This window comes from Cololabis saira, chromosome 6, assembly GCF_033807715.1.
Source record: "Cololabis saira isolate AMF1-May2022 chromosome 6, fColSai1.1, whole genome shotgun sequence".
NCBI lineage: Eukaryota > Metazoa > Chordata > Actinopteri > Beloniformes > Belonidae > Cololabis > Cololabis saira.
In genome coordinates, this window is record NC_084592.1 from 10030813 (window position 1) to 10146659 (window position 115847).

The following is a 115847-nucleotide window of genomic DNA, read 5'->3' on the forward strand; positions in this document are numbered from 1 at the left end:
TATCCTCCACGCCCACCCATCCCTGTGGGCAGTGGCCCTCTTGAAGCTCCGGTCCTCTACCAGAGCCCTGAGAGCTTCAGGGTTTTAGTGTTCCTAAGACAGTGCTCTTCTGGACAGAGATCTCTGATGTTGTTCCTGGAATAGTCCTGGAATATTCCCTTTCCTGCTTGTTCCTCGAAAACATACTATAAAGCTTTTGTTTGATTGTAAGCTGTTTTTTTAATGACCGATAAGGTCCCTCCTAAGTTGCTCTTCTAAATGTTATTTTAATTTTTTTCTTAGTCTGAGGATAAAGAGTGCTCTGTCCAGATTGGAAAGTCCCTTACAGCACATTTGTAATTTGTGACATTGGGCTCTACAAAAGAATCCATGTTCATAGGAAAAACACGTTTGTGGATTTCTGGATTAAACCTGTCATAATAAAAGTGTTGTGTTAAGGCTAGATATTACAAGTTTGTCCCTTTTGACCGCAAAGTGTGCAGTTTACGAGCAACATAAATTAACACACAACTCAGGAGATATTTAATGCTCAGCACCTGGACCTGCAACGCTCTCACATCAAAAAACCCTCTGAAAGGGACAAATTCTTCATAATGAGTGCATTTACTTTACACACGCATCTAATTGACTAGGTGTGTGTGTTTGTGCGTGTGCGTATGTGTGCGTGTGTGTGTGTGTGCGTATGTGTGCGTGTGTGTGTGTGTGTGTGTGTGTGTGTGTGTGTGTGTGTGTGTGTGTGTGTGTGTGTGTGTGTGTGTGTAAAATCACAAGACGCTCATCAACTTAACCCGATGCTTCCTGTGACTCATAACTGAAAGCATCACACTCATCCAAGAAGAATCTGGGAGACTTGTACCACATGGAGACTTTTTTGTCATCTTGGGAAAGCGGGAGAAAAGATGCTTCCTGGGCTGGTTTGAGATGATAGAAAGGCGGCGGTAACTCAAATGACCACACATCACAACCAAAGTATGCAGAAGACCATTCCCGACGGCATAAGCGCTGAAGCCGATGTTCCACAGCAGTGAAGTCCACACCGAGTGCTTCTCCTGTCAGCCGAAAACTGCAACCTGAGGCAGGCAATTCATGTGGGATCACTAGAAGTGGGCAGTTGAAGACTGGAAAAAACATTTGCTGGTATGATGAGTCTTGAGTCCTCCAGAAAGACAGCGTTTTCCGGTGTGATGTCCCGTTCTACCTTTGTTTTTTCAGCTCGTTTAGCAGATGCTTGCTCCCAACCTTCTAACATTCTGCTTTTGCAGCATTTCCACAAGTGGTCTGCCAGCTACACCCCTGAGGACAGAGTCGGAAGCTTCATCAGATATCAGCACAGTACAAATTATCCTTGCAATTAAAAGCTTACAAAAGCACAGCAGGAATGACATGAGGTCATCAGAGTCACATGTCAAAACAAAGCTGCTGCTCTGTCTTCACTGACGAGACCTTCCTCCCCTGCTTTGACTCAGATAAAACAGATCACATGATCACCGCTCTTTAAAGTGTAGCTGTCTTCATTTGTTAAACCAGTTTGCCTTGGGAGCAACAAACAACTGTATAGGAACAAAGTATTGACTTATCGTGTGAACTTGTAATCAAAAGAGTGATTGTCAGCTGAAACAAGCAGAAAAGTCTGTGTTTATAAGCTGAACATCTCTGGGACATTACAAGATATCGTGGTACTTGCACACACTCATCTTGGTTTATTAGATCACATCCTACTTCCTTCTTCTACAAACTCCCAGCTAATCAAAGAATGATTGTTTTTTTGGTGAACGTAAGGTCATAAGAGGCTGTTTTGTTTAGTGAGTCTCGTTATTTTGGTACACCATCATACGTTGCATAGTGATAAACTCTCACAGCTAAATGTGAAATAGTCACAAAACAAAATGTAAATGGTGCTCATTGATAGAAATTGTCTTTTTATTTCAATCTTTCCACCTTTTTCTTTGTTTACCTCTATCAACGCTTTCATGGTCTTGGTTTTAGGTTCAAGGTTTTCTTTTTGTCTCCAACACATTTCTTCTTTTGCAGAGGAAGCGTGATCATGCAGTGGACAGTATAAACGTCTGTTTTTAATAAAGTTCAGATTTTTTTTTCCATTTTAATGCCTAAACCTTAGGTTACAGCGGGAGCTGAACTTGGATCTAGGTTAATGTTTGTATGTTTAACCACCATCAAAATTTCCAAATTTACATATTCTTTGTTTAAACAAATTAGATAATAAACCCTTTAATCACAGATTCATACTTCAACATGAACTTATTTCTGTGTAAATGTGCAAAAAGCCACAAAAATACATCCCACGGTAGGAAACAAAAGTTTTGTGACAGTTCCAGGAATTCCCATGGCATTGTTATTGATGCTACTTCAATGGAAGAGATTTCCTATATTCAAACATATGAACTCATTTTAAAACAATTATTTATCCCAAAGTAGCTGTGATTTGGAAAACAAAGTTCCAGCTGCAGTATAAACACCAACATCGCCATTAAGTGCTTATTTGATGGAGAACGATTAAATCCAACTTTAATTTAATAATAATAGACTCTTTTATTCATTTTTTTCACTGACTTGTTTGCAGGTCCATGGTCAGCTTTTGTAGGGGATTTAATTTACCGGTTTTTACAAAGGCTCATGGTACTGTGCAGCACCCCTGGTGATGTTTCATCAATGTTTTTCTTTATTATATATATATATATTCTTTTGTGCTAATATTTGTAGATCCGAACAAATAGAGGAACCTGGCTCTCTCACATCATTAATAAGAGTTTAATACTTGGTTCTGAGTTTGCATTAAATACCACTTTTGCTTTGTTCTGAACATTGCATAATTCTATTTTGTGTAAGCTACATACCCTAAAATCCTGATGTGAGATGATATTGGTATTTTCTGTGACAAAAAAAAGTGATAATTTAAAAACTGTCTGTAATCACCAACCAATTAATTGGTACCTTTTACATTATCTCTTAGGCGTTTGCATCTAGTGAAAAGACAGAATAACAAGTATGGATGGTCATACATTATACACGTGACTACACACACGTAGTGCGTGTGTATGTGTGTGATCCTTAAACTTAACTGGTATGCGTTTGAAAACCCTTACATGTATGGCGGAGGGGACGGTTACTTCTGCATTTTTCAGTTTATACTCAGATCTCAGGATCTCTGACTTCCATCTCTATTATTTATCACACAGACTACACGAAGCTAATAATTTCCACAGGAAATTAGTCATTATTTTGGTTACCAGTAGTTAATGTGGGGACTTTTTCCACCCGCTATAATGTTATGACTGGACGCCTTGAATGCGTCTTCATTCATCCAGCCTGTTGGCTGGTCGCCCGCCACATCTCCACATCTCCACGCGGTTATTTCGTTCATTCATTCATTCATTCATGGAAGTTTCACTTCCCCCCTTCAAAAACAAGAGGCTCGTTTCTGGCCCAAAACGTCCACGAAGGTTTAGAGGTTTACTCATCACCCCGACAGTAAACTTCCCGGCTTCCGCACGCGACCCTCCGCGGCTGGTCCTGGCTGAGTCACGCGGACCGCACGAGGCGGCGCGCGCGCGCCGGACTATTCCTGGTCCGTATAAAAGCAGCGGGGCCGGGGATGGCGGAGCAGAGCAGCGGCCGCTGCTCCCGAGCACACGCCCGCTGCCGCTGCTGCAGTAGTCATGTCAACCAGGGGCCGTCGGGACGACACGGCTGAAAATACCCCAGAACATTCACCACAGTCCAGTCGTAAAACTTCATACTAACCTGTATACTAATCAGTTACAGAGGATAGTTGGCTCTATTTTAAAAGACAACTCCCGCCTTCTTACAGGACTGTCTTAGAAAATTAGAATATTGTGATAAAGTCCTTTATTTTCTGCAATGCAAAAATGTCATACATTCTGGATTCATTACAAATCAACAGAAATATTGCAAGCCTTTTATTATTTTAATATTGCTGATCATGAGTTACAGCTTAAAAAAAACTCAAATATCCTATCTCAAAAAATTAGAATATTCTGGGAATCTTAATCTTAAACTAAACCATAATCAGCAATATTAAAATAATAAAAGGCTTGCAATATTTCAGTTGATTTGTAATGAATCAAGAATGTATGACATTTTTGTTTTTTTAATTGCCTTACAGAAAATAAAGAACTTTATCACAATATTCTAATTTTCTGAGACAGTCCTGTAAAGGTGAGATTCAGCTGCTCCCATCAGGTCGGAGCTTCATGGTACCTGCTTGCAAAACCAAACGTTACAAAAACAGTTTTGTACCAGCAGCCATCAGTGCTATTAACAAGTGAGAGAAACTGCAACATAACCGTGAATTTATGTTTTGTATTGTTTCCTTTATCTTGTTTTTATTGAAAAGGCAAATGTTTTATCCTTTGGCTTGGTTTGAATATTTTAGTGTTTTTTATCTACTGATGTTTTAACTTATCTTGCTTCTTATCTTGGGGCCGTCCTTTTTGTTCTTTTAGCCAAAGCACTGTCGTCACTTTATCTTGTCCTCTGTTGTTGAGTGTATGGTTTTGGATTGTATGTATAATACGAGATGAATTACTCACTGTAAACCAAATTTACCCAAGGGTACAATAAATAAATAATCTAAATCTAAATCATTTGAAGGCTTTATTGGCTAATTGTGGAACATTGTGAAATGGTTGCACCATTTTAAATAATGGTTTAGCGTTATATTAGCAATGTAAGCAACAAACAATATAAGCAAATTATGAACATTTAAAAAAAATGCAGATTTTGAGAACTGATTTCTCACTACATTAAATTAAAGATGATACGAGTCCTTGTTTCAAATCTGCTCATTTAATCATTATTAATTCTTTGAAGTTGAAATAATTTGTTTTCAGAAACATTGCTGATTTTTAATTCCCATTTGTATTTGAATTCCTATTTGTATTAATAATTACTTAATGGGAAGAAAAGAAAAGAAAAGAAAAGAAAGAACAGTTGATTCCAGCCTCATTGGCAAGTGTGTATATTTTAGATGAAAATAAAAGAACAATTTGAGTGAAATAAAATGACGTTGGAAGTGCACTTAAAATGTGCTCATGTACTTCCTACTGATGAAAAGCCGGTAATATCTCAAATATGAGAAGCAGCACTTCATATTTGTCTTCTTCAGTTAAAAGGGGACACCAATCTTTTCCAGTTCAGTAGGTTTTTTTCTTTCTTTGATATTCACAAGTGTACCGATATACTTTTTCTTTATCTATACATACATTTAAAGCTTTTTTTTATATTTTACTGTAAAAATATTTAACACAAGTATTTATCTTTCATAGGATCCTTTCCATTATTTAGCTGATTTGTAATTTAATTGTCTGTAATAAGTACCCTTGCACATTTTTTTTGTTTTTCTGCACGATAGTTTGACATTTTTCATGCAAACTGGAAACTGGGACTTTGCCAGTTAATTCATCTTAATCACTAAAAGAAGATTGGTACAAATAAATACTGATGACCCTCAAAAGGTTTTTTTTTAAAGAAGAAGAAATTATGGCCATTTTCCCTGTCAGATACCAATTTGACTGCAGTGTCATTGCCTTGTCAGACCTGAGATATTCTGTTTGTTGATTTAACGGTAGCCTGCGCTGCTCTCAGACACATTTCACACAAACCAGCACTTCCACAAATGACTATGATTTCCTCCTGGCTCCTGGGAGCACTTGATGTACACCGTCCAAGAAATATAATTTCTGCCCTTCTCTACATCCGTTTCCTGTTTTAAAATACTTGCATGTGGTTTCTCTGCCAACTCAAAAGTGAGTCACTTAGTTTAAGGGTAAAAACAAATATGAATGGAACAAATACAAGCTGATTCACAGCAGTGACTAAGACATCTGGAATACACCTTCAAGACGGGACAGCTTTAATCTTCGTTATTAGTGTGTGAGTGAGTGTGTGTGTGTGTGTGTGTGTGTGTGTGTGTGTGTGTGTGTGTGTTTGTGTGTGTGTGTGTGTGTGTGTGTGTGAGACGGAGAGAGAGAGGGAGAGAGAGGGAGAGAGACTAGAATCCAGGTTTCTTTCATTGCCACAGTGACATCTGCTGGTTCTCCCGACTCTGGTTTCTGTTGAGTGATGACCCTTCACTGGGAGCAGATGAAGTTTGTACTATTTATATTGTTCATCTGGAACATTTTCATCACTCAGTCGCTGATATTCTGTTACATCTGTTGTGCATGCTGCTGCACGAAACTGCTTTTAAATCCTGCCAGTGTATTATTTGAATGTTTGACCTTCGTCCCACAGAACACTGTAAACTTGTGTGGACGCTTGAAGACAGCCGTTCAACGTTCACCGAGGAGAAATCGTTCATGTCATTCAAGGGCTATTTTGAGAGGCTAAAAAAACAAAATAAAGATTTAACGTGCGTTCATTTTGGTGAGGAAAGTGAACTGTAAGTCATTGTGCAATGTTGATGAAGGGAATCAGATTCTGATACATGTATGTTGGTATTATTGTTATATTATTTTGCAAGGATCTGGTGGCTGGGCCAATGTGGTCCCGATGGGCGTAGGTTTCACCCTCCTGTGAGATCACTACATGCAGGATGGGTTATTTGGGTTGGGCCCGAAGGTTTTGTCCATATATGAACATCATGTTCAAACAGCTGCTTTCAGAGGCAGGCTGTCCTTTATCATCAATTCTGTTCATAACTTTTATGGACAGGATTTCCAGGCAGAGCCAACTGGCAGACGGGATCCTGTTTGGTGATGTCAAGATTTAATCTCTGGTTTTTCCAGATGGCGTGGTCCTGCTGGCGTCATTGAGCTGTGATGTTCAGCTCTCACAGGAGCGGTTCGCTGATGAGGTGGAGCCACGGAGATGAGAATCAACACCTACGAATCTTAGACAGTGATTTTCAGTCAGAAAAGGGTGGAATGCCCTCTGCGGGCCAGGAGTGAGGCATTGCCCCAAGTGAAGGAGTTTAAGTATCTACAGGTCTTGTTCACAAGTGAGGGAAGAATGAAATGAGAGACTAACAAGCGAATCAGTGCAGCATTTTCAGTGGAGTGGACACTCAACCAGTCGAATGTAAGGAAGTGAGATTTAAAGGTGAACTATTATGGCATTTAATGTATATATTAAACAGGCCTTGAATGTCTTAAAAACAAGCTTTTGATAGTTTTTTCTACATAAATCAGAAATTCAGCCTCTGGGCCATGTCTTTATTTTTACCGCTTCTAACCTCCTTCTCTATGAGGGATTCTGAGGGGAGGGGAGGCTATGATAATGAGGCTCTGTGCTGATTGGCTGCCTGAATGACGTGTAGCAGGGGAGGGAACAAAGCCTCGCTCTGGGCAGAAGAGCAGCCGGCTGCATACATGCGATGCGAGCGAGCGTCAATGACAAAATCAATTCCATTGCTTTATTTTCTATTGGACTGTCCTAACTGGCCGCGAGTTTAACGGTTTCAGTGTGGACAGAGAGTGTCTGATGTCACGCAGCTCGACGCGATAGTCAGACGCTCGCATGCAGTTACACGGTGTAAACAACTCCCTGGGATCTTAAAGCCTGAATTACGGTTCTGCGTTAAAGCGACGCGTATCCTACGCCGTAGGTTCTGCATTGGTGTAACGCAGAACCATAAATCAGCGTTTAGTTACCTGAAGAGGGACCGGGTCACCTCGTCTTCACACTAATTCACACAGGAAGCTTTAATTTAATTCTAAACAGGTACACCACAGTTATTTACTCCGATTCCTCATCATTGTCAGTGGTTGACATTTCCCCCAGTTTGTGTTTCTGTTTTGCCCCGCCTGTCTTCCATCTGCCCTGATTGTTCACACCTGTGTCTCGTTACCCCCTTGTGTATATCTGGTCTTGTCTTTCCCTTGCTCCTTGTGGTTCCGTCCTGTTTCTTTCCTCCATGTGTCCTGCCAAGTTTTTACTCAGGTTTTTTGGATCCCTGTTTTGTGTGACTTTTGATCCTGCCAAGCAGCGCTTTTGGATTTTGGTTTTTGTAAAATAAACTTTTTTGTTGAACTCTTGCCTCTCGCTCTCCTGCATCTGGGTCCTCACAACACCAGCCTGACAATCATTTCATTTCTTATGTTACAAGACAAATGAATCATGTTAACTGTAAAGAAATCACAACACTGAATGTTCACAAATGGCAACTTTATTGTTAAAAAAAATAAAATAACATTTGTAACACCGAAGCTCCGGTGAACACCAGAGCTAAGCTAAATACTTAGCCCATGCAAAGAACATACTTGTAGACAAATATAAATAACATAAAAAATAACGTCACTTACCGCTGACTCGTGTGCAGTTGCCGGGTCCGTACTGTTGGTACTGATCCTTTTATGAGGGTAAGTGTCGATGCAAAACCTAATTTTTACTGTCCCTCGTTGTTGAAACAGCCACACGATACACCACTACGAAACAATGGCGGAGTTCTTGTCATGGCGGAGTTAGTTGTGGGCGTGGTTTCACGCAGCGGAGGCCGACCTATGTAAATCGCTCCCGTCGTGAGTCACGACAGGAGCAGAATCTGAACGGCTCGTAAAAGTCACAAGACACTGGAAGGATCATCCTGATCATCCCTGGACCCTGGGTGTACAGACACTGCAGAATTTGGTTGCTTTACTCCTTCTCTGAGTTGGCAGGCTGAGGGGAGACCACTTTATATATGTTAAAGCAAGAAAAAACGTGTTTTTCATAATAGGTCCCCTTTAAGCTAAAAAGCACCAGAAGGTCTGTTTACTGGTTCATTCCACTCTTGCCCAGCCTTGGTTATAATCTCACGTCACACACTGTGGGCCATATATATGTACGTACATATATATATATATATATATATATATATATATATAATTTGAGAAAATGTATATGATGTTTTGATATAAAACCCAGAAGGCTGCGCAAGGCAAAGCTTACATTTTACGTTTTGATATTTTCAACAATCTCAACCACCTCAACTGTAAAAAGATTCTTTTCCTTTTTTTTCTTTAATGGAAAATTGAAAAAAAAAAGAATAAATTAAAGGTGGAGGAGGTTGTCATTCCATCGTTTCGATATAACCACCTGTGGTTGTCAGAATGAAATCACTGTCAAGGCCAATGCCTACGAGCTTTGTTGCAGGTGAGAGATCCCACAATTACGACTTGCTTCATTGTGGCAGCACAATGAATGTTCCCCAGTGAGCACAAAAGCTCTCCATCAAATATTTCTTTTAAATGAAAGAAGGAAAAATTAAATAAAGAGGCTAATTGAAGGCTATACAATTAAATGAATTTGGCTTCATAAAGGAACAAAAATATGGAGGACCAAAACTGACAATTAAAAATGAAAGCAGAAATATATATATTTTCTGGTTTTTCTTTTCCTTAAATGTGCAACTGTGACAACTGTGAATGAACATAGATGTGAGGGTCCAGTCTAAGGAGCTATTTTATGACAAAATGAATATATAAAAACCTGTGCTTGTGTCAAGGTTTGACATTCCCCCCAGCTTTTAGTTTCTGTTTTGCCCCGCCTGTGTCCCATCTGCCCGGATTGTGTGCACCTGTGTCTCGTCATGTCTCGTTATCCCCTGTGTATATCAGGTCTTGTCATTCCCTTGTTCCCTGTCGGACCGTACTGTTTTGTTCCTCATGTTTCCTGCCACGTTCTTCCTCCTCCAAGTTTTTTGACCCCTTTAGTTTGTTTTGATCCTGCCAAGCAGCGCTTTGTTTTTCCCTTTTTGTAAAATAAATCCTATTTTTTGCCGACTCCTGCCTCCTGCTCTCCTGCGTTTGGGCCCACACCTTATACCCCAAGACGTGACAGCTTGAACATTTGCACATGTGCACATTCATTTAGGATGTGCTGGTAGCAACCAGTAGAAAAACTCAAACATACAAACTTGTCACTTTGGTTAGTGCAGTCTTTAGCCCATTTTATGTTTGTGGATACCTCACATTTAACACCTGAGTCTAGCGTGTCGCTTGTCTTTTTTACAAGAAATGACACGCCAATAACTTGTGTCCGAGGGTATGGTTAATTGCAAGTCAGGAGTAAGAGGGACACTTCTGGTCATATTTCTGCAAGTCGACTTGGGGGAAGCTGCTGCGCAAATCCTGTTGTTATTGAGCATGGATCCTCCACCCGCTCCATCTCCTGCACCGGCCGGCGCCGTAAATGTGCAAAAATGCACATTTAAGGAAAAGGAAGGAAGGAAAGGAAGGACAGTGGGCTGTCATGAAGTGTCTTCCCTCCCCTTAACCTGGCTGCAGGCACCGGGGAGGCAGTAACATTGACCAGTGTGTGTTAAACGTGTGTTTTTCATTTAGGCACAATAACAGGGTCTGGTCTGAAACGTCTTATGAGGGAAAATGTCTCATCAACTGAGCGGTTCAGCCTTTTCAGGATTTTATGACATCACAGACCCAGACCCCAGTTCAATTATCCCGTTCCCCTACTTTTATCTGTACTCAGCTTCCCATCATGCTCCATTTGCAGTATCTTTAGAGTGAGAAGTATAAAACTGTCACACTCATTTAAAAAAAGTCAGATTTTGGCAGAAAAAGGAAGAGGAGTCGAGTGGTTGACTCCACCTTCTTAAAAAACCACATGTTTTGAAGCCAGCTGTGAATACATGACTGAAGACTGCATTTCTCCGCTATTTTGACGATGGTGTATAGACTGTAATATGTTATGATATTGTCCTACTTTAGATGTATTACAATCAATCTGGAGGGTTATTTTGCCTTTTGTACCTCTTTAAGTAGTTGAACGGTATAGCATTTCAAAAACACACTTGAACCAGGAGGAAATTGTGTTTTCAAGTATTTATTCAAGCAGAGCCATGGCTCGACTGACAGCTGCAGTGTTGGCCAGTCATACCGAGTACCACAGCACTGAAAGGGACTACTGTAAAGTACTGGTTTGCAGGACCATTTTATTAACTTACAGCTGAGTGAAATAGTGTGATAAAAGACTTAGCTATAAGGAATATAAGCAAAACAAATCTTTAGAGTCATCCACTTCGTCTGAGTACAAGGTCACAGCAGGGACATCTTTTGTCAACATCAAAATCCTGCCATCAAGCATTCAGGCCTGTGGTGCCATGAGTCTGATATCAACTGGCATCTGGAGAATAAGCTTTTTCTTCCTGCTGGGTTGATTGATAGATGGGATGCATTAGTAATGTTCATAGAAAGCTCTATTCATGCAAGTAGAGATGAATAATAATTAAAACATGCTTCTGAAGCGCTTACTGAAAACTGTGGAACAAAGCGACAGAGTTTTTCAAGTAAAGAGGCAAAATATAGGGCTAGAAGAGAAACTGAAAATCCTATAAAGCAAGAGGACCAGATGTATACGGTAAAGGATCTGTACTTACCACGAACATTTGTTTATGAAGGAAGACCGTGCAGTGAGAACCTGAGAACCTAAGAACCTTATGTATTCTGCAGAGCATGCTGACACATACCCTACCTTTAGAGCACTTTAAGCTGCTCTATGTAGCAATACAACTTCAGACCACATGGGTGCAAATAGAGCTGCTGTGTTGGGAAAAGGAGTGACGGATTAGTGCTAATGAGCAGGGACCATACACTGTAAAAAAAACAATTGGCCAATTGATGTATGAAGAACGGATCTGAAGCCTCTTTTTCCTTGCAGGGGGCGTAACCATGGTAAGGGGGAAGCCAACAGGAACACACACCCCCCATATGCCAATCAAAGTTAACTTTGGCTATCAGCCCCTGTGCTGGATCCCTGCCAAAATATCTGCAGAGCTGCTAGCAGATGATTTATAGCAGAATAAATACATGTTGACTTGACGGCGAAATGAAAAATGACTGTCAAGTTTAGCCAAGGCTGGGTTAGTACCAAGCGCCAACCGTCTCATGCAGAAGTAATTTCTGTTGCAATTCCTACACTGGCCACTTGAGGCTTGTTAAAATGTGCAACAGAGCAGAAATAAACATATTTACAGCCTGGTATAGAAAAAACTAGTTCGGGATCAATCATTTGGTTTCACATCCATGACAACTCTGAGGGGGGTGAATTTTTTTGTACCAGGCCAAGAGAGTTTATATAAAGCAGTTACTTTATTTAATATATAATATATCTGATTGAAAGTCGGCTCAGCCAATGGCTAGCTCTTATCTCTTCCTCATCCGTAAACAACATGCTATTGTGCTCAGCGAAGCGACCCGCCACTTTTACAAACCCAGCGTCCACTAAACGTGATGGTAATTTTTTGATTTCGCCATCATATCATGTCAACATATTGAATGTATACTCTGCTGTAAACGTCTGCCGGCAACTCTGCAGATATTTTGGCAAGGTTCAGCTGAATGAGCTGGGAGCAAAGCTAACTTTGATTGAGATGCGGTACAGTAAGTGTGTTCCTGTCGGCTTCCTGAGCACCCTGGCTGCGCCTCGCATGAGGAAACACAAGTTTCAAAACCGGTCTTCAGAAACCCGTGTGTAAATGACCGCATAATTCATGAAACTCTTATTTTGAAATCGCACGGCCAACGTAACTGTTAAAAAAAAAAATAACAGAAATAAATGTATAAACTGTTCAGTATATTATACAGTAAGTAAACCGAATACTTTGTCACTGTTTTACTTACATTTTATTTGTATATGTTTGTTTCAAATGACATTTTTCAAACGTATATTTATATGTTCGTGTTCAGTCTGTCGTGAACTGTTACCCGCAATAATGCCAATAAAGCCATAATGCCAAGAAAGTACACCAGAAAGACAACCTGGGGCAAAGCATCCTTTGAGGAGATGGAGAAGGCAGCCGAGAGAAGGCAGCCGAAGTCAAGGCAGGAAAGAAGTCCTTATGGGACTTCAAGGATAGGAATATAGACAAGTCAAGCCTCCAAAGATTCATTAAGAAAAAAGACAAGGGGGAAGTAAAATCAGTAGCCTGGGGTGCAGTAGCTGAGGCAAAGAGAATATTTCCAGATGAGATGGAGAAGGACCTTTCCAAACACTTGAAACAACTAGCTGACCAGCTTCATGGTCTCAATCCACTCAAGTGCCCGCCAACTGTCATTTGAATATGCAAATAAAAACAATATCCCTGTCCCTGACAATTGGACAACAAACCAATGTGTAGCTAGGCTATGGCATACAAGAGATCACATGATTGTGTAGGTTAACGAACTGATATTGCCACAAAAGCTTAATCTTATAATAAGATTAAAAATGACTGTTTTAGGTGAATCTTAGTTTTCCGGATTCCTAGCACGTCGCCATCTCTCCTTCCGAACTCCAGAGGCAACATCCTTCGGAAGAGCTACAGCCTTTAACAAAACAACAGTGGGGTAGTTCTTTGATAATCTGGCTGTAGTGATGGACAGGTGACAGAAATAATTATTTAGTTGCTAATGTTTTATGGAGGATTTACCTGTAGAATTTGGTTTTGAGTCTGATATGTTTCTACATTTGCCTCTCCTTTAACAGGCATATATTTCTTCCACACATGATTTACAACGTTGAAGAAACGCCAGGGCGGGTAACCTACACACAATACACTAGAGCACCAGACTGATACTGAGTGGCTTGTGAGAATGACTAACTTTTGACAGTGTGCTGAAACTGATGCTAAGTAATATTTTCAACTTGTGAACTGGAAAAAATGAAGGGACTGAAAAGAAATACATGTACCTTTAGACCTGCAGAAGCCTACTGATTGCACATGCCATTAATTCTAAACTTTGAATTTGATTCAGGTTGTCACAGAGAGAGGAAAAAAGCAGGTTGGTTCTGTTACATCGGCTGAGAGAGGAGAACTGGTGACTGTGGTGTGTGCAGTGAATGCTGGTGGAAATGTTGCACCCCCGATGTTCATCTTCCCCAGAGTTAGGTTTAAGGACTGCTGCATGACCGGAGCACCTCCAGGAGTCAAAGGTGCTGCCACTCAATCTAGATGGATGAACGAAGACACCTGGGCAGAGATCCTTGACCACCTGATACAGCACACTAGCGGCACCCCTGACCACCCCATACTGCTACTCCTAGATAATCTGAAAGCTCATCTCTCGTTCAATGCTGTGGAAAAAGCAAAGAACGATGGTATTGTTCTACTCACCATCCCACCGCACACATCCCATCGCATGCAGCTTCCTGACCGCACCGTATATGGCCTGTTCAAGACCCACTACAGCCGAAATATGGATGGCTAGATGAGATCTAACCCTGGCATAAGAGTCTCTATGTACCAGATTGCAGGACTTGTGAATGAGCCCTTCATGTCAGCAGTGACACCACGGAACATCATTTCGGGATTTAGGTCCACTGGGATTTTCCCATATAACCGAGATATTTTCCCTGATGAAAAACCATCTTTAAACCATCCATGGTGTCAGACCTACCAAACCCTGAGCCTGCCACTGCAGATGATCTACATGGTCCATCCACTTCAGATGGTCCACACCCTGCCCGATGAGCTACCTGCAGATATCCCACCCACTGAAGATACTCTACTCGCTGATGTTAATCCATCCTCTTCGTCTCCAACACATGGATCTGCCTCCCCACCTTACTCCAATGTGCCATGTGATTCCAGCCAACTTGGATATGTGTCTCCTCCTGAAATCTTACCACTTCCCATATGTCCACCCAGAAAACAAACAAAAGAGTGGGAAGACAGCCATACTGACCGATACTCCCGAGAAGCAGGCAATCGAAAAGGCCCATGAAGGCCCAAAGGCCCAAATTGGTTATAATACGGTTTTTGTTTTTCCCTTCAGATAGATACTGCAGTGCAACTGAGTTTTCCAATCACCTACAGTTGTATTTTCCACAACTAAAGCACTGTGATGGTTTTCAACTCTTGCGGAACCGTGGTTCTACACGGTCCAAGGTGTTGGACATCCTTTCCTGTTCAAAAGATGGATATACTCCATCCTCCATACTCCAGCTTCAATCCTTTTTCCAAGATCTGCATAACAAGCTATGGACTCGCAGGTAATTGGGTTCTCACCTGAACTGCTGACTGTTTATACAAATACCAGTAGGTTACTTTGAGTAATTTGAAAAATCACAAATTTACAAAATAGCACCACCTGAAATTTAAAAAAAATCCATCCACATACAGTAAATGTAATTGTACTGGATAAAGCATGTAACATGTGTAACATGTTGAAGTTCTATCATTCAGATATGACATGCTTCCATTGTCATAGTCAATAAAAGCTGCCTTTAAAAAAAAAAGTGATGGTTCTTTGCAAAATAGCTGTACTCTGTTAATATACCCTTAGAGTTTATAGTCTGAGAGTGTTTTTTTTGCTCAGACAATCTTGAAAAGGATCATCTGGCCAATGCCAGATAGTGATGATGAGGATGACCACAGCACATGTCTGGTCACAGGCTTTTTGAGAGACTACATTGAAAATGGTCAGATTGTAAACGTTATCTCAGATGTTCAAATCTGAACGATCTATATCTCCTAAAGCTTTTGCTAATTATTAACATCAACTTTATATTTATGGAAATGTGTTGGTTAAAATTCTTGTAACATTTTGTAAACATTGTTTTAATTGGTTTTATTTTACCGTAGAAAGCCTTTTTTTTTTAACCCGTTTTCATACCCGTCATTCAGGAAAATAGCTTTAGTTTTGGAGCAGTTAGCCATGTTAAGGCATTACACCATTACCTTGGAAATTATACTCCCCCCACTTTTTTCTTTAAAGTAGGCTTTTGTGAAGTTTGTTAATGTTAGCAAGTAAAGATTGAAATCTGATGTTTTGACAAACGTAACAAATCTTTTATTGTCATGTTTGTCATATAAAGAAAATTTAGCAAACTGTTTTGCTTCCTGCATTTTCATGCACTTTACATTCAGTTATGTGCAAAGGTTTGTTCACCCCTTTCAAAACAGCATATGTTGTTTTGGTTGTTTTTTTAAATTTGAAAAGATGCAAGAACAGTTTCTTGGATATATATATATATATATAGTTTTCCTGTTCCTGTTCCTGTCACTGTATCAACTGCTGTAGTGTTCCCGCTTAGATGTTGAGTGCAACCAAGAAGGGAACGTTGGGGTCAGGTAACCTAGCAATATTTTCCGAGGTCACCAAAGCCATATGGTCCATTCCAATCAATGCCATAGTCTACTTCTACCTGAACACCCTACGTCAGGCAGTCCGAACATCGCTGGGTCATGTGGCCTTACCACAAAAGTTACCCAGACACAAGCCAGGACTTGATCACCCCGGCTGGGTCGCCTGGGCGAGGGTATCTGTTGTGAGACCCGAAACACCCCGTGACCCCAGGATACAACACCGATGATGTGTCTAGGTTGCACCAGAAGGTGTATATCAAAACCTTTCATAAGCGGTTTACCTGGAGTCTGAATGGTTGACCTGGTGTCTGGACGGTTTACCTGGTATCAAGATGATTTACCTGGTATCAAGATGATTTACCTGGTATCAAGATGGTTTACCTGGTATCAAGATGATTTACCTGGTATCAAGATGGTTTACCTGGTATCAAGATGATTTACCTGGTATCAAGATGATATACCTGGTATCAAGATAGTTTACCTGATATCAGGATGATCTACCAAGGAGGTTTACCTGGATTCTGAATGGTTGACCTAGTGTCTGGACAGTTGACCGCCAGGAACGTCAGGAACCAGCAGCTCCAGAACAGGGGCCTCATTTATAAAGCTTGCGTGCGCACAAAACAGGGCTTGAAAGATGTGCACTCCACCTTCTACGCAAAGGTTGGGATTAAAAAAAAAAACCTAACGGGAAAATGTGCGTATCTTTACGCAAACTTTGATCCTAGCGCACGAACATTTTAAAGATATGGGGAACTGGCGACGCAGACGTTGAGGTCGTGAAATTCATGATCACAGATTCATGTCATACTTTTAATGTCATCACATATCAGACTTATAATATAATAGCGCAGATCGTGTCCATCTGTGTTTGAAGCACAGCGTCAGTCAGGACGCGGCCACTTCCAAGTGCGCCATGCGCTTGGGACGCTCTGGTGCTGCAGCCGCGGTGCAGGACACGCCGTGCCGGGAACCTCCTCGTCACCCACCACTTCAAACTGTAGAGTGACGAAGGACATAACAAATAAGTGCCGGGCCACTCTCCTCTTGGCCTCCACCTTCAAATCACACCACTTCTTTTTTATTTCTGCCACAGATCTGTCCGTGGCACTCAAGCATTTTGTTAGTGATGCCACTACTGTGACCACCAAATAATGTTGTTTTCCTGGCCTCCACCTCATCCACAACATCTCGATCTCGGTCTCCGTGAAATTTAGTGGCACGGTGGCCTGGCTCGACACATGACTCATTCATCCTGAGGCACAGCAGAAACAGACTTCAGGCAAGCGCTGCGCATGATCAGCAGGCTCATTTATATGCAAATACAGGCATCAAGTACTTTGCATTGACCATTCATGGTAGAAAGTGGGCGTCTAGAGGGCAGGATATGAGGCGAATTCACGTGCGCAACCTTCCAGGTGGACTATGATTTATAAACAGAACATTGCGTGCAGATGTGCGTGCACACGGTTTTATAAATCAGGATTTTGCCATGCTGCCTGGAGACATTTTTTAAATTCCTCTTGAGGAAATCAAGGTACTATGGAAAAATCTAAGAAAAGGTCCAAAAAGAAATCAGCTATTTGTATTGTTATGGTCCGATTACTGTTTAACGTATCAAATATTTTTTTGATAAACTATTTTATGAACATTTTTTATGAATTATTCAGGATCAAGGGACAGTGATCCGCTGAAGTTCACGACTGGCCAAACCCATATATGAAACCACATCCCTTCATTTGAATATAAGAACATGAAATGAAAAAGAGCCATCAAATAAATAAAAGTGTCACGAAATAAATAGATACCATTATGAAATAAAAGTGTCATGAGAACCTTTTTATACATTTTGTAAAATCAAGGGACAGTGCCCCCCCACCCAGGCATGGGTTACCGGGTCTCACCCTGGAGCCAGACCTACGGGATTAGTTTCCTCCCTCAGGTGCTGCACTCTCACTTAGAGACGGGGGAGAAGACAGGTCGCCAGTCCAGGGCAGGGATGGATATGTTGAAAAACAAGATACAAGATTTAAATTACATTCAAAAAGATTTAGATGTAATTTATTTACAGGAATTTCTGATTTAGGATTGAAATGCTTTCAAAAGGAAAATATAAAGTCAAAGTTTGAAAGAAATGTATTTATTTATTTATTCTGATTTATCAAAGATGGTTTCAAGGAACCTTTATAAAAGTATTTGGCTGATTGGCCAAAATAAAGTATGTATGTACTACGCTGTAGATCCTGTATACTGTGTGTGATACAGTATACAGCTGGGATTTCCATCCATCCATGTTCTACTGTATACCTGTTTTATCCTTTACAGGGTCACGGGGGTCTGCTGGAGCCTATCCCAGCTAATTTCAGGAAAGAGGCAGGGGTTACACCTGGACAGGTCTCCAGTCTATCGCAGGGCCACATATACAGACAAACAACCAGACATACTCACCCTCACACCTACGGTCAATTTAGAGTCATCAATTAACCTAGTATGCATGTTTGTGGACTGTGGGTGGAAACCGGAGTACCCGGAGGAAACCCACGCAAGCACGGGGAGAACATGAAAACTCCACACAGAAAGACTCCCACCGGGCCCAGGAGTCCAACTAGGAACCTTCTTGCTGTGAAGCAACAGTGCTAACTACTAAGCCACCATGCTGCTGGGATTTCTTTTTTCATATTTTCCTTTTAAATTGAATGTAAATCTTGGTTATATTTATGAAAAATGTAAGCAAATTTCAATTAATGTCTTTAGAAATACTTGATTAATCCACTGGAGGGAAATTAAGTTTTCAAATTAAAATGTGAGTGGTATTTTTTATTTTTTTATTTTAGAAGTTTGTATTACTTTTACAATAAACAATATACATATGTTTACAGCATTACAAGTTGTAGATAATATAAGTATAGTATGGCTGTAATATTCAAATACTTACAAGTATACAAGATCCCTGACCCAGCTATCCCTCCCCCACCCACTACCCCCCCCCAACCCTCCCAACAATCCCCATCGTCCCTTTGAGTCCAGCTGTACATAAAAATGAGTGTCCATTATTCCAGTGTAAAAAATAAAATGTAAAAATTAAGAACAAAACAAAACAAAAAAAGGGAAAGAAAGAGGAAAAAAAAAAAGGGGCAGTGTACTATTAAATTGCAAAAATAATAATGAAGGATATTATGAGGGGAAGCCGCCTCACTCTAAGAATAATATTCTAGTTGCCATTCAGTGGTGTTTGTAAACTCTCATAATACTCTAAAAAGGGAGCCCAAATTTTCCTAAAGTTTTGTGGTATTTATTTTTTATATGTATCATTAGTGACGCTGAAGCTAGAAATACGCTAATTATTTGTTTTGAAGTACTTGTTATTTTTTGTCTTTATGTAAAATTGAGGTTTGACAGTCCAGTCTCTTCAGAAAAGTTATTGGTACATTTATCCACGTGTAAAATGTAGAAATAATGATTTATGATGTCAGTTATTTGGTAGACAACAGGGCAGTTTGATGTCAACCTGTAACATCACCTGTAGCATCACCTGTAACTCACTCTTTAAGGTCAATTTGGATTCACCAATTTGTTGCAGGGTGGAGGATTGGGCGTGCTCCGCAGGGGAGCAGCAAACAGGTGGCGTGGGCCTGGTCCAGCTGATTGGGCACACTTGGGCCCAATCAAATTCTCCACCCTGCCTGGGGATTTAAAGAGCGGCTGCACACCGGCAAAGGGCTCACAGGGATGACACAGAGCTGCCGAGTGTGCAGGTACACGGCTGTGTCTTGGTAAAATAAAAACCAAAGAATTTCTTCATGAAACTACGTGTCCTCTTTTCCTGTCGGTTGACCCCGGGTAGCACGAGTTGGCTACACAATTATTTTAATGTGGATGTTTTTTGATTACTGGAGGCAACCGGAGCACACGTAGAAAACCAGAATACAGTACGGAAGAACACAAACTGTACACAGGAAGAGCCAGCTGGGATCTGAACCCGGACCTTCAGTGAGACGACAGTAAAACTAAAGTGTCTAAGTGTTTTGCGTCTGCCTTACGTCAACCACGGGTGACGCTGAAGCTCCTCCAGGCTGGGATGCTCTTTGGGATTTAAAGTAAAACACTTATGCAGGAAATCTTGACAGTCTGCAGAGAGATCATCCCTGGTTGTGATCTCGTCTTCATGGTAATAGTCGGATGGGAAGTCTGTGTTGTGGAGAGTATCATACAGCAGTGGTCCCCAACCTTTTCTGTACCGCGGACCAGTTTAATGTCTGACTATATTTTCACGGCCCAATCTAAAGGTGTAGCTGATAAAAACTAAATAAAATGGCAAGATCAGCATTAAAAACTGTGGTATTTTTTCTATAGTAGTAATAATAATAATAATAATGAACGTAAATCCACTGTGTAATCATGTGCAACTTTATCGGCGGTGTCCTCCTAACGTCACACCAACAACAGAACATCACATGAGCAACATCGTTTCTACCCCATCACAATGCAACACACTCTAGTTGCTATGGTAATGTTTAAACATACCTTCAAAATAAGACACAACACAAATAGAATAGAATAGAATAAACTTTATTGATCCCCCAGCTGGGAAATTCACTTGTGTAGCAGCAAACATGCACGCTCAACAATTTTTACAAAATATACCTGGAAGTAAATGCATAAGGTATAACAAAGTATATCCTAAGAAAACAAAACAATAAATAGCTAATTAAAAAGAGCAATATAAAAAAATGAGCAATGTATAAAAGAAATACTAAACCCGAAAAACAAATAATATATACATGTGCAAAGAGACAAAAATACCGGTGATGTATTTAGAAGGAGAAGGTTATTGCACTTTTAAACTGTACCGTACTTGTGGAGTGACGTGAGCTATTACTTGAACGGAAAGCAATTTAGAAAAAATGCTGACCATAAAATATGTATACATATTTGCTTTCAGAAAAACAGGTTATTGCACTTGAATGACTAGAGTTGGTTGTTGTAGAGTCTGATGGCTGTCGGGATGAAGGACCTGCGGTAGCGTTCCTTCTTGCAGCGCAGGTGGAGCAGTCTTTGGCTGAAGGAGCTGCTGAGGGCTCCCACGGTGTCATGTAGGGGGTGAGAGGGGTTGTTCATGATGGAGTTCAGCTTGACTAGCATCCTCCTCTCACCAACCTCCTCGGCAGAGTCCAGAGAACAACCAAGTGCATGAAAATGCTCATTAATCACAGCAGCACTGAATTAGTGGGAGCCCTGAGCTTGTTTTGCTGCAACGAGACGGCCCCATCTTGGGGTTATGGGAAACAATGATACCCTAAGGGCCTGATTTACTAAAGGTTTGCGTGTGTAAAAACGTGTGCAAACTTGACAGCACCCGCAAACCAAAGTGCCAGCTGATCTACTAACAGCGTGCAAAGAGGGAGGGGAAGATGCAAATTGGTCCATTTACCACGCGCAATGAGATTTACCAAGCCTGAAAGTAATTGCGCGTATTGTGATTGCGTCTGTATTTAATACGTTCGAAAGGAAGGTGCTAATCTGCTGCTGCTGTTATTGTGGCAAGGAGGCGACATCCAAAATCAAAGAATACGCAGAGAGAGAGTCTTTATTCTGCTGCATGCTATTTTAAAAATGGTTGCACAAGTTTTATTAAAGGCCACTTTTTCTTTAGTTCTTCGCCTTATATCTTGCCACCTTCTTTTAATGTGCCCCCCTCCACTCGCCCACAAGCAGGCCAAGCCTTTGTGCCAAACTTTGTATTTTATTGATTACTTATCTTATTGAACATGAAATCATCCTTCGTAAATTACATTTAATTAAAACCCGTGCTTATTAATCACAAAACACAGGTTAAACATCATGACCAAATCCGCTCCGACCCAGTGTGTCAGTGATCAGCGCAGACAGGCTGCAGCTTCGCCTGAATTATGGTTCTGCGTTAAATCGACGGCGTAGCCGACGGCGTAGGGTCGCAGTGCGGTGTGCGTCGCCGCGTACCCTACGCCGTCGGTTCTGCGTTGGTGTGACGCAGAACCATAAATCAACCAATCAGGGAGCAAGGGGTTGGGGGAGCTGGGTTGATGTTGATCCGCGGATAAAACTTGTTAAGGAGCATCAAACTCACTCTTATCTACGCGGAAATAATGCTAAAATATAAAGAAGGCTTCCCAAAGTGTGATCTATGGTGAAATAGGAAAATTAAGATGTGCAACTCTTCTAAAGGTGAGACATGCATTTAATTGACTTCATGGCGCCAGCCTTGGCGTTTATTATTACGCAAATGTGGAATGTTTGGGTCTGTCTAATTTCGTCAAATTAAATTTGGAGATTCACCGTTCACATTTTTATGTGTATGCGTTGTATGAGAGAGAGATGGAGAGGGCGAGGGAGGGAGGGAGAGACGTGGCCTGTACGTCGTTGTTTTTTGTTTTTTTGCAGTTTGGGTGCACAATACACTTGTGTGTGTGTGTATTAAAAAGAGATTTTGCAGTATGTTGTGTACCGTATTTTCGCGACCATATGGCGCACTGTGTGGAAAGGCGCACCCTCAGTTTTGTGTGTCATTTTTGGTTTTAAAACACACATATGGCGCACCGACCCAAAAGGCGCCGTCTACGGAGACGGAGCTGCACACACGCACGCTGCAGAACACACACGCGCTAAAAATACAGCGGAAGCAAAACTTAGTTTGATATTTTATTTCACTTTTCACATCAATCAAACCCTTCAAAGGTTCATATTCTGTTTCTGCATTAAAGAATTTAAAAAAACCACCGGGTTGCTGCACATAAACCTGTCTCAGCCACTGATCATCTCCTCATCCATCCAGCCCTTTTCATTTCACTCTGGCTGGAAAAGTCTCTTTAGGGAACGCTTTTCTTTTAAAAATCCCGACCGCGGCGGTCCCGGGTCCCGCTCCCCGTCTGCTCCCTCGCGCTGGACCGGGTCCGCTCCCCGTCTGCTCCCTCGCGCTGGACCGGGTCCCGGCTCCCGGGTCCCGGTCCCGGTCCGCCCCCCCCCGCGCTGGTCCCGCTCACACACACGCGCTGTCGGGGAGCCGGTACCGGGTTGTATGCGACAGGAGCTCCGTTAATTCAGCTGCGCCAGTCCGAATTTCCAGACCTGTCTCAGCTTCTTGATCATCATCCTTTCATCCAGCCCCCTCTTTTCATTCACCCTTATAATGACTCCGGCTGGAAACGTCTTATGCAAAGTTTTTATTTTAAAAATCCCCATACAGTTTCTGTCCATCAGCTGCGCCAGGCAAGCGCCACATAAACCAGTAAGTGTGTGTCGCGCCGCGAAAAACACCCGCGCATGTCGGGATCCGGTACCGGGTTTATAACCGACAGATTTGGCTGCAAATTTCGGAGGGTGAAGCTGATCTGACCTGAGACAGACCCCAGAAATCTCTGCTCGTAAAACGGCCGGGAACCAGGTCATCGGACCCGCTTTGGGAACCAGGAAGTCGGCTGCAGCAGCGCGCATCACCGCGCTGCTCCAGCCGCGGCTTTAACCGGGGAAAGTGACCGCTTCCGACCGGCCGGGACCGGAGGAGCCCACATGGACTTGTAGTAGGGACTCCCGGGGTAAGAGCGCCGGCACTTCAGCCGGATCTGCCCCGGGATGCGGCGATCGGACCCGCAAACCCACGGCAGGTGCATCCTCGGTTCTGACATGCAAAACACACGCGCGCTGCAGAACACGCACACACAAGTGTGCTTATTTAAATAGAGCGGAGCAAAACTTAGTTTGGTTGTATTTTACACATCAAGCAAATCCTTAAAAGTTTTCATCATCTGTTTCCGCATTAAACAGCTCAGTGGAGTCTCATTCACGTCGCAACTCACGGGGGCTTCACCCGCCCCCTTCTCTTTTTACAGTTCTCATGGTGGCCGGCCTTACATTACCGTAATTCAGGTAATAGACACGGCGCACCGTTTCTTAAGGCGCCCGGCACATTTAAAAAAAAAAAAAAAAAAAAAAGTTGCGCCTTATGGTCGCGAAAATACGGTAATTGAAACTGGTTTGCTGTGATCGTTGATGGCAAACTCATATTAAGCATTTACATCGCTGGTTATTATGTGCCCCCCAATTAGATCTGTTCTGCCGCCGACTCTGTTTTAACCTCATCTGCCATTCTTTTTGTCTTACCAACTGCATTTATTCTATCGCAGATTTTCTCCGATATTGCGTTTCTTTTGGTAATGTTTACATTTCTTTGCTGTAGTTCATGAATGTGTTTATTTGCCTCTTCCACTAATATTTCTAACTCCACCACGTCAAATTTCATTTTGCGCTTGCGACTATATCCTGCTGCTTTCCATCCAGACTCTCCATGGCGCAAAGTTTGCGCCGCAAACCGTAAGACACGCAACACCTCATTTAAATACTGCTGTTTGCACCTGTTATCAATTGCGCACGCAATCTTAGTTGATCACCCGCAAAACACACAACAACAGCACGCGCAAACTTTTTCAGTGCACACGCAATTTAGTACTCTTTATTTAGGATCTTAGTAAATCGGGCCCTAAGTGTGCTACTTAGGTCCAGTCTGCTCCGTAATTTGGTCTTGGTTGCGTCACTGCAGAAAACCCAGCTTCACACAGATAATAATAATGAATTTAACTTGTAACACACTTTATATTCAATGAATCTCAAAGTGCTACACTTAGACCATTATTCATTCATACATTCATTCATCGTTTTGTAGCCACAGCTGCCCTGGGGCAGACTGACAGAAGCGTGGCTGCCGCTCCACGCCAAACGGCGCCTCCGACCACCACCAAACATTCATACGCATTCAAGCACATTCACACGGGGCAAGGTGGGTAAGGTGTCTTGCCCAAAGACACTACAACAGCAACTGGGACGGAGCAGGATTCGAACCGCCGACCTTCCGATCATTGGACAACCCGCTCTACTACCTGAGCTACTGCCGCCCCACAGAGAGATACGATGTCGGAAATGGCAACAGGGTTTTCAGTGCTGTTGTGGCGATCTCGGGTTATTCTGTCATGACTTTCATCCAGAACAACGGCAGAGTTGATGTCTCAAACAGATGTTTAAGGCCCCCGTCATTTGCGATCTCCAGCAGTTGATCTTCTTCACACATCGAGATGCTGGATCCACCTGGTATGTTGACAAATGGGTTGCGGATCCATTCCTTGGCAGTTCGTGAATCTTCTGTGGTTGGGAAGTAGCAAAATGCAAATACTCTGGCCAGCGACCACCCTCAGGATAACCATCTTATCTCCGTGTATAAGAGAAGGCGTTTGTGGTCCGCGTCCATCTCTTCACAAAACTGTTCAAAAAGGCGGGAATTAAGGGCGTGTGCTTTAAAGTGGTTGATGACTTTAACCACATCATTCAGTACGCCGCTCAGCTCCTGTGGCATTTTTCGGCTAGCCAGCATTTCCCTGTGAATGACACAATGCGTAGATTCAGGTGCAACCTCCATGATCCGAGCAGTTAAACCAGACAGCCAACCAGCCAACCAGACATCTGTGCATATGCCGACACAAAAGGACCATTTTAGTTTTCCTGACAGATAATCATTCAGCGACTTGAATAGTTCTGCAGTTTTGGTTGGCAACGATAGTGCACACAACATATCTTTGTGCGTATCCTCCTGATAAAGTTATCACACATAAACGAGAAGAAGTGACTTGTCAATATCTGTTGACTCGTCAACCTGGAGAGCATACCACGGTGAATTATTAATTCTCTCCAACAGCTGTGTCTCAATGTCCTCTGCTATTTCTTCAATGCGCAAGCACCATCACTCGGTGCTTGCTGAAAGAGGCACCTGTGCAATCTTTTTAACAGCAGCCTCTCCTAGAAGTTCACGGCAAATGTCTTTGGTGGCGGGTAGAATAAGGTCTTCACCAACAGTGAATGGCTTCTTCGCCTTAGCAATACGATTAGCCACCAAATATGATGCTCTCAGTGCACTCGCATTCGTTGACGTGGTGGCCATCAGTAACTGCTTCTGCCCTTCATGTTCATGTTTTTTCCTTTGAAAATACTCCAAAGGCTTGTCTTTTACTGTGGGGTGCTTGCTCTCCAAGTGGCGAACCAATTTTGAAGGCTTCATCGCCTCATTAGAGAGCTGGTCACCACATATTACGCACAGCGGGTCTGGTGCGTGGGAATCGCTTTAAATCCATTTTTAAATATGTTTCTTGATACTGCCTGTTAAAGGCAGTTTTCCCTTTTTTAGCGGGTGCAGGTTCCTCTTCTGTCCCTTCATTGGACCGTTTCCCCTTCGCAAAGAAACTTTCTGAAGAAGTTTGTTTTTTGCTCATTTTGCTAGCTTGGGATTAAATTTAGCGGGATGTATCACGTGACGTGTGGTGTCGCGGCCTTGACGTGCGTCAAGTGAGACGAATGTAACAGAGAGAATCCGGTCACTTTTCAAAATAAAACATCATTATCGAAAAAATAAAATAAAATAATGGAAATTAATTTTTCTTTCTGTGCGGCCCGGTACCAAATGACCCACGGCCCGGGGGTTGGAGATCCCTGTCATACAGGACCCCTCCCATCTGCCATGTTGTTGTAGGTCCAGCAGTGTGTTATTAACAAGCCACTCCAGAGGGATATGAGCACTGGTGCCGCAGAAGATGCTATAGCGAGATCTTCGCATGAAGAAGAAACTCAGCCCAAAGTCTGAGTTGCTGAGTTGAAATGCTTTCGAAATGAAAATATAAAGTCAAAGCTTGAAAGAAATGTATTTATTTATTTATTCTGATTTATATGAGCCACAGACCTCAAGGAGGAAAACCATCTGTTTGAATAACAGTGAAGGTTTATAGAAGTATTTGGCTGATTAGCCAAAATAAAGTATGTAGGCCCTACTACAGACGCTGTAGATACTGTATACCAGGGGTATTCAACTAGATACGGCCGGGGGCCACATCTGCAATAGGACTGTATGGAGAGGGCCGCACAATTTGAAAATGTGGGGTTTTCAAAATGTATTTTGCACTCAAAGACGAAGACTTATGTATATAATACATTTGTATTATACATTTGAATATATCTAGTTCACATATGAATTATGTATTAATTGTCTCCAGATTTAGTAATTGTGAATGTTAAATATAATATTCAGATAAAGAAATATTATTTTGAATGCAAGTTCATTTTGAAACCATGCAATGTGCAAACTTAATGAAGTTGATATTGACCTACTTTTAATAAAACACGCCATAATGACAAAGCACCACTTTCCACCAAGATTTCCTTATTTGAATATTATATTAAGCATTGAGCACAACCATTTTAGTCCATAGTAGCCAGTTATAAAAATATTATAAAAAAAACAAAAAAAATAATAATTTTTTTTCAACAAACACCCCCTTTTTTTAAATATGACCAGGGGCCACATAAAAGCTCCTGGCGGGCCGCATGTGGCCCGCGGGCCGCCAATTGAATATCCCTGCTGTATACTGTGATGTATTTACAGTATACAGCTGAAATTTCAATCCATCCATGTTTTATACCTGTTTTATCCTTTACAGGGTCACGGGGGTCTGCTGGAGCCTATCCCAGCTAATTTCAGGAGAGAGGCAGATACACCCTGGACAGGTCTCCAGTCTATCGCAGGGCCACATATACAGCTAGACAAAGCAGACATACTCACCCTCACACCTACAATCAATTTAGAGTCATCAATTAACCTAGTATGCATGTTTGTGGACTGTGGGTGGAAACCGGAGTACCCGGAGGAAACCCATGCAAGCACCGGCACGGGGAGAACATGAAAACTCCACACAGAAAGACTCCCAGGAGTCGCCCAGGAGTCGAACTAGGAACCTTCTTGCTGTGAGGCAACAGTGCTAAATACTAAGCCACCGTGCTGCTGGGATTTCTTTTTTCATATTTTCCTTTTAAATTGAATGTAAATCTTGGTTATATTTATGAAAAATGTAAGCAAATTTCAATTAATGTGTTTAGAAATTAATTAAAGTTTTCAAATTAAGTTTTCAAATTAAAATGTGAGTGGTATTTATTTTTTATATGAATCATTAGTGATGCTGGAGCTAGAAATACGCAAATTATTCGTTTTGATGTACTTTTTTTGTCTTTTTTTGTCAAATTGAGGTTTGATAGTCCAGTCTCTTGAGAAAAGTTATTGGTACATTTATCTACGTGTAAAATGTAGAAATAATGATTTATGTTGTCAGTTATTTGGTAGACAACTAGGCAGTTTGATGTCAACTGTGTCAACACTGTTCTCTGACGTGGCCATTAGGCGTCACAGCTCTCGCAGAGCGACCACTAGTGGTGACTGTCTCATCCCACAATGCAAGACTTCTTTCTGTCAGTCTGCTCTCTCTGTAAAGGGGGCAAAACTTTGGAACTCTCTACCCACTGAGTTAAAATTATTTAGAGACCAATGCAAAAGCTTTTAACAAAGGACTCAAACAGTGGTTAAAATCCAATCAGCAGTGTACAAATGAATAGTTTTTAACTTGTTGACTGCTTGCTTTGTTGTTTTTTTATGTTTCTAATTGGAAATTGTTTGTATTTCTTTGATTTCCTTTCCAATTGTTTTGTTGTTTGTTTGTTTTTTCATATTTCATTTATTTATTTTATTATTATTATTATTGTTATTATTATTTTTTTCCCCCCCATTCTTGTTATCTCAATATTTTATTGCTCTCTATTCTTTTTAAAAGCTGCCTATGGACAAGTGTTGCGAATTAGCACTTGTGCTACTGCTAAAACACTTAAACAATGCATCTGGTTTGTCCAATGTAATTGCTATGTCCATATCAAATAAACATAAAATAAAAACCTGTAACATACCTGTAACTCACTCTTTAATGGAGGAAACCGGAGCACCCGGAGAAAACCAGAATACAGTACGGAAGAACACAAACTGTACACAGGAAGAGCCAGCTGGGATCTGAACCCGGACCTTCAGTGAGACGACAGTAAAACTAAAGTGTCTAAGTGTTTTGCGTCTGCCTTACGTCAACCACGGGTGACGCTGAAGCTCCTCCAGGCTGGGACGCTGTTTGGGATTTAAAATAAAACACTTATGCAGGAAATCTTGACAGTCTGCAGAGAGATCATCCCTGGTTGTGATCTCGTCTTCATGGTAATAGTCGGATGGGAAGTCTGTGTTGTGGAGAGTATCATACAGGACCACTCCCATCTGCCATGTTGTTGTAGGTCCAGCAGTGTACGTATTAGTAACAAGCCACTCCGGAGGGATAATGTTGCCACAGAAGATCCTATAGCGAGATCTTTGCGTGAAGAAGCAACTCAGCCCAAAGTCTATGAGGCGAACTCGTGGGACAGATGAACCAGTCTCTATCAGGATGTTTTCTAGTTTGATATCTCTGTGGAAGATGTTATTGGCCTGAAGATGTACCGCTGCATCCAGCAGCTGTTTCAGGATGATTCTGGCCTCGTCTTCCTCCAGCGGACCTCCGTTTTTCCCAATGTAGCTGCAAAGGTCTTCTGAAGGCATTGGTCTCTCCATGACCAGAATCAACTCCTGATCCAGATCATACCAGTCCAGCAGGGACACAGGTGCTGACTGTCCTGCTAAACCTGAATTTGCTTCCTGGAGCTTCAGCATTGCAGCCACCTCCACAGAAACCTCCCTCCCATCCCGGCCTTTATGTTTGCAGACCACCTTGTCACTTTGGACGTGTTTGATAGCCACCTGTAGATGATCAGACTTCCGGTACCCAGCAAACACAGACCCACAGGCTCCTTCCCCGAGCAGACCCTGCTGCTCATATTTCTCCTGAAACTCATCTCTTGGTGACCTTGTTGTGTCCTGTTGGGTCTTTGTCTTCTTCTTTTTCTTCTTCTTCCCGCCTGACGTTTCTTCAGCATCCTCATCGTCAGCCTTCCTCTTGGCCTTTTTCTTCCTTCTATCTCCCCCAGGAATAGCTTTAGTTTCTAAATTACTACCAGTGTCCGTAGAGGAGGAAGGAACCTCTTGGTCCAACACAAGTCTCAGTAGATCCACACGCTTGGCTCGTTTTTTTGGTCTCTCTCCGTCCTCTCTGGCTTTCCTCTTTGCTACTCTCACTGTCTTTTCTTCATGGTTGTAGCTTGTAGAGGATCCAGCCACCTCAGGAATAGCTTGAGTTTCTAAATTACTACCAGTGTCCGTAGAGGAGGAAGCAACCTCTTGGTCCAACACGAGTCTCAGTAGATTCACACGCTTGGCTCGTTTTTTTGGTCTCTCTCCGTCCTCTCTGGCTTTCCTCTTTGCTACTCTCACCGTCTTTTCTTCATGGTTGTAGCTTGTAGAGGATCCAGCCACCTCAGGAATAGTGTGAGTTTCTAAATTACTACCAGTGTCTGTAGAGGAGGAAGCAACCTCTTGGTCCAACACGAGTTTCAGTAGATTCCCACGCTTGGCTCGTTTTTTTGGTCTCTCTCCGTCCTCTCTGGCTTTCCTCTTTGCTACTCTCACTGTCTTTTCTTCATGGTCGTAGCTTGTAGAGGATCCAGCCGCCTCAGAAACCCTTCTCCTCTTTCTGGGGGGCTGGTTGTCGGGGCTGAGGCTTCTTTTAGATTTGTTATTTTTTGTATTATTTTCCACTGCACTTGAATGTGTCGCACTGGAACTGCACGCTTCTTCCTCCTGATTGGAAGTACAGTCACTTTTATTTTTCTGCACTAAATCTTTATTCATTCTCATTTTAAAAGAAAGTTTAGGTATTTAAACGTTTGTTAATGTGTGAAATGAGGTAAACTTGACTGATCTCTGCTGTGTCTTTCTCTGAAGTTAGACTGACCGAAAGAATGTTTGTCAACAGTTATATGCTTTACTGTATGACATCACTAGTGACATCACAAGTGACATCACTAGTGACATCACAAGTGACATCACTAGTGACATCACTAGTGACATCACTAGTGACATCACAAGTGACATCACAACTCCACATTCCGTGCCAGGCAACGTTATGTAAATTCTAATGTGCACATTCCGGAGTATGCAAATTAGTATTTACATTATGTTGCCTGGCACCAGGGTTAGCATAGTCTATAAATTGTTTGGTTCAAATTAATGGTTGGTACCACAATTCGCCAAAACCTAAAAAAACCAAGGAGAACAGGATGTAAAGCTAGCCGGAGCTGCACTGTGAGAACTTGTCCCCCACCACATCAATGCACCTTCTTCCAATGTTTTTAAAGAAATAGTGAGGATCAGACAAGACTTTTAGCAGCTTCTTTGTCCTTATTACACTTCTGAAGCAGATTTATTTACCAAGTACATACACGTACACAAGTTCTTTGTAGGCAGTCGTCCCTAGTTAATGAAATTTAATAAATATTCAATAAGAAAAAAGGGGAAATAGTGAAAAACAATAAAATGTATTATTCATTATAATTATTAATCTTGCTTTTTTTTTTACATAAAAAATGCCATTATTTATTTAAGAAAAATGAAGCAAAAAAGGAGAAAATCATGGGAAAAACACTAATAAAATAAATAATAAATAAACATCTAATTTGATCTATGTAAAATATTAACATACAATATATACAAAATTTTATATATATATATATATATATATATATATATATATATATATATATATATATATATATATATATATATATATTTCATCAGGTGCCTTGCAGCATCTGGAGGTAGATCCTGCAGAAACATCCCCACATAGTTTCCAAAACTTTTATGCCTCTCCTCCCTGAGCTCCTGAACATGTCAGGTCATCAATCAGTCTTTTTTTCTTACTTTCAAAATTATCAAAATCACAACTATATTTAAAAATGATCATTTAACATTTAATTATTAATTATAAACAAGCTAAATAAAAAAAGTACATGTTCCCTATTACAAGTGGTCCGTTTTCTTTTTACTATCTTATCATTAAATCATTAAAAATCAAAAGTGCAATTAAACAATTAAAACGATCCAGCTTAAGCTTAAAAAATACACATATAACATACACACATACACTGTCTCATATTAAAATATACACATCTGTTTTCATACTCAAAACGACGGCTAAAATACCACAACAGCTGTAACTGTTATTTATCTGATGACGTCATAACTGCCGACGGTAGTGCAGCTAACTGCTAGCGTATGCTAACTACTAACCATCTTTATCTCTTCTCTTATCAAATTAAAACAAAGTTATCTCTTTGGTTTTGAAAACAGACAGGAGGGGGATCTGTTCCAGGTTTTCGTTTGTTTTTTTGTTTTTATTTCTTTGTTCAATATTTATCTCCAGTGTATCAAAATCAATCAGCTGTTTGTCACGTGCTGCTCAGCTGCTGCTGCTGACGTCACACTGACGTCATGACGTTTTCTGATGAAAATAAGTTATTTATTTTTTTAAACCAATAATTTATTAATTCAATCCTCTTCACATAACTGCCAATCACTTTAATTGAAATAAATAAATAAGATAAAAAAAAGTATTAAACTCTTTGGTAACCCTGTGTTACATACAGCCTCACATATGCCTCCAATATACTCTGACATGCAGAGCAGTTCAGGAATGACTGGATAATGTTCAAGCTAAAGGCAAAGGCTTTTTTTTTTTTCAACCATATCTGCTCAAACGACACGACATCTGAACTTTTCTCATCAGACAATTATATGTGGTACTAAATTGGATACGTATCTGATGTTTTCTAATACAACATCAAGTTCCATCTCATCCATCTCCGCTGTTGTGTGATTAATGTCCCAATTGTGCGCTGGCGGGACCTTTTTTGGATCAAATGTGCTTCAGTGAAGCCAGTCATGGTCACGGTGCTCCAGTCCTGGCTCTGATGCCTCATCTACACACGGCTCCGTACAGATGATGAAGCCGTAGCTCCACACGAGACCACATGCAAAGCAACAAAACAAAAGAGAGTAAATACAAAGGTACAGATGTGAGAGGTGTAAATACGCTAGCTGCTGGAGCATTTATCAAGTTTAACTGGTGCATTTGTGTCGGAAAAGTTCATGAGTCAGTCCCAACAAGTCAGGATCCAGCTTTTACTAGTCTTGGCCCAAGTGCACGTGTTGCTTCTTTTCAAGTAATCTAAAAAATCTAATTCTGTTTTTTTTTTTTTTTTTTTTTTCATTTATGCATTTTTCCGGGGGGATCTTTTGTTGGTACAAACTACAGTTGGAAGAAGTATGACAGGGTGTTCTTTCTTGGTACCGGATCAGTAACAAGTTTTGGATTCAATTTAAAAATGAACATGACAAAAAAAAAACAGCAGAAAATTGATTTAAGCTTTCTGCATCGTCCTCATCCGGTTAGCACAGAGGAAGAGTGGTCTTTCTGTTCCTCTTTTACAAACCGACAGCCATCGCTTCCTCTTCTCCTCTCCTGTAAATCCTGTCATCATTGCTCCTTTTTATAGGGAGCTGTCAGATAGATTTAGTGCAGCAGGTCTGAGGACGGAGCTGCACACTGTTTAATTACGACACATGGTAACCAACTGAGCAGGCACTTTTAGGAGAAATAGCAGATCAAACTTCTCATTGGAGACGCACATCAGAGAAGCTTTTGATTCCTCACAGCTTCTTGCTTCAGAGTCGTTATTTTTTTTTTCCTTGAATTTCTGGGTTATAAACTTCGCTGAGATGAGAAAGTTTCCCGCCAGCGTCGGTCGACTGCACGCATCATGGAGACGTTTATAATGAGGCCTCGTGTCTTGGTTTACCGACTGTGGCTTGCGTGTTGGAGATTGTGCAAATTCAGGGTTTAGTTAACAGGCACAACGGACTTGTAGTGATAATTGATTAAGATCAGGTGTGTTGATGCGAGGAGACATCTGAAACATGCATTCTTGGTAGAAGGGCGAAAGGTCTTCAAGTAATAATTCATGAAAAAGAAACTCGAAAACTAGATTATTCAGTCTAAATTGGAAGATTTCAGCTGGTTAGGCCTGTGATTTCTAAATTTGCCAACGTTTGTATATTCCTGGCTTCGTGCAGTGACAAAAAAAACCCCAAAACTTTCACTCTCAACTATAATCCGGTCAACAAATTGATCATTTTTTTGACAGGGGAGGAGGCAGCTCTCCTGTCTCCTCCGGGCTCCCGTAGTCGCGTGGGTTTCCAAAGCAGATGGAGGACGACGGCATCTTCCTTTACTTAGTCAAAGGTAATTAAAACGTCATCATTTCCAGCAGATCGCCCAGATGTCACACAGAGGAGGAAAGGAGTGGTCGCTCATCTCTTGACTGATGAAAGAATTCCCTCATATTTGGTTTCCATTTCATGGACCACATGGTCAGCATGAGTGCGGCCCGCATGCTATTTTCTAAACCCAGATCCGAACCCAGGATTTTTTATTTTTTTTAAAACCACCCGCAAATCAGCTATTTTTGCGGGTACCCGACCCAGTGCAGGACTCAACTGCCCGTCCATCAGGCAGCATCAGAGCTGGGAGACCCAAACCATCAAGACAAAGACCATATAGTTCATGACTATATTGGTTGGTATAAAAGCCCCAAGATCTCTTGGAGTGTTCCAAGACCGAACCCTGACGGTTTCTAAGGTTCGGCAGGATGCAGCCCGTCAGACTTCCAGATGAGAGAAAGGGTCAGCGGAGTCTCCTGAAGGTCATCGAGAACTTTGCCACTCGATTTGCTGATCATCAGGAGGTGTGAGAAGAAAGCAGATGTTTGCTGACCGGCAGCATATAGGTTTGTGTTAACATAATGCCAAGGGGAAAGACATCAGAAACTATCTCAGAGATGCTATTGTTGCTGCCCGGCGATCTGGGAACGGTTTAAGACTATGGATGTCCCGGCCAGCTCCCCTCAAGGTGCCACTCTCTCCCCAGTAGTCCAACAATTCTGGTCTGAAGTCATTGACATTTTAAAAGCTATTTTGAATATTCATATTCCTCAATGTCCTGTTGTATGTTTATTGGGGAGTGCAGTGGACAATATACATGTAAAAATTATGCAACGTATCATTGCCCTAGCTTCTCTGTCTGTGAAGAGGACAATACTTATGAATTGGAAGATTTGCAAGCCACACTGCTTTCATAAATACAATTGGCTGAAGGACTTTTTGGATTTATTGTCAATGGAAAAGGCAACCTCAATCCTTAAAGACATTGAAAATGGCCAATTTTCCCCATGGACTGTCATTAGAGAACACCTGAGAATAATAGAACAATAATATGACCTGTTGTGTTGGTCACATGCTTTTTATTTTATTTGACTTATTTTTCTTATAGAGCTAGACCTCAACTGACGCTAGAGGCGCCATCATCTCTAAAGTTTATCTGTACCAACCCTTCCTCCCACCCCCTTGTCTTTTTTTTGTCATTGTAATGTTTTTCTTTTTCTTATGTGAAATGTGGTGTGGTTAACGTCCTTTTTTTTTTATGTCTTCATTTTGAAAAAAAAAAATAATAATAAAAAAAAAAAAGGTGCCACTCTCCTCAGATGATACAAAACTCAGTTAACATGTTAAAGGCCGAGGCAGTAAAATTAGAAAAAGATTGATCAATTACTGTTAATATAGGAGGACTGAGGAGAGAAAGGCTAAAAAGGGCGTGGTGGTGGAGGGGTGAGGGTTTGGGCTTGTACTGTACGTAGACCAAGATACTCCAGGGTCCAGCGCGAGGCCGTCTGTGTGGCAGCTAAAGTCTGACTGAAGCTGTTGCCATGCAACACTGCAGCACATCTGTACATCCAGACCACAGCAGGGGCGAGAACCTCCGGTGGTGCCTTAACAGAACCCAGCATAAATAAACACCTGCAATCCTCCACTGAATGAACTGATGAAGATACTATTATTATTATTATTATTATTATTATTATTATTATAGGCTTATTTTACTAAAAGGTTACTTTTCCACACACTACTAAACGTCCCCTCTGACTTTACGGTAAATAGGAACGACCAGCATAGCACTGTGAATCATAAAGTACCACTCAGGCATGTTTTTCTCTCAAAAAGGAAAAAAGAAAAAGTTCAAATAAACTCGGTATTGACCGTTAGTAAACCCTTGAATTAGTCATTTATAAGTTTAGGCAGCTCGTTTCATTTCCAGCAACGAGAACGTAAAATCATTCCCAATAAATCCAGACGGCAGCGGAGGTAAATAAAGACCGTTTTTGTTTATTGACGCGTAAAACATCCTTCAAACAATAAACCCATTTCAAGGGAAGGTCTCTGTACAATGCTTACTAAGCAGTTTTATTTATATAGAAAACATATGAAGGGCTGTGTTTAAAATCACAACGCTCCTTCAGATTTAATGGCAGGTACTCTGGAGAAAAATTACAGCATTCCATCAAATATTTTCAAGCAATAAATATGCATTTATAAATACTGTAAATTTACATTGAAATAAAAAACAAAAACACACACAAATTACAGTTCACTCTTTTGTCCATGTGCAAGCCTCTTTGTGTTCGTCTACAAACCTGTTTCTCTCCTACGTAAAGTAACTGACTCTTTATTTCCAGCAAAACAAAATTCATCTTTTTAAGTGATTGGAAAACAAAAACAGAAGGAGGAGGGGGGGGTTTGGGCTTCAAAGGTGTCGTTCATATTTCACATCACAAAACGGTTTTCATCTGGTTTTCCTGACTGAGGAGGTGTCTAACGTACAAAAGACCCGCTATGCTAAAGTACTCGTCTGGCGGAGGGTGAGGGACAAAGCTCTGGCGTCAACCCACAAACTGAACACAAAAACGGAAAAACTAAACTATCTACTCAGTAGTCTCTGCGTGACGGCGTCGCCAGTTCAAACTTAATATGTACAAAACGTTACTTCACTGGTTTTACGATGAACTTGTGTGTCTCTCTGGTGAAGTCTGGCCGGGCCAGATGTACAAACAGTCTGGTCGTGACGACGGGGAAGGGGAGGGGGGGGAGCTGCCGTCCCCCTTCAGTCCACCAGGGGGCGGCACACCGCTCAAGGCAGGTTGCATAGACGGACAGCTTTTACACAGCTGCCTTATGGGATCGCTACAGGACGCAGTTCGGAGGACTGCCGCTTAACTTCCTGAATATCAGAAAAAAAAGAAAGAAAAGGAAAAACCCAAATGTTCTAGATGAGTTTCCAATCAAGTCTGTTGTGGTTCTACGACGTTCTGAGAAGATGTGGATGTCACCATCAGGAGGAAGAAGGCAGGGGACTCGCCTGTGCAGCAGAAACAGAAATAAAACGACGTTAGGATGATTCAGGGAACTTTCCAGGGGATCCAACTGCAGATTGTGGAGAAAGTAGAGCTCCAGCCTTGGTTTGGGGAACAGGTCCTTTAACCCTTTATGACCCACCATAGAACAAGCCTAAGCATATTTTTACATTTCTGCATGCTATACTGCCATTTTATGGAGTATTTTCATTTGCTATGCATCAAAACAACCCATATAAGCCAATCTTTAATAATCTGTATGTTACAAGTCCAGACTAACTAAATACATTTCTAAAAAGTGCAAATAACTACCAAAAAAAATGTTAATCTTTTTTTTTTTTTTATTTTACACATTTTTATAAATGCAGAAACCCCACCCGTAACACAGAAGCCTTTCAAACCACAGGAAATGTATTTGGAATGAATTCATACTTTAGTTTTTGAGATATATTATTTTAGATATCACGTCTCATCCGGCGTTGAACTCAGCTTTACTCACGGTAAACAGTTTATACAGTTTGGCGCGCACGGACTTTGGTGTATCCACCATGTGTGTGTGGGCTTGTATAGTGAGTGTGTAGTGTGTGTATGTTGTGTGTGGGTTGTCGCTGATTAAACTTTCGTGAAAATCTCTGATAAAAAGCACCAACGAAGCAAACAGACTAGTTTCCCGGGGGAATGACGTCATCTCCCTTTACGTAGGAAGTGGTGTGAAAAAATACAACCTGATCAACGTAGGACGTGCTCACAGCACACGTGCAGGATCTATAAATAACCCGCGACGTCAATTATGAAGATTTCCGAGTGGCAATTTAGTGGATTATTATGGGATTTTTCCAAACGATTTAATGGATTAAAACTCTGGGACACTAAATGCAGGATATGTAAGTGAAACTTTTCCTGTTTAACATGCAAAAAGAATAATTGCGCTGTGTTATTTGGTTGTAATTGTACATACATTTGGAAAATCAATATGCAAAATGGAGCACTGGCGCTCCAGCCGGTCTTAAGCCACATTTACTCATAGCCGGGTATTTACAAAAACAGATATTTCCCCCTCTACGTTTGGAAAAATACCATCATTTACACAAACCCGCGTAAATACGCTGTTAAGGTGCTATGAGCAGCCAAACCTACAGGGGGCAGTGTAACGAGAAGATAAAGTCATGCTAGCCAATCGGAATCCTGGAATAAAACATCAACAAATGACACGTGTAACTTCCAGTTACTTCCAAGATGAACGAGAGTCTTTCGTTTGGAGTGACAGAGAAGTGGAGTTACTTTTAAGTGTGACTTTAGAATATAAAACAAGTAAAATACAAGAAAATATTGACGATTGTAAACACAGGTCGCACACATGACGCTGGTGACGTTTCTGTCGCATAATGTGACGTTCTGAAGCCTAAATGTCCATTTCTCTCTGTTTACAAGCAAACGTGAAGAGGGAGGTTTTGAAAATCTCCACTTTGGGCGGAGTTTTCAGAAATTATGGTTTTTGGTGACTTTGAGCTTCGTTTTCGTGTAAACGAACGGCCAAAACGCATGAAAACACCACCGTTTTTGCTCCGTGTAAACGGGGCCTTAAAGGGTTAAAGTGGAGCTCTGTCTGCCTGTAGTCGGATCATTCACAAAATGTTAGAGATATCAGAAACAAATGCATGAAACATGAGCCAGCAGGCCTCTCAGGTGCGAGCCCTGCTCTTGGTACTTACTAGTGTGAACTGGTCGTACACCTGCATGAGGTCCTCCATCTTGTACTGCTCCAGCACCACAAAGCTGCCCAGGTTGGTGCTCGCCCTCCGTGCACAGTCCTGGCAGTGCACCACGTACGTTTTCCTGCTGTTGCTCTCGGTGGTCACGAACAGCAGGTCAAACACCTCCACCTGCGGAAGACGAGACAGAGAAGCTGTTACAGTCACGTAACGCCATGGCGGTGGAGGGGACGAGCTCCGGCGGCCAGTGTTGTGCTAGTTACTGAAAAATAGTAACTAGTTACAGTTACTAGTTACTTCATTAAAAAGTAACTCAGTTACTTAGACCAAAAAGTAATGAGTTACTATGAAAAGTAACGTTTTAGTTACTTTAAATAAAAACATTATTTTAAATGCTCCCATTTAATGCCCCTCTAGCCTTCATTTCAGCAGGTACTGTATGGATTTGCATTGTGCATCGTGTTCTGCATTCTACACAGTCTCCCCGCTTCTTCTGGCCAATGAGCTTCAGCAGCAGCTCAAGAACGGGACTCTTTGATGAATCGTTCATTACAGTCTCAAATATAATATATATGGTGGCATGTCGGTTTATAAGAATCTTTTTGCCCAGAAGAAAAAAAGAGCGACAACAACGACCCTTAACTATTTTCTTCTCTCAAAAAAAAACACTCGCACCAGGGCTTTAGAAAAAGACGCTACAGAGTCGGGATGCAGCGACTCAGGAGAGCAGTGGAATACTGTACGTGGCGGTGCTGATCTCCGCAATTTGAAGCCTTCTATAATAATTGTAAAAAGAATTTCAATTATCACAGGTTTTTCTTGGAACGTAACCCCTGCGAAAAACCAGGGATTACTGTAATGACAATATCTCCACGTTGCGAAACTCGCCTTCTCTTGGCTAGCCATGACGTCACGTTTTTGAACACACACTACGTTTCCTCCGGTCTCCGCGTGTGGGGGGAAAAAAGCTTCACTGTAGCCAGAAATAACGGAGTAACGCACCGTTTGGTAACGGTAATTGCGTTACTGAATTTAAAAAGTAATGCGTTAGAGTATTAGTTACTGCAAAGCTAACAGCGTTACTGTAACGCGTTACTAAATAACGCGTTAGTCCCAACTCTGCCGGCGGCTCACCTCGCAGATGCTGCAGTAATGCGCCGGCTCGTTCTGCGTCCGGCCGTGCCACACCAGCTCCCTCCCGGCAGCCAGCAGCATCTCCCTCTGCACCTGACACTGCTTCAGGGTCCGCAACAAGGAATATCTACCAAGCACAGACAAGGAGGAGAGTTGCTTCCATGGAGCAAACAAACACAGAAAAAAAACACCTCAACTGGGTTAAACTTGCAGAAGTTCTCACTTGATCATCTCAAAAAGCTTGTGGTCGGACACTTTGATGTTCCTCGCCATGTTCCATGACAGGTGGATCATGGGAACGATGGATTTGACGCTCTGCAGCTTGTTCCACTCGTAGCGCTCCACCGCCAGCTTATACTGATATGCTGAGGAGAAAAACGACCAAACTTTACTTTCCTGTGTGTGTCCGTGGTGACACGGTCCATGCACACATTTTTTAAAAACAAGTATTTGGAAAATGCAACTTCAGAGGGGCCATTACTTATTCAATAAAACAAAGAAGAGCCATTTGATAATACTAAGTAACCCATGAGATCCACCTTCAGCAGCTGTAACATGAAGCATTTCTTTCCTGTACGAGGATCAGTCTCTCATATCATAGCGGAGACATATTGGTTGGTCTTGGCAACACTAGAGATGCGCCAATCAGGATTTTGAGGCCGATCACCAAAAGCAGGATCTGCCGATCCCGATATTGCCGATCACAGCGTGAAATCTATAAATTCGTCAATATTGTTGTCTCATGTACACAACACTGACATTGTATTATTAGGTGTAAAAATTAGGAGATGAGAAAGTGTCATGAATTGACTGTTTTATTTCAGGCTGAGGCAATGAGCAATATTTCACACTTTAGAGACGATGTAGACTCGGCTTACAACGAGTAAGTATGGCTTACTAGTTTAAGCTTTCTTGTGGTAATAAAAGGGTACAACACAACATGTGCACCAACACAGACAACAGCACTATTTCACTCTCTTAGAGATGATAAAAGTTGTTAACTATAAACCTTAGTTTTCCTGTGGAAAAAGGAATTAAATCTTAAAATAAAAATGAATTATGAATTATTAAGCTTTGTGAAAGCTTTAGCGATAGCATCCGCCGCGTGTGAGGAAACTGAGTGAGTGAAGCAAAACTCTTCACACTAGAGCTCCAAATGTCACTCGTGAAGTGACTGACAAGACTGTCGTCCTGCATAAGACTTTGGATGTGACTGTGTATAGTTTGGTACAACTTTGCGGACATTCATCAGTGAAATAATGACGACTCGGCCTTGCGTACCGGGATCCAAGCTGCTTACGACGCGTTTAAACCCGATGTCTGCTACAACAGAAAGCGGCTGATGATCAAGACGTATGAAATCATTACCTTACGATGTAGTTCTTTATTTTTCTTGCTGTTGCTGCTGTCGTTTATAAGTCTCTGTTACAGGTGTTACAGCGAGTTAGTGGCGTTGCTGCACCTCCTGTTGTTTCTCTGCCTTAGCCGACTTTGAAAACTCAATATACTCCTTTGTGTGAGAAACTTTCAAATGTCTTATCAGCTTCGTTGTGTTGAAATTATTTTATAACATTCCTCCTTGTGGTATCTCCTTTGCACACACTTTGCAAACTGCCTAATCTGACATTGTAAAACTCCCGTACCAGACATCTTGGTCTGAAGTGTGGGAACGCACGCGCAGGCGGCGGTTTGTTGTAAACGTCATCAGATCGGCCGCTTTGAACTATTATTTTGAGAACGCCGATCAAAACCAATAGGGGCACCATCGGCCGATACCGATCGGTTGCTGATTGATCGGTGCATCTCTACGCAACACCACATCACGACACCTCCACCTCTGTGCCCGACAGTGGGTTCTCTCTGCTGTGATTGGATTTCACCAAAGACGGTACTGGGCATTAAGGCCCACCAGCTCCACGCAAGTCTCATCTATCCTTAGGCCACAGTTCCAGAAGTCTTGCCATTTGTTCATCTTCACTTTTGTCCCCCAGATGAACTTCCATGTTTTGATTTGGGTTTTTTTCCTTTAAAGATTTTTTGTGGCTCTAGTGGCCTTTATCTTGAAAAGGGCTAGACAGGCAACTGGCTGTTTACACTATTCCTGACCCGTGAGGCAAGTTATGGGCGGGGCCAGCTCCACACGCCACCCCGTGTCAGTCAATATAAAAAACCACAGGCAACAAACTAGATTCAGGTGTTAAACGCAGGGTATCCACAGATGTAAAAGAGGTTCTTGATTCTAACATGAAACATCCTCATGCAGGGTCTCTGTGGGGTCTGAGATCTTTCACAGGTGGGGCGTCCACTCCTGGTAAGACTGGCAACTGTATAAATGTTTTCTTGACTTGTGAATAACCTTGGTGTAGAACTCTAAAACTGTTTCCTGGTTGATGCCAAGGAACAATTGTTTTTTTGTTTTTTTCTTTCCCTTTTGGCTCTGTGTTAACATACACCTGAACGCAGTGCAGCAAACTGCTGGCGGTCTAAACAACCTGCTACTTGAATCCTCTGGAAGCTATAAGTAGATACTTAGATGCCTGATGGGATGATTTTTACACAAACGTGTGATTAAGACGACTGAACTTGCACCCTTCCTCACCTGTCAGGGGTCCAATGTTCCAGGCGACATTGTTGCACCAGCCGATGGCCTGAACCCAGTGAACGGTGCCGGTGTTGAGCCACACCAGGTCCCCGGGCCGCTGGATGAAGCGATAGACGGGCACGTTGGACTCGTATAAGTCCTCTAGGTTGGGCCACCAGGAACCCATCAGGAAGTTGATGTTGTTCCTGCAGAACCACCAAACAAAAACTCGTCACACATCAGTCAGACCTCCTGAAGCAAACTGGGAGTAGGGCTGGGCGATATATCGAGTATAGTTGATGTATCTCGGCTTCTACTCTGTGCGATGTACAAAATGACTATCGTGAATATTCGAATATACATTTGCTTTTAGCCGCGGGCATTAAATTACAGGCTTTTCTCACTCTTTCGTCTCGTCTCCTTCTCTGAGACATAAAAAAAAGCGCACCCTGTTACACATGTCAGTCACGTGCTGTCGTGTGTGCATTATCATTGGCCCCCGACCAGCTGCTGGTGTTGGCGCTGCTGTCCAGGACCACCGCTCACTTCCCCGCTTTAACTTTCCCAACCTTTAGACCCTACGCCGTAGGTTCTGCGTCGATTTAACGCAGAACCATAATTCAAGCTTTTCTCTTCCAGAGCTGAGAAACGTCACCTAGTGTTGCTTAAATGTGGCCACATGAAAGCAATCACTATCATCGAAACAAAGTCAAACAAGACTATATGACGTCCTAAAAGTAAGTGATGCAAAGTAAAGGAGGAAAGGATGAAACATTGCAGTCCCTACACCTACAATTAGTCTTAATATAAAAGGTGCCCTAAAGGCCCTCCTGCTCAGAGCAGCTCATCCTGGTAAAACCAGGAAAAAAACAGGTAAAACCAGGACCAGAACATGTTCTTAGCAGATGTTCTTCAGACGGGGAGTCAGAGATGCAACGTGCACTTTCTGTTTTGAAATGACACTTTTTATGTTTGTGCCACTCACTGCTTAGTAACCGTTTAATAAATACAGTTTTGGTAAATTTGACTTATTCCCCCTTTTTGCATGAAAGTTTAAAATGAGCATATATTAATGCAGTATGAACAAGAATGTTTTAATGTAGATATAGAATCATCATACTGGTGTGAATGTATGCATCAAAGTGTTAATTCAGGGCTATGGCTTGTGTATCGTGACATGGTCTAAAAATATCGAGATATTAATAAAAGGCCATATCGCCCAGCCCTAACTGGGAGAAACTCATTCCTCTTGCTGCACCTTTCACAGAAGTCGTTGATGGCGCCCCAGTAGGCCTCGGGCACGGCGAACCACTCGCAGTCGCCGGGGCCGATGTTGATGTTGACGGAGCAGAAGTTGTTGTTCTCCTGGTGGCCCGGCGTCCTGGAGCCCGGCACCTTCATGTACAGCTGCACCGTGTTCATGCCCAGGATGGTGTGGCCCACGTGGCTCAGCAGGTTACCGGCCGACACCACCCGGGCAAACGCGGGGAGCTTGGTCAGCTCCTGCAGCTGCTGCTTCCACCTGGGAGGAGCGTTTGTTAGCGAGAGCAGAGCAAAGTAAAGCAAACACAACAAACAGGATCTCAACAGGTAACTGACTTCTTGTCATCAGAGAGGTCGATGTTGGTGCCAAACTTGATGTGCTTGAAAGGGGCCTTCCTCCGACGCATCCCACTAAAAGCAGAGGAGTAAAGAGTTATTACTGACAAAATAAAGTATAAAATAAAACAGGCAAAACTGAGGAAACAAACCCACCTGTCTGAAGAACCTGCTTCTGCTTCCACTTCTTTCTTCTTCTCATTCTCCTCCTAGAAGAAAAAACACACCAACATCAAGTATCAGCAAATTTTGGAAAGTGTAAATGAACTCAAATGAACATTAATGATGAAGTGGGGACTCGGGACGGGTGTCAAGGTGCTAAACTGGTGCCATTGCGTACCAAAGATTACAGAATGGTTCTTTATCTAACAAGTCCTCAGTCTTCTGAGATGATGCCACTAATGTCATCTAAACACACTGAACTCCAACGTTACCATGTCACTGCAGTTATTAACTTGTTCCACAGTTAGTGGCCATTTTAAAGTATGAATCGATGCTTTGAAACGACCCAACAGACGGTGTGAAGCAGTGAGCAGCTGTAGGATATCGACTGTTATCTGTCGCAACTTCGCAAGGCAGTAGAGGAACCATAGAAACCAAGAAAATGACATCCATTTTATTTTGTAAGATCTGCTGCAGAGTCAAGTTGGTGTTTCATACTAGTAGGTGTTAGAAATTCCCAACGTCCATCATTTTCATCTCCACGACAACAGACTACTGATGATTTACTTCCCTCCTTTAACATCTTTAACTGTAGGGAGAGCATATGTGTAAACTATTGTTGGCGTTAGTTTGGAGGTCAGGTCTGTGTGTACAACAGAAATGTCCTGCAGGTCTGGTTTCTTATGGAGGTAGATTTGTGTCTTAATTATTCAATCAAAAAAAGATTTCTTCAATCAAAAAATATATATTTTCAATTAAAAGAAATTCACTTCAATCAAAAAAAATGATTTCAATCAAAGAAAAAAAGTGTTTGCTTTGTGTCTACACCAACGACGTCTTTCTGACAAGCAAGTTATGGTCGCCAGCAAGACCTGCGTGAAGCTGGCCCCCCACCCCACGTCGTGGGGGGCGTCGTTTTCGTGAGGACAAAGTGTGAAGTTCCTGCTTTGGGTGTTTTTTTTTCAGTTTTGAGACTCTGTGCAAGTTTTCTAAGTTAACCGTTCACAGTTTTGGTTGAGAGTGATGTGTGTGATTTTAGCTGATATTGCTACTGTTTCAACATATAATGGCGTGGCTCAGTAGCTCCAAAGCAGGAACATCACATTTTCTTCACGTAAACCACGCCCCCTCCACCGCTTCACCTGGACATCAACGAAGTGGGGGGCTGCGTGACGTCATTGTGTCATAATTAACCCGTTATATCTTCAAAACTAAAGCAACACAAACAATTTTTTTTGCATAAACCAGCACTAACGCAGCACAAACAAACGAGACCATTTTGGACAAAGTCGGGGGGCTGTAGACGTTGGTGTAGACACTTGTCACTCAAACATGTCTGACTCTGGGCTGACCAATGGGGAAGCATCCGCTCACTGCGGGATGTTTGTGTCAAAATGATTCAATCCAAAAAAAAAAAAAAAAAAAGACTTCAAAACTTTTTTCACTTCAATCAAAAAAAAAAAAAAAAAAAAATCACTTCAAATGGAAAAAAAATATTTTCAATCCAAAAAAAAAATTCAAAGTTTTTTTTATTGAAGTGATTTTCTTTTATTGAATTTTTTTTTCTTTTTGAAGCAACTTCTTTTTTGATTAAATGATAAAGGACACAAATGTCCTACCCATAATATGGCCCAAACGCAAAAAAACCACTACAATCAAAAAAGTTGCTTCAAACAAAAAAAACTTCACTTCTATCAAAGAAAACATTTCCAATCAAAGAAAAACAGTGTTCAAATGCATCTTTTTGAGTCTCAAATATTTGTTTGCATTCAAACACTTTTTTTCATTGATTGAATTTTTTTTTTGATTGAAGTGAATTTTTTTTTGATTGAAAATATATTTTCTGATTGAAGCAATCTTGTTTTTGATTGAATAATTAAGACACAAATCTACCTCCTACACCATTCTTGGGACGAAAACAGTTCATCTCAAACATAGCTCGGATGTAGATATGCTGCTATAGAGCTACGCTGCAGGGGGACTCCAACATGATCCACTGAGCGGTGCCCATCCGCCCTCCTTCTCTTTCCTTCCTCAGTTATTAATTAGAAGTATCTCATCCCCATCATTGTTCTCCATTGTTCTTGGAGTTTGTTGTGCTGGTCTGCCCCCCATAACTGTTTCAGATATATTAACAGAACGTGATCAACTCAGATCTGCAGGTGTGTCTGAGGTGATTAACCAAGTTGTATATTGACAGGAGGATATGTTTCTGCAGGACAGCTCACCAGAGTTATGTCCATTTATGACCATTACAGATGAAATGACATGAAGAGTAACAGGGAGCAGTTGAGAATATCTCCTGACTGTTAAAACTGGACATTAACAGTGAGGTTGATCTCACTAAGAAGTGGATCTGGAACCCCCCAAATCAGGTTTTGTTTGTGATGAATTTTACTCTCATCCAACTCGTGCTGCATGTATCACGTCGCTGGTCACACCATCTCCTCACAAAGAACCCAGAAACCTTCCTAACACTACTGGGATTATTTCTATTGCCCATCTTCAGAAATCTTTGTTTACTTTTAAGTTGCTTTGAGATATCATACAAGTTCCTGTCCAAAGTGAGAACTGTGGCTGTTTGTGGACAGAGTGTGTGAGTGTGCGACAGTGTGTCGTCTCCCACTGACCCGCAGGGACTCCTGGAAGGACGAGGCCTGGTATTGGGCGTATTTGATGATGGTGGTGTGGGAGCGGCTGCTCTCGCAGCGCCACATCTTCCTGCTGCCGCTGGGGTCCCAGTTCTCGTCGGTGGGCTGAGCCAGCTGGGTCCGCACCTCCACCAGGTGGTCGGGGTTGGCCTCCACCAGCGTCTTCGTGGAGAACAGGCCCAGATCTGTGCAGGTTGGAGAGGAACGAGAGCCAGAGACGTTTACAAATATATCCACCAGGACAATGATTTATGATCATGTGATCACATGACTCAAAGGTAACTAGGGAACACATTTGTAATGAAAGGCGTTTCCTTGTCCCACCAGCACCAGAACTGGACCAGGTTAAAGGCTACCGACCAGCCAGGAGGTGATATTTGCAGCCATTTGACCACATGTCCTAGAATACTCTCCTTGATTCCTTTCCTTGCATCTTAGTCCCTCCCAGCAGAGATGCAAGTAGAGGGAAGACCAGTAGAGAGAAGATGATCTTTGCATCAATGCATAATCAACTATGGCCATGATTTACCCTGCACAGCACGCTACTAGATACAGTGGAGGCATCTATAGTATGTGCCACACTGATACGCCAGTCGCTGTCACATAGTTTGTTACCATAAAAGTGTTTTATTCCTCAGCTTACGAGCAGACTAGCTTCCACTGCAGGGGCCCAGTGCATTATGGGGTATAGTTTCCAACAGCAACCAATGGCGCTTTTCCACCTCCTCAGCCCGACTTGGCTCGTCGCGCCTCGTCTCGTTTGTTTTTCCACAGCCAGGTGAGAAGTGGGCAGGTTGGGGTGAAGCTGCTGTGACGTACTCGATTGCGCAACCGCTTTGTTCATGTCAGCACTGATCAGAAATCAGCTGGAGTCACGAACGGCTGAGAAAAAACAGAGCTCCTGTTAGATCTGATCGTCCCTTATCGCCCGTCTACATCCCTTTTTTAATTCTCTGCTCAGCCACCAGGTTTATGAACATCTGCACCTCAGAGTTGGATCACCAAACAGACGTTTACGCTGTATAATAAAATCGCCGCGAGTCGCTCTCGCGCTGACTCCCACTTCCTGATTCAAACGTCTGACGGCCCCCCGACCAATCAGCTGCCTGTAATGTGATGACGTCAGATATAGTGCCGGCTCAGCCCGGTTAGAACCTCGGCAGAATGTTGTAGATACTAGTGGAAAAGGGCCACAAGTCAACTGCAGCAGCGCACCACCTAGGTATCTTTCTGCATATTGCAGATTGTGAGCTGTTTTTTTTGCATCCTGAATACTTTAAACTACATTTTGCCAAGATCAGTTTGCAGCAGTCGGGAAGATTGCTGATTAGAAATAGTCCTGTGTCATGTGACTCGACTGCATCACCGGACCGTTTTGTTGCAGGATATGGGTGGGTTTTAGGATCAGTGTCGAGTGAGCATTGAAATCGTTTGTAACAACTAATACCTACATTTTTTTGGGATGGAACTGCAACGAAAAATAACATAAAATCATAAAACAGTGCAACAGGCTCACTGTTGCATTTTCAATGACATCATCCTCCTTTCCAGTGACATTCTTTGGCTAAAATGACAATCATTCCCAGCATGCACTGCAAAGATGCTTCCCTTGTGCGAGATGGAGAGCAGGTAAACTGCAGACAAAACACGCTGGTGACGCTATTTGCAATTCTTTGAGCACCAATTTCTCTGCGTATAAAAAAAAAAAAAAAGCTTTGGGACTAAATGAACCCTTAAATTTACTGACGATCTGCATTTGTTCAAGGACTCGTGGGTGTTGGACCTCCTGATCTGCAGCCTTCATGAAACTGAATATCTAAGCAGTGCTGATTAATTCGCTCCCCTTGGAACTCATTGAGTGTTAAAGAAATATTTGAAGGAGAATACATGAAACCAGTGGCGTCAATTCAGTGGAAGCTAAGGTATGGCAAGGTTACGAGTCACAGAACTTAACTAGAGTATCAATCAACACGTCCAGCAAATACTCATCACAGAAGTCTGCTATGTAGCTTATCTGTGTGGTCAAGAAAATTGGAACTTTTTCAAATGCAGTCTCGCTCACTGCAAAAACTCAAAATCTTATTATATTTGTCTTGTTTTTAGTTAAAATGTCTAATTTTTTGTCAAAAAATCTCATTACACTTAAAACAAGAGTCATCACCAGAAAAATAACTTGTTTCAAGTAAATTTTGACTTGAAATAAGTAGAAAAATCTGCCAGTGGGACGAGATTTATCTTCCCATTACAAAAAAATCTTGTTCCACTAGCAGATTTTTCCACTTATTTTAAGTGAAAATCTACTTGAAACAGGTGAAAATGGTTGTTTTGGAGTCTTGTCTTAAATGTAATGAGATTTTTTTGACTAAAAATTAGACATTCTAACTAGAAATAAGACAAATATTCTTGTTAAGATTTTGAGTTTTTGCAGTGTATAATAACTAGTGAAATCAATCATGTTGTTCTGATTTGTATTTGTAGTTATTCTATATGTATTAAGTAATAGAATAATCAATACAAATAGACACAGAGTAATTCCATAAATGTATTTAAAAAACAAACATTTACATTTTCCCTTGAAGCCAAGGTGTGGCGGCTGTCATACCTTCATACCCAATTGACGCCCCTGAATGAAACTGTCTCATTAACACATTCAACACCATTTACCTGCTGCAAACGTAACAGCTGATATATCTATATGTGTGTGTGTGTGTGTGTGTGTGTGTGTGTGTGTGTGTGTGTGTGTACTTTTTCTAGATACAAGTAGAGGAGAGCTTCAAACAATGACTGTTAGGTTCACTGATCATCAGCACATGTGCAGTAACAATTCCCGCTTGCAGGTGGTGCTGTTGCTGTTCACGTCAGAACCATCTAGTAAGTGAACACCGGCTGTCATGACGACAGAGACACACCCACGGAGCCACGCTGCCCAACTCAGACACGTCAAACTGAAAATCCACAGAGAAAAGCCCGTCCTCCTACCGAGCTTGAGTGCTCCGGCCAGTCCTCGGATGACGGTGACCGGGTTGGCAGGGTTGGTGCAGAACTGATGGAGGGGAGGGAAGAAAACGTCCCTCTTGTTTTCTAGCTGTAGGTGAGACAAGAGAAGAGAGGCGTCAGGGAGGGTGGAGCCAAGATGCTGAAATGATGATTTCAGACAATATAATGAAGCTGCACGCACATAAATACTGGGAGTCGGGGGGTTGAGTTTGTCCTTTGGCAGTGAAGAGGGAGGACTGGGCGGCCGCGGCGGGGGACATCTGTCCAGGACGATGCTGCTGGTCGTCACACCGTTCTTTCCCAGATTCCTACAGACAAAGTGTGGTAAGATTCGACGTTAGAAAGGATTTGTAAAGGCTTTGACACTTGGAAGTTTCTTCCCCCTTTTATTTTATCTTTTTAGCAAAAGCTAAATTGCAACTATGACTCACGTAACAGCTGGATGTTGTCCAAACTATCAGAAAACGTATTTAGTTTGTGATATTTTCGCCCCGCCAAAATAAAACCCCTGGATGGATGGATGAAACAATAACTTCTCATTGTTTAGTCAGGTGAGTGTACCAATATACAATCCTTTTATAAGTCTTACATTTTTACACCTAAGAGTCAACTGTGTAGGAAAGACAGGATTTCCATATTCAAGTGGAAATAGTGTTTGACCAATGCACCAAAACCGTAATACTACAAGATTATTGAGTCTGTGAGCTATGAGTCATTTAAAAATACGTGCATGTGTAATGTTACATTTAATCAGCGGCCAAAGGAAAAAAACAAGCTTTTATCCGTACTTGGACTGAACAACCATTATTTAAAAATAATTGGCTGCACTGCTGACCCAAAGTTGTCAAAAAAACACAACAAATTAACCGTTGCATTTTAACAGGTCAAACAAGGTTACAGTTTATCTTCCTAATGAGGTATTTATTAGGAGAGGATTGCAGACACTTCTCCCAGTTTGTTTACATCGGTGCAGTTCTTTTGGAGGCTGAAGGGGATGGCGTGTGTGACTTTCTGCTACCAGATATTCAGGTCTGCCTGAAGCGAGGAAGCTTTAGGACTGGTAGGAGGATCCACAGGACGGAGAACAGGACTTGGGGGGGAAACGTTGGCTCAGGATTTCAGTAAGAAAAAAAATTAAACTGAAAAATTAACTTAAGTTATTAGGACAGCCCTGCAACCAACCAATAATACAGTATATTTTAATAGTGTGTCATATCAGCCAAGGATTCATGATTCTGCAGTGAAAAGTGCAATTTGATCTCAGTGACACGATGGCCGTTTACTGACAAATAGCATTAGCACACATAAATAGGTCAGGATGTCGTATTTATTAAATATTAACCCCGTTTAGACCCCCGTTTATCCCCAGCTGACTTTGCCTGACCTCCAAAAAACAGCGAGTTTCCACATGCAAGTTCTCCCCTTATTCTTGTTTCCAGGAAACTATACATCCTGTTAAAAGCAGCGTCCAGACTTGCAGGACGAGTCCTGCACAAAAAATCTATTGCTCAACTTTTCTGTGACTAAGTGACAAAGGTCCAGATGTGTTGATGCTGCAATAAATGCAAACCGAGGGAATCCAGAACAAGTTCATGCCTGAGCAAATAGTTGAGGTCACTGAAATGTTTGTGTGATTTTCCAGAAACATCAGTAGACCTGCTGATGTCACCTGTTTGCCAACTGTAATGTAAGCGATGCATCTATTTGCACACAGAGTCTAACAGATCGGATCGCAATCGGTCAGTAGAGCCCCGTGTGAACACAAGCGCTTTGAGCTGCTCACTTGTTACTGTCTCACTCAGGACGCAAGATGTTTATCTGCAAAACGCCAATTACAGTATATTCAGAGGCCTCCATGATACAAGTTCTGCTTGAAGTAAAGCTAAATTTATGTCAGTATTTACTCTTTTTTGTCCCACTTCTTTTACTCTTTTTTCTAACTAGAAAATAAAGAGAGAAAGGGGACTAGATTTAGGTGGAGGAATACAGTCATGCTCCCTGAACGATAGGGCTGCAACTAACAACTATTTGAATTAGTCATAATTATTAAATGGCTCTTATTTAGCTCTCAGCTTTTACATTTTGCATGAGGTTATTCAAATGGTCTGCTAATTAAAAATACTAAACACCCTTTATTAAAAAAAACACATCTTTTAATGAACTTTGCTGCCGGTCCCTGTTGTGTTGGATGGGCTGCCACCATATTGTTTACCTGGCGCTCTGCTCTATTGCGCATGTGCAACTCTGAGCAGAGATAGTAAAAGAGGAAGGTGCTTCACTGTTGAAAAATATGCGGGTTGAAAATAGCAGCTTAACGCTATTGCATGTCTTGGCAGAGATAGGAAGGAGGCGATGCCTCACATTGTTGTAAATTTCTGTTTGCCGACAATAATCGACAATTAAATTCGTTGACGACTATTTTTATATCGATTTTTGTCTACAACGTCGACTAATCATTGCACCCATTGTGAAAGATCATACTGAATGTAATATTCCACCTTCAGATGATCATTATGAATGTGTGGACGGATGCGGAGTGAAAAGTAACCTCCAGTGTGGCTCTATTCCACTATCTGTGTGAAAGTGGACGCTCAGTTGTGATTCACATTTATTCAGTATTTTTTACAAAAATACCAGTAGAGTTTTTAAGGTAATAGAAGCAATAATTAAATAGAAGGAACATGAAACAATAGATTTCTGATAGAGCCAAGTGTTCACACTGATCACATTTCTGCTAGCTGAAGGCAAAAAAAACGACAACAAAACAAGGTTTTGAACGTCTAAGCAGTTTGAATTCTGAGTCTGTGAGTCCCCGACTCAAAAATGTAAAACTCACATCAAAAAATAACTGCCACTAGTAAGACACCCATATACTATATTTCAATGCACTCACAGCTGATTTGGTCTCAGACTATTGTCACTGCAGAAATTCACGCAAATGTGGAGCAAAATCTCTGAGAATATACCGCCACCAAGTAACTGGAAAGCTGCTTTAAACATAATGCACTCTTCTTCCATGACACTAAGCAGGGCGACAAAACAACAGACGTGCTGCTAAGCTGAGGTAAGGTGTCCTTCCATGTTGTACATGCTTTCCAGGCCATCTCCAAAAGCTTCAGTTTAACTCACCTTCATCTACATACAGGGTTCCTACACATTTCTCAAGGTCAAATTCAAGCACTTTTCAAGCACTTTCAAGGGTCATTTTCAAAATCTTCAAGCACCTTATCACTGGGGTAAAATATCTACAGGAATATATATACTTATTATTTTTTCCGCTTTCTATCACAACTATGTACATTGTATCATGCTGTAAACATCTAGTTATGTTTCATCTTACTGATTTTATTTCTCCTTGTAATAACTAAACTATACAGTTTGATCCCAATTTTGTGAAAAACACAGAGTTATAATTTCAAGCACTTTTCAGGCCTTGAAAACACAACATTGAAATTCAAGCACTTTCAAGGATTTCAAGCACCCGTAGGAACCCTGCATATAGTGCCAAATCACAATAATTGTCACATGAAGGCACAAACTGTTGTGAAAAAAACATCTGAAATGCAGTTATGCTATTTTTTAGAAAGCAGTGTTTTGGGGGAAACTTGTGTAGAAGTACTTCTGAAAGAAAGAACAATAAAAATACTGCAGAAGCCTGACAGAATTTGGGGAAAATCCTTGGTAAAGATCCCACACATGTGCTGCTGTGTGTGTTTACCTGCATGCTTTGAGGACTTCACCGGAGCTGGGGTAGATGGAGACGGAGGACCAGGCTGCAGGACCAGCAGGAGCCGTGTGTCTGTGTGATCCCCCTAAAGGCTCTGGCCTGGGCGGGCTCCGGGAGTCCTCCAGCCCCTTCCCGTTGTGCGTGGGCCCCTGGCTGCTGGAGTTGGACGGGCTGTTAAGGCAGGACAGGCTGTTGGCGGTGTGGGGGTCTGCAGAACGTGGGGAGGGCGTAGCAGTGGCTGAAAGAGGCGATGACGCCACGGAGTGCTCCGAAAGCAACTTGGCGGCACCGTGGAGACCCGGGTGGACGTTGTTGAGTTTCTCTGAGGAAGACCCTCCGTGGTTACTGCAGCTATTGTCTTTGTCGTTACTGCTAGCATTGGCTTTTCCCTTTAGCAAGGCTGAGAGTTGAGGATTGTCTGAACTGAGCACGCTGGGGGCGGGAGAACCAGGCTGAGACAGGCTGGCCGTACCGTCCGTCACCCCCCGCTGGACGTGATTAGTCAATCCTTGTGCGGGGGTGGTGTTGGGACTGGGGGGCACGCCTCCGGAGGGCCTGATGGCCTCCGGGCCTGACGGCAACGCAGCAGCAGCTGCAGAAGCTGCTGCTGCAGCGCTGCCGCCATTCTTGCCCCCTGAAGGTGTGGTGTCTTTGGTGTGGACCCCTGAGGTAGTAGCGGAGTGGGGAGGCGAAGAGAAGTGGTTGGGCGTCGTCTGCGGGGAGGTGGGGGACAGAGAGGAGACCGAGGACGAGGCAGTGCAGGGCCCAGAGCAGTGTCCAACCTGATTCAGAATGCCGGTGGAGGACAGGGAGGTCTGGGGGGAGGAGGACGAGGACGAGAAAGGGGGTTCTCCATTGGGACCCGCCGAATGTGAACCTGGATCTTTCTGAAGCCCCTGGACAGAGAGGAGGACACGCCACTTAATAATAATACCTTTATTTATAAAGCACTTTTCAGAAACAAGTCACAAAGTGCTTTACATGCAATTAAAAACAGGAAACAAACAATTAGTATAATATTAAGACACAATTGAGAGATAATAAAAACAGACAAATAATATAATCAGTTAAACGCAAGTCTAAAATAGTGAGTTTTTAAAAGTGACTTAAAAGAAGACAGTGTGTTAGCTCCCCTGATCTCCTCGGGCAGGTCATTCCATAAGCGAGGGGCTAAAACAGAAAAGGCCCGGTCACACTTGGTCTTTAAGTTAGACCAAGGAATGGCCAGGAATGACCCACCAGAGGATTTCAGGGTGCGTTCAGGCTCGTATGAGGTCAGGAGGTCAGCTATGGAATCAGGAGCTAGCCCCATACGAGCCTTAAAAGTAATAATTAAAATTTTAAAATCCACTCTAAAACGGACTAGGAGCCAGTGAAGGGACTTTAAAATTGGTGTGATATGTTCTCCCCTGTTGGACCGGGTAATGAGTCTGGCTGCTGCATTTTGAATTAACTGTAGTTTATTTAGATTTTGCTGAGTGAGGCATGAAAAAAGTGAATTTCAGTAATCTAACCGGGATGAAATAAATGCATGTATAACTGTCTCTAAGTTTTTAGATGAAAGAAATGCGCTGATTTTTGATATTTTTCTAAGTTGGAAGAAGCATGATTGGACAACGGAATTTATATGCTGGTCGAAATTGAGGTCTTTGTCAAAAATAATAACTTAACACACAATAGCAACCAGCGGATGTGCTGCGTGAGAGGAGCGGTGAGTACCTGAGTGGTAGTGTTGCGCTGCTGGGTCCTCCACGCCTCGTCTGCAGGACTGGGATGACTGGGATGGCTGGGGCTGCTGGTAGTGCTGCTGGTGCTGGGGTGACTGGCGGCTGTGCAGGTGTGAGGTAGAGAGTTCTGCTGCGGGTAAGGCACGTTTCCGTTGCTCGCGCCGCCACCTCCCAGTCCCGGGCTGTGGTTTTTGTCCAGGTGTCCTTGTAGTCTCGCCGAGGGACTTGAAGAGGAGCAGGAGCCGTTGGTTACGTGAGGGGCGGCACAGGGAGGCCGGATGGCTGCGGGATGGAGAGGGGAGGTTCGGGAGGGGCCGGCGGGGTGGGGAGACGACTCGGACGACGGACCGTTGGGAACGCTGGGCCGCGGCTGGCCACCCGCCGCTGCCTGCTGCCTCATCTGACGACAAGAGGAGGAGATTCAAACCAAACTCTGACCGAGAATAAAGAGGGAACTAAAACTACTCAAGCAGGAGCTTCAGCCAGCTGTACCTGCTGCTGATGTTGCTGCATGAGGGAGAACTGGTTCTCCAGCTGCTCCAGCATCTGCAGCTGCGGGGGCTTGAGGTTGGCTCGGTTGGTCCGCAAGTGATCCAAGAGCTGCACGTTTCACAACAGCGTTGGATTCATTCAACGGGACACAATTAAAAAACATTTAGAGTTCATTGGAAACAGTTCAACAGTTTTTATACATTATATTTTTTCATTGAATACCATATTTTCTGGACTATAAGCCGCTACTTTTTTCATAGGTTTTGAACCGTGCAGCTTATACAAAGGTGCAGCTATTCTGTGGATTTTTCTTCCACCGCTCGGGGCGCTCTAACCGGAATTAGAATCAAAACTAAGACAAAATAAATGCAAAGAAGAATACGCCACTTCTTCTTTAGCAGATACAAGTAGAAGCAGATTTCAAACAGATAAATAGATAAATAAATACTGGTTATTTTCTCTTGGTTCTGTCCCGTTTTAATCAGCAAAGTTGCTGCTGTGTTAAAGACACTGTTAGGAAAGAATCTATTTAGGTACAAACATGTACATCATTTACAGTTCAAAATCCTTCTGTACATGTAGTAAATATCTAATCTAACAACAGAAATATCTGCGGCTTGCATATCTTTTTTTTTTTTTTTTTTTTTTTTTTTATAAATAGAGCGGATGCGGCTTGTATGCAGGTCCAGAAAATACGGTATATGCTAATCCTCAATTTGATACAACCATCACATAAATAAATGGCAAGCCAACAGGTCGGTAACGTGTCTGGATGGAGAAAAGACTGTTTAGGCAGCTGAATCCAGAGCAACGGTGAGGAAATATCCCCCCCACTAGGTGGGTTTTTAAAAATGACTCCAAGATTCAGAGGATCAGAAATCTCAGCTGAGAATCAAAGTAAATATTGACGACCGTCAGACTCTGGAGCAGCTGATGTAAAGAGGGGCGTGATTCTGTTGCAGAAATATGGACGCAGCCAAGGAAGACGTCTGAAATCATTGTGTCTCATTGACGGCTGACACAAACGCTTCACTTAACACTTCAAGTACTTGTGGAAATGCAGGCATGTCCCTACCTGAAGCTTCTGTGGCGTTAGATACCAGCTGGGGATTTGCTGCTGATTGGGGTTGTTCGTCCACAAGTCTGCAGAACCCTGTGGAGGAGAGAGAAACATGCTACCTGAGCTCGCCCTTTTAAGCTTCACCCATCAGAAACGGTGCCGTTAATGCTCCTGGCTGTACCTTCGCCGGGCTGGCGGTGCGTTTCCTCTTGGCAGGACTAGCCTGTGGGTCGGCGTGATTGCTGGCAGATGAGCCCCCATCCCCCTTACAGGCCTGGAAACCCCAGCACACACACAGCTTGAGAGGACACACTGGACTAACAGCAGCTTGTCCTTCTCAATTAAACTACATTTCTAAAAACCAGCCCAAAGAGGAGCAAACAAGCACAGATCCAAACTTTTCTGCACAATAACACTGAAGGACAATATCGATACGACACATTAACATGCATTTATGAGTAGTTGAGTGTGTGAACGACATATATGAAGGCTGAAGGAGGTCAAAATCTGAATACTCAGATTGAATATGAATGTATGCAACGCCAGCTTGTTTGTGCATGCTCATGTTGTGTTTATACTACGGCTGAGGCTCCACAGAAACAGCGACAGATTGCAACATCGATGTCTTATTGACTCCATATAAGCGATCACAAATCAAGCTTAAATAGTGGCACAAGTTGGTGATGGTGCTGGAGATCAAGCAGGATGGAAATGAGGAGCGTTTGTGGCCCATAAAGGAGGGTGTGTGCTAATAACAGTCAAAACCACTGGAGGAGATAAAGAGGAGAGTGGATGTGATGAAGCAGGAGGGGGAAGCCTTTAGACTCAGGACTTAATGTGTTCGGGTTAAATTTGTCTCATTTAGAAGGAAGAATGAGAAAAGTCAAATCTACTTTGGAGATTGCTTTCAAATATTCAGATATCAAATAGAGAGTTTAGGCGACAACTATGTTGTGATACAACTGTTCTCTTCCAGCTGGCACCTATTCCACTGAGCTGAGCTGTTTGGGAATCAATAAGAGAACAGGTCCGGTGCAAACTGCCAAGTTAAACTACACTATTACGAGTTTACTATGCACCGCAACATGAGTGCAAAAATGATGAAGCAAGTGTTTCTGTTGAGGAAAAGGGATTTGAGTTCCTCTCAAGCAGCTCTGTGGATGCTTATAGGCCACTGACGCAGGAAAACCTCTGTTCTACGACAGCTTTTGGATTCATCTGAGCTTAGCATCAGTGAGTCTGCAATCTAAACAATCGTTTTCAAAACAATACTGAGGGAGTGGGGGAAAAAAAAAAACATGAAAATGATTAAACATGATTTTCGAGACCATTTTTGCTTCAAATGCTCAAACCCTAAATCCTTGCACAATTTTTCAATAAGAGTAAATTGTGCGAAAGTATAATATGACAAATACAAATAAATGCATGCATCCAGACTAGTTTACATAGTTCCTCCATGAAACATGCATTTTCAGCCTTGCAGTTTGCCAAGTGCATTGCAATGAGTGCACGAGATTTGTGCATCTTTGCAAAAACGAGTAAGCTTTGAGGGACAGAGAGTAGTTTTGTGAAGCACTGCTGAATATTTTAACAGCAGTCATTTGAAAAGAGAGAGGACTGCGAAGGATAACTACACTGCAGCAATTAGGCTGCAATCAGGGGCTCTTTCCAATTCCTCCCTACTGTATCCCCAGTTTATCTTTTGGTGCAGAAGCCAGTATTGGCCAGTGATGCAAGCCATGGGTCTCACCTGCTGCGCCTGTGCAGTGTTCAAGGCTCCCTGCCTGGACGTGAGCTCAGCAGGGATGGGGAGGCTCCACGCCTCCTCAATACTAGGAAGCATTTTACTCTTATTCTGCAGACTACCTGGGTGTAGGTTACACAACTGAGCCTAGGAGAAATTGTGTTAGACACACACTTTAGTACTGAACTCAGGTTGAGCAAGAGAGTTACTACAAAGGCGACTGCTTACTTATAGGTGGTGTAACTGTCTACAGAGTATAAAAAATTAAAAATGTTTAATGCCCATGAATGTATGCTTAACAATCAAATGAGGAAAATAAAAACACAAATATGAATTCTCGTTATTCATATCACATAAGCACAATCGGCATTTTAAAAAGCTGATTGCTTTGGCAATGCTTGGCAATTAACACAGCACCATAATGCACACACACCAAAATACTCCACAACATCTAAGTAAGCAGGCCCGGCTGACGGCTCTGTGCACGGCGGGCCCACCTGCAGCAGTTTGATGCGCTGAGTGAGCGCGGCGGTGTTGAGGCAGGCCTTGCTGCGCGTAGCGTTGATGTAGCACTTCATTGCGTCGTGCAGCTGGCCGCAGGACTCGTAGAGGGTTCCCAGGTCCATCCAGGCTGCGGCGTGGCTGTGGTCCAGCTGAACGGCACAGATGTAGGCCTGCAGGGCGTCCATAGGCTGGTTCTGCTGCTGGTACAGAACACTGCAAGGGAAGAGGAAATCATTCTACTGCCATCTTCCATAGGCCTGTGTTGAAAAAAATCGATTCCCCAATTCTAAATCGATTCTCATATTAATTCCTAAAAATCGATTCATATGTCTAAAGATCAATTTTTTTAAATTTTATTTATTTATGTATTTTTTTTTCATCATTACATTACAACTTTTGGTTATTTTTTTGTTTATCCCCAAAAAAGGAATGTTTTGTTGGACACGAGAATAACTGGTGCCATGTTTTTGCCTTTAAATATGTTTAAAGGTATGAAAACATTAAAGTGTTAGGTTATAATTGCATAAATTGTCTATATTTCATTACTTTATATACTGTCTTGGGGTTACATTTGCAAAAAATGCTAAAAACCAAATGCTCAAAAATTAAAAACCAAAATAGACCGAAAAAGGAACAAATAAAAACGGAATGTGGGAAAAAATAAAACCGATTTCATCCGTCTCTGTTTGCTGCCTGGATCTGTTTGATAATTGTGACCCACACGATGTTTCTGAAAGCAGTTCTATCAGCATTCTGGGAGCTGATTGGTCCTTACAGCATCATTAGCTGCCAATACTTGCTGTTTAATCTCAATATAATACTAGTAGTAATATTTTGCATAACTACAGTCATATAATTCATGCAACAGTTTTAAAAACAGTTTTAATAACACTAACCTAAATCAATATTGGATCGAATCGGATCGAATCAAAGCATGATAATCGATTCTGAATCTTAAGAATCGGAATCGAATCGATTCTTGACATTTGAATCGATCCCCAGCCCTAATCTTCCAGGATGAATGCCCGTATCTTCCTGAGCCCCGCTCATCTCATCCACTCTCAGGGGACGTAGCCCCTCCTGCCCACATCCAACTACAGATCCCTCTCCACTCTCCACTCCTCTCTTATTAGCTCTCTCAAGTCCTCTGCAGCCTTGGAGCTGCTGCATATTCATATATTCATTATCCCTCTTCAACCAGGTGCTGGAGCCACTCTAGACCTGGTTCAACCGTAGAACTGGTTTGACTTTCCACATATTCTGAACTTCTGTACAAGAGAGCAATGAAGCCAGATAATTTACCGACACAGATCACATCTTGTGCCTCATTTTCCCTCAAACCAATGCCTTAGGGGGCTTCAACCCCCCCGTACCGTTTTGCAAAGTGCATTCAGAGACTCGTGTACTTTAAAACATTCTTCTGCAGCCAGACTTCATTTTTTAGCTCAATTATTAGAGAATGATAACGACAAGCAATATGAAGATTCAACAGAACAAAACCCAGCTCATATTATGTATGCCACATCATAAAAACAGTACATGCATTTCACAAAGAAGGATCTTCCTCCTGCATTTACTTTCTTGCTCCTGCGGCAGACCTTTTAGCAATAAGACGGGAACATGTTTTCGTATGATCTGAAGCGACACATCTAGGTACACTCCGATTCCTGTGTCTCCTCAAATGAATCTGACCAGAGAAAATGGACAGCGCTCTGAAAGCACCCGTAACGGGACCGTTTCAGCTTCTAAATGCTTTGGAAACAACACTTGATGTTTCATGTTTTTCAAGCGCTGGGTGATATTTATGAACTCCACAAACAGGATTTCTGCACGCAATTGGAATTAGAAATAACAGCTTAAAATAAGCTGAAGTAACAGTTAAAACAAGCAACAATGTTTGCAAACATAGTTGCAAATTTTTGTTTTATAAATGCTGTTGAAAGTGGTGACAGTCAGCGCTGTGACATAGATCAAAGAGCAGGAAAAGTATTGTACGTTATTCTACTGCTTCACTGAATTCACAGCCGTATTTAAGTTCAGGTTTATACTTGTTTACTCTTGATGCCTCGCTGGTTTTAATCCTTACTCCAAACCAAACTTTTTTGTAGAAGAGCATGTGGGGCGTTCTAAGCACAAACGTCCTAAAATCCACCGGTTCATTTCCAAAACCACAAAAATTAAGAAACATGACTCCTCTCTTAGAAAAGCTCCAGATTAAAAGGTTTGTTCTGTTCTTACCCGATGGAGCACCAGGTGTCGGCACTGGCCTCAGACTTGTCAATGGACTGACGGTACGAGATGAAGGCATCCTGCACCTTCCCAATACTGGAGTAGCACCTGGGGAGAACGAGGCAGACCAGTGTTAAGTTCATAGTAGGTTCTGGTCCTGTAGTCCCTCAAACACACTTGCTGGTTTCTCCTTTCATATTAGTTACATCGCAAAACTCTTAACCAGGAGACGTGAATATAAAATCCCTCCTTGCACCTGGAAGACTCTGGGGGTGAACTAGTTGAGTTAAAAATGCTGCAGGCTCAACGCATTTGCAGCAAGTGTCAACTGTTGCATGTCAGTGATGTAATAAGGTTGTAAGGTTTTAGAAATGAACGATGCAAACTTGTTTGAGGTAACAGAACCAGCTGGCTCACCGTTCAGCATTTCAGGCAGGTTTATCCCGTTCATGCCTGACATACAGTATAATAAAAGACAAAATACTATTTTCCAATTTCAAGTGTTTATTGTATAAGCTAGGGCTGGGCGATATATCGAGATTTTAATATATATCGATATATTTTCAAACGCGATATGGTACGAGACAATATCGTTTATATCGATGTAAAAAAAAAAAAAGTTTATGATTTTGATATAGCTTATTTTGTGACAAATTGACTTGAATGTTTTATTTGAGATTTGCACAAATGTTTTGTTATTTGCACAACTATCAACCTCAGTGGAAAAGTCTGCCTGTTACTGTCTACATTGTATTAATTGCACAGTGTATTTTAATTTAATTGTTATGCAGGAAAGGGATATTTGTTTTATTTTATTCAAGAAGCATTTTTATTCTATATATGCAGGCAGTTTATTTTTATTTCATTTGTTTTATACATTTTGATATTGTGCAGACCTCTGTTAATAAAGGAACCTGTGTGACATTTGGCACGAGGCTTTGTATTAAAACTGACTGTTTTTTAAGGGTTTGCCCCAGAAAAAAATGAAGCTAACAGAGATGCTATGCTATAATTCTTTTGGGGAAACCCCAATTATGGCACAGAAAAAATATCGAGATATATATCGAGTATCGCATTCAGCTAGAAAATATCGAGATATGACTTTTAGTCCATATTGCCCAGCCCTAATATAAGCTATTGAAATTTTAGAAGAAAAAAAAAAACAAGACTAATTTCGTCTTGAAAATTTTCTAAATAACAATTTTGCAACATTATGAATGCACTGAATTTAAATAAGTATGACCCAATGTTGTTTTTTGTTAATATAAGGGGTGGGTAGGTTTCCTAAATTAAATGATGCATCCAGCATTAAAGGGTTAAGACAACACAGAACACAGAACCTAAACGAGTGCATAGACTTATAAAAATAATGTCAGTGTGTATTATCATCTACCAGATCTTATGTTAAGGGGACATGGCTGATTTATGAGCATTTCATTTTCAGATTCCGTTCCATTTTGATGATAATAATAATAATAATCCAAAGAGAAATTTGTATGCTAACCTGACAAAGCATACAGCTGATTTCTTTCTGTCCTCAGTAACAGTGGAGAGCTCAAACACTCAAAATGAAAAAGGAAACTAGTACTTCCTGCATGCACGGATTTCAACTCAACGCTCGCCGTCTGCAATCAAAGCCACAGTTAGGATGCTTCAGAAATTACTGTAATTAAGGTTTGCATCTTTGCCTCAGACAGGCGATGAATTCTGGGTGGTTTTAATTCTGCTCTTAGGCCTGAACCGCGGCTGAAAGCTGGAATTACCGGTGTCACTTCACTAAGGAATCATTTATCCCAGAGAAGGTCGGGCGAGACTCATACTGAGAATCCAATTTTCGAAAATCTGCAAACACACTTTATATATTCCATGCTGTCAGACTTTGTAAATCAAGATACATTTGATTGTGATCCAAATTCAGCAATGATGCACACATGTCCAAACCCAAACATTAGTGAACTAATAACAGACAGGTGGTTCAAGCATGGGTCACAGGGCTTTCCAGTTCAGATTTTCCCTTCAGATGCTAAAAAGACACCCCATAAATCCAATAAAAGACCGTCTGAAGTTCTCTTCTGCTCAATATTTCAGCTGCTTTCCTACCAGTCGAGGCTGCATTACTCCTCATGTTGGCAACTCGGTACATAACGCCAGGATCAACCTGCTGCTAAAACTGCACAGGATGGTAACTGCAAGCAAGCATCCGCTTTCACAGTACAAGAGTCCATTCACACTCCCTGCCACATATCCCATCACTGCAGCAACCTAACCAGTCGTATTGAGAGAGAAATCAACCTTTAAAAAGATTTTCATCCCGGTCAATGAGGGGCTTTGCAGATGAAAAACAAATGACGAGGCATGAAAATGAACCGTGGGAGTTTTCAAAAGGGAAATGCCTTTCATGTGCATGTGTTTCTATATGGCCCAAGATGAGTCATTTACAACCAAAAATAAAGCATGTCACCATGATTAACACTGGCTGTCAGCGTCAAGGTAAACCAACAGAATAATCAGGGTGTCAGGAAGTGATAGGTCAAAGGTCTCCACTCCACTGATGTCTGGTTTGTCTTACCTGCCGAGAAGATACCAGGACTGGCCAGAGTTGGGGTCTGCTTCTAGAGACTTCTGCAGACACTGGATGGCATAGCTGTCTTTAGTGCTTTTATCTCCGAGCTGTTCCACCGTGTGATGCATCCAGCCTGAAGATCAGAGTAACAACAAGGGTACTGGTCAGTAGGGCTGGGCGATATGGACCAAAAGTCATATCTCGATATTTTCTAGCTGAATGGCGATACTCGATATATATCAATATTTTTTCTGTGACATAATTCCCTCAAAGCATTATAGCATAGCATCTCTGTTAGCTTCTTTTTTTCTGAGGCAAACCCTTAAAAAAACAGTCAGTTTTAATACAAAGCCTCGTGCCAAATGTCACACAGGTTCCTTTATTAACAGAGGTTAACACAATATCAAAATGTATTAAACAAATGAAATAAAAATAAACTGCCTGCATATATAGAATAAAAATGCTTCTTGAATAAAATAAAACAAATATCCCTTTCCTGCATAACAATTAAATTAAAATACACTGTGCAATTAATACAATGTAGACAGTAACAGGCAGACTTTTGCACTGAAGTTGACAGTTGTGCAAATAACAAAACATGTGTGCAAATCTCAAATAAAACATGTAAACAGATATTGCATCTCTTTGAGCAAATCTCAAATAATTCCAACAAGTCAACTACTGTACATTTTGCAGATTTTGTGCCAGGAAAACTAACCTGTCAACACTGTCAGGTTTCAGCACCCAAAGGTACTTTTTTACCAGCGCGAGGGGTCAGTGTTGATGTACAATCAATTTGTCGCAAAATAAGCTATATGGATATAAACGATATTGTCTCGTACCATATCGCGTTTGAAAATATATCGATATATATTAAAATCTCGATATATCGCCCAGCCCTGCTGGTCAGGGGCTAGAGCAATCAAGACCCCCTAAGAGAACAGGCGTGCATGACTTCACTCCTAATTACGTGTCATGGGTGCAACAGCAGCATGAGGCATCTGAATCAGGGACAAAAGGGAAGATGACCGATGTTCAAGCAGGTAAGTTATAAAATAACTGTCTCTGCAACAGGCTTTCAGCAAACAGTAATCCTGAGAGGAGGCAAGGAGAGAGGGGGTATTCCTCAGATGTACACACACTTCACAGAGCTTCACGGGAGCCAGGCATAATAACAACTCCTCCCTGCCCTCCATCCACACGGTGAGCACGAACACACACACACCAAACTCAGCTAAGCATGACTGGGTTCTGTCCAAAACAACTTGGAGACTCCTCTATGGATGGCGGTTGCAGCCAATCACATACACCTGTGGCAAGCTCCCTGCATCACCATGGCAACCCCAGCAGGGGAGCCTGTGAATGCTTTTTCCTACTGGCTGGAGGAGAGAAAGGGAGGCTGTTGACACGGAGGAGAGGAAAACGGGAAAATGGAAATCTGCATTTGCAGAGCTGAAGTGAGCGTAGAATGGTCGTCTACAATTCAAACAAGCGCTGCTTCCCCTCACAAGGTGCACCTCCAGCTCAAGACACATTTCAAAAGAATAATAAAAAAATAAATAAAAAGCTGTTATTTGAAATGAATCAGAAACGTAAAGCTGTGAGACAAGAGAACTTCATCATCAACACTGATCTCCTCATTTCTCTGATGTTGATATGATCTCACCTGAGTTTTTGTTATCATCCAGATGAGCCAATCAGACATATTTGTAGTTAAACATTGTCAAACAGAACTGAATGTAACAGTGCTCAACTGGCAATTCATCGTTTTAAGACTAGTCACTAGATTAATATCACACAAAGCTTGATAAAAGCTTGATATTCAAGCTTTAAAAACATCTGAGGCTCCTCTGGATGTAGAGGAAACCTACTCTGGGTCTCTGTCTCTCTCCAAGCGGTACTCCAACCACCCTGTGGAGAAAACTCTTTCCAGCCAATTGTATCTGCAATCTTGTTCTGTCGGTCACTACCCAGCACTCGTGGCCAAAGACGAGAGGACGACCGTAGACTAATGGGTAAATGTAGATTATTTTCTTTTGGCTCAGACTGGTACAGTCAACAATACTGCAGATGCCAGATCAATCTGCCTGTCGGTCTCCTGCTCCGTCCCTCCCTCTCTTGAGAGTAAGATGGTTAAACTCCTCCACCTGAGGCAGCAGCTCGTGCCCTCCCTGCAGCTTCACACTTGGCTGCGAGCCGCTCCCATGAGGGCTGACGATCGGAGCTCAATGACACCGACAGGTCAGGACGTCATCTCCAGAAAGTAGAGACGGAGCCCTGAGACCACCAAACAGAACCGCTGACGAGGGGCGTGCATGACAGCTCCCACCTGAAATGAATGCAACTTACTACCAACTACAGAGACCTGCTAGAACTAGCCTCCGCTGTGGGGAAGTTTTTAGCTATTTGAAACGAAGTGTATTCCCCTATACTGAACAACAGGGGGCAGAGTCTCTATCACATGGAAATATGACTCAGGTTTCCACATTATTCTGTTACTAAAAACACTTTAGTTGAACACAAACAGCAAGGAAAGAAACGTCCATGCACAGCATCTGCAACCTCCCGACAAACAAAGAGGTTCAGAGAGAACCAGTCAGTCAAATGCCAATGCAGCACAATCCAATGTTTACAATAGCATGATTAGATTGGTTTAAAATAAGAAAAAAAAGGCAAAGTTAAAATGCATGCTCCAGTTAAATAGAGTGGAAAATGGCCCACATGTCAGACGATAAACAAGCTGCAGCTGATTCGTTATCCCGCCTCGTCTCTTCACTTTTCACACTTACAGCCAGGGCTTGAAGGCCAGAGATGCAGACGTAGCTCGAGAACAAAGTTCACAGTTCATTCCTCTGACAGGCAAAAACAAATATGACCCCTGGAGCAGAGAATGGTCCCCCACATACAGCTGAAGTGCTCTTGAGCAAGGCATCTAATGCCCTACTTTCTGCTGGTTTTACTGCTCTAGGGGTGTGTTCGCTGCATCCAGTCAGCAAGCTTCATTGATCTCCGCTGTAACAGACCTCTGCGTTTCATTCAGACGCAGAGGTCAAACATCTGTTTATGTTTCGAAAAAATCCTGCTCCAGTTCGGGAAGACAAAAGGAGACTCTTTGTCCAAGTTAAACTAGCATTTGCATGATAAATTAAACATCAAAGGGACTCTGTAATGGCTGCTCAATGTTGCCCTCACAAATCCAGAATGGAGTAAAAACTGCTCGCCTGACTTAAATCTAGTCACGTGAGATGAGCACAACGCAACTAAATCTACAATCTAACCGCTTCCCCGTAAGCATCATGAAACAAAAGAACTAGTCAAGGTTTTTCTTGAAGCAACACAACAGTGAAAAGTATTTGAAATCTTGAAGTCTAAACCTTTTTGTACCACAGATTTTGTTTTCTAGTGTTCTGATTGGACTTTAAACAATATTGCTTCTTAAATAAAATAAACTACTCAGAAAGGTCATAGAAAAGTGTACGAAGTGCACCTTTTCCAATCTCGTCACAGCACATGTGCTCAAATTAACACTTGGGAAAATCTAGCAGAAAGTTTCAGGAAAAAAAGAATCAACTTCACAACCAACGATTAAACCAACCACCTTAGTTTACAGTACAAATCATACTGCAATTCCCCTCCAAATGCATGACTCTCAAACAGTTTACTGCCACAAAAAGCGTCTTAGTACAGGGTGGCATTTTCTCCAGCGTGATCCGTTACCATTAAAGTGCAGGGAAGAGTCATTACACAAACAGCGGCAGACACTCACCCAGTTGTTGCAGTGTGGTCGCCTTCACCTGTGCAGGGAGATTTTCCATCTGCAGCAGACTCTCATACGCCTCTTTTGCTGCTCTGTATCTCTTCTGCAGTAGGAAAAGCGAGAGCGAGAGGGAAAAGGAGAATGACAAGAGGGGTTGTTAGAGCCAGACAGTGTTTATGGTTCTCTCTGGACAGACACAAAGCGTCTAAAGACCTCCTCACACTCGTAATGACCGACCAGACACACACACACACACACATGCATACACACACACACACACACACACACACACACGGGGGTGGGTCAGCGAGGAAGAGGACAGGCCAGACTCAACACGTCTGGCAGCGTTAAGTGTGTCTGCACTTAAATGGATGTGTGTGTTGACTGCAGTGCATGCTTTGTATCCTGGTGAAACCTGAGCTGCCTCCTTGTTTTAACTCTGCGACCTTGGTGAACTTGGGTCTAGACCAATAAGTGGAGGCATGTGAATGGCCTCTTATCAGCTCAAACACAGTCCCCTCACAAGCAAACTAAAGAAATACCTAGGCATCTTCAAAGCTGACGGAGCTCACAGGCTCTTTTAAGTGACTTTACACATGCAGGCATGCACGTGCACAGCCTGGACACTTCCTGCCTGCATGCACTACAGACACCTCCGTAAGCATCCGCAGTCAGGGTTTATAAATCAGAGAGGTACTTGGTTCCTGTTTAGACTAATGATTGTCATCAAACCGGGTCAGAGGGCAGCAAAACTCAGACACAACAGAAAATCTCCCAAACTCACTCCAAAAATACCTCATTTCTATTCAAGACCCACAAAAGTTAAGTGATAAGCTCTGCTAGTAAAGACTACAATCTCTCATCTGGGCTTGTTTATGTTTGACCGTGTTCATCTGATCAGTCAAAATGCCTCATTTCTATCTGCTGTTTCACGCTGCTGATTGGTTTCTTCACTCTGTCACGTTAATGTTAAAAACTAGAGATGCCTTCAAACCACAGAGACTGTTAAAGGCCCATCGTTCATCGAGTTGTGCGATCCAGTAATATGCACCTGTGAGGTAAAAAAAACAAACAAACCAACAACTGCTTCCAAATCAGTGAGGTGGCAATCCAGCGTGTTGGGAAAGAGGCCAAATGCGTGCCCGTGGAGCACCAATGATTTACCAATCAGCAACACGACTGGAGCTGCTGGCCAGCTGTCGCTGAGACGCCCGTTCACTTTACAGAACAGGAATCTGTACTAGTCCTTTTCTTGCACATCCTGTCTGCTCACATGTGCTTTCACACCGCCGAGCTTTAGTCTGCGGTCTCACGTGGTTTCAAACTACAAAAATTGGTACGTTTGGATTTTTCTGTGTGAAAAAGAGCAAAGCCAAGTTGAATAGCCAAATTTATCAAATGATTCCGACTAGAGAACATGAACTACGGTGTGAAAACCCCAGTTGACCTTCAGACGTTTAATTAAATGCGTTCTAGGAAATCTGATCACAAGTGGCCAGTGCTAACTGCAGGGTGTGGACAGATTCAAAATACTTTATTATTCCCCGAAGAGGAAATAAACTATTAATTCCAAGACAGATTTGGATCTGGTCACTCAGGGTGCATTTAAAGGTGGCCTGGGACGCTTGGGTCTACATCCTCTTCATAGTCTGAGCACTAAAGCATCCTGGGATAGATTCAAGAACTGGAATTTGGAGGCAAATGACCACAAACAAACTGCACGTCCTTCGATTTCTGTTCACCAAATCGTGTTTGCACATCTGCTTCTACGTGCACATTTCAATACCAGGTGTGAATAAACATGTAAAACGCTGCGCACTTGTGACTGGATTTCTCAGTGTTACTGCAAGGTCTGAACTTAGTCTCTCCAACTAGCATTGGGAGTGGACGAGGCAAGTTAGGAACAGAGGACAGAGCAGTCGAGGTAATAGGGGATTCAAGAAACCTGGCATCGGCTGTCATTTCAAATCCAAATAAATTACTTATTGCACAGCTGCATCCTCTCTTTGTCTCTGTCTTGCTGCCAACTTCTATTTCCGTTTCTGTCAGATTGACGGCATTTGTAATAATGAAAGCATTCAATTTACAATGTCACAAACAAGTTCTTACACCCTTACACTTTTGAATTTGTTGGCACAAATTCAAAATCTACAAAAAAAAAAGAAAAAAAGAAAAGGCTCCAGGTTCCTGCTAGTGTGTGTTATTATCCAGGTAATCAACTTGTGACTAAACCAGTATCAACCCAATTTCCTGAAACATGCCACCATAAGAAAGCAAACAGCTACGACACATTTCATTCAAGCCAATGACTGCAGGATAAAAAAAACAGCAACAGAGAGTAGTAGTGTTGGAAAAACTTGAATGAACAAAAAGCGGGAAAAACATGCTGCAATATTTTAATTATTTAGAGCAGTTCCTTTAACCTGCTCTAAATACTGAGAAAAGGAATTTGAACCAATTGCTTACCTGGATTTCATGCAAATGAGCAATGTGGAACTGAACTGTAGGGAGAGAGCACAGAAAAGGGGGGTTAGTTTGCCTATTAAAAGAAGGATATCAAATCTTTCACATTCTCCCTACAGACCACCACGGATACAGATTGCCGGCAGTACTGAGCCAGATGGGCGGGGGAGTAAGACGCTCTCCAGAGTGTACATACAATCTGAAATCACAGTGCATGTGCGGCGTATTTGCAAGCCCTTTCAGCTTCCTCTCCTCATGCTGTCTCCTAGGCAACACCGGTCTCGGGCAGTCAGCAGGACATGAGCAACAGGGGTGGAAAATTGCTTTGTAGAAATATTCTTAAGCCCCATCAATATGTGTTTCGTGTGTACTGGGAGGAGGCGTATCACGTCTAAGTGCTACGCTGCACCACGCAGCAGCATGCAGCAGATGTTTTTACTGTGTAATCTGACAATGAAAGCAACACTATTACTTACTTTCAGCTTTGGACAAAGTGCACAGATCGGAGTCGATCAATGCCAGGTGAAAATGCTGCAGAAAGAGAAAGAACATTTGTCATATAGGCAAAATATTTGAACCTCCACATAATCAGTGATCTGCAAAAGTCAGAAATGGGTATCTGTGGGATAAAACAAAAACACACACACTTCCAGTAAATCCTTCTTGTCACAAAGAACTGGATTACTTGTCAGCCACGAGGGTTTTAGGGCAACCGGAGATTTAATCCCCCCCCCCCCTCTCCTTTAATTTTCTTTACAGAACGCCCCATCAGATTCACAAAAAAACCGGAATGAACCCTGACTACTGTAACATGAGAGGAAGCTGATGGCTGGAGGGGCTGAGCCACAGACACGTTGGTCTCCATTCACCCGTCTGGCTGTAACCTTCCCTCTTTACAGTCTGTCTTAAGAACTAAAGCCCCCCCCCCAGAGACGGCACTTCAACCATGTAAAGAGGACTCCTTCATTCTGCAGCAGTTGCTTGAATCTACCATCTCCAGACGAGCCGACGGAGATCCCCACGCGTGCTGTAAAACCGCAGGCTGGCACGTGTGATTAGAGGCTAAACACTAGCTGCTGGTGTGTCTTTATACGCTGATGTCAATCACATCCACTTCCATATGTTGGCCGTGGAGCAGTGAGGAGCAACAGGCTGCCTGAAAACTGAGACTGATGGCATCCAGCAGGACCGATGGCATCCTGTTCCCTCTGAGCTGGAGGCAGAACTGTGGGATAAGACAGGTGTCTGCAGAGGCTTAGTCTGGCTGGCAAGGCGTGGCACACAACTGGAAAGTGTCTCCATCCAGTGTCATTCAACAGATTACCACATGCGTCACGTAACTACAACGGCGGGGGGGGATTACGGTTTCTCTTCAGGTTGTCATGGTCCTCCTTCAGCCTCTCCTACAACTCCCAGTTTCAGATTGATGGTAAACTGCATAAATGTTCATTTGTAAAAGGTCCTAACAACATAAAACCATCTGCTCTGAAATGGTTGAAATCTGCAGGGATGAAATAAACCTGACATAGAACTGAACTTTCATCAAGGTGTTCACACCTGCAGTACTTTAAAACCCAGGCATGCATAGGTGGCTTCAAGGTGACAGGTTCTCCTGCAGCTACTCAGCTGCACCATGGTGACCCAGCGCAGACACAATCTGCTCCAATCCTCCAAAAAGCCACCACTTGTATCTGGGTCAGCCTGAAACTCCTGCAGCCCCTTGAGCACAAGAACCTCCTGAGACCAGGAACTAGCTTACAAGACTGCAGCGCACACGCACAGATGGAGCTCGGCTGACCAACTGTGTTGCAATTCTTACCTTAAAGGCAAGAAAATCATTATCTGCCACAAAAGGCAGGAGAGAGCTGTGACCACACACACAGGCAGACTTAAAAGGAGGAGCCCGTGGCCGTCCGGCAGCAGCTGCACAGACGCTCAATGTCAGACGGATAAAAATCAAGACCCGTCCAGCTGGATCTCTGCGTGCGTGATTCACCCAGGGGCGGAGGAGCTCCACGCGCTGCCAGCGTGCGTAGACACACAGGACCCTGCTGAGAATAAACTCCTTTTAAAGCACAACTATGAAAACCAAAGCGTCAGGCGCGCTCATCACAGCCACGTCCCTTGATTTGAGAAAGCGTTCAGAAAGCGTGTTACCTAGACGGCCTTCTCATCTCAGCATCCACCTGCAGATCCCTTCCGTCCTCCCCTTCCCTTCACACTTGCTCTACCGGCAGGAAGATAATGCAGCAGGATCGACAGCTTGGCATTCCACCTCCCTCCTCAAGTCTCGTTTTCCTCACTCCCTCTCTCTGTCTCTCTAATGTCTTTTTCTCTCTCCCTCTCTGTCTCTCTCTCAGCCCCCCCCACCCCCCCTTTTCTTCCTCCTCTTCTATCCTGGTGTCACTGATTACTATTCAGCAGACGGCTGCAGTGGAGAGTGCAGAGAGATGACACACAATACCTCAAACAGGAAAGAGCAGGCACACACCACCTCTACCCCCACCTTCCTTCCATCTCACCTTTTTTCTTAGTTCAAAGCTCCTCTCTATTGATAGGCGGCTCTAGAGAGACGGCACACTCATCACCTCAGTACACCTCGGCACACTCTTGCCATGGTTTCTTCCTCTTCTCTCATTGGCCCAATTAGCAATCACCCATGTACAGTAAGAAAAGCTACCGGTCTGTATTACTGTGGAATATAACTTGGTTGCATGGATATGCAGCTGTTCCATCCTAATTTGCCTGCAATGAAGAAGCACCTCGAAGAATGCAATCTTCATTAAAAAAAAATTATTTAGAAAAAATAGCTGACATTTATTCCCTCATTTATCACCTGCAAAAAAAAAAAAAAAAAAAAAAAAAAAAACCTGCCTGCTCCAGGTTCCTCTCTCTCATTGCTCTCCCTCCTGCCTTTATTTAATCTGTGCTCCTCTGAACGAGTGCCCAGCCCTCCCTGTGGTTAACTGGGCCAGTTGTGTGAGCTCCGGTTGGTGGAAGTGTATGTGTGTTGCTGGCAGTGAGTCAGGACTAAAAAGGAGGGGCGCATCCAAGATAAAGTGAGGACGTGCAGCACGTGCAGCCCACTTGGCAGGAATAACAATTGATATAACTATGTAAATATATACACGTATTAAGTAGCTTGTAGACAGCACACCATTGAAAATGCAACTGTTAAAGGAGTGACATATTATTGTCAACACCTATCATATACAGTCCACTGCCAATGCTTTTCAACGAGCACAACTTACAAAAACTAGTTTGACCATCTAACCTGTGCAAGAAATGTTTATTTTAACAACGTAACAGGACCAACTCCAACATCCACATCTTTTTAAATCTAAATGTAAAAAAAAAAAAAAAAAAAAAAAACAAACAAACACCACCACCACAATGCTCTGCAAGGCTCAATATCATCTCGGTGAAGTACAGTGCATTATAAAATCTCCTGTGAGGGTCTGGAGCACAACAAAGCCAGCTATCAGATGGCAGCCGATCCCTTAAAAGGATGCAGGAAAATCAGAGTAAACTACAGCCATAGGTTAAACCAGAGACCCTTGTTAAGCCTGAATTAAGGTTCTGCGTCAAACCAACGCAGAGCACACGCCGTCACCGTGACGCCTTCCTGAACCTTCGGACTTCTCCATCACTCCATTTCTCCGCGGTGCAGTACCCCCCGTGACCGCTAATTCGCGATCTTTTCCTGAATGGTTTATCCAACTATTTCCGATCACAGTGAATCAAAGAGATAAGGACAACTATTGTGCAAAAAAAACAAAAAAAAAAAAAAACAACAACACACATACACGAAGAAAAGAGCGCTGAAAGTTCACGACTGCTTCAAACCGGAAACAGGAAATGCGTTGCTACCAGGCGAACCAATCACAGCCCTCTCGGTCTGCATGTGGTCTGCGTCGCCTCGATGCGTAGTTACAATTTTCGGGAGGTGCACGTCAGTAACGCGTGTGGTCTGCGTCGACGCGTACCACACGCCGTAGGCACGGCGTCGTTTTGACGTCTCAGGCCCATATATGTTCAACGTTTTTTTTTTTTTACTCACGCAGTGCAGGTGACCCGCCAGCTTATTTAATCTAAAAAGGCGTCTGCTCAGTCGGGCGAACAGCTTCTCTCATGTCAATATTTACTTCTAGGCTTGTCACAGTTTCACAGTGTAGGATAGGTTTTTTTTACTGTTTAACTCACTCTCCTGTCATCTGGATCCTGCCACCCTCATCAGCCTCATTCCCTTCACCTGTGCTTCCCTGGCCCAGCTCCACACCTGGTTTCCCTCATCAGTTTCCCCTTCTTAAACCTGCCGATTCCCTCATACCTGTTGCCAGATTGTCGTGTGCTTTTGCCTCGCTTTCCAGCCTTCCTGATTTCTGTCCTGTTCCTGCCTGCCTGCCTGTAACCCTGCATGACTCCCGGTATGACTCTCGGTTTTTTGATTTTTGCCTGTCCCCTTGGACTTGTTTGCCTGATCTGCCTGTCTGCCCGGTTTTGACCCCTGCCTGCCTTGGACCCGAATAAAGCCTCTTGGACTCTGATTCTGCCTGGTGTTGTGCATGTGGGTTCTCTGTCCTGTCTGAGCCGTGACAGTACAATCTGGCCAAGACTGAACCCAGCCAACATGGACCTACCACGTAAGGAAGAGGATTTGTGGGATTTTTTTTATGGGGACCAAGTGGCGTTCTACCACCGTACGGTGAAGGGGACAGAGACATGCCCCCAGTTCCAGCCTGTTGCTGTTCCCGAGGTGGCCCCGGACACACCCCAGTCTCTTCCCCCTTTCTGGGGAACACGCCTGGCTCTGGGTGGGCCCAGGAGCCTGCAGGCTCAGGGGAGACAACGACGGCGTCGGCCCCAGCCCCAGCTTGTTCCTGCTCCCAGAGAATCGGCTGATAACATGCGCTGGGCCAAGGAGGAGGAGTATTGGGACCCCTTTTGGGGAACACGCCTGGCTCTGGGTGGGCCCAGGAGCCTTCAGGGCAGGCAACGACGACGGCGTCAGCGCCAGCCCCAGCTTGTTCCGGCTCCAGCTCCTGCTCCGGCTCCTGCTCCGGCTCCTGTTCCAGCTGCTGCTCCGGCTCCTGTTCCAGCTCCAGCTCCTGCTCCGGCTCCTGTTCCAGCTCCAGCTCCTGCTCCGGCTCCTGTTCCGGCCCCCCGCATCCTGTCTGCTCCTGTTCCGGCCCCCCGCATCCTGTCTGCTCCTGTTCCGGCCCCCCGCATCCTGTCTGCTCCTGTTCCGGCCCCCCGCATCCTGTCTGCTCCTGTTCCGGCCCCCCGCATCCTGTCTGCCCCTGTTCCGGCCCCCCGCATCCTGTCTGCCCCTGTTCCGGCCCCCCGCATCCTGTCTGCCCCGGTTCCGGCCCCCCGCATCCTGTCTGCCCCGGTTCCGGCCCCCCGCATCCTGTCTGCCCCGGTTCCGGCCCCCCGCATCCTGTCTGCCCCGGTTCCGGCCCCCCGCATCCTGTCTGCCCCGGTTCCGGCCCCCCGCATCCTGTCTGCCCCGGTTCCGGCCCCCCGCCTGCTGTCTGCCCCGGTTCCGGCCCCCCGCCTCCTGTCTGCCCCGGTTCCGGCTCCCCGCCTCCTGTCTGCCCCGACTCCGGCTCCCCGCCTCCTGTCTGCCCCGACTCCGGCTCCCCGCCTCCTGTCTGCCCCGACTCTTGTTCCTGAGGCGATCCTGGGTGGATCTGCCGCAGTCCCAGACCGACCCCCTGACCAGTCTGCCGCAGTCCCAGACCGACCCCCTGACCAGTCTGCCGCAGTCCCAGACCGACCCCCTGACCAGTCTGCCGCAGTCCCAGACCGACCCCCTGACCAGTCTGCCGCAGTCCCAGACCGACCCCCTGACCAGTCTGCCGCAGTCCCAGACCGACCCCCTGACCAGCCTGCCGCAGTCCCAGACCGACCCCCTGACCAGCCTGCCGCAGTCCCAGACCGACCCCCTGACCAGCCTGCCGCACTCCCAGACCGACCCCCTGACCAGCCTGCCGCAGTCCCAGACCGACCCCCTGACCAGCCTGCCGCAGTCCCAGACCGACCCCCTGACCAGCCTGCCGCAGTCCCAGACCGACCCCCTGACCAGCCTGCCGCAGTCCCAGACCGACCCCCTGACCAGCCTGCCGCAGTCCCAGACCGACCCCCTGACCAGCCTGCCGCACTCCCAGACCGACCCCCTGACCAGCCTGCCGCACTCCCAGACCGACCCCCTGACCAGCCTGCCAAGCCCCGAGACCGACCCCCTGACCAGCCTGCCAAGCCCCGAGACCGACCCCCTGACCCGCCTGCCAAGCCCCGAGACCGACCCCCTGACCCGCCTGCCAAGCCCCGAGACCGACCCCCTGACCCGCCTGCCAAGCCCCGAGACCGACCCCCTGACCCGCCTGCCAAGCCCCGAGACCGACCCCCTGACCCGCCTGCCAAGCCCCGAGACCGACCCCCGGATCCGCCTGCCAAGCCCCGAGACCGACCCCCGGACCCGCCTGCCAAGCCCCGAGACCGACCCCCGGACCCGCCTGCCAAGCCCCGAGACCGACCCCCGGACCCGCCTGCCAAGCCCCGAGACCGACCCCCTGACCCGCCTGCCAAGCCCCGAGACCGACCCCCTGACCCGCCTGCCAAGCCCCGAGACCGACCCCCTGACCCGCCTGCCAAGCCCCGAGACCGACCCCCTGACCAGCATGCCAAGCCCCGAGACCGACCCCCTGACCAGCATGCCAAGCCCCCAGACCGACCCCCTGACCAGCCTGCCAAGCCCCCAGACCGACCCCCGGACCAGCCTGCCAAGCCCCCAGACCGACCCCCTGACCAGCCTGCCAAGCCCCGAGACCGACCCCCGGATCCGCCTGTTACGCCCCAAGGGCGACCCCCCGAACTGCCTCACCGGTCTGCCCGGCACCGAGGACGGCCCCCGGAGCTTTGGCCGTTTGTTGGCCGGGACCCTCCTCCGGACACCCTCCTCCCGCCCTGGGTGGGTGGTTTTGGGACATCTGGAATCTGTCCCTTGAGGGGGGGGGTTCTGTCACAGTTTCACAGTGTAGGATAGGTTTTTTTTACTGTTTAACTCACTCTCCTGTCATCTGGATCCTGCCACCCTCATCAGCCTCATTCCCTTCACCTGTGCTTCCCTGGCCCAGCTCCACACCTGGTTTCCCTCATCAGTTTCCCCTTCTTAAACCTGCCGATTCCCTCATACCTGTTGCCAGATTGTCGTGTGCTTTTGCCTCGCTTTCCAGCCTTCCTGATTTCTGTCCTGTTCCTGCCTGCCTGCCTGTAACCCTGCATGACTCCCGGTATGACTCTCGGTTTTTTGATTTTTGCCTGTCCCCTTGGACTTGTTTGCCTGATCTGCCTGTCTGCCCGGTTTTGACCCCTGCCTGCCTTGGACCCGAATAAAGCCTCTTGGACTCTGATTCTGCCTGGTGTTGTGCATGTGGGTTCTCTGTCCTGTCTGAGCCGTGACAAGGCTAATATAATTAATAGATTAATGTTCTGTTAACTAAATGAGACTAACCTCTCGTTCCAAAAGTGGGAGGTTACTTACACACAAAAAACAAACCATGAAATCCAGCTCTGAAATACAAGTTTATCCTTTTAACATGGGGGTAAAAAACCGTATTTTGTTTTCGTATTTAGCCAATAAACTTGCTGTGCTCGTCTGTTCGAGCATCAGTACTGAAGACTGTTTAAATGCTATACTTATTCATGATTTCTTGCCTGCGGTGTTGTATATTAGCTTCTGTTAAATGATGAATAATACAGAAATCCCTCGTTTTTTCGCGGGGGTTACGTTCCAAAAAAAACCCGTGATGGGTGAAATTCGTGAGGTAGTAACCTTTATTTATTTTTATTATTATGCAAGGCTTCAAACTGCGGAGATCAGCACCGCCACCAGAGTAACGCTTTGAACGGGAGAATCGGTGCAGAACGTTTTGTCGACATTATTGGTTTTGGAAAAAATTTGCAAACTTAAATCTGGCAAGCTGTTTTACGTACATGCACAGTACATATTAAACCATAACGTTATTGACACACAGCAAGTGCAGAAGCAGGGAGACTTTTTAGTCAATCAGAATGAAGAACACAATGCACAATACAAAAATCTGTGAAGCAGCAAGGCGTGAAAGGTGAACCGCGTTATAGCGAGGGATTACTGTATTCATATTATCAACATAAATGTCTGCAGTGAAAACCCATATACGTAGTTTATATCCCCACACTGCTTTATTTTAATTCAGTTCTAGTTGTAATTATGATACTTGGAAAGCCAAATATTTCCTGAGGAGGAATTAATACTAAAATATTTGAGAAGAAACTGTTGCTGCCCAGTAATCGGATGCAAGCTAAGGCCTAATCATAACTTGGAATCCAGAATTTTACAGTGAAAAAGATTATTCACAAGTGAAAAACAAGACCGTGACTGATCTTCAGAGGATGCCTGAGCAAGGTCAGGTGCAGAGTCGGTGCACAACCTCAGCTACATCTCAAACTCTAAAGGCCTCAGTTATCATGCTGAATAAACGTTCATGACGCGTTCAACATTTTTAAGACTGAACAAGTTTGACTTCTTAGGGGAAAGCCTCTTCTCTCTAAAAACATCAAGGTAGGATAGGTTAGGTTTGCAGAATTACATCTGGAGAAGCTGAGAGACTTCAGACCTAAACTAGAGGTCAAACTGTCAGCTCCTTTAAATCAGGGCTAAAACATTACTGTTTACTGAAGCTTACTCTTAAATTAAATACTTACCTGCTGTACTCTACTGCCCTTACTTTTTAACAACTTGTGCTTTTTGTTATTTTACCTCTTTTCTTATCATTTTATTTGTTATTTACTGTTTAATGTTGATGTAAAGTACTTTGAATCACCTTGTGCTGAATTGTGCTATACAAATAAACTTGCCTTGCCTAGAGATGTTTGGTCATAAAGCACAACACTGGGTTTTGTGAAAACCAAACAGCATTTCAAAACAATCACCTCAAACCAAATGTCAAACACGGCAGCCGTAGGTTATGATTATGCCTTGATTTACAACCACGGGATGTGAGCAGCCTGCAGTCACCGAGTCAACCACAAGCTTTTGTGGACCGTATCTTGCGGACCATTAGGGCCACCGGATTATAAGGCGCACGTTCAAACATATATAAAGATAAACAAAACAGTCTGGTAAGTCAAACTTTATTAACAATAACTCAGAATATCGTTTCAGCTGTAACTAAATCAGAAAAATAAATTCACATTTTAAATCCTTTGTCATCCATGAATCCACAAATAAAAAAGTGGAGGTGGTTAGCGTCGTACTACGTCCTGTTCTCCGATTGGTTCATCGTTGCCAGCGATAGCGGACACCTGAAGTTAGTGTGATGTTGGAACAACATTTGATTATAACTGGATTATGATACAGATTTGAAAATTGGGTTTGCGTGAAAAACCCAATGTTGGCTTGACGTCTAATTGTAGTGAAGTAACATTGACTAGATGTTGGATGATGGTTGCTTGCCAGCGCTACATAATTACTTATCTAACGTTGTCTGATGTTGCAACCCGTATCCAACCAAGGACCGACTTTAATGTGTCCATCAATCAAGCGGAGCGGCTCCGTCGCTACCAAAGTCACTAAAACATGTTGACAGATTTCCGGTTGCAGTGTACCACATAAAATCGGTTTGACGCCAGTAAGCACAACAAAATTCATACATTAGGTGCCTCTGATTATAGGGCACATGGCCGTTTTTTGAGAAAAATTAAGGATTTAAGTGCGTCTTATAGTGTGGAAAATACGGTACACCTAAGTGCTCCACAGTCAAACTAAGGCCGTCTGTCCTTCAGGAAACCCAGAACTTTTCAACCAATTGTTTGTTTGGCGATGACCCCGAGCACACCAGAGAGTCTACAACGGCGTGATTGGAAAAAGAAAAGGTAACAGGATGTTTCGATAGCCCAGTCAAAGTCCAGACATTCTACGACATACTGACTCATCAGGTGTATTTTGTTTTTCCGAGCGCAGCCTCTGGCTTTTTGAGGAGTGCTTGTTAAATTAACACTGTTATTAACACTGCGTCTTTACTCATCTCAGGCTCTATGTCAGCTCTGCTGTAATTGAATCACTTTATGATGATAACTGCACTTCCTAATAACACACTTTAGCAAAGGTTAATGGGATTCTTTCAACATTGGTTACATTGTTTGGTAATAATGGGCTAATGTGAGATTTCTGGCCCATTTTCGGATCGAGCAGTTGCCCTTCAGAGTCCTATCAAATTAAGGGAAGATAACAATTTGCACATTTTTTTTTCTAACCGTTCAGAATTACCTTTAAGCTTGATTCATAGTCTGTGTTAACTTTAAACATGAGGCCCAGTCTCAGGTGAATCTCCTTCGCTCTTGAAAAACTGGGGTCGATGTAAAGCACCTCCTGGAATGCCTTGATTGCCCTAAAATACATAAAAAAGACAAAGAGAAAACATCATGCTCGATATGAAAATTTGACACCACAGTTAAACTCATCACATTACGACAGCAGACGTACAGTAAATCTTTTTTAAACGAGTTGACACAAACGACCACACATTCCAGGTTTCAGCTCCAAATACTGCACAAGTACAATAGTTCCGTCTATCGTCGGTTTTGCTGTGGCTCTAAAGGGCCCGTTTCACTCTTTAGTTTTAATGACAATAAGCGGATGCTAACCACGCCCCTTTCAGGAAGAGATCTGTGACTGACAGGGTGGAACAGCCAATGGGTGAAGGACAGCACATACGGTGCGTTTGAAGACACAAAAGATATAAATGAAAAGTTTTGTCTTACGTTCAATTTGTGGAAAGCAAAAACTATATGAAGTTAATAAATGAGTGCAGCAGTGTACAGAAGCAAGAGGAAGGAAGGGGGATGTCTTAATTCCCAGATGCTACACAGACCTGCTGAGACGGTCCTTCACATCTCCTACTTGAATACAAAAACTGGCTCCAGACCTGAATCACTGAGTACATTTCTGATCCATAAAAGAAAACTTCTATCCACATTGTATTCGAAGCAAATCAGATCTCTGGGTCCTTCGCAATCGTGGACAGGCACTTGTGATAAGTGAAGGAAGACATCAATTTAACTTCCCTCTTAATATAGATATTTTTTATTACCATATTTCCCAATGAAGTTCATGCAAGTCGGCAGAGCTGAGCTTACAGTCAACCAACTGCAGAGTTGCTACAAAAGTATATGAATAATGCATTACGGGGACTTCTGAAGCTTTCTTTTGGGACCTCTGGCGTTACTACTGGAGGAGAATCCCGTTGCTTTGTGCTCATCATATCAGCACCTTAATAAAATGAGTAGATGAAATATGACACAGGAAAGACTCAGAGGCTTTGATGCATGAACTTAGCATTTCATCCAGTCTGAACGGACAATTACCAACACCAGCAAACCCTGAGGTCCAAGTTTACCGTTTAGAAACAAACTGGAAGATTCAGCATCCTGCTCCATGAAGAGTGGCTGTCAGCGCTCCCAACTAACACTTGGCTAATGCGACAATTTAAAATTTGCCGTTGGTAAGTGTATCTGTGATATTTGCCACTAGGGCTGTTCGATTTTGCCCAAAAATAAAATCTCGATTTTTTTCTCTCAAAATCCGATTTTCGATTACGATTATTTTGTGAATGGACAAAAGGCAAAGAAACGATTTCAAATATGCTGTTTTTTTATTGAACATTTGCCCCATTGGGCTTTAAGTGCAAACTTTGCTCTTATTAAACCAAAAATGAATGAATAAAGTGCAAAACTCTGTAAAATAAGTTGAAAAAAAGTTTTAAAAAATATAATAAAATATAAAGTTTTATCTCTGAAAAAAAAAAAAAAAAAAAAAAAAAAATCAGCAAATCAGCACTTGCAAACATACAGTAAGTTATATTTCCAATTAAATAAAACAAGACATTTTCTAATTAAACTAAACTGGGTCTTTGCATGCTAAATAATAATGCAACCCATGAAGGAGGTAGAGGTGTGTAATGTCAGTCATTACAATTGCTATTCACATTTGCAAGTTTTTTGCAAGGAACACGAGCCGGTCTACCGCATCTGGCTTGAGGGATGCCCGGTGGCATGTTACAACGCCCCCTCCTACACTAAAGAGCCTCTCCCATGGGGCACTTGTCGCAGGTATTGAGAGGTATTTCCATCAATCATTAATATGGTATCAATCATTAATATGTGTGCAGACAAGGTTTAAAAAAAAAAGTGAAAAATCGATTTTACGATTTTCACGTTTTAACATCGTTCTAATTACATAATCGCGATTACGATTTAAAATCGATTAATCGAACAGCCCTATTTGCCACTATTTTCAGAAGTAGGTAATTTAAGAAACAACCCCTCACCCCCCCTTTGGCACCACCTGCAGCTCGCAAACGACTGAGGGGGCGTGTTTACAGAATGTCAATTACACTCCCGCTCCAGGCGACACGCCATCCCTTGAAAAAGGCTGGTGTGAAATGGTTTATCATTTATAAGACCCATTTATCCTAAGTGGTCTCTGATTCCTCAGGTTTCGTAGTAATGTAAACTACTCGCGCAGTACAGCTCAAATGCACGCACTTTAGCGAGCACGATGCACTCCTCGCTGGATGTGAATGTTGTAAGCGTTCAAATTTTCTAGCCAATTACAGGATTACTGGGGCGTTACCAACTCCAGTTTAAACGAGCCGCCATCCTGAAAGGATTCATTTGTGGCGCTTTTTGCATTAGTACCGCCTTAGCCCGGCTCGGCTCCGCACGGCACGTCGCGGCTCTACCCCTTTGTCCCCGTTTGTTTTTCCACAGCCAGGGGAGAAGCGGGCAGGTTGTGGTGAAGCTGCTGTGACGTACTCGATTGCGCAACACCTTTGTTCGTGTCGGCGCAGATGAGAAATCAGCTGGAGCCGCGAGCGGCTGAGAAAAAAACAGCCCGTCTACATCCCTTTTTTAATTCTCTCGTCAGCCCCCAGGTTTATGAACATCTGCACCTCAGAGTTGGATCACCAAACAGACGTTTTGCGCTTTATAATAAAATCGCCACGAGCCGCGGGTCGCTCTCGCGCTGACTCCCGCTTCCTGATTCAAACGTTTGACGGCCCCGCCCCCGACCAATCAGAGGCGCGGAGGGTGGTGACGTCAGAAATAGTCCCTGCTCAGCCCTGATTAGAACCTCGCTGAAATGGTTACAGAAATAGTATCGGCTTGGTGCGGCTCTGCCCGCCTCAGCCCTAGTGCAAAAGCGCAAAACGGGGCCGTGGCGGGTAGAACCGAGTTAAGGCGGTACTAATGCAAAAGCGCCATTAGCGGAGGATGCTGTGGAGTTTGGTTGATTTTGTTTCACAGCTTGTTGTCCCAGGATGACGCTGCTGCATTATACAGATGGATGTTCTTGATATCAAGCAGTTTCTCAGAATACTGCTACAGAGTGTTGATACTAAGTTTCTCCCAGAAGAGCCGCTTACTTTCTGACACTGTCCAAGTAACCATGGCAACAGATAGCATCTCCTTCCAGCGATGCAACCAGGGAAAGCATCCTCAGGACGCAGCTATTTTTCGTCCACTTGGACCAAAGGCATTTCTTTGATAATCCATCATAAAAAGCACAGCCGACAACAAATAAATCCTTCAAACCCAACAAGAGGCACCGATAAATCAACACTGACTGAAGTTTGTGGAGAAAAATACGGGTTCTTCCACCAAGTCAAATTTAGCGATGTTTTGTCAATAACAATGACATTGTCCTCAGCAGTCTCTAGGCGCTGACATGCTGGGAAACCGCCACCGTGTTAGCATTAGTGCTCATTCCTGTCCTAAAACTGACATAAATTTGTTCGCAGAAACAAGAGCGCTTTCTAACACAAAAACAAACAAGTTTCCATTTGAACCCACTCACTGTGTCGCTATGACAACAATGGCAACTGCATGTCAGCATGAAGCTCTTCTCCTGCATGAAACAGCAGAGCTCACTGCTGAATGTTTGCAACACACACAGACACACACACACACACAGCTGAACTCAATGCCCCCTCTCCCTCTCCGTTATCTAGTCCCTCCCCTCTGCGTTTTTCCTCTCCTACCTCAATGGCAGAATCCAAAGTGAAGCTCTTTGGCACAACAAGCTGTGACACACAGCATGGGAACAACTCTGGGAAAGGATGATCACAGAATTATTCTCTACTTCAAAGAAGCGCATCTTACAGAGAAAAGGTGCAGATTCTCTTAGCAGAAGGTAAAGAACTCCAGTGGAGTTATCTGCTACTCTTCATTCAAATCTGTATTTTTATCCCAAACACTTTCAGCAGCAGCAGAACGAATAGAAGAGTTTTGTTCATTTGTTGAAGTATGTTTTATTCAACTGTCACAAGCTTGAACGGACCAGTTTGATAGCCAGGCCCGTAAGAAACTCTTCAACCCAGTGAAGTAACATTCACAATTTGACAGCTCAGCATTCCTGTAAGCTTTGGGCTCAAGTTGACATAATCCGTCCTCGAGGGCCCGGCGTTGCGTCTCCCCTTCCCCCAACCAACAAGCTCCAGACCCATCAGACGTCCGCACACGGATTCAAAAAGCTGGCACAGCCATTGATGCTTTCCACATCAGAACTTCTATCAGCAAAATTTCAAAGTTGGCACCAAAGCCGGGCCTCACCAGCGCAGGATCCACCAACTGTGAAACACTTCATGCTGTGTTGACAATCTATGCCCAGTTTCCAAAATGTATTTACAAGCAAAACTGCATAATAAAATTGTCTATTATTTAAATGATTTCAATTGACTATATTGAAACTAATCTATAAAGGGAAACAGTGTTTAAAAACAAAAAAAACAACTTTAATTGAGAGCATATATTTGGGGTCCAGGTGTCATAAAAAAAAATAAAAATAAATGTAAAAAACAGATATAGCAATCCTGTCACCAAATGATTTCAAACTTTACAATTTTAGGCCCAATTTGACAATCACAGAGCTCACCCGTGGGTCCGTGACTAATCGGCTGGCAGTCTGCAGTTGGCTGAATGGATATCTGCGAAGAATTCAACGAGTCCAACGCCAATATGCAGCCAAGTCTTCATTAACTAGTAACGCCTGCTTAACATGCCAAAGTATCTGGAGTCACTGACGCCTGTCCGTGTGCTTCAGCCAATGACAGAGAAGCTGAGGTCATCGTCATGAAGGGAATACCGTCGGGGAAACCCGTAGAGCGAGGGGAGAGAGACACAGCACTGAAGGCCATCATTCGAGTAAACATTCACAAACACTCATGAAGTTCTGTAGTCAGAATGAGAGGAACGTGCTTAGATGATCCTGGCTGCTACAAGCTGTAGTTACTGTCAGGTAGTAACCTGGCAATGATAGTTCCCATGTATATCAACATGTGAAGATGACTTTGAAGAAAAAAAAAATGGAGTAACATAACAGTATTTTATATTACTGTTGCGCAATATTACAGAATTACCAATGTTATTGAAACGTACGTGGCTTTTGTTTGTGTAACATTTCCCCCTTATAGTGGGGTTGGATGCATATGTAATTTTTCTCAGTCATTTCAAATTGGTGTTAAAGTTTGGTTTTCATTTCTAAGTTGAAGTTTAGGGTCTATAGAACAATTTGAGTCCGAGTGTCAAACACATAGATAAAAAATGGCCTCTAGGGGGCGCCGTAAAATATGTAAACTGCAACAACTTTTGATTAGATTAGCCACATTTAGCATATGAGGTATGTATGGATTCAGAATTAAAGGAGAAACTTGTATACTAAGCATTTGGCGACCAGATTAAAAATAAATACACCTTTAGCCCAAAATATTAAATGGACACAAGCAAAATGATGCTTTTTTAAAGATAAAGTCTGAAAATATCCTCACAGTTGCTAAGGAATTTTACTTTTTAATGTTATTTCATTAAGTCAATACTGTGTGGCGATTAAACTGAAATCAAAATGCTCCTCACTCTTCTATTCTATGCCCAAAATGTAGTAACAGCCATAATCTTTGTATGTATGGATTTAGGATCAGGAGTCCCAACTTTTTTCAATCAATCAATCAATCAATCAACCAACCAACCAACCAACCAACCAACCAACCAATCAATCAAGCCATCACGCCATCATTTTATACACAAGAAATTTCCACTAAAGAACTTTATATCTGGAAAAAAGTAAATCAAGAAGAGAAACAATAGTTTTTCTGGCATTCAAAAATGAACAGAGGACCATAGGGCTAACATTTATTCTGAGAACTTCACTCTACAATGATAACTATGGTTTACTTCTTTGATTTATTCTATGTCAGTCTTAGAAGTTCTGACATGTGCACTTGCACATATGTGTGCACCTTAACTTTGCCTTCATGCACTTGCACCGAGAACTGGCACGTCGACTTGTAGGCTACAAGTACTTGTACAACCGCACTTAACATCTAGTTGGAATACGTCTTTTGCAAGTGGTAGCGTAGTCCAAATGGGAAGAAGTTTGCTGTCCTCTTCTTTCCACCCATGGTCAGTGGGGTTGTTGACAGGCATTGTTGACCTACATGAATTAATTAATAAATGCATTATTTTTTTTGTGAATATATACTACAATACTCAAATCCATACAGGTGCATACTTATATGTGGGCTGTCGTCCAGATGCTTGCTTGGAAGACACTCCTTTTGAGATGTAGATCCAAAGCAGCCATTGTTGGGGGGATTCTTTCAACATCCCTCGTCTTCTGTGAGAATAGTCTCATTCGAAGAAGATCAACATCATTGTCTTCATTTGATTCACTGGAGTACAGCCTACAGACAAAGTTTATTGCAACTTCTTTCAGCCTTGGAGAGGTTTGGAATGGAGTCTCAACGATAGTTGCAAACTCCTCTGTCAAGTGTGGAACTTCGTGCATCAATTTGCAGAAGGATCGCTTACCCCAGTTTTGAAGCAGATCCAGATTTCTGCAGTTGCATTCAAAGCCTTGATATGATGGAAATTAGCAGGATTACGACAACATCTGTGTAGACCATCCCAACTGATGCTGTTTGGAGGGCATGGAGAAGATGCACTAGGACACGAGAGTCAGCTTCCTCGTGGTTGCAGCGATCCATTGGAGGACTGTTTCCAACATGGTGGACGCAATCATCTGCTGTTATGAAGACGTCTTTGTCATCTGGGAACTGTCCATTTGTTACAACCACAGTTGACAGGAATGAAAACAGTTCTGTCTTATTATCTCCATTTGCCAGAAATGCCTGCCAATCTCTTGGGACTTTGGCAGTGCCAGAGATGCGTTGTCGGGTGCCTGATCCTCGTTTTTCTCTTGTTCCTCCTTTGATTGTCAAAGCACGATACTGGTCCCAGACGATGTCCACTCGTGTTGATCTTTTCAAGTCACGTTGAACTCTTGGGCAGAAGACCTTGTCGAATAGGACTCTAACCTTAACCCTAACACTAACTCTACCATAACCTTATTTTTGAAAAATCACAGTATTATCTATATGGATGAAAACAGTAAAATAATTAAGAAGTGCAACAATAACAAAAGGCCTAGCCTGCAATTTGGGTGCTTCATATCACGTCGGCTATATGCAGCCATATTTGTGTATGGGTATCCTAGCTATCTTTATGCTATAGGGATATTCTGAACAAAAATCTTAAATCCAGTTGAGTCATTACACAGCATTTATTTACAATAACTTCATGTAAAAATCATGTTTCATAGCAACTTTGAGGACATTCCCAGACTTTATCTTCAAAAAAAGCACAATTTTGCTTGTGTCCATTTAATATATTGGGCTAAAAGTGTATTTCTTTTTAATCTGGTCACCAAATGCTTGGTATACATGTTTCTCCTTTTAATTCTGAATCCATACATGCCTCATATGTTAAAATTGGATAATCTAATGAAAAGTTGTAACAGTTTACATATTTTACGGCGCCCCCTAGAGGCCATTTTTTATCTATGTGTTTGACACTCGGACTCAAATTTTTCTATAGACCCTAAACTTCAACTTGGAAGTGAAAACCAAACTTTAACACCAATTTGAAATGACTGAGCCTTAAACGACCCCACTATTAGGTCAGTCACGGTGCCTGTGTGCAAGAGCCGCTTTCTGGAATGGCGTAAAATCGGATCACCTCTTCTTTCCCACCTCCCGAGGTAGTCAAAAAGGCATTAAAAAAAAAAGGAGAGAAGGGTTGGGGATGTAAGGGCCATCCGCCCAACTTTCTGATCACGTTATACATGTGCCGACCAGTCACACTTCACTCCAGGGACGAGCAGCATTCACACTGCAGTTCTTAATGCTCAAATTCAGTTTTTCAACAAAATCCACATTTTTTGCATGGTCGATCATGTTATTTTAATGTGACCTTCATTACACTGAAGTGTGAACGACACGCAGCCCTGAAGTGACACGCATGCACAGGAGAAAACAACGCCACGTGGTTCCATGGTGTTTACACAAGTAAACATTCATGCGTTTGTCTAGCAAGCTGGAAGTCCTTGCACAGTCAGAACCAACAATATTACGCCCATCTGATGAAGGGAAGAAGGAAATTGAAGAAAAAAGGAGAGCACAAATGTTAACGATGGCCTTTTGTAGTGAAGTGGCTGCAATCGCTGTACAGAGGTATGTGTGGATGCAGAGTTGGAGCCAGGAGTGGTGACGTCAAAGTCTGTCAGCGGCCACTTCGACACAGATCAGATATAAATCTGATTTACGTCCACGTATGAAAGTGGCCTGGGTCGGATTTGAGCCGTTCAGACTGTCAAAGTAAAACATAGTGTGAACATAGCCGTAGTTAAAACCCGCTCATAAAATGAAACAGCAGCTGGTGAGGAAGACCCGGACACAGCGTTTTTATTTACTGTACTGATGGCGTACATGCAACTGAATCTGTCTAGTTACACTGCTCAAACTTTCCCAGTCAACTTCTACACACATCAGCACGCTGTGCGCACAGACGCACTCTTTTTTTCCACGTGCTTCTTTTGTCCATGCACGCTTACACATGCTCAGCCTGTTTGACACTTATAATATGAAGTAAGTTGACATCACGTCCTCCACTATGACTTTTACAAAATGTATTTACCATGTACAAAATGAACCACACAAACACGCACACGTTTGCAGGACTTTTCTCTCTTGCTTGGGCCAGTATGTAAAGGCCAATGGAGTAATATTGTTGGCCCACTTTTATGTAAATGTTACAGACGGGGCAGTATGCAAGCGCCTATAGTTGTAGATGACCTTTTTAATGTGTCTCTTTTGTTCTCATCGATCAATAACCACTGTACTGGCAGCATTTGGTCCTGTGAAGATTTTTTTTCCTCAAAGTGAATTTCATGGTTGCTTATTTTGGACTCTGACTAAGGCATTTTATCACAAAAAAGTGTAGTTCTTTTTGTTGTCATAGTGAAGTTGACATTTGACCTTTTGGATACAAAATATAATCATGTCACTTTATGCTTGTGTGAACTTGATGTTTTGGGGTTTAAGCCAAAAACATGCTTCAAAAGATCACAGAGAGAGACACTGACCTTTGGAATAATTATAATAATAAATAATAACGACAAAAACAATTCAACAGTTCCAAGTGAGTCTTTAGGGTGGATACAATGAAAACTCCCTCTAGACATTACCGATCCATCACATGGAAGAAGCTAAAAACACAATGATGTTGCCAGCATGGAGGCAAGTGATGCGCAGGTGTCCTGCCACTATTAAAAATGGTAGATAAGTGAGGAAAAAAACACAATAGAACATAATGCAAAGTGGATGTGCTCATTACAACATGCCTCTAAAACAATAGAATGTGTGTGAGGCTGGAAACCAGCACCTTTTGTCTACCAAGAGTTCAACCTTTAGAGCAGAGAGCTGGCTAATATAGTCAAATACGTGTCTCCCTGCGGTTGGGGGAGCAGGACAGCTCACCTGGTTGGCCCGGTGCTCCATGTACAGAGGCTACCGTGCATCCTGCCCAGGTTTGAATCCCCAATGCCCTATATCCCGTGCTGTCCCCATGTTGCCGTCAATGAAGGCCACTAGAGCCACTAATTATTTTTTTTAAACGATGCAAGATGTGAAACCCAGCTGAGTTTTTCATTTGCAAAAGGACCTCAGGAAGAAATAAGCAGCTGATGATTTGCTACCATGTTGCAGCTTTTTCCTGTGTTATCTCTTGGCTGAATGTTGAGTTAACATGGCCTCCGCTTTGGTTTCCCTTCCTCACGGTGACCTCAATCCCTGCCCTACTCTCTTGCTCGTTGGCTGTAGGTCAGATGTGCTTCTGATATTCAGCATGCTAAATCTTTCTGGCTTCTGGCTCTGCGATGTGTCAATGAGCGCATTATGCGTCTTTGAGTAGTACACACAAATTATGCCAGGCCAACAGCTTCTACTGGACATATTGGAAGTCCAAGCTTCTACATTTACAGCCTATAGCCTCATTTAAGCACATTTATCTTAAAATTTGACTCCATAGAAACACAACCACAATTACATGGAAAAAAAAAAAAAGATCTATATTCAACGTCGACACGCAGCTGTTTCACACCTGCACTGTTTTTGGTAAACCACTACAAAGATCACAATAGCGCACACACACAGGCATACAGGAAACAGAAAGATTACCATCCTGTGGTGAGTACTATCAAGTCACTGCACCTGTCAAATGCAGATTTAGCTTTAGATGCAGATGCTCCTTTGAGAAAGAGGGTCTCTAACCATAGGAGCTTAACTCCCTCGTATAATTCAGATATCCGCATGTTGAAACAAAAAAGTGCGTAAAATGGAAAGGAAGTGGTACTCTTGTAAGTCTGTAGACTCCTATCGTGAATGGAAAGAGAATCTAATAGTATATATAAAAAAAGGCCTTTACAAAGCTAGAACAGCTTATTATTCATCGTTGATAGAGGATAACAAAAGTAACCCACGTTTTCTGTTCAGCACTGTAGCCAGGCTGACAAAGAGTCACAACTCTGTTGAGCCGTGCATTCCTGCAGCTCTCAGTAGTGAGGACTTTATGAGCTTCTTCAACAGTAAAATCATGAGAATTAGAGGAGAAATCAACCAGTCGGTTGTGGGCGTTTCTTCAGCTTTAGCGACTTCCCTAGGCTCTGACTTGACTCCAGACTGTTTTGATCCTATAGACCTCCCTGAGCTGACCTCACTCGTCAATAGAGCTAAGTCAACCACATGTATGTTAGACCCCATCCCGACTCGACTATTCAAAAATGTTTTCTCTTATTGGCGCGACAATACTGGACCAAATCAACTTATCCCTAAACTTAGGATATGTACCACAGGTTTTCAAAGTTGCAGTAATTAAACCTTTACTTAAAAAAACCTTCTCTTGACCCAGACATCTTAGCCAATTATAGACCAATTTCCAACCCTCCATTTGTATCTAAAACTGTGGAAAAGGTAGTTGTAGTGTTGTTTTTGGCAGCCTGTTTCAATTTTAGTTTAGTCTTTAGGTCAAGCTATCATTTTAGTTTTAGTCACGTTCATTCTCCTTTTAGTCCTGTCAATTTTCAGTCGACTAAAAGTCTGAGCATTTTAGTCAGAATTGTCCATGACCATTTTAGTTTAGTTTTAATCGACATTTTAGTCTAGTTTTAGTCAAAAATTGTATTTAGCCAAACCCATTTTACAATTCAAACAAGGTTATCTTATTATTATTACATTAGTGTTACCTTATAGACGCAAGAATACGTTCTCATTCCAGATATAGAAGACTCTAATGTGAGTTTACAACATTTGTCCGCATTTCTCCCCATCTTTTTCGTCGACACATTGGGTTTTCTTTTCCACGTCTATGTAGGAAAGTGTATCCAAAGATGGTCTCTTCTTCTTTTCCCAGCCCCAGAGCAGATCCCTGCATTTCTCTATGTAACTTTGTTTTTAATTGACGTGAACCTAGAGCTCTACGTTAACGGCATCAGCCTCTAACTCTGCAGCTGCATCTTCTGGATCTGATTCCCCGCTGCAGCGACTGGGATTGAGGACTAACGTCACCCAGCAGAACTAAACCAGAGGAAACTACTGAAAACATGGTCATCAAGGATCTTTGGTAGAACATTTCACCTCGTCTGGTTTTGGTCAACGAAAATGAAGACACATTTTAGCAGTTTTTATTTTGTAATCTACATTTTAGTCTGGTTTTTATTTGTCTACGATATTGCATTATATACAGGGCTGCACATAAGTGGGCCGCCAGAGCGCATGCGCCGTCAAAATCCACAGTGCGCTGTCAATCTTGTGCTGCAAAGCGCTTTTGCGTACCAACAGCTGGGGCTCATATTATTGGTTGTGGCCAGACCAGAATACCCCAGAACTGCCACTCAAAGTTGGTACTGGGCTGGCCAATCACAGCGCGTCCGTTGCTGCTGTGGGTTGCGCAGGGAGAAAGGTAAGGATCAGCTTTACTGAACAAACCCTGACACGTCTCGTCAAAATGTCCAAGAAGCAAGCGCCATTAAGTAATTATTTTGGCGTTCCACCACCACCAACTACAAAGAGACGCCAAACTGAACCACTACCCATGGATAGAAACAGAAAACGTGTGTTCGCCGAGAAGCGGCTGCATGATGTTACGCGGCGACGCGTACCGTACGTTCGCGGTCCCACGTATCCTACCCCGTAAGCTCTGCGTTGGTGCAACGCGGAACCATAAATCAGCCAGCGTCCGTCACTGCGTGCAGCAGTTACCTGCACCAGCAAGACGCTGCTCTGATTATGGCTCACAGTTTATGAAAACCCCAATAAAAAATAAATTAGAGAATATTTTATGAAATCAATAAACAATTCCATCATCAAAATTATAACAAATAAAGGTTTAAAATATCTTGCTTTGCATGTAATAAGACTAGGTAATATATTAGTTTCACCTTTTAAGTTGAATTATTGAAATAGATTAACTTTTACACCATATTCTAGTTGAATTATTGAAATAAATTAACTTTTACACCATATTCTAGTTGAATTATTAAAATAAATTAACTTTGTAAAGGACCATATTGAGCCATTCATCTTTATAAGTGAATAAATATCGTTTAGCCTATAACTTATTCCTGCATCCCTCTTTTATCGATCCGGCGAGACGGGTCACCGCGTTTTTGGAGGCCCAAGTCACATATCCAGGGTCTCCTCTGAGCTCCAGACCAAAATAATTATGTGCAGCCCTGATTATATACTTAATTATCGTTATCGTCACATGACCAGCATTTTCGTTGTGTCTTGTTTTCCTCAGGTGATAAAGGTTCGTTGACGACGATATTTAGTCACAATTATTTTGATCGAAAGCAACTTTAGGTAGTTGCAAGCCAGTTATGTAACCATTTGTATAGAAATTATTTGTTTGAAGTTTCTCAGTCAGGGTTCAGAATGCATCATAGCACAGAGACAGCACTGGTTCGAGTCACGAATGACCTTCTTATGGCCTCAGATAAGGGATTAGTGTCCATACTGGTTCTACTGGACCTCTATGGAGCTAGAACAGTCTCAATAGTAACAAATACACCGACCAATTCACAAATGGACAAGACAAGAGTCACAAATGCTTAATGATTTTGCAATCATCCCGTGTTCAGTGCTAGGGCTAATCTTGTTCAGTTTATATGTGCAGCCATTGGGAAGTATAATCCAGAATCCCGGCATACATTTTCATTGCTGCTATCTGTTTATATAGTCATCCCTGTGGTCCACCAACTAACCATGTATCAGTCATACAGCATGTGCATAGAACTCTTACTTCTCCTGCTCAGGGATAGTTAATACTAATATATCTGGTCTTTTATACCTTTGACCGTGTGTCTGTGTCCCTCCTCTCTGTTCTTCATCCTCTTTTTCCTATCTCTCTTTTCCAGCTCTGCCCAGCTGGCCTTCAGCAGGAAACCCCCCCCCCACTGATGACCCAGGTCCTGCTCAAGGTTTCTTCCCTCCTAAAAGGGAAGTTTTTCTTGACACTGTTTTGCCTTAAGGTTTTTCTCCCACTAGGGGAGTTTTTACCTGCCATTGTTTATGTAACAATTGTTCGGGGGTCTTGCTCTGGTCTCTGGAAAGATCCTAGAGACAACTTGTGTTGTAATAAAAGCTATATAAGTAAAGCTGAATTGAAATTCCCAACCCCTCCAAGTGAAATACTGCAACACCAACTGACTTTCACTGTATACATCAAAACAAAAATAACTCAAATTACTAATTTCTTTAATTACATTTTTAAATGAAAATCACAGCAGTGTTTGCACTGTTTTCATCTTTGTGAGGGCATAAAACTAGGGGCGGGATCATGGTGACCTTCTTAGAAGTAGACCAGCAGTCAGTTTTGTGTGCCTCTGGAGCCGGTTTATCTGGAGAAGAACCAGTTGTGGTGCTGCTAAGATGCGTCACAGAGCTGGCCCAGAACCAGCAGTAGGCCCACTTCAGTTAAAGAAGCATAAGATGGGTAGGTAATGAGCTCATTCTTCAATGAAACATTATATCCTTATAAAGATGTTCTCATTCCTCTCCTCTTTCTTAAAGAAAATTACGAGCAGTGAGGTTCTACATGCAGTAAAAAGAAAGCACTTACCACTGAAATGCGTTGTAATGGAAGTAAACCATTCCAAGGCCGTATAAAAAGGCAGCATTCTGGGAGAAGAAAAATGACGAAAAATTTAAAAATGTATTAAAACACAAAGACATGTTCATAGGAAAACAAAAATATTGACTGTACACAACTCATGAAGAAAAAAAACCCGACAATTGGTGACTTACTCATCACATCTCTCAACACAACCTGTATGTTTATAGCAAAAAGAAACCGTCTCAAGCGGTGTCCCAATCTGCTGATCATAGCAAATGAGCAATTTTAAATTTTCCATTAAGTTGTTTAAAAGATGTGCTAATTAAAAATAAAGTTAAAAAAAAAGAAAAGAGATAGACGCATCATTCAAAACCAAATATTGTTTACCCACAATCTACTCTATTGCGCATGTGCAACTCTCAGCAGAGACAGGAAAAGAAAAGGTTAATGTCTCACTGTTGACAAACATGCGTGGTGACAATAGGGGTGTAACGCTATTGCGCCTATGCAATTCCAAGCAGAGCTAGGAGAGAGAAGCCAGCTCTGAGAATAACCTATGCATCGCGCTGAATGGAGAGGCAAGTAAATGATCTTGTAGTGTCTACCAGACTGCACATCCAGACCCAATCACTTATAATACATGTCAAGGGGTCCGGGAGATTTGCATCTCTATTTTCTTTGTATTCGACCATGACCGCATTTTGGGACAGGTTGAGGAACCATCACTAAAGCCATTCAAATGAAGGCAAATCAAATTTCGTCTGTGCATTAGTAGAAGATTTACACCTGTCTTTTCATCATACATATCCAATGCAGGATAGTTTGGTAAAAACAACAAAAAAAGGCAGATCTCTGCACGTACGCGTTGACAGCCAGCTCAGATGTGCTACACATTCACCCAAGCAAGGTGTCAAGCTTTGCCAAAATAAATCGTCAATGCGGTGTGGGCGTTACTTTTGTCAACAGCTGGGGAGTGTTTTAATTTTCACACTTCTGTGCAAGCGTCTGTCTGTCGATGTGCATTCACAGTGTTCACTGATAAAATTGTAATCTTTATTGGGGGTGTTGGTGTTTCAAAGCATTACAAACATACCTCAGAAACATCCAGGCTGTTTCTCGATATGCGTTCTTGTGAAATGGGAAACATGGGAGTTAATAGTGATTGACCTAGTCGAGGAACAGCAAGGAATCTAAGTTCTGTATGAGCCTCAGTCCAGAGGTTGGATAGTTGGCGCTTGGTATCACTTCCAATCACAGAGTTATTTGCTCCGCTGCCATGTATGTGGGTCAAAGACGTGACGCTTACTTTTTCTGTCCGATGGAACTTTTTACCTAATAATAAACATAAAAATGAATAAAAAATATAACATGTATGTCTAATACGTTCCTTCTACATGTGCCCACTCTTATTTTATTTAAACATGTTGGTTATTGGTCATTTTCTGCCATCTGAAGTGTGAAAACATCATGTGGGGTGACCGTCCGGCCTTGACTTCTGTTTGGACAACAGGTTTTAAATCACATTAAAACAATTTAAAAATAATGCTTGCCCTATTGGGCATACTTTCAAACTTGTTTTAGATTTATTGACAAAGTTATGGAACATTTGTACACACATTTCAATCATAATACACAAACTAATCTTGTCCGAATATGTTCATTGTCTGAATTATCATCTGGGGTGACCATGAAAAAAATACAATTGAGGGACTTTTATATTGACAATCATCTCAAAGAGGATGTTGCATCAGCCAGTTACTCCATGAGGGTCCCAGAGAGACAACCTGCAGGTCAGTAGTCTCTTTCTCCTTTACAAATAAATCCTCTTTCTAACTGCTGCAGTGTATACGTCACATTTTGATATCATGTGGGGTGACCACCCTAAAACTGTAAATAATTTGTTTTATTTGCAAATCTATATTTTGAAGGTAAATTTGTAAGTGATATGTGGTGAGAAGTAGCTAGCTTAGAACATATAGCTAACTGTTAGCCTGTTATATTTGATTAAACTTGAAAGTTTCCTGTGGGGTGACCACCTGTCATGTGGGGTAACCAACAAATGGCAATTCTGTATCAAATTCAAAATTGAATGTCTATCAGATTTGGTTCAAATATAAATTATTGGTATAGCATGCATAAGTGGATACACCTTGTACACATTTTAAATCAGTTTTATGAATTTTAGAGTAAGTAAGAGGGTGACACTGCCATTATGGATAGAATGTATTTAAAAATGGTTTTCAAAAAATGAAAGGAAGAATGTGTCTATCTTTCTTGAACAGTTAATTTAATTACTGATACTTATTAAAATATAAATTTTGTTATGGAAATCTATTAATTTTGAGATAAATGGTCGCCCCAAATGACGGTTTAAAGGTTTAAAAACACTAAAATACCTTTGTTGGAAGTTTTCACATACATGTATGTGTACACTACATTTCAAATGTTTGGAAACTGGCCAAAAATATCTTTATTTTAAGTATTTTAAAAATGGGCTACTCAAAGGCCTTATACGTCTTTGACCCATGTGCTACTGCACAACAAGCTACAATGCTGCAGAAAAGAACCCGCACCCCCACCTAGTGTTTGCTGGTGTAATTATAGAGCGATGCAAACAACAGCGTACAAGCCTAGACACCAACAACATTCCATATCGAGTGTAATGGTCTGATCTTAATATGCTTTTGGCTACACATTTTAATGCCAGAACTCAGAAGAGCCAAACGCAGCTAAACTGTGATCAGGTTTCTCAGGTCACATGTAAATGCAAGGTCTTTTCAGCTGTGCAGTACAATATCTTCATTTTCATTTCCAGGTGCCACTATATGAAGTCAATATGAACACAGTGGGAGACTCACCACCAACAACTTTTTCTAGCAGTTAAGTGACAGACACACCAGCACCCAAGCATACATGTAAAATATGATGTAGTTCACAAAGCTTCACTCATATGTGACACGTAAGTGCACTTCATTTTTTCAGTTTTATTCACTTAAAGCTTGTCCATTCTTATTCACCAATGAAAGTGCTTTCCAGAAGAAACCACAATTCATGCAGTGCTTTTTTTAAATTATTTCATGGATACATTTTCATAAATGTTCTCACACAGATATAATTTATCAGAACAGAAGGTCAGTCTCAGAATGACACCACAACCATTTTCTCATTGAATAACCCACTTCAGAGCCACAGCCAACCTAAACTTTCAACAAAATTTACAAGTTCAGGATAACCTTGTGTGGATGTGCTCCTTAGGGTGAGTTTTCTGCTACAACAGTGTTATTTTTGTACTGGCGCATTAATGCCGTTGGCTAAAATCTCAAAAGGAAAGCAGAGAGAAGAAACTAGCCAAAGAACACAACGGTTGTTTACACACAGGATCTGCAGATAATGTCTGGAGAACTGAGTACAGATATTCTCAGACTTTCACACATAATTTTAAATACTTCAGCAGGCGATCCAGAAATATCTGGCAGCCAACTCCATCTAGTTATTGCCTCCTGCCAGAACATGCAACTCACACGGTCCATCAACCCTTCCACACACACACCTGATCAGTGCACTGTGAGAAACGCTCGGTGGGTTACACCAGTGGTTTCTTCTGTCAAACTCCCTTTAGTGGAATAAATGTTAACAGTGCTGTCAACCAGCTTCGGAAGCCTTTCTATCACTAGATTACTTCATAAAACAATACCTCCCCATGTTTTGCAGTTTACAGAGAGATGAAACAAAACATGCAATCATCTTTTGAAATCTGTGTGAAGAAAATAAAACAAGTGCAGGTATCAGGCAAGAAACACCAACTACCTTCACTAGTTATAACTCAAGTCACAGTATGATGCTATGAAATGGCAGCGAGTGACCCATTTTCCACTGAACACCTTTTCACATCAGTAACATTCACAAGATGTGGCGCTCACGGAGTAACAGGTAAAGTACTGGGGGTCTGGCCAGATCAACTCTCAGGTATCCTCACCAAGATCTTCAACATCTCTCTGTCCCAATCCACCATCCCATCCTGCTGGAAGACGGCTACCATCATACCAGTCCCAAAATCCCCCGACTGAATGATTTCAGGCCCATAGCACTTATATCAGTAGTGAAGAAATGCCTGGAGAGACTGGTTGCCCAGCACATCAAGGCCTACCTCCCACCATCGTTCAACCCTCACCAGTTTGCTTACAGAGCAAACCGTTCCACAGAGGATGCCATTACCATCACCATCCACTCTACACTGAGCCACCTCAAACACCCAGGTAACTATGTAGGTAACTATGTAAGACCGCTCTTCATAGCTCAGCGTTCAACACAATAATCCCAGACGTCCTTATCAACAAACTCTTGGGCCTTTACCCCCCCCCTCCTCCTCCTGCGCTTGGATTAAGGACTTCCTCTCCAACAGACCGCAACATGCGAGACTGGGCCCAAACCTTTCTTCCACCATCACCCTCAGCACTGCCTCTCCCCAGGGCTGTGTGCCGAGTCCTCTACTGTACACCTTATACACATCTGACTGCTCTGCCTCCCACCCCTACAATCTCAATATAAAATTTACAGATTACACCACTGTGGTTGGGCTCATCTCAGGTGGAGACGAGGCCAAGTCCTGCACCTGACAACACGGTGTTCCTCCAACAACTTGCTATTGAACACCAAGAAATCTAAGGAGGTCATACTAGATTTCAAACCTGCACCACTCTCTGAATGAGGACTGCGTGGAGAGGGTGCCATCGTTCAAATTCCTTGGCGTACACATTTCCGAAGGACTCTCCTGGTCCACTAACACTAAAGCAATAACAAAGAAGGCCCAGCAGCGACTGCACTTCCTGAGAAGCCACCTTGAACAGAAGCTGCTGGTGTCCTTCTACGGGTCATTGAAATTACACTCACCTACTGCATTACAGCCTGGTATGCAGGGAGTTCAACGGCAGACAGGTGGCCATACAGAGGGTCATAGGCTCAGCTCAGAAGATCATCAGCTGCCCTCGGCCCACCCTGGTAGAGCTTGCCAACTCCCGCTGCCTAAACAGGACTAGATCCATCCAAAGACTGCTCACCACCTGTCTAACCTGCTCCGCTCTGCAGGTCAATGAAGGCACGCACCACCCGATTCATGAACAGTTTTTTTTCCCCCCCTGGGCCATACAATCACTAAATAACTCATAGCTGGTAAATACCTCCCCTCACAAACACTACCTCGGGCTGTTGCACCTATCACTGTACCTATTGCTGCTGCTTTTACTGCTGTATTACACATTGTGTACTGAGAGCGTGGAGATACTGTATGTATGGTTGTGTGGGAGGAGGCGATGAGTGAGGTTGAAGGGAATGAGAAGTGTATGTATGTCTGGGGGGATATCTTGTCTTTCATATGCTGTATTTATTAGTAGTTCTATGTTTTTTATTTTAAAGCACTGATCGGAGTAGCACCTTAAATTTCATTGTGGTGATACACTGCACGTAACACAATGACAAATAAAGCTTCTATTCTATTCAAGTTTGCATCTCTGTACTCAAAACAACAACAGCAGCAAATGAATTTCAATCAGTGAAAGTATTTACAAGAAATACAGCATGCGACTCGGTCATTTGGGGCTGTCAAACAATTTTTTTTCTTTTTTTTTAATTTTTAATCTTGTGCTAGTTTTTTTTATTCGATTAGTTTTTTTCTTCAATTGGCAAGTATTTTCCCATTACTCCATGAATGTACCCATTTAAACTATTTGTACAAAAGATTTACTGATAAAATTTTAATTATTAACTAAAATTTCACTGCCCCTCAAAATGAGGCGCACAGCGTTCTGCAAAGTTCTGCATTCAGAAGCACACAAAAAACAACAGAAAAAGAAAGAAAAAAAATCCAGCTACCCAGGGACAAACATGTAAATCGTGCAAAAGCAGGCAACTGGGAAACAGCAGCAAACATGGTTTTATTTTATTTTTTATTTCTCTTACAAGTGACAACAGAAATTTGAAAGGGTGAATGAAAGGCTCAAACCTAAAATAAATAATGACTCACTCTCTTTCAATTCAATATCTCAACAATTCAATATGTATAAAACGTTTCAACATTGCTCTGAAAGCATCATCCTTTTACAAACCAATCTGAAACAAAATCAAAGTAAGATTATTGGAGCAAAATCAAGCAACAGGACTGATAACAGTCTTAGCTTATGCTTAACATTAGTAACAGTGACACGTTTCAGTTCAAATACAATTCAAAAATACTTGATCAATCCCAGATGGGCAATCATTTCATAAAAACTAACCAGACTACTTTTCCACGACTGCAAAAATCAAACTCAACTAACACAATGTGCATGTACTATTAAAATCAAACTCTGTCAGTGCTTGATGAGTTCACAGAACTCGCAGTGTTTTGTTACCAGCGCGACACAACGCTCCAGGGTGTATTCTTTTCACAATGTTCATGCACTGCTGTAACAGTGTGATATGAGAACTGCATCTTGCGTAGTCTGCAAACCACAATTTCATGAATAAAATATTGCCACACTTAGAAGACCGTGTGCAGGTTTTTTGGCTGCCCTGGAGAATCCGGGCTTGCGCCGTCGCCGTGACCCGATGCAGTGATGTAATTAGACTGTACTAAAGTTGACTTTGTTATTTGAATCGGAGCAATTTACGTAATCAATTACGGCAACGCGCCGGCCCAGCCCTGCTCCCATTAGTCACAGCAACGAGCCTTTTTTGCAATCTCTAATCATGCTCATTTCGCTTGGCTCTGTACTTCGCTTTAAAAAAAGGAACAAGATAAAAGCAAAACTCTAAAAGGTAGGAAGTGGCAAAGTGAAACAAAAATACTCACAGCCCCTCAACGCTGTAAGCTGATGCTCCTCCTCCATCTCCATCCAATACCCATAGAAGCACAATTTGTTTGTTGGGTAACCCGATAATAAATCTGAAGCGTCTGTTGAACTGTAGTTCTGCTTCCCTCATTTCTTTTTCAGAAATGCATGCCGAGCCCCTCAGAGTTGCACGCACACTGTCAGCTACTAGACTCGTTCAGATTTAGACTAATTTGTCCCAATTTTGTAACATGTATTACAAAAAGACAGTTACTGGCACTGCTCTGCTTCCAGCACAGAGAGGGCGAAGCATTAATGATCCAAATAAAGAGCACTCCTGGATAAATGCAGCTGCTCCCTCCTCTATCGGTCTGTGCAGCCCAGGGAGTGGCACAAAGCATGAGTGGCACAAAGCGCATGTGGCAACGTGACAGATGCCAAGGTGGAGATTGTGTATCAGTACTGTAGCAACACGTCACTACAAAAAGGCAGCATCTTTAGATGGAAACAGTCTCGTTCTCAGGCTATGAACACACCACGAAAAACAATTCTCATACTCATGAAAATGTACACAAATGAATGTAACTGTCCCCGATAATAGACGTTTAAGCCAAGAGTTTTAGTTACAAGAACAAAAGCAGAGGAGATTCAAACATGAAGCTCACCGAGATCATTGTTATCCGAGAATAAAGTTATCAGAGAATAAAAAAGGCATCGCAGAAACTGGGAACATTTGTATCCCAGGAGAATCCATGCACAAGTGGTGCCAACAACTCCAGTTGCTATTTGATGAAATACATTTTTTGTGCAAAATGGGGATCACTCCAAAGGAACATTTTCTCACTTTATCCGTTCTTCAGAATAATGTCTACAAAAAAGGAGCACATTTGGATGCACTACACAAGTTTAATCTGTCAGAAACTCACCTTCCAGTAGTCTGACTGTAAACTGAAGTACCTCTGGTATGCAGATAATGCTGGGAAAGCAGCAAGAGGAAAATGGACACAAAAAAAGAGGGAACAATGAGATAATAGTTAGTTACAAAGATCGAAACTGTGGAAATTCAATTCAGCAATACTTAAAAGACAAAACAAAAATAGCTGCAATGTTTTGAGAGGTATTAACAGATTACAGACTCACCTTTTGGATAGTCCTCCAGCAGGAGGTTGAAGTGGCCAAGCTGGCAGAAAATGTCAGGGTCCACTTTCCCCTCTGCTTTCAGGATGAGGGCATCATAGCAGCTAACGGCCTGAACAAAACAGGAGCAGTAAAGAGTTAATGGATGTAAATTAAAAACGGATATTACCAGAAAGAGGCCCACAGATTCTCCTTTTAACTTGTGCTGTAGCTGAAGTTTATGATCTGCTTCGTACTGCCAAATGCCAGCTGCCGTTTCCATCCATTCTGAGATGTTTTGCATAGTAGAAACTGTAAATTATAATGTGGACAATGAAGTCCAGTATCTAAACAACGGCTAAACAAATGAGCTCCTACAGTCTGAGCTGCAGCCTCGGGGACAGATGAATGTCAGAAACTGCTAGCATCCCAAGGCAGAATAAAGGCAGCTAAACACTCAGAGGATGTAAATATAGCTGAAAAATGAATTTAGAATATTTAAATAGATTTTATGAGGCAGACAGAAAACCTTCCTGTAAATCTTGAACGGTATTAAATGGTATTTGTATGCCTGGAAGAATAAAGCTGAAATGAAACCAGATCTTCTCTGTTTGCAGCCATTCAAAACTAACTAATGTTTGCGTTTTTAACATGAGCAGTGATGAAAGAGGACAAAAATCAGACAAGCAGATGTAGCTGATGCAAGAATTCATGATCAAACTGCTGGGAGAACATTTCATATTTTATACATATATAAAAAAAAATATAGGAAATAAAAAATCTTGTTAGCATCACCTTAACCTTCTGAAGCCCAATCATCCGTGTCAAGCAGACATTATTGCTAGTGTTAATTTGCAATATGCGATTATGAGCACATCACCAAAGTGAGGCTTATATGATCAACTCTGCATGAAGCAGACAAACTTTCATACACTTCAGCAATGTTGGCTCACAATGTAACATATTCTTCAGAGATCTGGACTCGGTGTCTTTTGTAAAAACTGAAACCCCTTATCATCACAAAACGAAATGAAGAGCTTGGACTTTGGTTTCCTTCCCCAAATTGTACTTCAATTAAAGGAGTAATAAACATGCACGCATCCAACATCCTTCCACAGCCAATCATACAGAGCTAAAATGTTGGAGTGACAGCCATCTGAACTTTTATGTGAACGGTTGCCGTTCCACTAACTCCGATTTAAAGTTTATATGGGAGTCATTACAACTGCCGCGGCCTGCTGCACCAGATCACTTGGCAGAAGCTACAGGTCTCTACTCACGTTTAGATCAGCAGTGATAAAAATTAAAAAGGGACATCCACACCAAAAATAGAAACGATAACAACATGGATGTGAGCGATGGCGGTCTGTACACAGTGACACTCTGCATGTGCAGTGGAGTCCAGCTGTACCTGGAAGAATAAAAACACGTCCACTAGTCTTTTTAGGATTTATTTGACTCACTTTTGTGTGAATCAAAATAAGTTTTGACAACCCGACAACCATAAAATAGCAGTCTGACACAGAAAGGAGGCTGCCAATAAACAACATGATTTACATGTCCTCTATTCTTTCTACAAAGAATATGAACGATGAGAAAACAGTTGTCTGTCTTTCATCACCACAGAGGGCAAAGCATTGTTGTATTTTGCTTGGATTATTTTTTTCTTCCATTTTTCATAGTTACGCTGCAAAAGTGATCTTAACTATATCGTTTGCAACAATATTATTATTATTATTATTATTATTATTATTATTATTATATTTTAAACTTGAAATAAATACTATTTTAGAGCTTGCACAAACCACAATTCTTCTGGAACAAGGTGGTGTTGACAGATAAGACCAAGCTGGAGTTGTCTGGCCTTAAGGCCAAGAACCATGTTTGGAGAAAACCAAACATTTCAGCAAAAGCAGGTCATAGCCCATGTCAAGCATGACAGTGGAGAGTTAATGATTTGGGGACGTTTTGCCGCCACAAGACCTGGGAACCTTGCAGTCATTGAGTTAACTATGAACTCCTCTGGATACCACTCTGTCAGCTGAAGCTTGGTTGAAACTGAGTAACGCAACAGGACAATGATCCCAAGCACACCAGCTTACCTACGACAGAATGGCTGAAAATAAAAGAATCTGGGTTTTGGTTGAAGTCCAGAACTCGACACAATTGACATCCTGTGGCGCGACACTAATATGACTCACGCCTTAAAAATTAATCAATCTACAGTTGTGTGAAAAAGTGTTTGCCCCCTTCCTGATTTCTTATTTTTTTGCATGTTTGTCACACTTAAATGTTTCAGATCAAACAAATCTAAATATTAGACAAAGATAACACAAAATTAAGTTTTTAAATGAAGGTTTTTATTATTAAGGGGGAAAAAAATCCAAACCTACATGGCCCTGTGTGAAAAAGTGATTGCCCCCCCCTGCTAAAACATAAATTATCTGTGGTTTATCACATCTTTGGAAAGCTGAGTTCAATTTCTCTAGCCACACCCAGCCCTGATTACTACCACACCTGTTCTCAATCAAGAAATCACTAAAATAGGACCTGCCTGACAAAGTGAAGTAGACCAAAAGATCCTCAAAAGCTAGACATCATGCTACGATCCGAAGAAATTCAGGAACAAATGAGAAACAAAGTAATTGAGATCTATCAGTCTGGAAAAGGTTACAAAGCCATTTCTAAAGCTTTGGGACTCCAGCGAACCACAGTGAGAGCCATTATCCACAAATGGCCAAAACATGCAACAGTGGTGAACCTTCCCAGGAGGCCGGCCGACCAAAATGATCCCAAGAGCGCAGCAACTACTCATCCAAGAGTCACAAAAGACCCCAGAACAACATCCAAAGACCTGCAGGCCTCACTTGCCTCAATTAAGGTCATTGTTCAGGACTGCACCATAAGAAAGAGACAGGGCAAAAATGGTCTGCATGGCAGAGTTCCAAGACGAAAACCACTGCTGAGCAAAAAGAACATCAAGGCTCGTCTCAGTTTTGCCAGAAAACATCTTGATGATCCCCAAGACTTTGGGGGAAATACTCTGTGGACTAATGAAACAAAAGTTGAACTTTTTGGAAGGTGTATGTCCCATTACATCTGGTGTAAAAGTAACACAGCACTTCAGAAAATGAACATCATACCAACATCAACAGTAAAACATGGTGGTGGTAGTGTGATGGTCTGGGGGTGTTTTGCTGCTTGAGGACCTGGAAGACTTGCTGTGGTAAATGGAACCATGAATTCTGCTGTCTACCAAAAGAAATCCTGAAGGAGAATGTCCGGCCATCTGATCGTGACATCAAGATGAGGCGCACTTGGTTTCTGCAGCAGGACAATGATTCACAACACACCAGCAAGTCCACCTCTGAATGTCTTAAGAAAAACAAAATGAAGACTTTGGAGTGGTCTAGTCAAAGTCCCGACCTGAATCCGATTGAGATGCTGTGACATGACCTTAAAAAGGCGGTTCATGCTCGAAAGCCCTCCAATGTGGCTGAATTACAACAATTCTGCAAAGATGATTGGGCCAAAATTCCTCCACAGCGCTGTAAAAGACTCATTGCCAGTTATCGCAAACGCTTGATTGCAGTTGTTGCTGGTAAGGGTGGCCCAACCAGTTATTAGGTTTAGGGGGAATCACTTTTTCACAAAAGGCCATGTAGGTTTGGATTTTTCTTTCCCCTTAATAATAAAAACCTTCATTTAAAAACTGCATTTTGTGTTTACTTGTGTTATCTTTGTTTAGTATTTAAATTTGTTTGATGATCTGAAACATTTAAGTGTGACAAACATGCAAAAAAATAAGAAATCAGGAAGGGGTCAAACACTTTTTCACACAACTGTAAATGCAGTTAAGCGACGCAGTATAGACGAATAGGACAGAACGCCTCTGCAACAATGTGAGACACTGATCAATCATACAGTATTTGACTACCGTTAAAGGTGGATCTACAAACTATGGAATCATGGGGCGCTTGGTAACGTCCGTATGATTTTTTTTTTCTGGCTTCATTTTTGTTGAAAAAGATTATTAAGTTAAGATGTTACGTTGTTTTTCCTCTGAGGTTATACATTTACCTAATAAAAAGACCCACCACAGAGGAGTCAGAGGATTTATATGGTGTTGTTACACACACGCACATACACACACACAAAAAAAAAAAAGGGGGGGGGTTTACATAAAATAGGCCAGGTAAAATATTCTGCACAAGGCTGAGGACATGATTGATGCAATGACACAAGTTGCATTGAGACTGAAATCAAGAACCAGGTATGAGGGGTATGCATAAATCTCCATGTTGTTTCTGATATTAGTCTGTAAAACATACCAAACTAAGTATTTGGACGGAGAGGCCGATGCCATATAAACAACGTGGATGTAGTGATGGAAATATGAGATTTCTTTTGCTTCATCCCACTGGAAAAGCACAGCAGAGTGATTTATATGTATGAGCTGGAAACAAGTTCTTCATTCCTGAATGATGTTTTGAAGACTTTCTCATTGCTGAAAAACCACACAACAAAAGAGAAATCGTATTGTATTAGAAAGTGTCCAACATATTATCACAAATTGGAAAGATAGCAGTGAACCAGTATCTTCCAGAGAGAAATGTGGTCAGGGAAAAGAAAATGTCTTCGGTTATTGTGATGAACTCAAATTTTGGGTCAAATGTAAGCGAGGAAAATCAGCGAGTAGAACTCTGGTAATGTTTTATAATTTAACCGAATTTGTTGGGAAGTATAAACATGGGAAAATGTAATTTGATCTGATGAGTGCAGATGTACCCTGTATCTGAGTGATGGGTGCATCAGGGTTAGAGGAGCAGCAGATGAAAGTATGCACCCATCCAAGCCAGCCAACTACCTGTCATGCAAGCCTGTGGTTGCAGTATGATAATTTGGGGTTGCTTCAGTTGGCCATGTCTACATTCAGAAACATACAGACGACGTGCAACAGAGAGATAATTTTGGTCTTTATGCCTCATGATTTGATCCCATTTTCCTCTATTCCATCTGAAAAAAGGATTGCCATCAATGATGGGTATACTCATTCAAGGGGTGTAACTGCCCAAAAATCACGATTCGGTTCATTTTCTGTACAGTACGGAAAAAATAAAAACAAAAAAAAAAAAACCTAAAAATTGCTCTTGTTTAATTTTCAACGTTTGTAAACCATGGTTTATACATTTTCTTATAAAAAATGAAAAATTAAAAAAATATCTAAAAATAGGAATAAAAAATAGAATAGTGCTTAAATCTATCACCAAGTTCTCCAATACATAAAACATTCTCAAATTAAACAAAATATAAAATGTGTTTAAAACGTGTTCTCAACAACTCAGTATGGACGCAGATAAAAACACCAGTGTAGTTATAGTTTTATTCTGATCTGAATTACTGGCAAAAGCCTGTTTCGATTCCAAAGGTAGCAGCGGTGACACGGTGCTGGTTTCTTTCCTCGCAGCAGCGATATTCACATTGGCGTGGTGCCGTTTCAGATGCGCTATGAGCTTTGACGTGTTGCCAGAAACATGACTGATGGCTGGTGAACAATGTCAGCAAACTGCTCTCGTCTATCTACTTGTCTTTGTCCGTTGTTGTTTTTCCATGGGGAAACCTCTGTGTTCCCAAACAGGAGACCTTAAAGATAAAGGAGGTTCTTTAAGCTCCAATTTCATCTTTACATCAGCCATGACGGCTGCTAGCGGATTAAAAAAACTCAGGTGGGAGTCCGGTGATGACTACAAACTTCCAGTCTGCCACTTAAGATGTCCGTGTGGGAACTTGGTTTTGAAATATGCTCTGCACGCAAAACATCCCGTTAACTAGCTACTGTTAAACATTGTATTCAGATCGGTACACGTCTGCACCGTATCGACGGCCCTGTACTGAAACGGTTCGAATGTGTGTACCGTCACACCCCTGACTCATACACATCATTAGGTTCACCTGTTCAATTAATAGCTAATCTGCCAGTCACATGGCAGCAATTCAAGGCATGTAGATATATTTGAAACTACTGATCTGAAATTTTTGCAGACAACAATTTTTAAGGTTTACAGGAAACGGTCCACAAAATATAGAATATCCAGAGAGCAGCAGCTGTCTGGATGAAAAAAAAAACCCTGAGAGTAGAATGTGCATACTGGTTTGATATGATAGAAGGGCAACAGTAAGTCGAAAAACCACACCACACAACCACAAACACCATCTCTGAAAGCATGACACAAAAAGATCGAAGCACATGGGCTACAGCGGCAGAAGACCACACCAGCTGCCAGTCCTTTCAGCTCAGAACAGGAAACTGAGGCTGCAATTCACACAGACTCATCAAAACTGGATGACAGATTTTAAAAAAGAAAAAACATTGGCTGGTCTGATGAGTTTCGATTTCAGCTGCACCATTCAGATGGTAGGGTCAGACTGTGCTATAAACAGCATGGATCCATCCTGCCTTGTAGCAGGGTGGTGGCAGTGGCATATCAGTGTTGGGGGATATCTTACTGGCACACTTTTGGCCCCTTAGTACCAACTCAGAGAACTCGAATCATCTCAAACTACAGGGTTCCTACACGTTTTTCCAAGGTCAAATTCAAGCACTTTTCAAGCACTTTCAAAATCCTCAAGCACCTTATCGCTCGGGTAAAATATCTACAGGAATATATATATATATATATATATATATATATATATATATATATATATATATATATATATACACACACACACACACACACACACACTTCTAATTTTTTCCGCTTTTTATCACAATTATGTACATTGTATCGTACTCTAAACATCTAGTTATGTTTCATCTTACTGATTTTATTCATCCTTGTAATAACTAAACTATACAGTCTGATCCCAATTTTGTGAGACACAGACACAGAGTTATAATTTCAAGCACTTTCAAGCACTTAAAACTAAAATCCAAGCACTTTTCAGGCCTTGAAAACACAACATTGAAATTCAAGCACTTTCAAGGATTCCAAGCACGCGTAGGAACCCTGAAACTAGAACATAACGAGTTTACTGTACTCCATCGGTGCGTCCGAAATGCCACACTAAACAGTATATACTAAAAAGTATACTTAAGTTCGGCACACTTTTTGAGTAATTATAAGTCCTTTTCGAGCCTTGTGGTCCATAGAGCCGGTGTTTATCTCCGGTTTCTGTAGCGCAAACGAACAGGTGGTAACCACCTCCAGGATAGGAGGCTAGTCTATCGCTGGATACTTCCCCTAGCAAAGCTAGGTGCCCATTCATACACCTGGGTGAAGTGAGGAAAGCCGAGTGTAAAGCATCTTTCCCACGGATGAACAAAGTGATGCCAGTGCCAGGGTTCGAATCCACAACCTTCGGATCATGAGCCCGAAGCTCCAACCACTAAGCCACTCCGCTCACAGATATCAGTAGTTTGCATTAATTCGGACGTACTATTCACACGTCACTTCCTGCTGTTGGGAGAAAGTGACGTATCACAGCAGCAGTAGCTGCAGCGCTCCGCTATTTCCTGTTTATCCTGGCCGAAACAAGATGACATTATATAATATTATTATATAATAATATCATTATTATACTTATGACATATACGTATCACTTGGAAACCAAACACCGCTGCATTGCGGGAAGTTTCTGCTTAGCTAGTGTCCATCAATCCACACTAATAAATTTCTCCGGAATGAGTATGGATAGCGCATACTATTGAGTACGTACTAATGTTTCGGACGCACTAAAAAAATTTCACATACTGTTGAATGAATGAATTTGGATACAGGAAGGAGAAGCGGAAATGACGGGAATTGCGTCATCACGTTCTCCGCGCGTCGCTGGTTTGATCAGGATATCCCGAATGATTAATTACTATGTATACACGGATTACCCTGTTTGCTCACGCATGTAAACGGAATATTCCGAATGTTTCAGTAAACGGAATATTAGCAATAACCCCAATTTTGACTGCATGTAAACGTAGTCTATGACTTCCACGGTCACCACATCTCAATCCAACAGAGCACCTTTGGGAGATTTGCATCATGGATGTGCACCTGCCAAATCTACAGCAACTGCATCATGCCGGGAAGAATTAAGCCAGTTCTGAAGGCAAAAGGGGGTCCAACCCAGTACCAGCAAGGAGGACTGCATTTAATCTTTCTTCTGCATGTTTTAGGAAGCCCAGATTGTCCACTGCTGAACGATGCTGTGTCCTAACTGTTGTACCGAATTAAAGGAGTGGTAGGAGCTGCAGCCTGGACACACCACACCGGCCTCCATGTTCCCAGTGACTCCCACGGAGCCACATGGTGAAGACACAGGCCGTGGAGGAGCGGCCCGGGCCGGGGGAGCGTGTGTGTGCACTGCTGCTTGAATCCTGCTGTAAACACTAAACGGGGTTAGCCTAGCCTCCACTACTAGTGAAGCCTGATTTGTGGATCCGCGTTAAATCGACGCGCACCGTACGCCGTAGGCTCTGCGTCGGTGTAACGCGGAACCATAAATCAGCCTTGAGCCAGTAACCCCGTGTTTTGCCCCGGACTCTCTTCCCAACCCCGCCACCTTGGGCCGAGTCGGACTGGACATTATTTTGGCAACTTAAAACTGAGGTCGGGGGGGGGGTTAAATCTGGTCAGAATTAAAACTTAAAACGGAGTATAAATGTTTGTTTAAGTGAGGAGAGAGACGGTTAGCCGCTAACGGGCTACCGGAGCTGAAGCACCAGCTAAACTCGACCCATAAAAGATTCACCTCCAATCTCAATAAAAACTTTATAAACTTTGTGTTTTAGTACGGCATGGTGATAAAAAAAGAAGTTAAACAGAAATATAAATCCAGCAGGTGTCCCGCGGGTCACCAGCACAGAGCCCGTGAGAAGTGACAACAATAAGCAGCGAGCTGCTCCACATGTGCAGCTTTACAGACGTGTTTAATGGTTATTGTGATGCTGCTGGCGGAGCTGTCATCGTGTCACCGTGTGTCTGCTGGTTTAGCGTATTTAATGCTGATAAACTTTGTGAAATAAATAAACAAATGCACTTTGGTGGCTTGATGGTGAACATGTCGCTCAAGCCTGAATTATGGTTCCGCGTTAAATCGACGCAGAGGCTACGCCGTAGGGTTACGGCCAGTACTCGAGTTGAGGGGGGGGTGAGGGGGGATGGCATCCCCCCCTGAAATAAAAACGGTCCAAATCATCCCCCCTGTAAAACTGCCATCCCCCCTTTCCATCCCTTATGTCATTTCATCAATGAATGTGGTTTTACTGCTATTTCAACATTTAGAGTCATCACCAGAAAAATAACACCAGAAAAATAACTTATTTGACAATTTTCACCTGTTTCAAGTAAATTTTCACTTGAAATAAATAGGAAAAATCTGCCAATGGGACAAGATTTATCTTATTACAAGCAAAAAAATCTTGTTCCACTGGCAGATTTTTCTACTTATTTCAAGTGAAAATCTACTTGAAACAGGTGAAAATTGTTGTTTTTCCCAGTGATGAGTCTTGTTTTAAGTGTAATGAGATTTTTTAACTAAAATGAGACATTTTAACTAGAAATAAAACAAATATTCTTGTTAAGATTGTGAGTTTTTGCAGTGATCCATTTTAGTTATCCTGTGAAGGACAGAGTCATATTGATAAGTTCAGAAAACAGTTTTTTATTTTTGTGTTTTGATGTATTGGATGTAAGCCCAGTGGATATTTAAAGCTTACAGAAGGCTGCATTTAACTGCTGCTATGTCATTCCTGCAGTATTTCTGCAGGTGTTTTGGTCACTGCTATTATTTGTAATATATTATATTATTTGTAATCAGCACAAATTATCTGTCCCCATATGATAAAATCCACCATCCCCCCTGATTTTCTTTTACAACTCGAGTCCTGGTTACGGCGTAGGGTGCGCGGCGACGCGTACCCTACGCCGTAACCTACGCAGTAGGCTCTGCGTCGGTGTAACGCGGGACCATGAATCCCCCTCAGTGTTTGATGGTGGCAGCAGCGGGGCTGCAGCAGCAGCCCCCGCCGGGGGGGAGGTGGTGCTGGGGGGGCTGAGGGTCTGCTGGGGGGCTCGGTACCACCGAGCCCAGCTGGGACGGGCAGGGCAGGTACCGGGGCAGGTGTCGTACCTTCAGCAGCAAGGCCTTCGTTCTGGCGCCATCTTCTTGAAGCCCGTGAAACCCGAACAGCGAGCTGCAAGCAGAGACACACAGCTGCTGTTACTGGGGGGGTGGAGGTGGGGGCTGCTGCACACAGCACATTATCAGGGCCGGGGACAGAGGAGAGGGGAGGACTCTCACCTGTCCACCCCGAGCAGGCTCTCGCCCTCCGGCGCCGTCAGCCCCGGAGAGTCCTCCCGGGCGGCGGAGGCTTCGGCCGCCGCCATTTTCTCCTCGTCATTGGCGGCAGCGCCGCGGCTGCGGGAGCAGGAGGAGGTGGAGGAGGAGGAGGAAGAGGAGGTGGAGGGCAGCGACACCCCGCACGATCTCATGGAGCAGTCACGGGGCGAGCGGCGGGACCGAGCGAGTCCGGCTCAGGCCGTCGCACAGCTATCCAGGATTACAGCGGGGCGCAGCGGAGTTCTCTGCCAAATCCTCAAGGAAATGATCCTCTATAGTTCTCGTCCGCACGCCTCATTGTACATCAAAACACGGCGGGTATTCCGGGCCCAGTTTATGCATGAAGTCGATGTTGCTGTTTGGCTCGGAGGAAAGAGTGTTATTTGGTAAAATCGCAAACTTCCCCAAGCAGCGGCTCAAAGTTGTTGTAATTGTGTCACACAGGCAAACGCACGCCGCCGCCGTTGGCCACGCCCCTCCGCTCACGCCCACCAATCAGCGGCCGCCCTCGGGGGTCACGTGACCGCATCCAATTGATGTGCTACGAACCTCCCAGGCCCCGCCCCCTGGGCTGTGATTGGTCCCCCGCGTCGTATTATGATTACGTAACTCCTTTTCTCGGAACCCCATTTGTCGAATAATGTGTCACTTCTGTCAAGGATGTTTGTTGCAACGTTGCACATGTACCTTTTCTTTGAAGGATTGATGTCTATTGCATGGACAAATTACTCAAATATTTGGTTAGTACACACAAAGACAGACGGAGCAACAATGCAATCAAATCCATAAATGTTTCACGTAAACGAAAAAGTCTCCACCTAAAGGCGGTACCCGTGAGTCTTGTTTATTTTCAAGCATCATGCCACAGCCCCTTCACACTTGTTACATTTGCTGACTGCTCATTTTTATTCTGTAAATTCCTTATTATGTTCAAGAAAAGTCACTGAAATTACAATTATTTTTCTGTTACAGTGTCATGGCCATATCAACACAAGAAGAAACACTATCAATCACCAGTCATCAATACAATCACCAAAGGTGCTATTAAAATGTTAAACAAGAGACCTCTGCATTTGTTGTTTATTAAATTTAATTCAATTGTCTGTTTTGTTTCTAAATTTGCTCACAATTTCAATGCTGTACGTTCAGCCTATTTGATAGCTGAGGAGCTTGTATTTCTCTTGTAGAGTAAAATCATTGACATCATATCCCACCATACGAGATGAAGAAAACCCAAGTTTGTGAATCAGCAGCTTTATTAGTCAACCGTGATAGGCATGTTTGAAATTTGTGGAAAACTACTTTGAATGTTCAACCTATTCCATTTTCTGAAAGCCTATGAACACATTAAATCCTACCTTTGTTCAAGCCTAAACAGCTAGAAAGCAATAAAAGCACAAAGTGAACCAAAAATCAGATACATTACTCCAGATATTTACAGTCTGTCACCACAACAGTAAGGATGGTGTAAATGAACAACATGTATGTAGAGGGTGTGTAATTGCTGAATAATAGCACTTATTTTTACCTCAGTGGAAGCGAATTTATCAACCATTAGAATGTTGCACACAAATTATGGAAATAAATATCTATGTCAGACAGAAAACTACCGAAACAAGTATTTTTGTTGTGCCATGATCAAGCAAATGTATGCCTTTCCCTAATAACTTAATGTTATCCATAAGAAGACTATTCATTGTGGCAATATCATTTTGTTCCATTCACGTGGAAAGAATCTGTTAAAACGTTTTGCTGTGCACATCTTTCCCCTTTTTTTTGTTTTTGCACTATTATACATTAGATTATTGCTGTCCACCCCAACACCCATCACTTGATGTTGTAGCTGGGCTGAACAATCTGCAGACACTTGGACCAAGAAATAATATGTGAGTTTTAGCATCCCTGCCCTAGTGCTCATGTTTTGAGTCTTTCTTGTTCGGAGATCTTGGTCCTGAGTTCTGAAAATTTAAGGTAACAATATTCAAGTATAATAACTCATTCTGTGTGATAGTATGAAAGTGAGACTGTCAAGCATTTCTCATTTACAGTTTTAATCATATCTTCAAAACATGGCAACAGAAATTCAGACACTAATTAACATTAAAACAATACAAATGAATATTGGCATTTCTTTGCAATAGTACTTTTCTAATAGTAGTATATGATTTAAATAACTATTTTTTTTTTTACCATTTATTAAGGTTTAATCATTGCCTCTATGGATTGTAACGTAATCGACAATCATCAAGATCAGATGACTTGTCTGTAACTTTGCAGATATTCAGTCTGTAACTTTCTTTTTGCAGATATTCAGTCTGTAACTTTCTTTTTGCACATATTCAGTCTATAACTTTCTTTTTGCAGATATTCAGTCTGTAACTTTCTTTGCAGATATTCAGTCGGTAACTTTCTTTTTGCACATATTCAGTCTGTAACTTTCTTTTTGCAGATATTCAGTCTGTAACTTTATTTTTGCAGATATTCAGTGTGCAACTTTCTTTGCAGATATTCAGTCTGTAATTTTCTTTGCAGATATTCAGTCTATGACTTTCTTTCTGCAGATATTCAGTCTGTAACTTTCTTTGCAGATATTCAGTCTGTAACTTTCTTTTTGCACATATTCAGTCTGTAACTTTCTTTTTGCAGATATTCAGTCTGTAACTTTCTTTTTGCAGATATTCAGTGTGCAACTTTCTTTGCAGATATTCAGTCTGTAATTTTCTTTGCAGATATTCAGTCTATGACTTTCTTTCTGCAGATATTCAGTCTGTAACTTTCTTTGCAGATATTCAGTC

General features: G+C 42.6%; 2 protein-coding genes across 2 annotated transcripts; both read right to left on the reverse strand.

Annotated features, from left to right (window-relative positions):
* Nucleotides 1–29003: 29003 nt before the first annotated feature.
* On the reverse strand, nucleotides 29004–30695 carry LOC133446295 (uncharacterized). The gene has a single exon (XM_061724305.1). The coding sequence runs from the start codon at nucleotides 30693–30695 to the stop codon at nucleotides 29004–29006; it is 1692 nt and encodes a 563-aa protein (XP_061580289.1).
* Nucleotides 30696–36117: 5422 nt separating this feature from the next.
* On the reverse strand, nucleotides 36118–113519 carry kdm6a (lysine (K)-specific demethylase 6A). Its single transcript, XM_061723261.1, has 29 exons — nucleotides 113014–113519; nucleotides 112843–112906; nucleotides 102739–102847; nucleotides 102525–102574; nucleotides 94799–94857; nucleotides 80559–80679; nucleotides 70723–70777; nucleotides 70250–70284; nucleotides 67793–67886; nucleotides 64033–64159; nucleotides 61473–61571; nucleotides 59228–59447; nucleotides 58737–58877; nucleotides 57168–57260; nucleotides 57002–57079; nucleotides 55927–56034; nucleotides 55427–55834; nucleotides 53699–54603; nucleotides 50162–50288; nucleotides 49963–50068; nucleotides 46963–47168; nucleotides 44327–44379; nucleotides 44171–44245; nucleotides 43830–44093; nucleotides 42590–42777; nucleotides 40214–40355; nucleotides 39991–40117; nucleotides 38857–39027; nucleotides 36118–37149 (listed from the first exon to the last, which is right to left on the reverse strand). The coding sequence occupies exons 1-29, from the start codon at nucleotides 113202–113204 to the stop codon at nucleotides 37123–37125; spliced, it is 4443 nt and encodes a 1480-aa protein (XP_061579245.1). The 5' UTR covers nucleotides 113205–113519; the 3' UTR covers nucleotides 36118–37122.
* Between the last annotated feature and the right edge of the window lie 2328 nt (nucleotides 113520–115847).

Coding starts and splice junctions, on each gene's coding strand:
- LOC133446295 (XM_061724305.1), bottom strand. CDS start 30,695: ATGAATAAAGATTTAGTGCAGAAAAATAAAAGTGACTGTACTTCCAAT.
- kdm6a (XM_061723261.1), bottom strand. CDS start 113,204: ATGAGATCGTGCGGGGTGTCGCTGCCCTCCACCTCCTCTTCCTCCTCC. Junction 70,778..80,558: donor ACTATGAATCAAGCTTAAAG/GTAATTCTGAAC, acceptor CTCTTTCTGCAG/CATTTTCACCTGGCATTGAT. Junction 61,572..64,032: donor TCCTGGTATCTTCTCGGCAG/GTAAGACAAACC, acceptor CGTTCTCCCCAG/GTGCTACTCCAGTATTGGGA.